Source organism: Martes martes (genome assembly GCF_963455335.1).
Source record: "Martes martes genome assembly, chromosome: 9".
Lineage (NCBI taxonomy): Eukaryota > Metazoa > Chordata > Mammalia > Carnivora > Mustelidae > Martes > Martes martes.
Window position 1 is genome coordinate 1010873 of NC_137896.1, and position 134326 is coordinate 1145198.

Sequence of the window (134326 nt, forward strand, 5' to 3'; positions counted from 1 at the left end):
AACGGGCTGCAGCTGGACGGTTGTACCCTCTGGCACTGGCAGTCAGGACCCGAGCACCCAGGTCCCAAGCAGCTGACAGCTCAGTAAGCCGCCCAGGGGGCGCTGGGGCTGAGGCCGAGGGAGGGCCTCCCACAGGGTGGGAGCAGGACAGTGGGTCCCTGGAGGGTGCCCAGGAAAGCGGTGTCTGCCCAGCAGAGGACCTCGGGCAGGGGACATAGCGCCTTCAGGGTGGTCGGCTCTTGGAGAACCTGGGCAGGGCTGAAGCAGCCCTGCGTGCCAGGGCAGGCGTCCATGCAGGGATCATCCTTCAGACTCTTGGCCCACGCTCCGCGACTGGCCCTGACACCAGGCAAGTCAGCAACTGCACCAGCCAGGAGCAGGTTACAGCCCCATGCACGCGGGACCCCAAATGGGGCCCCGGGGCGTCAAAACAAACAGCAGGATCTCCGCGAACGATGGGCTTTGGCTCCTAGTGCCGTGTTGACATTTGCTGATGGGACAAAGGCAGGACACAGACAGATGTGGCAGGAGGTGCCCTGGGCATAGGGGACCCTGGACCCTTCAGAGAGACTCTGGAAATCAAGAAACGTCCTCAGAAACAAAGCTGACTTTTCTACGATGAGAGAGGGAGGAGCTGTGGGTGCCATTCACGTGGGTGGGAGATGGGCGGGGGTGCTGCAGCGGCAGGGGGTTTTGGGGGGTGCCTGGCAATGCCTCAGGCGGTGAACACGGTGCCAAGGGGCAGGCAGTGAGGGCAACAGACTGGCGGGGAGCTCAGGTGTCCCACCCACACCAGATGTCCCCAGTAGGGCACGGGGGCAGGCGGCCGGCCTCTCCCCCAGGAAGAACGACCTCCTACATTTGAGGGCAACTTCTCGCTGGCAGGTGGTGCCCAAGCCAGGAACCAGATCGATGGGCCTAATGAGGTGTGTCTGTCACCCCACAGGCAGGCCCCAACCCGGCACAGGGCCCACCTCTCCGGGAGAAGAGCTGGCCAGGGGCACGTCAAGGTTGCCCCCGCCCAGCAGGGTGGACGGCTGACCGTGGGAGTCGTTCTGGGGACTCACCGGGAGTGCGAGTTTGCACCTGCCATCCGTGGGGTGCACGGCTAGCCCGTGGGCACCTCCGGTTGGGGTTGTGGATGGGCCTCTTGGAGCCTGTTTCCTCAAAGAAGAAGGGCTCGTGCCCGTGACATCTGCCCCCTTGATGGGTCAGTAAACAGCAGAGTGACCAGCAAGTTCCCGATGTCCCAATAAGGAGCCGTTGCAACTGCCTGGGAGGGAGGTAAGGCCGCCATGTCCACGTCCTCTGGCCGGCATGTCCGTGTGCATGCGTCCCCCTTGCAAACCACCATGTACTTTTCCACAGTCAGGAGGAGGAGGCACTCCGCCTGGCCAGGCCTGCGGCGGGACCATCCCTCCATGGCCGCTGCCCTTGAAGAGGGCACAGTCCCACCAGCAGACACAGCTGATGAGAGGTTCACCAGGACCACGAGGGGGTTTGGGGTGAATGAGTCCGGTTCCAACAGCCCGGACTTCTGTCCCCCAGCAGACCCGTATCAGTAGGCCAGGCCCCATCTGGGGCTGGTTTGGGAATTCCAGGTCCAACGCACCCGCCGGCTCTCCACGGGGTGTGCGGCGCAGTAGAGAACTCTGCAGGCAGAGGGGCTGGGGCGCCATCTGGGCCCACCCCTGGGCTGCCACCCCTCCATGTGCACGGGAAGAGGTGGGACCGCAGATTTCAAGCTAGGTCTCGGCGTCCGAGGGTGCCGTGGGTGGGGCTCTGGGGCACCCCTCTGCTGCCCTCTGCGCTCACACGAGTCCAGTGGGAAATAGGGTCCCGTGCTAAAAATACACCCAGTCTGTCACTCCAGAAGCCAGACACCAGACCCTGCTTTGGCTAGGCTGGGGAGGGCACTCCACTGGGAATTGGGCCAGTGACCCCCTCAACATCATGCCCCCCCCCACTTCCTGGTTCTTAAAATGTCCCTGGAATGATTCAGAAGCCAAGACAACAGGATAGACAGACCGGACAGGTCTCAGTGGCCTCGCCTGCTGGAGAAAGCAGCATAGAGGGGCCGGCCTGGAGGGCAGCTCACGGGCTCTCCCTCTCAGCTGGTTTTCTATCCAGAACACAAGACCATAAGGTCGTGGCAGGTCCAGGGGGTGGGGGACGGGCATCTGCACTTGCTCAGGGCCCATCTGCCACGGATGCGGGACCCTGCGGGCTCGGGCATCTGTCTCTTCTGGGGTTCCAAACCTGAAGAGGACAGCCCGTCTTCCTGGTGCCCCTCCCCGGGCCTAGACCAAACGCACCCTGTGGGCACTCACCCCAGCGTCCATCCCCATGTGCCCATCCTGAGGGCAGCAGGCCTGTCGGGGACTTCCAAGCAAACATCCCTGCTGGCCTACTAGGGAGCCCCAGAGGAACACGGTCCAAATGGCCCATGCGAGCCGGGCCAGCGGCTGGCCTGTGCCTAGCCGGCTGCCACCCGTGGAGCCCCTGGGGCACTGCTGTGGCCTCCAGATGCCCCATCCGGGTGACCCCCGTGGGCCCACAGTATCCCTGTGCCTCCGTGCTCGGGCTCACTGCCAGCATCCATGTGCCTGCCCGAGGGCACTAGGAGGACAGCCGGATGTGGGAGCAAAGCTTTCAACATCCCCGACAGCCACCGTCCGAACGGGCCCACACAGAGGAGCTTTATTCCCTTCTGTGGCCAAAGCCATGGAGGGTCACCTGCATCCCGCCTGGCCAGGGGGCGTCTCCCTGGTGAGCCCGAGAGCTCGCGCGAGAAGTCCAGTTAGAAACACCGGGGGCGCCTGGGTGGCTCGGTGGGTTAAGCCTCTGCCTTCGGCTCAGGTCATGGTCCCAGGGTCCTGGGATCGAGCCCCGAGTCGGGTTCTCTGCTCGGCAGGGAGCCTGCTTCCTCCTCTCTCTCTGACTGCCTCTCTGCCTACTTGTGATCTCTGTCTGTCAAATAAATAAATAAATAAAGTCTTCAAAAAAAAAAAAAAGAAAGAAAGAAACACCGGAAGGCCAGCTGAGGCTGACCCGCTTGGGAAGGGTGGCCCGTACCTAGAACGTGATGCAGCCCCTTGGCCTCCTCGTGACCACAGCATGCCAGTCTGCTGTGAGCCTGTGTGGGGCTAGGTGCTGCGGGCTTCCTCCCTGGGCCCTGGAGGCCCCCCGGGCCCTGAGCATGCAGGCACTGCCCGTGAGGCGGGTGAAGTGACTTCCTCTACAGCTGGTGGGGACACAGAACGAGCAAGTCCGGCTAGAGGTGGCGACCTGACAGGGACAGCCGCCTGAGGGCCGGTGAGCACGCCAGGACCAGACTCCTTGATCTCGCAGAGGGCTGTCTGGAAACACAGAGGCTACGGGAGGAGGAGCCGGGAAAGCTCCAGCCTGCTTACTCTGCCCGGTCCTGGACCTCAGATCCGTGCCCCGAGCTCAGCAGAATGCTTCCTATGAACCTTCTAGAACCTTGTGCTTTCTGTGCATAAGAAGCATCCACGGCTGAGCAAATGCGTGGCCACGTGGCTCCTTGATTCAGAAAAGGGAACGGTGCCGGCGCTGCAGGCCTGGAGAGAACACACAGGTCCAGGGCCACCGGCTGCCCCCACCCCAGGGACACAGCTGGCGAGTGGCAGCCCTGCCTCCCAGGGCCACGAGAGCAGACGCAAAGTTGTCAACGCCGAGGGCGCGCCACTTCGGCTGCAATAAACTGCCACCCTTCCTGTGACTGACATAACTGTGCGCTCAGGGGTGGGGGTGGGGATGACCTCGTCCCAGCACAGCCCAGGTCCATCCAGGACCCCCCAGACCCCTCCAGAGCTGCTGCCTCACCTGTCAAGGGCCGGGGGGGCTGCAGGTGCTCCCTCCAGAGCCACAGAGGGAAGAGGTTAAGGCCAGAGCCACGGAAACCGAACCCGAGAGGGAAGTTAGCAGAACATGCTATAGCCACAGCCACAGCACTCTGCCCACACGGCCGTGAAGCCTGGATCAGCACCTCAATAACCAGACAGCAGGGAGGGACAAGCGCGAGGCAGGCCGCAGGGCACTCCTGGACCCGGCCGTAGCAGAGCGCAGCGCCCTGTCCCGGGGATGCCTGGCAGGGAGACCCGGCCCTTCTCCGCCCCGCTCTCCACACCCCGTCCTGCAGGAAACTTCCAGCTTCTGTGGGCCACTTCGCAATGTCGGCCTCTCCCCAGCTTCCCCACTAGCTTGGCCCTCATCTTGCCCCAACCTCGGGGGGGGCGGGGGGGCTTCCCCTTAGAGGCTTCCTGCAAGCCTGTGCCTGGACGCAGGGGCAGGAACCAGCCGTCGCCCTGCAGAGAGCAGGCTCCCTGGGCACTCGGAGCTGGAGGTGGACCGGCCTTGGGATCCCAGGGCCCAACTTTGGATCCAGCGTCCAGCCGGCTGGCCTGAGGGGCCAAGGTCCACAGAACTAGAGCAAGGGCTGAGGCATGCGGTCTGGGGTCTGCTCAGAGGGGCCGTTGCGTGTTCCTGCCCTGGGGACTTGTGCACGTGGCAGTGGACGTGGACACAGAATATGAAAAGGAGTGGGCAGTCGGCCTGGGCCCCACCCATGGAGACCACAGCACACAGCTGGCAGGTGGAGGCAGGACTCAGGCCCACCCCCCCCTGCCGACAGGCTCCCCAGCTGCCCTGCCAGGTGACCCTGGACCACTCCCCCCGGCCCTCAGGCCTGGAAATCTGTGTGGTGCTACCTGGCAGTGTCAGTCCTGGGACTCCCAGCTGTGCCTGTGAGCTGGCTCTCCACCATCTAGGATAATATCCCCTGCCCCCAGGCAGGCCTTCTGCAATCCCTCCTGCCTGCACAGCCCCAGGACCCTGGAGGGCCTGCAGAGGGCTCAAGGGGCACTCGCTGGCCGTGGGACTGGATGGAAGGGAGGAGGATCCCGGATTGGGTCTGGGTAGTGCCCGACCTCAGAGGTTGGAGTGGTGGCCTCGGCCCCTCCCCAAGCCACCACGCTCCCTCCTCCCCCCACCCCACACCTTGGCCCCACCTGGACCACTGGGCGTTCTCGGCCCCGTCCCTGCGGGCCTCCTCCAGCGGCAGCGGCTGCGGCTGCATCGGGGGCGGCCGTCCGCGGGCACAGGGCTCAGCGCGTCCAGGTTGGGCTCCCGCCTGGCCGACCCACAGGGGCAGCACCGCCCAAGGCCACGTGTCAGTCCCAGCGGCGCTTCCGTCTGGCGCTCCTAGGACGTGTCGCCCCCGACGGCCACCGCGAAGGGCGGGCGGGCGGGCGGGCGGGGCGGAGCACACCACTCGTCCCCGCCCCGTCCCCGCCCCGTCCCCGCCCCATCCCCGCCCCACGCTCCTCGGCGGCTGTCAGGGTCCACCTCCCTGCTGCTCCTGGGGGCGCTGGCGCAGGCAGACCGGGAGGGTGCGGGGTTCCCTGCCGCAGGCTGGACAGACCAGGCTATGGTGGGGCTGTGCAGGGGCTGTGCCGGGTGGTCCTGGCACAGGGCATTTTGACTTTGACCTTGGACGCCTACCGTGAACTGGGGGATGGTGGTGGTCCCCCGCCCCCACCCTGCCCATCACAGGGCTGTGAGCATCGGGGACAGTCTTCACAGAGTGGAAGAACAGCCCCGTCAGGAGTAGCCAATTGTCGACATGGATCTCTGGAGGCGGGCTCCAGCCTCGTCACCTGGGCCAGCGTCCACACAACAGGCGGCTGCGGAAGGGGTCGGAGCTCCCCGCAAAGGGGTGCTGAGCATGCAGGCTCTGCCAGGCCCCAAGCGGGCCCCTTGGACCTCCCTCGCAGGGGGCTTCACGTGTCCACAGGAAGGACCCAGCCAGCAGCGTGCACACCGCGACCCAAGGGCAAGGAGCGGACCCTGGGCCGCACTGTGCTGTCCTGCACGGCTGCCTCCTCACGCCCCCCACCCACCCATCTCGCGGCAGCCTGGCCCATCTTGCCAAGGCTTCCCGCTGCCCTGAGCACCAAACCTGGGAAAGCCCCACAGCACAGGCTCCACCTCCCCCACCTCCAGCCCCAGGGGCTGATTCCCACCTTCCCCAGCCTGCACAGCCGGCCCCACTGGGATGGCACCGGCCGGGCCTCCCCCGCGCCCCCCCCACCATGTGCTCAGGAACCAAAGGAGGGACGACGAAGCCATCTTTTGAGCAGAATTAACAGCGGCAGAGGGAAACAAGGGCAACGAACTGTGTGTGATTTCACTGGAAACCAGGAAGATGAGCTTTATGATAACAAATGGATTTAATGCAATATAGGTTCTACATGTGGAATTCTTGAAGGTTTTGGAACAGGTCATTCTCTTCAAAGTGCTGGTGAGTTCACTACGTGAGTCTTGAAAACAGCGCTGTGCAACACGTTTCACACTAAAAATACGCCTGGACGCCCAGAGATTACAGACTCGCTGGGCCCATGAGTCTGGAGCCGTGCAGGGACCAGCACCGCCCCCTCCCCCGGGTCTGGGTACTTCTGCTGCCCGCCCCTCCCAGCCCCCCGGGGCCCCTGTGGCCTAGCCGGGGAGTCCTCAATGATCCTCCGGCTTGCTTCCCTTCCGAAAGCCAGTTGGGAGAAGGCCAGCCACGTGATGCCTCGGTCTGCGCGAGCAGTCAGTCGCAGCGTGGCAGGGAGAGAAGTCACAGCCAGGCAGCGCTCCGACACCTGAGTCCAGCAGTCCCAGGAGCAGGGGCCAGCGGCAGCCTTGTCTCCTCACCCCCAGCTCCAGACGGGAGGCACAGCCCCACAGCACGCAGCACACGGCACGCACGCTGGCCTGGGCCACGTCCACAGCTGGGCAGGGGGCCTGCAGTGCGACCTGCTTCAGGACGTGCGGATAAAGCCACTGCCCCCGGTTCTCACTCCGTCTGCCAAAGGTTGTGGTTGCAGCAGAGTATAGAGGAGTCCGACGGATGTTCTGTGCCACGGTCAGAGTGAGCCCATCCACCTGGCCTTTAGCTGGGGCCTTCCCGACCACACAGAGGCGTCTCCGCCCCACCACATCCACCCTGCAACGAAAAAGACCTCTGGCCCACAGCATCAGGGATATAACAACCAGCTCACCCAGACTGCCCCTCCCCAGCCGCTAAGGCCCTCGGGCTGCTAGAGCTGGGGCCTAGTGTCCTGTGGGGGCCAAGCGGCTCAGGACCCCCCCAGGGCACGGAGTCCGCATAGCCACAGATGCCCAAGGCCCACGCAAACCCTGTCTCTACATCCACGGAATTCAATCACGACGAGGACGGGAAAAGGGCCTCGATGGCGTCTGGGAATTAAGGCACAACATCCGAGACAGACAGGCTTCATGCGCCGGGGACTGTGGTCCCAGCCAAACTCCGCAGTGTCGAGTGCAAACCCACGCGCTCAGTGCTCCACGTGGGGACGGCTCTAAGAACCGTGGCACAGTGTCCCGCGAGAAGGGGCACACCGGCGTGAGGAAGGCCTCGGACACCATCGCCACCTGGGGAAGAGCGATGGGGGGGTCGCTCTCCCCTCTCCGATGTCCATGCACCCGTGGGGGCCACAGTCCATGATGCCGCTGCTCTGGCACGAGGCACCTCACTTCTGCACTCACTAGAAGGCACTGGAAAGCTGTCACTCCGCGTCTCTGCCAAGTGTCCCACAACTGCCTTTCACACGAGGCGCTGATGACCCCGGCTGCCCGTGGCACAGGCCCTACGGGGAGAAGGGCCCTGGCGCTCACCGCGTAGCTCCTCTACTCTGAATGTCTGGAAAGTTTCAGGAGTATTAAAAAAAAAATAACTTCTCAGGTTAAAATCATGCGGTAGGTGGCCCCAATCTATTTCCTTCACAAAAATGAAAGTTCAGGACCACCACTCTGGAGAACAGGCGACAGACTGCACACGGCACACGCACAGCCGTGCACACGCGCCCCCGGATGGTGCTGGTCGGAGGGGACGGAACAGCAGCGCCTCGAGGTGAGCGAGGCTGAAGCCTCCTCCTGCCGGCTCGCGCACACGGGCTGCCGGAGGACCGGGTGTCATACTGAGTTCCTTATTCTTATTAGAGTATCTTTATGCGCAAAAATACAAGAGACCTTCCAGGCAACAACTCTGAGAAAAACATAAGAAGTCGACCACGAATTTAAGAAGAGGCACCGAAAGCAACCGACCCTGCGTTTCTCAGAAGACACTGTGGCGGGCACACGTGCCCTCAGGAGCAACGCGGACTCGGAACCAGGGGCGCACGGAGGCTTGCGGCTGGCCACGGAGGGACACCAAAGTCACATGACTGATGCAGACAATATAATTTACTCTTAAATCCGAAAAAGCAACACATTTCTGAAACAGAAACATACCCGCTATAGAAACGAAGTACGTGGTTTCCAAATACACATCAAAATGCCACACCGCGGGGCTCCTGAGGCCGGACAGCCCAGCCCCCGATGACCTACTGTGCTCGGCTCGGCATCTTGGGGGGCAGGCGCGCCGGCCTGGCGGTCCCGGTCTGGCCTCCCGCTCATGCTGGGACTCCACAGTAACTCCCAGAAGCGGGTCCTGCCCCATTCCCCCAAAGACGCCACTGACTTGAACGTACAATGTGCACAGTTCTTTCTGAAGCCCCGGCTCCACCCGTCCCCCAAACCAACACTGTCCCAGGACACAGACCTCACACTGCCTGACGAAGACTATCCCCAGGAAGCACCCCGACTGCAGGAAGAGCCGCCTCCTTGCTCCCGACGCCTCACACACGGGGTCTTCAGTCCATCCCGAAGACCAGTCCCGAAGCACATTTGCCTTTTCTAGAACCTGGAAACCTTAATCCAAACGTCCAAGTACATTAGCTCTCACTGGGTTTGCAATAATCCCGACGCCTCGTAAAGACTCCAAACTGGGGGTTATTCCTCACACAACTTCACGATATCAGGAACGCAAAGTACCAGAGTATTCTCAAATTTTATTTATTTCAAGGCACTTTCCACAAGAAAATGTAAAAAGAATAAACTATGTAAAACTTCACATTTTAATAAACACAACAGCAAGATCCAAAGGAGATAAAGAAAAATTAAATTACACTCAATGTTCATTATCTCGAAATGGCTTAACGTCTGCTGTCCGCCTGAAGACAGAGACCGCGGAAGGCGGCAAACGGGAGGCGCCCGCAGAGCCGCTCCTGCCAAAGCAGGTCCCCCGTCGGGGACAGCACAGGAGGCACGAAGCAGGCCACAGACAGAGGCCAGGCCGGCAGGAGCACAGCCAGGGCTCCCGTCGCGCCACACCCGGCTCGCCCTGGCAGCAGCGCCTGCTCGTGACGCCACGCGCGGCCCCAACAGGTGACCGCGCGCCCGCACGCCGTCCTACGGCCGCTCACTTGCGCTTCTGCGCGTGACAAAGCCCGTCTGGGCCGTGCTGGCTCCTGGGTGGCTCCTGCATACAGAACTTCCCGCCACCACGCATCTCACACCCTCTAATGCGAAGAACGTGTCCGGGTGATCGTATGTAAGTTATGCTCGTAAATGACCTCACATACACGACTAGGAACGTGCTGAGCCCTCCGGCGCTTTTCGAACACAGGCTCACGCACACCTCGCTGCTGCTGTCTCTTCCAGCTTCTGCTCTACGTGATGATTAGTTGCCTGAAGACCAAAACCTTAGCTCTAACTTACCACGCTCAAGCCTCAGAGGAAACGGCCCCCAAGAAAGGTCCCATTTGGAGAGGACTGCCGAGACGGTCAGAGCAGAAACACGTCTGCTCCCCGGCGTCGAGAAGACCGCCCTCCATCCTCACAAAACCACAAGGGCAGAAGGGCAGTCAGAGGCCAGGACAGCCCCCCGAGCCCGCACCACCTTGCCTCTGCATCACTGACCCCCCAGGGCAGCTGACCCTGCCCAAGGCTCCTGCCCACCCGAGGAGACCACTGCTCCCACAGCGCGGCAGGAGAGGAGCTGACAGACATCACTTCACACCGCCGCCCAGGGCTGCAGGCACGCGGGGGACAGGGCCCAGCCACCACCTGACCTACAGGAGCACCCACAAGCCTGCCCAACCTCGCCAGACACAAGAACACATTCCCAGCAATTCAGCTGCCGTGGGCATCTCCCTCCGTGAAGCCACAGGTGCCAGACCCCATCCCAGCACGGGGATCCACCCAGTGAGGACAGAGTCCCAGCCGCCACAGCAGCTGGGCGCTCCCACCGGGGGACGCGAACTCCTGGGCACCGTCACCACCACCTCCACGAGACACAGCTCGGTAACGATCGCCCCACAGAATCCGTGTGCAGCGACACCTGCAGTGAGGCCACACACACGTGTTCGATTCCGAGTCACAAGGGCCCCAGCACCTGCCCCGGTGGTGGGACTGGGGAGAGCGCAGAATCAGGACACCCGGGAACTCACAAACACCACGAGACCGCAAGCACACACCGAGCTGCTGCGGTGCCGGCCTCCTGAGGTGAGCACGCGCTCCCGCCAGGGACGTCTGCGGCCGAGGCTCAGCTGTCAGCACGGGTGCTCCCTCCCAAGCACGCCAACCACACCAGGCAGAGGGGTCCTCCGGCCACAGGGACGAGGTGATGCCACTGCCATCACCACCGGGACATAAACCCCGAAAGCAAAAGGTTTGAGATGATTAAAATTTTTTAGAGGCCGTTTGGTCATTCTTGAGATCAAAGAGAAACCTTTATTTTCAACAACTGCCTAGAAGAGAAGGTTCATTGATCCACCAGGAAAGAATCTCTCACCACAACCAGCACCAAAATATATATTTAAAAAATTAAAAAACACTTAACCCCACCCCTCAGGCACACATCTCCCCAAAAGCCACACAACCCAGACCGAAAGGGAAAACAAATCAAACTCAATGCCCTCACACAAGAAAAGTCTGTGAATTAGGATTTACAAATTTATATAGTCTTTCCTATGAAAAAACAAAAACGAAAAACCAAGGGGTAAGAAACAACTTCTGCACCGAGGCCTGGCAAGTCTTAGGAGATCTGAGAAAACGTACGCTCTGCCTACAAACTAACAGAAAGCAAAATAACGATCAGTGCTTTTTGCAGATTTGAGCGGGAGGCCTCAGTTTCACAATATTCCCTCCTGACCGAGCACTCCGCCGGGTGCGATCCTTCGGGAGCCGGAGGCAGGAGCGCCCCGCCACCCGTCCGCGCCTTCGGAACATGCCCTGCCAGCAGAGTCTGCATCCCACTTCCAAAGAAACAGTGCCATTCACTGCAAGTTTCCCAGCGCTTAAAAGGGCCACTTTTCCCTTTAAAAAAGATGCCAGATCAAAAAAAAAAAAGAAAGAAAGAAAGGGAGGGAAAGGGGGGAAGCGTTCTCTACTGCAGTAAAAATGTCTCAGTCACAGATGGCTGCTCCGAGGAGTCCGGGCCGCGGGAGCACAGGGCCACTGGCGCACTCTACTTGGGCTCCTCGATCACACCTTTGCTGAGGTCTGTCATTTTGGGATATTTGACTTTCTTCTGGTCCAGCTCATTCTGAGCCCAAAGGAGAAGTTTCAGTAATTTTGCCAGCTTGGGCGTTGACTCACGATTTTCATAATCTAGGACAGCTTGGTTAACCTCGCTCCACACCTAGAAAATAAACACATCCCATAAAGCCACCACTCGCGCAGAGCACCAGCGAAAGGCTGCTACCACGTGCTTGTTATACTTCCTGGAAGCCGTTCTTACAGGCTGAGCTCGTTACTTATTTAAGCAAACTCGAAGCCCGTCACCAGGAGGCATGCCCACGGATGTGAAACACACATTCCTCGCCCAGAAGGAGCGAGTGGTGCGGTCGGCACCGATCACGTCTGGCCTGGGAGAGAGGCTTCAACTGACTGAGCCACCCAGATGGCCCGAGGACACCTATTTCTAAGTCTCCAAACAAAGAAAAAGACTACGATAAAGAAGAAGCTAACAAAGACGTCTGAAAATCGTATAATCAGTCCCAACGCTCTGCTCCGGGCCTTGCACAGTGAAAGACCCCACATCAGGGAAGGATCGCCACTGCCGCGACCGTGCGTCACCCACCCAGAGGCGGCCGCTGTGGTCTCTGAGCCCCACCCCGAAGGCCCGCGGGGGGGACAGAGGACCCCTCGGCGGGCTCACCTTCTGCCTCTGCATCATATGAAGCAGGTCTCCGAACGGGGACTCCTCGGGGTTGTCGAAGGCCAGCAGGGCCAGCGTGCGCTCCATCTCCGTCAGACACTCCCTGCTCTCCTCTCCCTGCTCCGCCAGCTGGGTCTGCGCGAACTCCAGCGCCGCCTCGGTCTCCCGCTGGCGGATCAGCTCTATGAGGTGCTGTTGCTGGTCACCGGCAAAGGCACACAGGCTCACACCGCGTCCGGCAGTGCGGCGCGAGTTTCTAGTCAAAGGTCACCTTAGAGGACGACCTCCTAGCATCCCTGAGTTACTAAAATAGCATTTTTTAAAATTTTATATATTTGAGAGAGAAACCGAAAACACCCAAGCCGGGGGGGCGTGCGCAGAGGGAGAGGAAGAGAGAAGCAAGCAGAGCCCAACCTTGCAACCTCGGGATCATGACCGGAGCCTTCAGCAAGGGTCGGGTGCCTCAGTGACTGAAGCACCCAGGTGCCCCTAAATTAGCATTTTTAAAGCAAGAAACATCCTCTGAAGTACAAAAAGCCACAGCTACCTGAAACCCCTTCCCCAGGCAAACCAGAACATACTGCAGTAACGCAACTCAGCCTCGTGACTTCCGAAACCGCCACAGGGAAGCGCACGAAGCGTCCGCCGCCGCCACGAAGGCTCACCTGCAGGTGGAAGTACAGGTACCGGTTCGTGTCGAGCAGCTCGGGGTGGAGGCTGTTGATCAGCGCGATGGCCTCTTGGATCTGGCCTTTCAGGATCATCTCACGGATCTTGATCCGCTCGTCAAGTGTCTCTAGGTCCACACTAGGTTCAATCCCAGATTCCATTCGAAACTTCTCTGCTGCTTCCTTAAAGCCCTCTGAAAATGACAACCATCTTCAGTGCTCAGAAAGCGACCGAGACACGGATGCAAAGCATTTTTAGCCCCAGAAAGCCCACTCACCTCCAATAACCTTCAACATGACCTGCAATTTCTTAGGGATTTGGTATTAACATCTCTGTCACCTACCAGTTACGCCCCATAGAGAAAATGAAAAGAATGAATTTCACTCCTTCCCATCCCATCCAAAACACCTCTCACCTACCAGCCAGGGGTGAAAGCGAATACCACGAAGCCCAGTACATTGTGGGCTCCTTAAAGAGGGCTGTGGCCCAGGCCCAGAGGCAGGGAAGGTGCAGGTCTGTCCCAGGCATGTGTCCCCCAGGCACATCCGGACACACTGGCTTGCCTTCACAAGTGACAGGGACCTGGTCACCCCTGCCTCTCGGGAGCCCACACTTCTCCTCAACACCCAAGCAGTGCGTGTGCTGTCCCCCCACCCCACCCCGCCAGCAACAGGCAGACACTTCCTCGTCGCCTTTCAAATGACGGTCGACGGATCTGGGGAAGGGGACTGTTGGGAACACTGGGAAGGAGACTCAGACCCGTCTGAGACAACTGCATTTCTGGATCGGGCACAGAATCAACCTCCTCCTTCCCAGTATCGAGGAGGACTGTCAGCCACAGACGCCGCTGGTCCGTCTCTGTGGGCTTCTCCCCTTCCCTCCCCCTTCCTCTTTTGAGTCAGGCGCACCTTCTATAGACAGTAATTTATCAGACCGGGGCGAAGAGATCAGTTACCTGGGACTTTCAACGTACTTCAGAATGTTCTCACTTATCTTGATTAACTGTAAACACGTCACCGTACCGGTCAAGAAACAGGTTTTCGCCTTAGAGCTCAGACACCCAGAGTAATAATCTCACCTCCAGAAGACCTCATCTTTACTACACTGATCCGCGAATTTGCTAAATCAGTCTGGTGTTTTTTCACAACATGCAAACAAGCTAAGATCACCAAGGAACATCGGCGGTACAGCTCTGACCGTGGGCACGTCCGCTGGGCAGCACCCCGGCTGCGGGCCGTTCGTTACCTGTCACCAGGTAGTTCATGATGAGGCGGTTCATGTCCGCGCGCTGCACGTGCAAGTTATTGAGTTTCTCCAGCCACTCGTCTTTCGAGATTTCGTCAGGCTTCTCTGCGTAACTCATTCCGACGTGTTTCTACAAGAAAAAATATTTTCAAGACCAGTGAAGACGACGGGAATGAGAGACACAAGACAGGAAACACACTCAGTGGCACTGCCATCGGGCTGGACAGTGACGGAGAGCGGCTATACTTGTGAGCACAGCAAAACCCAGACAGCTGTCAAGTCCCACCACGGTACACAAGAAACAAACCTAACACTGGTCTCCGTTATACTTCGGTTAAAAAAAAAAAATTCTTAAGAATTCTATGACAACTGTGATCGTTTCAGAGGTAAACACAGCTACATGGTGCAAAGTGACAGAGAGAGAGGGAACAGATTTAAATCTGGAGGACAGCAAGTGCAAAGGGCCTGAGGCCCAAAAGCAGTGTGGGGACCAGAAAGAAAGCTGGGATGTTAGGAGGCAGGATGTGTGCAAGGAAGAGCCAGGAGCCTCTGAACTGCCAGGTCAAGAGGTGGGGCGTGTCATACTAAGGCCTTAGAGGCTCAGGAATTTAGATCAATTCTCTTCTAGGCAGAGGGCAGCTGCACGAGGGCCGGGAGCGAAGGAAGCATGCACTCTGACACAGTGCCCACGAGAAGTCCGCTGCCAGACACTCGCCGGACCGACCAACACTGAGGAGTGCAACAGAGACACAGAGCTCCCTCCAAGTCTCCGATGCTGCCGTCAGGGCAGATGCGAACTGCAAACGTTATTTGGCCCTTCTGCAGAGCTGCTCACAGGCCAACAATCCCACTGCAAGACTGAGACCTCAATGCTCCCCACTGAGCACCAGACTCGCACGAACCCACTCACAGGACCACCACTCAAAAAGGCAGAAACAGGGGAGCTCCCCACCCAGCTGTTCATTCGGTAGCAGCATGGACAGACAGACTGGTTCACAGAACCACAACCCCAGGCCCCGAACCCTTAGGCAGGTATGTTTCGGAACTAAAAATCTTGCAGACTGTATAAAGCCTGTTGGCACAACTCACCTACGTCACATGACACTCGCACTGCAGTCTGGGGCGGCACCCCACGCTAAGTACTACTTCTTTGGGGACAGGTCTGAACACCCACACTGAGTGAAACAGAAGTGATTCAGAGCTTTCACCAACTCAGGTTTTTTGCCATCCAATAGTTCAAAAAAATAAAACACACAAAAACTTGTGGTTTTCTGAGCTATCTGGATGTCAGGATTGCTGAGAAAGGATTATGATCGTGTGGTCACGTAAGAAAATTCACTAGAACAGTTACAGTACGAACACAGCCACACGGGTGACTCTCACGAACCAGCTGGGAGAGGGACGGGCGCTGCGGCAGAGCTTGCGAACAACAGCCGCAGCAGGAAATGCGAGTGTGCAGTGTTTGCTTGTTTCAGCGGCGTTACCGTGGGTGGGCAGGGCGGACAGGTGCCCCAGGAATGCCAGCGGGGCTCTCGGGAGGGTGGTGAGCCATCCGGTGCTCCATAAGCAGCCTGTAAGTGTGGATGCGACTGCACGCCAGCGGAGCGCACGCTGAATTAAGAACTTCAGCGGTGGAAACTGGGTGGCCAGTGCAGAGCCCAGTGAGAGCCGAGCCAGGAACGTCAGAGACACAGCAGGCGACGGTCCTGCCGGCCCGCGTGCGCAGAATGAAAACACACACAGACACACACACTCACACAACAGCAGCCCCTGAGGCCGGCGGGAGCTTTCAGGCCTGAGACCTGGGAGGACAGGACAGGGCCACAGCCGCGGAGGGAGGCCCGAGGGGAGGAACAGGTTCGAGCGGTGGGGCGAGTCTGGGCCGCCTCTCGACGCGCTGCCGGGACGCCCCGCAGGCCCCTCCGCCGCAGGCCCGGCTCGGCGCTGGGAGCGCGCATTGGGGAGGCCCCCTCCGAACGAGGATGCTGAGGGCCAGGAGCCGGGCAAGGACCGCGCGGGGGAGAGCCCGGCGGGGGAAGCACCGGCCCACGACCGAGTCCTGCAGCGCCCAGAGCAAGGCCGAGGACGAGCCCCGTGCCGCGTCTCCGAGCAAGCGCGGACCTCGCTCGGGCCGCACGCGGCTTCCCAGACGAGCCCCGGCCTGGCACCACCGCACCGGGACGCTGCGGGCAGCGCGAGCCGCTCTGGGGAGCTGCGACCCGCCCTACGTGGCGCACCGAGAGCGCAGCAGGCGGACAGCCGACGGGCTCCGTCGCCTCCCCGGCCGCGCGGCCGTCCTCACCCGGCCGGCGAGCGCTCCGCCGCGCGTGTCCCAGACGCCGTTCTCTCCCCGGGCGCGCCGGCGCGGCGTTTCGCGGCAGGACCGGCGTTCCAGCGCGCGGCCAGCCCGGCACGTCGGAGCCCTCGCCTGGCGCGCTCTGCCCTGAGGAGCAAACACCGGATTACGGCGCGGCCGGGGGGGGTCAGCGGTCTCCGCCGCCGGGACACCAGGGGCGGCTGGACGTGCAGCGCGCAGGGCCGCGGCCCGCCGCCCGCCCGGACCTCGGAGCCGGCAGAGCCCCCGCGCCGGCCCCTCCGCCGCCCGCGGCCCGCGCTCCGCCCCGCGCTCCGCCCCGGCCCCCGCCGGGCCCCCGCCCAGCCGCGCCCCGGCCCGCCGCGCTCCCGCGGGGAAGCCCGGCCCGGCCGCCTGGGTCCGCCGCAGCCATCTTACCGTGCGGACCCCGCCTCCCGCGCTGCGCGGTCTCCGCGGCCGCTCGGGGGGCCGGGCCGAGCCGGGAGGGCGGTGAGGCGCCGAAGACGGGAGCGGAGGCGGGAGCCGCGGCGGAGGCGGGGGCAGGGGCGGGGAACGCGAGGGCAGACGCACCGACGGCCGCCCCTCCAGGCACCTCCCGCGAGATCGCGAGAGCGCAGGCTCACGAGCCCGCAGCCAATCAGGAGTTCCCGCGGGGGGGCGGGGCGCGGCCGCCGCCCGGAAGCGCGGGACTCCGGCTTCCGTCCTTGCGCAGAACTCCGCTCGCGGCGCCCTCACTGTACGGGTTGGCGCGAGAGTCAAAAGGCGTCGGCCGACCCTGGACAAGATGGCCGCCGTCGAGGTGTCGTTGTGGGGGAACTTCGCGCCGCGATGGCGACATCTAGACTGAGTCGGAGGCCAAGGTCCCAGCTTCCTTTCCGTCATTTGTGTGAGCTCGGAGGGCAGGGGGCGGGGGGCAGGCGCCGGTGCTGCGCGCCGCCCCGAGGTGGGGGGGCCCTCCCCGCTGGGCGCCTGCCTTCGCGCGGGCCTGGGAGGAGGCGGCCGAGCGCGCCCGGCGGGAGTCTCCGCGCTGTCGGTTGAGGCGGGCTGCGGGGGTCGCCCGCCCGGGGCGGCAGCGCCCGGCGCCTCACGAGTGGACAGAGACGGGCCTGCCCTCGGGGAGCCGTCCGCCGCGGCGCGGGAGTCCGCCGGCCGCGCCAGGTCGGGCCGGGGCTGCGGGCGCGCGTGCGGCCGGGCCGGGGGCAGGCGTGCGGCGGGGCCGGAGCTCCCGGGCTGCCGGAGCCGGGCGTCGGGGGGGGGGCGACGTCGTTCTCGGCTAGAAGTCGGGGCCGGCCGGGGTCGTGCGGTCGCTCCCGCGGGGGGCGGGTCGGTCTGACCGCGACGCCTGCTGGGGCTGCTGTCCGGGCGACGGCCGACCTGCGGGCCCGAAGTTCCGACGCGAACCCAGGACGCGCGGGCGCTGCGTGTCGGTGGCGAGGCCGTCCGTGGCGACGGGGCCGTCTGTGCCGTGCGGCTGTCCGGCGGAGTGCGCGGCGGGCCCAGGGGCTTCGAGGCCCTGGCAGAGGCGCACACGCCCAAGCCCGAGCCCCGCGCCCTCCGGAGACCGACTGCTCCGCCCCAAGAAGCTTCCCGCGCCTTCTCTCGGGGTCGCGGGCGCACGGCCCCTCCCGCCGCGGCCACCGGGTCCCCAGCCGCGCAGACCCCACCTTCCCCGTCCTAGGTGAACGCCCTAGCGTCCACCGTGGGCAGCTCTGCCCCGACTTTGAGGCCGTCCTCTGCTTTGGGAGTGCGTCTGGCGGGGTCCTGCGCCGTGCTCTCCTGAAGCCCACCCAGCGGCAGGGTGACCTCGCCGTCGGGGCGAGCACGGCCGGAAAGCTCCCCACGCCAGCCCCTTCCCCGCCGGCTCCTGCGGTCCTGGCGAGCGGAGGCGCTTCCCCGTCTCTCTGGGGTCTCCCTGGGGTCGGCAGCTCGGCAGGGAGGGGAGGCGTTCCCGAGCAGAGCGAACGAGTGCCCCCGCGTCCTCAGCGGTCTGTAGCGTCTCCCGCCGCGGTTGTGCTCACTGAGGCCTGATAACGGGTCAGCGTTCGGCCCAGACGTGGGAGCTTCCCCAGCGCCGAAAGCTCTGGGACGTTTGTTGAGGACGGAAGGAGCCAGCGAGCCATGCTGACGCCGACTTTCCCGACCAGCGCTGCCAGCACGGCCGGACCTTCCGTGCGGAGGAACAGTGGCGGTGCTCCGGGACTGCAGGGGGCTCCGACGTGCGCCCTGGTTGACCCCTTGACGGTGGTGACACCCGCGGAGAAAGAGCCATCGGCCGGGCAGTGGGCCGGAAGAGGGGGGAGAGACCGGGCATAAGTGGTGCCTGCGGGGGTCGCGGTGAGAGCTGAAGGGGCAGACGAGGCCTGCAGGTGAAGCTTCTGCCGGGGCAGCTGGGGACCTCTGAGAGATGTGTTTAGAGAAAGCCCATAGAGAGGAGGAGCAGAGAAGTCCAGGATCCAGAAGGAGCAGCAGATGGCTGTTACCCCGAGAACCTGTCCACTAAGGCGGCAAAGAGGCTTGATAGGGATGGGGCTGAGGCGGGCTTCGGGGAAGCCCCAGGGTGGGCAGTTTGAGACGACGCAGACGAGCAGCAGAGCACCCGTTGAGTGCGGCAAGGCCATCCCCTGGTTCTCCTGGACAGGCGTGGCCAAAGAGCGAAGAACTCAGGGACACGGCGGGAAGGGACAACGTCAGATGGCAGGGAGTCCAGAGGTGAATAGGGTGAGGGGGACACAGACGTGCGTTGAGCACATTCAGGAGCAGCACGTGTGGAGAGCAGGCTGCAGGTGACATCGGTCCCATGAAACTAATCAATTTAAATTAACTAATTTAAAACTAAATTAACTTTTGCTAAAGCAAGAGGATTCGGTGGCTGAAGGGAGGATCTCCAAGCTTCCGACGGAGGAGACGCTCAGAAGTCAGGAGCTCATTTTGCACACGTTAGGTTTTGAGGTGCATTTGAGGCATCGGGTGGAGGAGTTAGGGGAACATGTGAGTGGATGGACCCAGATCTGGGCACAGGTAAAGGTAAGCACAGCCAGGAGGGAGCTCCTGTGTGGAGAGCGTACTGAGGGAAGATAGAGGCCAGCCTGGGCAAGGGCCCTGAACACCGCATGCTGCTGGGAGTCTGCGGGTGTGGGGTAGCGCGAAGGCCATGGGCCACTCTGGTCACCGCCTGGGGCAGCGACCGGGTGGATAGGAAAGAGGCAGGGCTGTGGAAGGGGAGTTTCCAGGTGTCCGGAGCCTCCACTGTTCTCCAAGTGTGGGCGGAGAGTTTCGTTTTAATAGATGAGCAGTTCTGCACAGGGTAGTGTTAAAAGTTTGCTAGTCTTAAAAGAGCTTTAAAGCATTTTTTAAAAGGGGAAAGTATTTTGGGAATGAAACACACAGTGCTCCGTGTACTCAAATCCTAGACTGCTCGGGAAACCGGCCGCAGCTGTGTCTCCCCGAACAACAGCATTCCGATGGGCGCTTTTATCTTGTTCTCAAAACCTAAGAGCATGAAATCAAGCCCATACGTACTGGAGACCCTGCTTTCAAAGAGATTTTGCTAAAATCGAATTCTTCAGGATAACGCATAAACTGATCCGTTAGTGCTGCCCAGGGTCATTGCCACACAAGGCAGTTGGCACCAAGAGGTCACCAGCCTTAGCTTCCGCTTCTCCTGGTGTGCTCCGTTTCCTCGTGAAGGTGTTCAGAGTCAGGAGGAATTGTATGATTGTTCGTCCTGCTGCACACATTCAGGTGCTGGGTGGCTCAGCTGAATTCTAAGACCCGGGAAAGCACGTTTAATGGGGTTTTTGATGTGCCCCCCTGCCCCCCGCCTGATTGTATTTCTCTTTTGAGACTGTTCCATCGAATCAGAAAGCACCGGCTCGAAGTTTCCTCGCGTGCGTAAAAGCCAGAGAAGGTACGTCCTGGGTTAACGTGACCTGTGTGCAGCATGGTGTTTCCATGGGGCGTGGGGGCCGCACGGCTCGCCGCTGCCCACTGCTGAGCCCCGTTGAGGTGCTGGTCCTGCACCGTTTCAGACGGATTTGACTGCACCCTTCAGACCTGGGGGGTCAGAAGCTGATATACACCTGAGTTCGTCTTTCTCTCTTAAGTTAAAATGAAAGCACGGAGCTGGCACACACACAACCTGTGTGTGCTCGAACACACATACTGTTTCCCGTGCACACTTCTGTCGGTACATGCTCTGAGGATTCCCGCCGCCGCCTCCACAAACCCAGCCACGTGATGGTGATCAGGGCCCGATCGCGTGGTGAAGTCTTGACGGGATTTTCCCAATTGATGCCCGCATTTGCTCTTTTTAGAAACACGTGTGAAATATTGGTTTTTGGGTTTTTGACTTTAAAATTCTCTTATATTCTTCAAATGCCTGCTTTCTGTTGGAATGAGAGGAACTTCCGTATGTCGGACAGACTCCCAAGAGTTTTCATTTCTCTGTACCTCCATAGAAGGCAGCATCCTGGCCTCCCGCCTCCCTGGACAGATTGGGGGGATGTCACTTCTCCTTGCATCTCTTACATTTTAGCAGCAGTTTGTTTGATTTGGAACTCAAAAAGAGTCGTGGTGTTGAAAGGGTAATTTGTGTGTACTGATGTTGTCAAAGTCCAGAATAAAACTCTCTTGGTGTGCTCTTGAAATCTCTGGGGGCTGAGTCTCTGATCCTCTTGTTGGCATTTCCTGCAGACGTCCGTGCTAACCTTCGGCACTTTGGCCTCACGAGCCGGTCGGGAGGAGGGCTTAATTCATACAGTATTTCTGTTCTGCACAAACCCAGAAAGCCGCTGTTTGACCTGACTTTCAGTGGTCTCTCTCACTTTTTAAGTAGTTTAATTTTGGAAACAGTCTTTTTCGATTATAGCCTGTACACCTGTAGGCAGAGCCCTGCTCCTGAGGGCCCCCCAGGCAGCAGACTGGCGCCCTGAGATTTACTGGTGGTGATGAGCAGCCTCTCACCTCAGGGAGGCCCCCTCCTCCTCTGTTACACACCGTGTGTGATGATTAGTCCTATAAGCCCATGTGGGCACAACTGCTTTCCTCTCACACTGCTTTTCTGTCGAACTCTTGTGACAGGCACTGCCTCGTCGGGCGTTTTTATTGGATGAATTGCTTTAGAGACTTAGGAGATGAAAGCAACCAGAAAGGAAACACAGTTCTCATGCTTCACACTCATTAAAACACTGGTTTCCTCTGAAGTCGATTTATTTTTCCCTGAACTCACAGCGCGATGCCGTTGTGAAAGGAGTAAGTGGGCACTGTGGAGTGTGAACCCAACACTACTGGCAGCCATTTCTCTGCATGAGCACCTCTAGACACGGGCAGGAGGACGGAGGGGAGCACGTCTGCATCGCCTGGTCTCATACACACTTCTTCGTACCTTGATTTAGGTACTGCCCCAAGTCCCTGTCTTTGTCCCCTCATCCCGCAAGCACCCACGTGATGCTGCCCCTGCCTCCCTGGAGTTCCAGCCTCACCTTGCATGGCCATTGATGCTGGGTTTGCTTCCTTTAAAGACCCTGCGCGGGGTTCCCGTTCCTACTTATGACCTGGGAGGCCTCCTGTGATCCTCCCCTCCCCCAGCAAGAGCCCTGTTTTCGAGTGGGCCGGCCCGGGTCACACTGCTTGTTCCGGCTGCTGTCCCCTCACACCTGCCTGGCCTCTAAACTCCCCGCTCCCCGTATCCGGGGGCAGACTTGAAGACATGGTCAGGATGGAAGAGTGGACACTCCAGCCCTGCCAGATTCCAGGCCGGTGGTCCTAACGGAACCACAGCAGCAGAAACGAGCTGCGTTGTATTCCTCGGGAGGAAGCCGACCGGCTCTGCCGGAAACGAGCAGGTCTGGGGAGCCCTGGAGGGGCGCTCCAGAGGTGTTCATTGGAAGGACGGCGGCCCGCGCATCGCGAGGCCCCTGCAGGGTCCGCCGCGCGGCGGGGCTGCACACAGCGCGCCTCGCCGCTCGGACAAGAGCCCAGGGCTTCCTGCTTGTGCGGGCCGCGCTGGCGGGGGGCCGTGGAGTCGCCTACGTCAAGGGGGCTACGGCCCGCAGCCGAGGAGCTCCTGCCCTCGGGGCAGAGGCGTGCGGTGCGCACCGTGCCCCGCGGTCCGTCTGTGGCGTGTCTGGGGACTGGCCGTGGCCGGCGCACCGAGTGAAGAACATCCAGGGGGAGGGCTGTGACCCTCGGCCAGACCCTCTTTTCCCTTTCTGGGCAATGACTGTCCCCCCCCTTTCCTCGCAGGCCCTGCGGGGCGGTCATGCGTGCGGGGACCAGAGGCGGGGGGCCGGCGTGCTGCGCTCCGAGTCCAGCAGAAACTTGAGAGCGCGGCTGGTGGCCGAGGAGCGCCGTCCCTGCCCCGTCGCCACAAAGCCCGCCCAGGCCGCGGGGCGCTCCCCGGGAGGGCGGGGCGGCCTGCGGCTCACCGCGGCCTGGGATCCGCAGAGCGCCGGCGCGCGGGCGGGGCGGGGGCCTCCTCCCTCCGCGCGGGGGCGCTGCTCAGGGCGCGGCCGGCCCTTCTAGCCCCGAGTCTCGGTGACCGGCGCCGACCCCGCCCGCCCGCCCACTCCGCGGAGCTCCGAGGAAATGGCTGCGGGACCCCAGAGGCCTGCGACCCGTGGTGAGTGGCGTCCCGGCCGCCGGGCGGGGGGCGGGGAGCCGGCCGCCGTGGGGCCGCACTCGGGGGCGGGCGGGGGTCGGCGGCGGTGGTGCGGGAGCCCGGCCCGCCGACAGCCGCGGCGACCGCGCAGGTCCGCGCTGCGCTCCCGCCGAGCAGAGAAGATGGCGGCGGCCGCGGGGAGGGCGGGAGGGCGGGGAGGAGAGGGCCGGGGGGCGGGGAGGAAGGGGGGCGCGCGGGGGGGCTCCCCGCTCCCGGCGACCCCGAGGCCCCTGCCGCGCGAGGAGGGTGCGGGCCGGGCGCGCTGGCGGGAGTGGGGGGCGCGCGGCGGCGGCGCGGGAGGCGGGGCCGCCCGGCGGGAGGGAAACGGCTTCTTCGGGGAAGTTCGGGGTCCGGCTGGCGTAGGCGCGGATGGTCCGCTTCCCAGATCGCGGGCCTGGCCGCAGTGACTCCCCGGAGCTCCGGTTCCCGCCGCGGCCCGCTCCTGCCGGCGCCTGGAGGCCGTGGGGTGCCGTCCGGGGGCGCGGGGGGAGTGTGGGCGCGGCGGTCGGTCCGGAAGCGGATGCGTGTGCGCGGCCGCTCGGCGGGGGGACGTCGCGCGGACGCGGGGCATTCGGTGCTGCGGGGGGCAGGGAGGCTGTCGGAGGACAGGGAGGCTGTCGGAGGACGGGCTCGGCCGCGCGGCATGGCGCCGGCGTCGGGTTTCTGTGTGGGGGCCGCGGGACGCACGCCGGCCCCATTGTGTCGCACCTGGTCATCTCGGAGGTAGGAGGGGCCGGCGTGGAGCGTCCCAGGGAGGCGCGCCCCCGTGGCCCCTCTGTGTCCCGTGCGGTGGGCGCCGGGACCCCGCCGGTGCTCTCCGTGCGCTGCCCCCGGCCCCCCAGCCGCGTCCCCCTGCGCCGCGCTCCTGGCCAGGCTCCTTCTGGGCCTCCGCGTCCCCGAGGTTGGAGCCGCCAGAGCGCGGCCGCCTGTGCAGGGCCACGTGCAGACTTCGCGGCCCCACTCGCGGCTCCGCGGAAGAACCGAGGCCTTCGGGTCCCTCTTCGCTGCCCCGCAGTGCCGGTGGGACGCCGCAGCTCGGGCCAGGTGTTGGGCTGCGAATCTGGCTCCCCAGTGAGGAGCTTGAGGTGGGCTCCGGGGGTCAGAGTCGCCCGCGAGGTCAGCTGAAGACAGCCCCGGAGTTATCCGTCGGCCGCGGACGCTGGCACCCGCGTTCTCTGCCGCGGAAGGAAGGAGACACGAGCCTGGTGCACCCGCGCTGGGGCCGGTTCCGACCTTCCGGGAACCGAAGCGCGGGGACGGGGCTTGCTGCTGGGTGGGGTGTCGGGACCCGGCCCAGACGCACGTGCCACAGCCTGCAGAGCCGCGCGGCCCGGCTGAGACCTGCTGCCGGGAGAGGTGCCGTAGCTGTGCGTCTCAAGGAGCTGAGGCCCTCGACCTTCACAGGGCTCTGCCATGCACGGGGCTGATGCTCCGTGCCCCCCGTGTGCTAAGCCTCATGGCTGTGTTGGTGACCTGAAAGGCCTCCGCCGTCCTGGAGACAGGTGCAGCGGGGACTTGCGAGGACATGCCGGCTCCTTCATTGGAATCTGGGGCTGGCATAGGCGCGGGCATCTCGGTAGGAGCAGTCCACGGTGTCGCTGCTTTAAACAGCAGCGCGGGCATCTCGGAGGTATCCCAGGAGCACCCGGCCCAAGGCCCGCTACCAGACCTCATGCCAGACGCATGTTCTAGGCACCTCCTTGGCTTTACTGCTGGTTCTGCACCAAGAGCTGGCCCTAGTCAGCATTCGACTAAACTCATATTATTTCCAGCCGCTGAGTTCTGTCCAATAGAAGGAAAGTGTAGTTACTCTGCTCCTTACTGTGCGGGTTCCCACGGTTACCGATCTCTCCTGTCCTCCTCCGTCCGTGGTGTGCCTGCGTGAGCATCACAATGGCTCCCTGAGGAAGCGCGTCGTGTCGCTGGGGCTTGGTGGGGCTTGGAGGTCGGTGCATTCAGGGTTTCAGGTGGGCCTTGGGGGGGTGGGTCTGGAGTAGGGACTCTGCTTGGGGCTGGAGCTTCTAGATGCTGCTGCTGACGCTCTGAGTCCTTCTTCCACAGGGGGAGCGGCTCAGGAGAGGCCTGGTCCAGAGCGGCTCGGGGACTGGTCCGTTCTGTGGCTTGGCGCACGTTTGCACGCGGTCGCGGTTCTGGTTGTCTGTGTTTGCTGACGTGGTACACTTTCCCTTTCTGCGCTCCTCCGGTGATCTGGGTGGAGAGCGGAGGCGGAACGTGTTCGCAGGATCCACCAGATCACTGTTGTCCTTGGGTCCCTGCAGTGGGCGCTGTCTGTCGTCGAGGCCTGGTTCTTACGTGCCCGGTGGACTCCGGCAGCCCGTTACGAAGGGTGTTTTCTTAAGTGGAGTTACTCACTTGGGTACCTACTTACTTACGTGGCGGGGCCCCTTAGAGTCGCTGTCTGGTCCTCGCGTCTTCGTGGCTAGTGTCACAGGATGGGAGCTAACTCTGTTAGGAGAACTGTGCCTTACAGTTGATGGAAACACACTACTGGGAAAGGGTCTGAATCGGGCTCACTAGCTCTAGGTGCTCACAGCACTGGAGAAGAATTCCTCTTGCTTACACCCAGTTTTGTTACGTGAGTGGTGGTTCTCAGGGCCCGTTGTTGCACGGAGTTGAACCGGTAGTTGTAGGTGTCTTAGTAAGGATTCTTGTAGCCGTGGCTGTAGAACATGCTCAGTCGGGGGCCGATTACCCTGTGTGTTACTTGTGAACAGGTACATCTTTGGGGATCAGATTCCGATGCTGTGGCTTGGTTTTCCATATGGTGATACGGACTTTTAAGTGGTGTTTAATACACCTTTATAAGAAATGGAATGAGCCCACCCCCCAGTGTAAAGATAGCTTTACTGTGTGTTGGGTCACAAATACATACACGGAAAACTAAAGTAATAGAGGAAAAGCAGCAGAAATGGCCCCATTCCGAAGCCCACGTTACAGCTGCTCCCTCGTTCGTGAATGTGGGTGGGTGGGTGTGGCAGGATGTGTTTAGGGGGTGCGGCCGCTGCTCAGGGCTGCTTTGTCGCCGGTGCTCCTACTCGCACAGGAGTCTTTCCATGGCCGTGGCTCTGTGGGTCATCACCTTTTAATTGCGGTCTTAAGAATTCTATTATGTGGATGTTTCTCGATTTTGTTCCCCCAAAACTGTCCTGGTGATGAACATTGGTTTGTGTCCCTTTGTTTAAAAAATATAAGTATATGCATGGCTGGGAGCACCCTTATAAACACGCCTGCCCTTACCCAGTTCTTGGAGGCAGGTCACGCCTGGTCCGTGGGAACAGGAATTTTGCCTGCTCTGCCCCTTGCCAAGTACACAAGGGGATCTTGATAAATACTTGTCGAATAGAACCTCGGAAGAGGGCCTGTCTCCCCAAACACCCACCAACACAGACGTTGTCGGTTTAAGAGGTGGCACCTACTGCTTACCGCTTGCCTGCCCTGTGCAAGCACTGACAGCCCCTCGGCACGGTGTAGTCTCACACGGCCTTTTCGGAAGTTGTGTGCTCACGGTAGTCCACATCTCCCAGGCAGGAAAGCGCAGCCCAGAGGGAAGCACGCCTGTTAAGGGCGTCCTGCCGTGAAGCCTGTGCTCTTGTCATCTGCCCCACTGCCCCCCAGAGCCTCCCAACGTCAGTCTGCTTATGAGAACTACCCCACTTGTGCCTGGGGCCCATCAGGTGCCCCGGCACCCCATGGAGGTTAGCAGGGCTAAGTGGACCCTGGTTGTGGACTCTCCAGCTTTGTTAGATTGTGGTTAGGCAGGCTTCCTTTTTCACAGCGTGGGTTCTTTTAGTAGTAGGAGACCCTTTCTCTGCCCTTCTCGTGCATGCAGCAGTGAGGGTCAAAGTGCGGTCCCGCTGTCAGATTGGGAGTCTGGAAACTGATAGAGAACGTCCTCTTACTCTGTAACTTCTCCATTTCACCTTGGACCTTGTCCATGACGCCCCCCCCCCAAAAAAACAAAACTAGGCGTTGAGCTCTGCTAGTCTCAGGGAAAGAAAGGAAGACCCCAAGCGAAACACAGTGGTTTCCTGACTTGTCCTCAGTCGTGATATTTGTCTTTTGGCCTGTGGCGTGCAGTTCTGACAGCGCCACTCGGGAAGCAGGTGCTTGGGACACGAGGCCCCTGCGTCTTCTCCAGACCACACTGTCTTCGAATCCAGGCGACAGCCGCTGTGCGAGACTGCCATTTCATCGTTGGAAATGAGCGCCTTCTCCATAATCACTTGAAGCTGGCTGAGGCAGGGCAGGGGCGGGGTGTGGAGGTGCTGCTGCCATCTTGGTCTTACTGACTGGGAGGGCCTGGAACGGCTTTGGCCTTCGGAGAGCAGTCCTGTAAGGTTACCTTGGAACTCAGGCCTCTCCCACCCTGCGGTCACTGGGGATACCGCAGACCTTTTGTTTCTCTCCTCACATCTGTTGGTATTTATTGGGCTTGGTGTGAAAAGAGGCACATAAACTTGCTCATTTTTAAATAATAAAACTTCACGCACTAACATGAATAACACGGTATATAGAAACTATTTTCTAAGACAAAAACAGTAAGAGGTAGCATTGTTTTGTTTTAAGGTTTTTTTAAATCTCTGACTTCTGGCTTAGTTGACAACAGCTGGATTCTCCAATCTGCACACAGAGGCAGACAGTGGTAACGTCACTTTCATTCAGCTTCTGGAAAGCTCTGCCGTACACTCCTTTAAGTGCCGGTGAGAGAGGTATACATCTTTTGTGTTTGTGCAGATAATTTGACCTCGGGGACCTCCTGAAAGGCCTGTGGACCTCATTTTGGGAACTTCAACTCAAATGTGATTGGAGTTGCTCCTGCTAAGAAAAGAGAACTTCGCAAGAGTTGACTCTAAACTTGAACACCTGCAGAACTGGGTTACTTTTAGGAAGACAGACCCCGTCTTTGGTTTATTTTAATTGACTCAGCTGTGTGTTTGCGTTTTCAAAGAGCATGAGATAAGGACAATTTGTCATTCCAATGCACACCTCATTCCAGTAGACCACCTGCAAGGAAGCAAGGGACCCAGGGCATGACCAAGGTGCTGGCTGGGTGGTAGGGCCCTGAGGCCTCTTTTGGCCTTAAGTCATGTGGCCTGACCGCAGTCTGAGCATGTAAGCAGCCCTTGCGTTGATGGTAGGATGCCCTTTCGCCATACACAGCCTTTCACTGGGGCCTGCCTCCGTGCTGCAGGGAAGATGGGGGTGAGGATGGCCTGCAGTGACTGTGGAATGATCCGGCCTCCCGGGGCGTGAACCCAGGAAACCACAACAGGGTGTGGGGTCCTGGAGCAGTGCCCCCATTGGTGCCGGAAGGGAGTGCCAGCCACCCACCTACTCGGACTGCTGTGGGTATAAAAGCAGTGGGGCGGCCAGTTGGGCAGGGGTCTTCCCTGGAAGATGAGGGTTCTGAATAGCTTTAGGACCTGGAAAGTCATTCTGAGGGGAAACAGCCCCCAAAGTGCTTAGCAGGGACGACTGGCACTTGAATGTCATACGCTCCGGGGAAATGACTGACAGTACCCTCATCCCATCCGTGAGCATACACCCCCTGTCCTTCCTTCTCTCTGTTGGGGAAGGAGGGGAGGAGACTCTGTCTGGGAACCCATCCCGGTGTCATTTTTCGGTATTTAGCAGTAGCTGGACTTGTCCCATAGGGCAGATTTTTTAATGAGCCCAAGAACCTGTACAGTTCGAGGGATCACAAGAGCAAGGCGGTAGCCTTGTCTCAGGAGCACCAGTCCCCCAAGATAAAGGATTCCTATAGTCCCTTGCAGTGTTGAAGACCGTGTTTTTGTCCAGAGACAAAAGGGGAGCTGGCTCTGTTTGCTTGGGCTGCTTTAACAAAAGACCGTGGGCTGGGGGCCTGATAGAAAACCCACGTGCCAGGATGCCTGGGTGGCTCAGTGGGTTAAGCCACTGGGTTCGGCTCAGGTCATGATCCCAGGGTCCTGGAATCGAGTCCCGCATCGGGCTCCTTGCTCAGCGGGGAGCCTGCTTCTGTCTCTGTTTCTGCCTGCTTCTGTGTTCGCACGCACGCTCGCTCGCTCTCACAAATAAATAAATAAATAAAATCTTCAAAAAAAAAATCTTATCAGGAAATTTAAAAAGAAGGAAAGAAGGAAAACCCATGGGGCGCCTGGGTGGCTCAGTGGGTTAAAGCCTCTGCCTTCGGCTCAGGTCATGATCCCAGGGTCCAGGGATCAAGCCCCGCATCGGGCTCTGTGCTCCGTGGGGAGCCTGCTCCCTCCTCTCTCTCTGCCTGCCTCTCTGCTTACTGGTGAGCTCTGTCTGTCAAATAAATAAAATCTTTAAAAAAAAAAAAAGAAAGGGAAAACCCATGTATTTCTTACAGCTCTGGGGGCCCACGGTCAGGGTGCTGGTGTGGTTGGGTCCTGGTGAGGTGTCTTCAGGGTTGCAGCGGGGAGGAGAGCTCTCGGGGCTCTTTTTAAGGGCACTGACACCATTCATGAGCTCTGACGTGATGACCTAAGCGCCTCCCAAAGGCCGCATCTCCTGGTAGTGCCATTACCTTGGCACTGGGTCTCAGCAGGAATTTCAGGGGCTGGGCACACAGTGCAGACCATGGCCAAAGCCTGTCCAAGGTAGCAGTTGGGAGACCGCCCCGTGAAACAGAGAACGGTGAAAGCCTCCTTTCCTGCTCCCTGACCTTGGTGGATGTAACAGGGCTGTTCTGGTAACTGACGCCCATGTAGAGCTGCCCACCAAGGTCACGAGCCTGTGTTCTGCAGTGGAAACTGTCCAGAGAGAGGCCGGGGCCCCTTGCTCACCCCGTGCCAAGCCGGCGCCCCAGCCTCACGGCGGGGCCTGGCTGGGCGCTAGTCCGTAAGAGGAGCTCAGGTAGCACCTTTGGCTTTCTGTCTGCGTACGTGTGAGCGCAAGGTACTAAGAAATTTTAAACCAGGTGGTTTCTAGGTTTCTCTCTATATTCATTTCCTGAGAAGCTTACTGTGCTGGGGATACCGTCACTTCATCAGAATAATTGTAATAATGACCGTGTTTCTCAGGAGCAGCGAAACTTTGAATTAGCTATAAAAGCTCTAAATGTAACACAGTCAAGTCCGGTTCTGTGTAGATGTTCAAATAAACGAAAACTGGATTTCTTAGTTTACTTTGTGGGCCCAAACCTCTCCTGTCTGTGGTCAGAGCACAGGCGGGTGTTTGCTGCTGCAGACCTCCAGGGCGCAGGGCGCAGGGGGAGAGGGAGAGCCTCCCGCCCGTCCTCCAGCTCCGGCGGCGGCCGCGCATCGAACGGTGTGCTGCTGTCGGGGCCTGCTGTGTCGGGCGGAACCGTGGGCCGGTGCTGGTTCGCGGCACTTCTAGGGATGGGGACTGAGTTAGGAGAGTCTCAGTGGGACAGCCTGCCTTCTTTAGTAGTTTGAAGAATTTCGCGTCTTGGCAACCTTCGTCACCCACAGGGAAGGGTTAGTTGGGGGGCCCGCGACCTTCAGTACGAAATATAAACTTGGGCGTGATCTGTCATTTCAAAATCTCCGTTAACAGAGGCAGAAATAAGGCGGCTGCATTGCGTCACATACGTGGCTTCTGGTGGCAGGTTCGAATTGTTCTTTTTGAACATTGGAGGCCGGGTAGGAGGTTCCGAGAGACCGTGTTGGGCCCCCGGTGGGACCGCCGCGCACTTGCGTGTTTCCTTCTTGAGAAGGGGGCCCCGGCTGTGTACTCCTCGTTGTCTCGCTGTGGAGACGGGAGCTTCCTTGTGGTTGCGCGGCCCAGCGTCTTCGAGAAGCTGCTCTCAGGTCCACAGAACCAGAGCGCTCGCGGTGGGCACTCGCCGTGGCTTCTGGAACTGCGCCTTCAGCTTTACAAGAAGGGTTTAAAGTCGCGCATCACTGACGCTTAACAGCTGTGGAGCTTTTGTTTTTAAGAAACCACATCTGACAGCTTAACATTTTGAAAAGTTGGAGACTCTGAAGGGAGAATTTAGTGGTTTTAGAGCAATTCTGTGGAAGGAGATGCTTGGTCCCTTCTGATACTGAAGCAGAGATGGGCTGTTGCTTTATGCGTCTCCGGGGTGTGCTTAACTAGTGGGGGTGTGAGGAGCGTGTCTCGGTGTGTCCCAGGGACGCCCGGGGCTGGCACGGCTGGCACGGTAGCAGTGGCCCATAGAAACCGGTCCAGACAGTGGCATTCCCCTGTGCGGCGTGCTGTGTGCTGCTGAGCCCTCGTTGGTCGTGGAAAATGTGCCATTTGCCCCAAGCGTGTCCTTGGAGAGGTGGCAAGGGCTGTTGGCTCAGTTGTGCCGACCGCTCAGGGCCCTGTCCCATCACTTCACGTTCCCTGTACCCAACGGCAAAGCCCTCCTGTACCCAGAGTAGGCGGGCCCGCCGGAGGAGCCCTTTGCCAGCCCAGCCGCCCCACCCCCACCCCCGGTGGGCCAGCCCTCGTGCTGGGGAGCGTGGACCAGCGCTGGGCTTCAGACCCAGGATTGGGCATTTTCTCAGAGACGATGACCGAGTCTCCAGGAAGCAGTGCAAGAGACTTGTTGCTCATGATAAAATTTGAGCTTCCAAGTGAAAATTACAGTTTTGAAAAGCTCCTGTCCGCCCATCATGAGCTTGGTGGCTTCCCAGTCATTAACAACGTTAGAGGGATGCCCCGGTGGCTCTGGCTCAGGTCAGGATCCTGCTTCTTCGCTCCCTCTGGCCCTCCCCCCGCCACTCTCGCTCTTGGTCTCTCTCTCAAACAAAATCTTGGAAAAAGGAAAAAGAAGAGGACATTTGAGGAGGTGGGTGGTGGCATTGACAACGGTGTGTCTTTGTTGCGGTGATGTGTGCCGTGCGGACCCGTGTCACTCAGCGACGTGCCCGCCGCGCGGGTCACAGGGTTGTGAGTGTGCGCGGTCCCGGCGGGCAGCGCGGAGGCACGGGCAGCTCGCGGCCAGGGTCAGGTCTCGGGCCCCCGCTTGGCGGCTCTCCTCGTGAAGCTCCTGTTGGTTGAATTTCGGCCCCATGTCCGAGAACACCCACAGTTACCTGAAAACTTCCTCAGCTGTAATTTTGGAAAGACCCACCGGTCCCACACGAACAGAAGCTTTTTGGAGCCCCCACTTCTAAGGGTGTAGTGGAGCCCAGAGAGCAGAAGCTGTGAAAAACTGCGTATTCCAGGTGGCGGCCCGGCGTGTGTGGCGGCCGGCTCGGGCTTGGGCTCGGGCTCCGGCTCCGGCTCCGGCTCCGGCTCTGGGTCCGTGCGGCTGGGCGCAGACGCCGCCCTGACCGAGTGCAGGACAGCTCTCCGTTCTTTCGGTGCATTCCATGTGCACCGCCTCTTCTCTTCCCGGAGTCAGGGATGGCCACCTTCCGCTCTGCTCCTCGGGACGGCGCTTCTTACCCCGGTGTGACGTGGGTCCCTGGGCACACCCTCCCTGCCCCGCTGGGTGCTGCCGCCCCGGCCTGCTTGTGTCAGGGGCTCGGCATGGGCTTCTGTTGTTTTGTCTTGATATACACGCTTTTGTTGCAATTGATGAAATTTTTATTAGAATTTCTACATTGAAGAAATGATCAAAATGTCGATTTTGCAACGATAAAGTTGACTTAAGTGAATCAGATGATCTAAAGTGATCTGATCTGTTCTGAAATCTCACTCACAAAAATAACTAGACTTTTTCCTTTTTTTTTTTTTAAAGATTTTATTTATTTGACAGAGATCACAAGTAGGCAGAGAGGCAGGCAGAGAGAGAGAGGAAGAGAAGCAGGCTCCCTGCTGAGCAGAGAGCCCGATGTGGGGCTCGATCCCAGGACCCTGAGATCATGACCCGAGCCGAAGGCAGAGGCTTTAACCCACTGAGCCACCCAGGCACCCCGATTTTTTCCTTTTTTAATTCGTGATTCAGAACTCAAACCCAGAAATGTGTTTATTTCTCAGGTAAATGCATATTTAAATTTTTCATTCCTGAGTCCTTTGTTTTGTAAACACTCAGTGTTATGATATACAGAAGGAAAGTTTAGTTTCTCCTGGGAAGGAAAGGCATCTGAATATTGCAGCCTTGATTTGAAATGCGTTTACCACATATGAGAGATTTGATGGTTGTGGTGGTGGATTTGGTTAGTGGAATGGGCACTGTCTCTTTAAGAGGAGATGCCTTGGAATGTTTGTCTTTGTTCTGGGGTCCCTAAGGAGACCACAACTAGCTGTGCCCACCTGGAGTGCCCACCTGGAGGCAGGAGGGCAAGAGCGGTGGAGGCGAGGGCTCGCCAGGAGAGGGGTTGGGAGGGACCCTGGGGGCCAGAGTGTGAAATGTGTGAAAAGAGCAGTATTGAGGATCTGTCCAGGAGCAGAGGCCTGTTCGGTGCGCATTCCAACTAGGTATGAGTTTTTTGCAGGACTATAATTTAGGAGAACTTTTTTAGATTCATGTAGATGAAATATACCACATCAATATTAAGTAATTATGAGGCCCCCAAAATCTTTCTTGGGCTTTTAACTAAATGATGGCATATCTCCAGTATTAAGAATTTGTAAGTACTTCTCTCCGTGGATGATTTTGTTCAGGCTTTTCGTGTTTTTCTCTGTGTTTGGCTTTATCAAGCCGAGCCCATCTCAAAAGTAGGATCATACTTGGAAAGCCGCTGATGAGCCGCGCCTGGTTTTGAAGCCGCCATGCTGCGGGGGCCGCTGCGCTTGCCACAGCAGCCTTCTCCCCGCCCCCCGCCCCGGGGGACCGGCCAGCACCTGGCGCCCCTCCGAGACCGGCCGAGCCACGCTCCATCCCAGTGCGGTCGCATGTCTTCCTTCTGCACAAGTCCTTAAAAAGGGGGGCTGTGTTCTTGCCTTTCCCTCTCTTTTTCTTTTTCTTCCCCCACCCCAACTCCCTGAGTGGGTCACAGTTTATGACATACGTCCAGATAATAGATTACTTGGGAAGTTTGATGCTTTTTTTCCTTTTTAAATATTACAGTTACTTGAATCTATAAATAATTTTCTTATTTTCTTTCAGGCGCGTTCTCCGTGGGAACAGTCTTGAGGTGATCTTTACTGTTCCCCGTGGCCAGTGACGGACAGCAGCAGTGTCGGAGGCCGGGCTGTGCTTGTGGGGCAGGCGAGCCCGTCCGTCAGGCGGTCGGACCTCTGGAGAAGGCGTCGGAGCGTCTGGGGTCGGGGCAGGTAACACGGCACTGGTGGCAGCATCAGTGACACAGTTTTCTCTTAGTGGGTTTGAAGTCTTGTGTCCTGTTTCTGAAGTGCCATTTTACGTGAAGAAACAGGCGGTCTGACGTTCGCACGTGGTATGACGTAGCATGTTTAGCCCTGAGGTGTAGGTGAACGTTCGGCCACGTGCTGAGCATTTTTACTCAGGGCACTCTTCCATTTTTCCACTGGCTTTTTCTTGGTGCAAGTACTTGACGTTTTAAGCTGTCTTCGGTGACAGGTGTGTTTGTTGAGGAGAGTTTTCCCCGCGCAGCATCTCAGGACCAGAAAAGTGGTGTGGTCCTTGCTGGCGCACGTGCTGGTGTCACAGCCGCTCCCGAAAGCTTCCGCGTGGCCTGGGAGCCGGCCGGCCAGGCTCGAGAGGGGAGGGTCCCTAGAGCCAGCAGGAAACAGGAAGTAAAAGAAAAAACAAAAAAACAAATCTGGTGGCGTGTGGTTTTGAGTTTTGTGTATTTTGTATTTTTGAAGGTTTTCGTCCCAGCACAGTCCTTCCCCTGCGACGGAATGTGGCATAAAGGCTGAGTCAGCGTTAGCGTTCGATGCGAATGAAGCCTGGCTAGCCTAGAGAACAGTTTTCAAGGTACATACTGTCCTTTTCAGGTCTCCTCACGAGCCCAGTGCTTTAGTAGCCTGTCAGGGAGAAAGGATGTTTGCACGGAAAGCTCTTCCCCGTGTCGTCATTTTCTAAAGCGGCCAAGTTACTGTCGCTGCGTGACAGCCAGCCCAGAGTCGGGGCTCGGGAGTCCGGGCAGGCTCTAGCCTGGCGACCCTTAGCTCCTCCGGGGGCCTGTGGGGGAGGACGCTGGCACTCGCGCCACAGCAGGCCTGGGGTGCCCTTCTCTCTAGCAGGGTGGTTGGACCACTTAACACAGCAGCTCGGGGCCCCGCGACCCGGGACGGAAGCAGCTGGGCCTCGAGCCGGCCTGGCTCTCCGTCCTCTGTGCCAGGGTGTTGGGGGGTGGGGACGGGTGCGAGGCGCCTCCCAGCACTGCAGCCCTGCTCCGCTCACGCCCTCACAGCGCCCAGCTGAGTGCTGGGGGGACAGGCTTGAGTCGCTGGCTGCGGTTGTGTACTGAGCGCTAGATGCATGACCGTTGACTTCTGTCCGGGGTCCCCCCAGATCTTCTCTCACGCTACCTCTCAGGAAACCCTGATCGAGAGAACTCATTTGAATCGACACCTTCACTTTGTGTCGGCAGAAGGCGGTGGTTTGATGCGCAGGCGCGCTCCCTCCGCGTGAGTCCGAGGCCCTTTGTGTTCGCGGCTCAGGGGCTCGTTCTTTGCCAAGAAATGTCACCCCGTTAACGTGGCTCATGGCTTGGTTCCCTTTCACCACTAGGTATGGATGAGAAGGGGGATCCGAGAAATGAGGAGGTGCCCAAGGCCATCAAACCCACCAGCAAAGAGTTCAGGAAGACGTGGGGCTTTCGAAGGACCACCATTGCCAAGCGAGAGGGCGCTGGGGATGCCGACCTAGACGCCCCGGAGCCGCAGCCCCAGCAGCAGCAGAGCCTCTCCTTGCGACGGAGCGGGAGGCAGCCGAAGCGGACGGAGCGGGTAGAAGAGTTTCTCACGACGGTCCGGCGAAGGGGAAGGAAGAACGCGCCCGTCTCCCTCGAGGATTCCAGCGAACCAGCGTCTTGTCCCGTCACGGATGTGGAGACGGCGTCTGAAGGGAGCGTGGAGAGCACCTCTGAGGGGAAGGGCGGGCCCCCGTCGGGCTCCGCGGGCGATAAGGAACGACCGGCTGCCTCCGTGAAGGCCAAAGGAGGTGAGGACGAGGACGACACCTCTGACAGCGACAGCGATGGGTTGACTTTGAAAGAACTTCAGAACCGCCTGCGAAGACAGCGGGAACAAGAAGCGGCCGACAGGCCCCCCAAGAGCCGCCTGAGGAAGAAGCGCCGGGAGCAGGATCCCACGCGGGCCGCGGACGTGGAGGCGGGCGGCGCCGCGGAGGGCGCGCTGCCCCGCCAGCAAGAGCCCGAGGCTGGGCAGGGCGCGGCGTCCCAGGCTGAGAGGGACGGCGGAGACAGAGAGCCGGAAGGGAAGGCCGCTCAGGGAGTCGACGGTGGAGACCCCAGGGACGTGGGCAGGCAGAAGCCCGAGTGTGAGGCCTATGAGCCCAACGCCCTGTACTGCATCTGTCGTCAGCCACACAACAACAGGTAGGCCACGGTATGGGGGTGCGCTGGTGGCCCCCGGCGTCCAGAGAGATCCAGGGCATGAAAATGGCAAGGGAGGGTTCTGTTCATTTTGAGGGGACGCCTTCCGGAGCTGGGCTGCATGAGTGACTCACTCAGTTGGATGAACGAGGCATTGGCCGGGGCGGATGGTGGGCAAGCCACAGAAGGGGAGGGACTTTCTGTAGCCACACAAGGCCCCCCACTGCCGCTGTGGGTCGCGGGGGAGGACGCATGAGGCCGTACAGACTCAGGCGCTCCTGTCGTAGACGGGTGTTGGACACACCGCCCTAGACTGTCCCGGGGGGGCACTCGTGAGCAGGCTGTGGTCGGGCCGCAGCTTCAGCACCTGGAGCCCGTCTGCGTGCTGGGCCGTGTCAGGGAGCCACTGTTTGCTGTGTTCGGTGGGACAGAGCGACGTGCTGGTCCGTGGGGATGAGGGCGGGGTCTCCGGGCGGGAGTGCCGTGAAGCCTGTAGCTCTCGCTCAGAAGGCTTCCTTCAGGAGAAAGTCAAGAGAAGGGCTTGACTTTGAATTGTTCTTTGTTCTCTGCTTTTTTGTATTTTGCTTTTTTCATAATGTGTTAAAACCTGAATTCAGCCTTTTAATAAGTCTGAAACCATTTATCGAGTTTTACGTTCCTGATGCCAGTGTTTACAATTTGAGGTTCATGATTTGCTGCGACCGGTGCGAAGAATGGTTTCATGGCGACTGCGTGGGCATCTCCGAGGCCCGGGGACGGCTCCTCGAAAGGAATGGCGAAGATTACATCTGCCCCAACTGCACCATCCTGCAGGTGCAGGACGAGCCGAACTCGGAGAGCGCAGAGCAGCAGGAGGCCAAGGGCCCGCCCACGGACGTGGACGGCACGGACTGCACGAGCATGGGGACGGTGGAGCAGAAGTCCGGCGAAGACCAGGGGATAAAGGGTAGAATTGAGAAAGCTGCGAACCCAAGTGGCAAGAAAAAGCTCAAGATATTCCAGCCTGTAAGTACTCGTCTGCGAGGCCAGGGATAGACGGGGACGATGTAGATCTCGGGCTCCTGGCGGCAGAAACGTCAGGACTCCGACAGTTGGTCTTTCTTTCAGAGCAGGTTGGGTTTTTCCTTCCAGATGGGGTTGCATCTGCCACGGGCTGGGCAGGCAGTCTCCCCTGCACGTGGCTTCGTGGGCCTCCTGCGCTCTGTGCTCCTGCAGGACAGCGTGACGGGCCTTTTTTTAAGTCTTAATCGGCCTCCTGTACCGTTAGTATCGAGTTAATGTTTTCCTTAAACAGACTCTTCTTTTTTTTTTTTTTTTTTTTAAGATTTTATTTATTTATTTGACAGAGATCACAAGTAGGCAGAGAGGCGGACAGAGAGAGAGGAAAGAGTGGGGCTCGGTCCCGGGACCCTGGGATCATGACCTGAGCCAAAGGCAGAGGCTTTAACCCACTGAGCCACCCAGGCGCCCCAAACAGACTCATTTTTTAAAGTTAGTTTTTCCTTGAATTTTTTTTTTGGAACGTCAATTCACGTACACATAGTGACAGAATTATTAGGAGTTCCTGAAGTAAACGTGCACCTGTTTGACCTGACCCCATCGTCCTCGGAGAGCTGGTGGTCTCGCAGCTGTCTTGCTGTGAGACACTGAGAGCAGTGCTGGCGACCTGAGCCTCCCGGGGCGGCGGGGGTGGGGGGGGCACACCACTTCCTCCTTGGCCTCCAAGGCACCTCCCTCAGCTGCCACTGGCCTCCCCCTCTGGAACACTCGGGCACTCGCTAGTAGGGCCGTGGCTTTTCCTTTGTCATCAGCTTCTGATGTTGAGGAACACTCACGGGCTCTCGTGGCACGTTCCCCCAAGTCCTCGGAGTCCCTACACAGCCTTGAATTGGAAGCCTGTGCTCGGGCCTTGGGCGTGCAGAAGCTTTGAGAGTTGTGAGACCCTCGCGGCGGAAGTGCTGTGAGGTCTGGATCATTCAAGCAGTAGCGTGGAGACACACTGAGGGGGGGTGACGGTTATTCGTATCTCATTGGGTCATTAAGAAAAATTCGTGGAAATGGAACAGTGGGAAAAGTCACCCCAATACCGTGTCTTTATTTTTGACGTTTGAGGCTGCATAAGCTTATATTTATTCTTGGTCAGACTTGGATTCTGTGGAAGAAAAACAGTGTCGGAACACCAAGGTGAAGACACTAGATTCGGCTCAAGTATGTCTGAGGGCTGGGTTTGGTCTCGCGAGAGCCCCCACGCTGCCCGACCGGGGAGCCGGCCTCAGCGGCCTCCCACAGCGCGCACTTACTAGCTTCCACGGGGCGGAAGCCTGGGCCTGGCTTAGCCGGTCTCTGCACAGGGTCTTCAGGGAGGGCACCCCCGTGCCAGCGGAGGCTGAGGTTTCCTCAGGGGCTCGGTTGGGCAAGGACCCACCCCTGCAAGGTTCCGGTGGTTTTGTGTGTGCGCGTGCCCTGTGCGGGGCTGAGCAGTCCTGAGTCGCCCGTCGTGTGTCTGAGACTCACGTTGAGGGGGTGTTCCTGGGTTTGGTCCGGTAGCCTCACCCTCAGAGCCTCGCCACCAGGGCCCCCCACACGGCCCTCTGCTCCTTCACAACCAGTGGTGGAGTCTTCTCTCTACTGCAAGGCCCAGTCCCTCTTCGGACATTTTCTGTTGATGAAACAGACCCTTTCCTTGGCTGCGAATCCTCTCGTTAGCATCCTTAGTTGCATCCCCAGAGCTCCATGTCTGCCCTGCACCGGGACCGAGCTCTGGGTGTGAAACCCCATGGTGTTGAAAAGTCCCCGGAGCCTGTGGGCCAGGGCAGAGCCCGGGGCCCACCTCCCAGCCCTGCAGTTACCGTGAGGGCCCTGCCGCGGGGCAGAGCGGGGCAGGCGCTCTAAAGAAGCAGGGACACGTTCTTATCGGCGTGGAAGATGCCGCTCGCGTGTCCGTTAGAAATCGTGAGCCCCGAGGCGTGACCAGGAAGTTGGGGAGCGCGGGGGCCTGCTGGAGCGGGAGGGACGCTGCTGGAGCCCACGCGTTCTGTCCCACAGGTAGCCGAGGCGCCCGGGGCCTCGAAGTGTATCGGGCCCGGGTGTTCCAGCGCGGCGCAGCCGGACTCGGTTTACTGCAGCAGTGACTGCATTCTCAAGCACGCCGCGGCGACGATGAAATTTCTCAGTTCAGGTAAAGAGCAAAAGCCAAAACCTAAAGAAAAGACCAAGACGAAGCCAGAGAAGCTCATTCTCCCAAAATGTAGCGTCCAGGTAAGTCGATCCAGTCCAGCCGTTTGAGCTGTTGAAGTGGGACGTGTCTGTGTGCCATGTGCGCGCCGCGGGCTGGCATGGTGTGTCGGCTTGCAGGGCATGGGGCACAGCAGGTACACACCGAGCGCCGCTGCCGCCCGCGCACTTGGCCTCCAGCCTCGCACGCTTGCTCTGTCATTACTCGGATGTTGTCTCCCCGCTCGGGGAGGCAGGTGCCGGAGCTGAGCCCTCCATCCAGGTGCCGGCACTTGTCAGGGACCAGCTGGGGTTTGCCAGGGTCTGTGTGGCACTGAGATTTGCAGGCGGCCCAGAGTGGGGAATGGGTCTTGGGTGGCCAGACTGTGCCTCGCCTTGAGTCCTGGCTTGCGGACCTGTCTCTCTGCTGTGCCTTATGCGACTCAGGAATAGTCGCGGCTGCTTCGGGAGTCGCCCAGAGTTCTAGCTCAGGTCTGTGGGCCGCATTGCAGCCCCGTTACATCTGTGATGAGCAAGGCCTAAGCAGTGCCGTCTGGGGAGCCCGGCCCGCTGTTTGAGTGCTGGCTTGGCCTGTAGATGGTGTGGTTTGTACGGCTGCTGGTTCTGAGTCCCTGGACCCCCAGAGCAGCGGTTGCCGCTGTGCAGAGGCCGTGCTGACCGTGCCGAGCGCCTGGCACAGGAGGCGGGACATCGCCTGCCTCCAGTCTCCCAGTGTCCCCAAGCCTTGCCTGGCACCCAGGTCCTTGTTTGCGACCATCCCTCCACGTCGCTTGGATGTGCAAGGGTAGCCCAGCCCTGCTGCTGAGCAGATGCAGAGCCCAAGGTCGGGGTGGTGAGGGGCCTCTCGTGACCCTGACCGTAGAGCATATCGTGACCTTCGTTGCGGAGCGTGATGAGCGGGGTCTCCTTTTTAACCTCCTTAATGATTGGGGTTTTGCTGGTTATCCAGGCAGGCATTAGAATCTCTGCTGTGCACAAGAGACCGGCTCCGGACAAGAAAGAGAACACCGTGAAGAAGGCGCTGGTGGCCCCGTCAAGGAGTGAGGTCCTCGTGAAGGAAGCAGCCAGTGAAGGCACGCCGTCCTGGGCGAGTGACCACAATTACAATGCAGTAAAGCCGGAACAGACTGCTGCTCTCTGGCCGCCACTGTTGTATAAATGTATGTATCACTTAGGGGTAGCGCCTGGACCCTTCCTGGTCTTTCTGGACAGCTGTCACTCAGGCCTGTCCAGGACCAGGAGCTTTAGCCGTGTTTAATGCTGCACCTGCAAAGATGGAAGCAGGTGCCCGAGCCCCGTGCGCCCCCTCAGTCTGTCGGCCCTTCCTATGAGTACAAACCTCACAAAGCTGTACAAACCTCGTGGCTAAACGTCTCACCTGGCAACCAGTGTCTTTAATCTCCATCACTTTCACTGTCAGGCTCTGGTAAGTATCGGTGTGGTCTTCGGCGAGGTCACGCTGGGTAAACGCGCTCCCGGCATCCAGACTGGCCACGCAGCCCTTGCAGGCTCACCACAGCCCCACTGGCTTAGGGGTCTGTCCAGCTCATCTAGTCTCCGCGCACTCGCTGCCTCTTGCGGGAATCCACTTCTGCAGATAGGATCCACCTGACACTCGACTCAAGTGTGGTTTTTCAGGAGTTACGTTATTTTTGATCCAACAGGAATTTGTGTGTGTGTGCAACTCACATACTACACACACACACACACACACACACACACACACACACACACACACGTATGTACGTATGTTCAAGTTTTAAAGGCTGTTTGCTACTGCATATGCTCCAAGGTAAGTGAGTGTGATGTGCTGGCCCTTGGAGCAGTGCCCTCCCTGCAGGGAGCGCGCCCGCAGTAACCGGGACCTGACTCTGTCCCGGAGGCTTGCACTGTCGGGTCAGAGCCGCCTCGCCCCCAGACTGGTCCCAAAGCTGCGTAGGGCCCTGCTCTAGATCGTGCAGTTGGCTCCTCTCTCCACTCTGGCTTCTCAGCCAAGCACCCCAAACTTAAATTTTGGAAATTTAAATTGGTCCATAGGACACATGTTATGCTATTACTAAGATTATTTTCACTCAGTTTTAATTTATGTCGTCTTATGTTTTGTGCCTTTTAGAAAAGTACCAAAAGGCGCATAGCTTTAAGTTCAAGACCGTGGGCGTGTGCCACACTGTCCCGTGGCCGGCACTCCCGCAGGGCCATGCTAGAGCCGACGGGGTTGGGGAGCTGTGGGAGTGACCCCAGACCTGCAGGGGTGGGTGGGATGGGGGGAGTTGGAGGGAGCTGTTCCATTGCAGGGTGAACTGGGTGCTGGATTAAAATGAGTCCCTGACACACCTCAGGCGGTTGGAGCTACTTCCACGCTAACAGCACATCTCAGACCTTCAACAGAGCACCTTGACGAGTCCCGCGTGCACCTCAGTAAGCACCGCGGACCAGCGAGCACGCGGGTGGGGAGCACTCGCTTTGGAGTCTCGTGCGTCAGTGCTCGGAGTTGGTCACAGGCACATAACAGAACGAAACAGCGGTGGGGGCTTGGGAACCCCGGAAGCCCTGGGTGGCGGGCTTCAGTACGGCTCCGTACCAGCCAGGCCCGGAAAGCTGCTGCGAGGCTCCCGGTGTGCACGGGGAGGGGGAAACAGGGATGGCTCCTGTCCCCGGGTTCTTCGCCTCACTTGGCCTTTGAGGGGAATGGAGGCCACGAGGAGGCCTGCTTCTCTGCCCCCTCCCTCCTGCCTGCCCTTCCTGCTGCTCCGCTCCTCGCCGAAGCTGGAGCTGCTTCAGTAGACAGAGCTGGGACCGGTGACCGCCGGCCGTTTCAGCACACTCACATCTCACAATTAAAGTCGGCGGATACCCAAGGTGGATAGCACGCATAAGGGACATATTTTTTAGCTAGTTGCTTCTGATCCTTTTTTGTTATCCCAGAATTGTCATCTTCCAGTCATTGGTAAAATACGCGACTTCAGACTCGGTGAGTAGCAGTCGTGTCTCCGCCTCTCCCCCAGACCCATCACCTCACAGTTGTGGGGCATCAGGCAGCACGCATACACACAGCAGAACCCTGTGTCCCCACAAGGACCCCCCACCTGCCTTTCTAGCTGGCTGCAGAGCATGTTGTTCTGGGTTGGGGTGGCTAGATTTGGGGTACAGCTGGTACTGGGACCTTTGTTAGAAGGAAGCATTCATTCCTACATTGACCTGGGTACATGTTAAGTCTGTGGGTATGTCCCCCATTCTGCCACAGTGCCCACTGCTGAGGGAGGGACCCTGCCCGGGAGGCACCCTAGACTTTCCCCTCCCCCCCCAGGCCCCTGCTGCTGACCTTGGGTCGTGGGGAGTCACAGCTGTCCGTGAACAGGGTGTGAGGAGACCTCCCATGGAACAGACAGGGACTGGGAAGCTCGCTCTGCTGCTCCCACAAGAGGACCCGCAGATACTTTGTGTCCCAGGTGGCACGGTTCACAGATGACAGTTCTCACTGGTCTCTGCGCGGCTGCTTCTCACATGTAGAACCCACTGCCGCTTTATTGACTACGTCCCTCAATCACCACGTGTCTTTGTTTCGATGACCTTATTTTTTTCTGTTCTTTTTCAATGTTGGGTCAACTTGCTGTTGTCAAGGCATGAAGAGAAAGGGGCTAAACATTTTTTTCTAAAATGTCCCTGACGTGTTAGCATTTGGAAGTGGAGTTCTGATGCTTGTAGGCACAATTCCTGGTATCTGGGACCCCCTAAGTGGCTCATTAGGGGACTTAAAACACTGGGATTCTGAACAGATCTTGACTGGAAAGTGAGATTTCTACAGTTTCGTCTAGCTTTGAGAGAAAGCAAGACCCTAACAACCGGGACTCGCAGCCTCACAAGCTCTGGTAAAGCAGTCTGCCGCAGATAGAAGCGTTTCCCCTGTAAGTTCGTGGGCACGCCACTCGGACGGGCCACCTGCTTGTGCAGTGCAACAAGGAGAATGTGGATTGCCACGGGGATGACGGGGAGCGGCTGCAGAGGCGCGCTTCCGAAGTTCTGAGTGGAAACAAGTTTCCTGTAATAAATATGCAGGGGGTGCTGGGACCTGGGAGTATCTCGTAGAAACGTACATCCTTACCTGTGAGCGGTTAGGGTTGTATCAGTTACGTGAGCCATTTTCAACCTATTCCAGAATCGTCATTGGCAATAAAATATGGTTGGGGACAAAGCAGACCTGGTACATCTGAACCAAGGTTCTCCCCCCGCCCCCGCCCCCGTTAGAGGGAAATCCAGAACTTCTACTGAGAAAGGGTGCAGCTTGACCACCCTTTTAATGCTGGCCGTGCGCCTGGGGTTTCCGTGGTGCTCAGTGATGATGTTTAGGTATTTCGGACTCCCCACGTCTTGTGAGCTCAAAACCAAAACAAACAAACTGGGTAACTTTAGAAAGATCAGGTCAGGGAAAGGTTTCCCACATACATGGACTTGAACATTGGAGATGAAACTGCCAGTAGCGCCCAGTGCTGTCCCCGCAGTTGTGCAGCAGCCGCTGGAAGTTTCCAGGATTGGCTCCCTCCACCTGCCCTCCGGTGAACTTTATGTGGCCGTGGGGAGCTGTGGCTCTACTGTGATGTCCAAAGACATACTATAGGAAGTCCCTTTGGTGGCATCTGTGTCGATGCCCCCGTAACCCCTCCAATGTGGCACACAAGTTTTACAGGGCCCTTGCATTAAGTGGGAGCATTCTTAAGGTGAAGTTGCATCCCCTTGCACGTGGCTGTATTATTTGCTTCTGCAAACCAAAGAAGTTTACCTGAAGTGAAGGCTGGGCCCTCTTCTAGTGCCAAGAACCTGGAGAAATTCAGCCAGAAGCACACAAAGGTAACTGCTGTGGGGCCCTGACTCTGGTCTGCACAGGGCCAGCGGCCTTGGGGTTTTCTGTGGAATGGGACCCTTTGGGACAAGGGATGGGTAGAAGGGCCAGTGAGCTCTTCTAACAAGCCCTCAGCCCCCTAGGTATGTGTTGGATGAACTAGTAGACAGTTGGGGTACAATGGTAACGGGTTAAAATTTCACCTTATTAAAAGTATGGTCATGCCTGTTAACCAGTTGGAGAGCTCTCGGGAAAGCAGCAGCTCCGCTCCCAAGCGAGTCTCGGGCCCCGCATCCACTCCGGCTTGGACAGCGGGCCGCTCACCGGATCCCAGTCATGTAGTCGAGAAGAGCGAAGGACCACCTGTCTCCCCACACGGCCTCGGTCCCGTTTTGTCTGCGTGGTTCGTGTGGAAGGACAGCCTGGCTGGTTCTGTAGGTCACCCCTCCAGCCTGACTCGGGCTTCGGGCTCATTTTCAGAACGCGGGGAGTGGAGCTGTTACAGTGAGGAAGGGGGACTCGCTTCCAGGTATAGACTTGGGGGCGGTTTTGGTTTTACAAGTGGAGAGTTCTGTTCCTCTCTCCACTAAGGTGTAAGTCGCTCATACACTGGACATCAGGAAGAAAAAAGCCTTGAAAAGCTTTGTGGAGCCCAAGCCAAGACTGTGCCTGGGGGTCTACGTAACGACGAGGCCTGGTCTGAAGACTGTCAGGATGTAGCTTGGGCTTTCTTGAGTGTTAATTTGGGGATTATACATGGTTTTTGATGCAGAAGCAAATTGGTACTTGATTATGCTTCCAGGAAAAAACTCACTTTAAACATTTTAAGCAAAGGCACATAAAGCAGGATGGTTTTCTCTTGCCACTGTTAATTTGACTTTCACACCAGGAGAAATCTTGCCAGTCAGAATTGAAGTGGGAAACTTCGTTGCGCACGTGTCACCCTGAGCTGAGCGTAGAGCTGCCGTCCCAGCCAGCAGAATGCACAGCCCAGCGCATGGGGGACCTAGCGGGAGCGAGGGGGGCGCGTGGAGGTGGCTGGTGGTGTGAAGCAGGGGCTGAGTTTCGGAGCCAGTGGGGAGGGAACACGTGGCGTCTCAGTTGGGGCCTTTGGGGCCTCGCCTGCCCCGTGGAATGCGCCCAGGCTTGAACCCTTGTCACACCAGAAGCCCGCTGTGCTTTCTCCGGCTTCTACAGCCAGTTCCTCTAGGCAGTGAGCCCACCTGAGCCCGGGGGCTTTAATCTGGGGACTTGGGGGTAGACTAGTACTAGTGGGGGCAGGACCAGAGCTCAGACGGTTTAAAGCAACTTGCCGCTGCTCTGAGGGTTTCCCACCGGCCCCAGTGAAGGGTCGTCCCTAGATGTGGGTGTCTGGGGCTGCCGGGCTTTGCCAGCCGGAACCTCACCTGAGCAGCTGTGACTGCCTCTGGTGGAGACGGGTGCTCCCGGCTCCGCGGAGGCCCACCAGTGCCACCCAGTGGCCAGCGATGCCGCCGCACCACTGCCGCCTGGCCCTTGGACAGGGCCCCAGTCTTGGGCTTGTTGGGAAGTTGGCTGGTTCGAGTGCCTGCAGACCCGCCGCGCTCAGCTAGGCCGCACCCAGAAGGGCTCGTCTCTGTTACAGACGAGTGGCCGGAACCAGCACGGTCCTTTCCATCTGGGGCGATGGCCCGACTCACGGGGGCTGCTGCTCCTGTAGCTGCTGAGGTCCTGCCTGTCCTGGTGCTGTGACAACCCTGCCCTTCCCCACAAGAAGGCCCCAGGGCGTGAGAGCTACAGGAGGCTTTGCCGCCAGGGTGACAGGCTCGGCCCGCTCCCTGCAGGCTGCCTCCCACACAGGGCAGCTTCGGGGGGATTCGGGCCCCTCTTTGCTGGCCAGAGTCCTACACTGCTTGGGGGCATCCACTGTCCCCTGGAGACATCCTTTTCTGGTTTTTTAGACTAAGACTTTTCTGGTTGGTTAGACAATTTTTTGTCCTATAAATTAATACATGGTCTAATACGTTAAGTGAATTAAGGTGAAGAATCTGCAAACTCGATTTTAGCTCTACTCAGGAATACTAGTGTGTGCTCACTGTGCGGACACTGCGGCGCCGTCCGGGGCCAGTCACTGGCAGCAGCCAGTGCAGTGCCAGCTCGCAAGGGGACCGAGTGCAGCTGCGTCCGCGGCACTTGCCAGGTTGGGCCTTCAGCACGTTTGGAACATTTCAGGGTGGAAGAGGGTCATGTCCAGCTGGCGGAGCCCCTCAGCGTCAGGACATTGCGCTAATAATTTGCTTATTTGCCTGATTGTACCTGTTGATCTACTTCCCAGAGCACAGGTCGGGGATAGCAGAAGTTGGCTGTGACGAGTAACAGCTAGTCTGTCAAACGGCGATGTGATGGCCAAGGAGAGCCGTCCTGTGCTTTGAAAGATTGGGTTCATTTACCGTTGAACCATTTGTGGACAAGAAGTCACTTTAATCACATATGGGGACTGTCCTAAAAATAGTCTTGGCCTGGCTTTTTGCAGAGTGAGTGGGGAAATACTGGTTAGACCACTGGCACTTCTCAGCAGGACACCTTGCAGTGTGTGTTTTTAAAAGTTAACTTTTCCGTCTGCAGCACCTGCTGTCATGGACGCAGGTGTTCTGGACGTGATCACCTCTGATGGGGTTTCTGGACGTGCCCTAGGCTGGCTCTTTAAGTGTGCTCCTAAAGCAGCCTCAGCAGAGATGGGCTTCGGGAAGCGCGGGGACCGAACGGCTCTGGGCCTCGCTTTTCACGGTGGCTGCTCCTTCGTTCACAACTGCTGGCGGGCGGCTGCCTGCCTCTGCTCGCGGTCTGTGTGCCGTGGGCCTTGCCGCCCGGGCCCCTTGTCCTTGCTTTGCTACCCTTCCCTTCCCCTGGCCTCCTTCAAGAAAAGGGACCTCCATCCATTGGATGTAACCCCCAAACCAGCAGTCCCCCAGGCAGAGTGGACCTTGTAGCCGATCTGAGCTGGTGAAAGTTGGCTTCTAGGTGTTGGGGTACAGTACTGTCCGCGGCCTATGCACTCGATGTGATGAGGTGCTCCAGAGGAAACCTGCTGACCACCGTCCCTGCCGAGTGCCTGTTGTCTGCTTTGGGAGATGCTTCTCGTCCCATTGTGTGCTTTCTTCCAAGCTCCCGTGCCCAGAGGCATGAGGCCTTTACAGGTGTGGCCACTGAAGACCGTGGGCATGGCTGGTGGTGAGCAGCGTGATGTGCCGCTGGTACACCCCACTCAGGGGTGGGGGCCAGCGCTGAGCTGCCGGCAAGCCCCGGGTTCTGGTAGACAGGCCAGGCCACGCTGGGCAGGGTCAGGCATGAGGCCCGAAGCTGGAGGGTGTTGTGAGCGGAAGTTGCAGGATTTAAAGTCAGAAGTGACGCCTGGTGGCAAAGGACTGGGAACACTGCCCCAGGTGTGGACCCTGTAGCGGTGTTGCTGTCAGCAACAGGCAAACGAGGTGCTGTTTCTCCTGTAAAGTGGGGGAACTTGAGGTGCCAGGGCTCTTAGCTCCCAGCGCAGCACTGGCCTCGCCGGCTGCTGGGGAAAGGAGGATCTCGAGAGGCGGGGCTCTGGCCCTCTGCCACGATGGCCAAGGTCCCGTGGCAGCCTCAGGAGCGCTGTTTGTTGGGTCAGGCTTCTCTGTGGGTAGGGTCACCTCTTTTCCCTCGGATTTGAGACTTTCTCCCTTGTTCGTTAGAACAGTGACCGGTGATTGAATAACTTTTTTCCCTGGGTAAAACTGAAGGCTCGCTGGAGCGTGGGACGCCCTGGTTTGGTGTCAGGAGGCCCACTGTTGTGCTCGAAGTTCAGGAGGAGCCTGTGCCTGGGGGCGGGGGGGGGGGCGGTTTGTCCCCGGGTCCCTTCGGCGACTTAACTGCCGCCCTGGACGGCATCCCCATGTGGCGTCCTGGCCTGCTTGCTGGGCCCACTTCTCTGGCCATTCGGCTCCTCCAGATCCGTCCCTCTGGTGTGCGGAGCGGCCGTCTGTGGCCTTCCTGCACGCCCTGTGGCCCTGGCTCCCTGACCCGCTGTGTCCCTGGAGGCCTGGCCAGCCCCAAGACCCAGCAGCGGCAGCACTGGCCCAGAACCATCTTGTTGCTCCCTGGAGACCTTGATTGTGATGGTCTGATACGGTGCAGATACGATCGGTTCTTCACATCTTCTCTTTCTTAGGGAGGAAAAAGTGCAACGTAGGTTTTTGTGCAGCTTGAGGGGTTTTGACTTTGTAGCTTTCAGCTGCGATCCTTGCTTACACCAAAAGCACTAATTTACTGTCTTGCCCAAAACGAGGTCCAAGCAGAGGGCTGTCCTTGGGGACGCCAGTCACAGGCCTCTCTCTGTTTGCGTGTCAAGTGGCTGACCGTCCCTGTGCCGCAAACCCCCTTCCGCTTTCCCTCTTTATCCATGTTGTTTCCACTTGACTTTGATTCGGAGTGGTGAGCACCTGTGTGCGGCCCCAGGCCCTGCAGTCTCCCTCCCGAGGCCCCGAGAGTGGGCAGAGTGACAGGTGGACGTCCATTTAGGGGAATGTGTCTGACCTGTGCTGAGATTTTCTAAATTCACGATTACAAAAACTGACACTTGAACTCTTTTATTTTTTTTTTTTAAGATTTTATCTATTTATTTGACAGACACAAATAGGCAGAGAAGCAGGCGAAGAGAGAGGAGGAAGCAGGCTCCCGCTGAGCAGAGAGACCGATGCGGGGCTCGATCCCAGGACCCTGGGATCATGACCTGAGCTGAAGGCAGAGGCTTTAACCCACTGAGCCACCCAGGCGCCCCGACACCTGAACTCTTAACGAAAGTGATCTTCTACATCTTCTTATTAACACACAGTTTGCCTTTCAGCTTTTATGCTGTGTTCATGATTTAAATTAAGCCTGTGGTAACGGGTTTGTTGCTGAAGTGGAAAGTTTAACATCCTGACACGTAGCAAAGCTTAGTTTTCTGAAATAAGGTGTGGTCACGGTCGTGCATATTGTTGGCAGCCCTTCACTGTGACATTTCTTTCCTGGATTTAAGAGTTCATTATTTTAAGTTGCTCTCCCACAGTAGCGTGGCCTCGCTAAGTGTGTGTACATCTCTTGCAGCCACGAAGGAGGACAGGCGGGCAGAGGAGAGGACCACAGCACCCAAGAGAATGGCTCCTGTGGGCCCCTCGGCAGGCGGCAGACAACCTTCACCCAGAAATCTCCTTCCAAAGAAGTCTCCGCCCTTTGCAAACACAGCGGCAGCCAAAGTGGCCATCAAAAAGTCACCCTCGGGTTTCAAGGGCCCTGGACCCAAGCGGCCCTGGCTCTCGGCCACACCCTCCACCGGTGCTCCCGCCGCCAAGCAGGCAGCCCTGGCACCTGGGGCTGCTGCTTCCAAAAAGCTCCCCAGCTCGGCCACGTTGGTGGGGGCCGTCAGGAAGCCAGGGACCGCTTCTGTGCCCTTGGCATCTCCAGCCCCAGGACGCCTGGGAACCTCAAACCCTGCCCTGTCACAGCCAAATTCACAAATCCGGCAAAACATCAGACGCTCCTTGAAGGAGATTTTATGGAAAAGGTGGGTAGTTCTCCTTGATTTCTCACTGTTAGAGCAGTGGAGTGCGGTCACATCGTGACTGCCACACTTCGGGGACCGTGGGGGCACAGCGGCCCATGCGGGCTGTTCTTGTTCCTTCTAGAGTCAACGACAGTGACGACTTAATCATGACAGAAAGCGAAGTTGGGAAGATCGCCCTGCACATTGAGAAGGAGATGTTTAACCTGTTCCAGGTTACCGACAACCGCTACAAGAGCAGATACCGCAGCATCATGTTCAACCTCAAGGACCCCAAAAACCAGGTGTGTGCAGGCAGCCCAGAGCGGGGCCCGCCGGCTGGCAGGGTCTCCCAGCTGCAGCTCGCAGTGCTCCCCCGGACACGGCGCCTGGAAGCTCTTGTCCTGCCGCACGAGCCACAAGGCCGCTGCCACACCTTCCCTGGGCTAGGGGTGCGGGTTCACACGCGCGCTCTCGGGCCATGCCTGGTCTCACCAGCCGCTTCTCTTCTCAACGTGGCTGTGAAGTTATGTTCCTAACATTTCATTGGCTCCCGAGTAACATTCATAGTCTTAGTCCTAAGTGTAGGAGTGTTTCCGTATTTGGGCTTCAGACAACCTTTTTGGTCTTAATACCATCCCCTCAGCGGAGTGAGCCCGCCCGTCTGGGCCTTGTTAGAGCAACGGTCCGTGCTCCTGAACGCACCCTGCGGTGCTCCCACATGGGCAGGGGCTGTGCTCACATGGGGTAGGGAGCCGAGTCTTCCTAGTAGCCGTGGGTGGGTAGTGCTCTTCCACTGCTGTTGAAATGGGGGTTCCTGGGAGAGCATTAGCCGCTTGCCCGGTGGGTCCCTCCCGCCGCCCGGGGCTCAAGTCTTCAGCCTCCTGCCCAGCCGCTCGGCCTGCTGCCTGTGCTGAGGAGAGTCCGACTTCCCGGCCCCCACGGTAACCTTGTGGCAGAAGGGATTTCTTGCTGCCTTTATCCCTAACTACCTTTTTGAGTGGATTTTGTTCTCTGGGGGCTTTTTAGCAGAGTCGGTGGCGCGTGGTACGCGAGTGCAACTAGCCGACCCGCGCCGGTGTCGTCCGGCCCCCGCCAGGCTCGATTCTGTGCTTCAGGCCTCGGTCCTGCTGCCGTCCGGCCTCTGGCAGAGGCGGCTTTTGCTGCTGTGTCTTTCTTGCGGTCTCTCTGGTGTTTTAGAGACAGACTCCGACATGTTTTGAACGAGTGAACGAGACGTGTTCGTTTACAGGGACTCTTCCATCGCGTTCTGCGGGAGGAGATCTCTTCGGCCAAACTGGTGAGAATGAAGCCAGAGGAGCTGGCGTCTAAGGAGCTTTCCGCGTGGAGGGAGCGGCCGGCCAAGCCCGTGAGTGCTGGGAGGGGCCCGGGGCGCTCGGTGCCGGGCCTTCCTGGGCCCCCGGGCCTTGGTTGACGGGCGAGGCGCGAGCGAGGCCTCCGGAACGAGCTTTCAGGCTCCGTGTCCTCCTCCTCTCAGGTGCTGGAGTCCAGAAATAAGCTGCCCAGCGAGAGTAAGAAGAGCGCTGCGAAGCAGGAGCCTGTGCCCGACATGGAGGACTCTCCCCCCGTGTCCGACTCAGACGTAAGCCTTGGGAACTCGGGACGGGCCAGGAACGGAGTCAGAGTGACCTGCTCCCGGTGTGCTCGGGTCTCCCAGGTTACCGGTCGGGACCCTGAGCTCACCACGAGCGCCGCGCGCAGCGGCCCTGCCCTGGCCTTCGGGCGGTGCCTGTGCCGCTGCCCTGGAGACGGAGGGAGGCGGGAGCCGCTCAGCTGTCCCCTCTCCCCCTGCAGGAGCAGCAGGAGTGCGTGCGGGCGGCGCCGGACCAGAGCGCCGCTCCCCTGCTGGACGTGTTCAGCAGCATGCTGAAGGACACCACGGGCCAGCACCGGGCTCACCTGTTCGATCTCAACTGTAAGATCTGCACAGGTGCGCGCCGCCGGGGGCCTTGCCTCCTTTTGCTCACGTCCGCGATCCTGACCGGGTCTTGTTCCCGAAGTGTACGGAGTTTGCCTCTGCGGCGTTGCCTTCGGAGGCGCCTGGCGGGCTCCGCCAGTGAGGCGTCTGCCTTCGGCTCAGGCCGTGATCTGGGGGCCTGCCATCGTGCCCCGCGTCGGGCTCCCTGCGCAGTAGGGGTCTGCTTCTCTCTCTGCCTCTGCCGCTCTCCCTCCTCGTGCTCGTCTCTCACTCGTGCTCGCTCTCTCAAGTAATACCTTACGATGTCGGGCTGTTTTATTCGCGTAAGGAGTCATCTATTCGGGGGCAGGCTGTGCTGTTGAATGTGGGGTCCCTTAGGAAGGTCTTCCTCGTGTTCTTCAGGTCAGGTCCCCTCGTCGGAAGACGAGCCGGCTCCAAAAAAACAGAAGTTGTCAGCTTCCAAGAAGGAGGAGCCGAAGCCCCAGTACGAGCCTCCGCCCTCTGAGCCGGTCCTTGGCTCCGCTAATGAAGTGATGCCAGAAACTCTGCCCGAAAATTCCTCCGAGCTGGACCTGGAAGGCGCTGCTCACGCACACTTGGAGAGGAAGTATTTCCCCGTGCCGCCAGGAGACAGCCACCCGGAACCCTCTGCCCTAGAAGGTCCCTCCTGCCCGGCCACCTGTGGGGGCGCAGTGCTCACCACGGTCACGGTGTCTGGCCGAGACCCCAGGACTGCATCCAGCGGATCGTGTACAGTCACGGCCCCTGCAGCAGCCCGCCCCGATGGTGCCCACCCAGCAGAACCCCGACAAGACGTCCTGAAGCCTGCTGTGACCTCAGTGACGGTGCCCAAGTCCATACTAGCGAAGCCGTCCTCGTCCCCTGAGCCCAGATACCTCCTGCCGGTGCCACCGGCCCCACGCGTCAGGTGCGTCCCACACGCGGAGCGGGAGCAAGCCACGAGTTTCATTTCCCGTGGATTAACAGAAGAGGGCCGTGGGGGTGAGCCCGTAGTTCAGCCCCCCCCCCCGGACACGCTTCACTCTGGCAATTTGCATGGGCATGAGAAGGCCTGGTTTTCGCACGCCTGGCCCTTACTTTAAACACACAGGTCTTGAAAACCGAGGTGTGGCCCCATGGCCGTTCAGGTCTGTGGCGCGTTCCATCTACTGTCACTAGACTAGCACATCTGTGGCGCTGTGGTTAAAGTAGCCAGTTTGAAAAAGCTCAAGCTCGAGGGTGTTCACTCTTGGCTTTATAATTCCGTAAAGTCTCCATATTTTGGAGATGGTTTGAGCAGAGAAGAAAGATTGATCTGTTTTCTGTGGTTTTGTTTTACAGTCTCTCCGAGTCAAGGTCCTCTCCAGAAGGAGATACAACCCTCTTCTTGTCTCGACTCAGCACCATTTGGAAAGGATTTATTAACATGCAGAGTGTAGCAAAATTTGTCACTAAGGCGTACCCCGTGTCGGGGTGCTGTGACTATCTCAGTGAGGTCAGAACTGAGCGTGAGCGCGCACACTTGCTGTCCCACCCAGGGCCTGGGTCAGGTGGGGGCTGCCCTTCCCGCAGCGGGCCCGGCTGCATGAGCACCGGGAAGGCACGGTAGAGCCTGCGGTCATGAGTCAGCAGGTTCGGTCGTTTGGACAGTGGTAGAAATTCGAATGAAAACTGTCCCAACGTTTATGAAAAAGCTGGGGTCGCTCTCCTCCCCCTTCTGTTCGGCGAGGGCGTGGAGCCTGTGTGTGTGCGTGTTCCCGGCTGAAGGTGTGGCAAGGCACGTGTGACTGTCTTGGTGTGTACACGCAGCAGCTCTTTGCTTTCCCAAAATCTGTGTGAACAGCACTAGTGTCTACAACCTTAGCGAGCAGAAGTCACTCACTTCTGGATCATGTCTGAGTCCTTGCTTTGCGTCCATGTTCACAACCGATAACCTAGAGATGCTCTGCAGAACGGTGCCCCGTTCGGCAGAAGGCCATCGTGCTGCACTCCTGCTGGGGGAGCCCTAATCCCGGGTACTGACCGGGCGCCGTTTAGCGCTAGTGTTAGCCGTGTTCGGTGGAGGAGTTGCGGTCTGCTGGAATCTCGGGTAGTTTGGTGCTTTGAAATGACTACATCGTTTTACTGGTCACTTACCCAAAGTACGTTTTGTTTAGGACCTGCCGGACACGATTCACATTGGTGGAAGGATCACACCCAGAACAGTTTGGGATTATGTCGGCAAACTCAAATCTTCTGTATCTAAGGTACTTGCCGTAGTCTAATCTCTGCGCCCGTGGAGGAAGGCGTCTGTGTAAATGCAGCTCCTTCTTCCACTTTCCATCTTGATGGGTTGGTGCCTGCAGCGTCAGCTTATAAGTTGTTAAATATCGCCAGGTAAATGTTTAAAATTCCATCTATAGTGGGATGGTTGTGTGAGTAATCCGGTGGCAGCAGTTTTGTTACAGTTTATGTTAATGGGTGTGTGGTTCAAGGTTGGTGGGTAATATAGACACTGTGTCTCCCCATTGTTCCTGTGACCGAGGGAGCCGGCAGGTGCTGGAAGGGCTGGTCCCACGAGGCCTGGCCCTGGGCGAGCTGGGGGCCGCGAGCCCCTGAGGCGCAGCCGCAGTGGAGCGCGCATGCGTGGGGAAGGGCTGCGGTTTTCCTCAGGCACACGCGGGGCTTGGACCCTCTAGTCTCGTTGAGCTTTCCTGTTGGGGAGCCGCTCTGGGCTCGTGTGTAGATCACACAGCCAGGTGATCAGGACCGGCGTCCTCACACTCCATGCCAGAGGCTGCTCTGGGCTAGCACCGCAGCCGATGACGGGACTGTCTGGGGAACAGTGGGACTGGGAGTAGAGGCAGTCTTCCGGAAATTGCCGCCAAAACCAAGGTCTGAGTCCAGCCGCCCGATGCCGGAGTCCCCGCCATCCATCCCACTCCATCATCCTGGCGTGCTGGACAGCAGGATTGTGGGGAACGGGCCGAGAAGGGCTCGTTCCTCTCATTTCAGATGGCCTTTGAGGTTTAGATGGAAGACGGGAGCGGTGCCCTCCCCACAAAGCCACAGGCCAACGCGCTCTCGTCCTCTGTTTGCTGCAGGAGCTGTGTCTCGTCCGTTTCCACCCGGCGACCGAGGAGGAGGAGGTGGCCTATATCTCTCTCTACTCCTATTTTAGCAGCCGTGGCCGCTTCGGCGTTGTAGCTAATAACAGCAGGCACGTCAAGGACCTCTATCTGATCCCACTGAGTGCCAAGGACCCCATTCCATCCAAACTCTTGCCCTTTGAGGGCCCAGGTAAGCGCCAACTTTCTGAGGGGTGACTAGGCACACTTGACTCCACACGACCCTTTCCTCCCAACACCATGTCCTGCCAAACTTGTCATGGGTAGATCTGCCACCTCACCCAAACCAGGGCTTTCTAGCCGCAGGAGCAAGGCGTGTGGATGGAGCCGCGTCCAGCCGGGGACCTCGGCTTCTGGGACACCAGAGAGTGGCCCTGGAGATACCCTTACGTTGGCATGAATTGTCTTAGAAAAGGGACAGGAAGAGGGGAAAACCCACAGCGTCCAGCCAGCCGGTCACGGCCTTGGGTCAGTGGAGGCCGGAAAAGGGCCAGAGAGGAAGGTAATCCTCACAGTGGGCTTGGGGGGACGCCTGTGCTTGCCATGGAGCTCGGGGCTGAGCCTTCGCCAGGCCGGAGAGACAGGAGAGCTAGTGCGTGTGTTTTCATTCCTTAGAACATGGTAGTTTCAGAAGATCACTTACAGATCAGCTCTTTAACAAAAGCGAAGCCCTCAGGCTTGTCGAGGGGTTGAGGGTGACTCCAGGGGGACGTGGTCTGCGGGAGGCTGACTCTCGTTGAGCCCCGAGAGGTCCACGGGACTGAGTTGCGCAGTGGGTCGAAGATGCCACGTTGAAGTGCGTCCTCGGCCACGAAGTCCCCAAAGGATGGAGACCACATGAGAGGCGCCGCGTCTGACACACGTTGAACGCTCTCAGAGCGCTTGGGTCTAGAGCCACGGCTGGACGCCAGGCCCTTGGTGGCACTGCCTAGACCTGGCACCTCTGCGTCCCTGTCACCGGTCCCGGCAAGCGTCCTGCCACAGCCACATGCTGTACTTCCCGTGCCTGAGCTGTAGCTCTGCCCAGCAGGGCCGTGGGGCCGGAACGCTCCCCCCGCTGGCACGTCCCGGGTCCTGACCGGGGCGCGTTAACGCTTGAGCTGTGCTCGGCTGGTCCCTGCGCGCCACAGGTGCGCCCGCCGTGGTATGGGCTGGGGCCCGCAGTCAGGGTCAGCTGCTGGCACGCTGCGTTGAGTTACCTTCATGCCGGGTCCATTTTAAATTTTTTTTTTTAATAGAATTTATTTATTTGACAGAGATCACAAGGAGGCAGAGAGGCAGGCAGAGAGAGAGGGGGAAGCAGGCTCCCTGCTGAGCAGAGAGCCCGATGTGGGGCTTGATCCCAGGACCCTGGGATCATGACCTGAGCCGAAGGCAGAGGCTTTAACCCTCTGAGCCACCCAGGCACCCCAATGCCGGGTCCATTTTAAAAGCCAAGGACTCCAGGGGGTCCTCTCGCGAGCCCTCGCGGTGAAGAGGCGCCCCCTAGTGGGTGGCGGAAGGCCCTCCCTGGAGGTTCTCGGCAAGTGTGCGGGCCGCTCCCTGGATGACCGTCCTGAGGCCTGAGGGTGAAGATGAAGAAGCCGGCCTCTCGGGCCCTGGAGGAGCCTCCGGTCGGCCACCAGCATCGAAGCTCGTGCGCACAATGTAGCGTAAGCAGAAGCATAGGGTCCCCTGGTGACACTTGCGGGTGACTCTCGCAGTCTCCCTAAAGCCGGGCTAGGGATCGTCCCGCTGTCTCGGGTCCGCAGCGAGTGAGCTCCCCGGAGACGGTGCTGCCCGGGGAGCAGGGTGGAGGCCGGCGTGGGGGCCCCGCCCGGGCAGGGCTGCCAGGAGCTGGGTTTGGTGCGGAGGCAGGTGCGGGCTCCCTGCAGTGGACAGGTGAGGAGACCCTCCAGCAGAGCCACGGTGGGGGCAGCCCAGCCAGCAAAGGGGCGGGGGTTGCATGGGACGCTTCCAGGGTGACATGGGGACAAGGAGAGGGGGTGGGGGAGGGCACCTGCCTGGTCTGCTGAGCGTGATGGGCGCTGGGCACCGGACACGCTCGGTGACGGCCACCTGCACTCCTGAAGCTCCCACGCCACCTGCAGGGGCACCCGGATGACCACAGACTTCGGTCCACAGTAAATACAAGACTCGGGCGGGGGGCCTGAGAAACATAGTGATGAGTGAGATTCTGCGCATAAGCTTTTAAAGACTTTTCTAAAAGTCTAAGGGGTTTCTAAATCTAACCCCATTTAGCATATATTTTTTTTTTGTTTTCCTGCTACCGTTACTACCGTTAGTCCCTGTGTGTGTCTTAGACATCCCCCAGCCAAACAGCCTTGAGCCCCGGCCAGGTCTTCTGTTCCTGACGGGCTTCACGTACCCACAGCGTGACTTGGCGCGCTCTAGGTCCAAGTGTTCATGTGTCCTGGTGTCGTGTGTGTGTGTGTTGTGTGTGTGTGTGCGCGTGTGGAAGGCAGGGCACGTGTCCTGGTGTGTCGTGTGTGCACGTATCTGGAAGGCTGGGCGTGGGGATGTTTCTCCCGTCACGGAGGTCCCTGTCCTCACGGAGTTGGTCTCTGCGTGGCATCCCTTGAAAGCACAGGCCTGGTCCGGGGTGGGGGTGGCGTCCCTCATCAGAACAGCCAGTGGACTCGAGCAGGCGCCGTCCGGCGAGCACTGCCCACAGCCTGGCGGGGGCACCTTTGACTCCCGCCGCAGCCCCTTCTCCAGGGGTGGCCCGTGCTGCCCACAGTTGGCACTTGCCTGAGGTCACACACCCAGTAATTGGTTGTGCCTAGGTCCGTACCTCCCCTGTCTGTCACGCTCCACCTTTGTGCAAGCGCACGGAGCACAGGCCTCGGTGGACACGGGGCTCTGGCTCCGGCGAGCCTCCCGTCTGGGCGGGGGGCCTGCTGTGTAGGCAGGATGAGGTTAGGGTGGAGGTGGCAAGCGTGTCACAACAGGGCTCGCCCGGCCCTCCCTGAAGCTCGGCTGGCGGAGGGTCCCTTCATCCCTAGAGACAAGCTACAGGGGCCCTCACCTTCTGGACTCAGGGGCCCCGGAGCTGTCCATGTGGGATTCTCCCCCAAACTTCTGCGTCCTGCTTCTCAAGCATGGACAGCAGCGCCTAACCTGGGGACTCCGTGTGCACCTGCCCCTCGGCCAGTGCCGCGTCCTTCCCCAGCGTCACGCTTCCGACGGTAAACACGGAGCGTGTGTCCACACGTGGCTGCTCCGCCCACACACCAGGCGTCCACACAGCACGTCAGAACAACCCAGAGCGCACTCCGCTTCTCTAAGGACGTTTCCGTCCAGGCGTATACGTAGCATTTGTCCGTTAGAAATACCAGGCTGTCTTGTTCTGTCACACATGTAATTCTTAACCGGACGGCCCAGTTTCAGAAGACACCTGGAAAGCCCGAGTTTCTGGTCCAGCTGACGTTGGACGTTCATCTTACGGTCCCCTGTCGCCCCCACAGGCCTGGACCGTGGGACTCGGGAGTGCGCAGGCCCTGGCCCCGAGCGCCTGTTGATGGCGTTGGGCCTCTAGGAGTGTGTGCCGGGGGGCTGGGGGCCAGGAGCTTAGTGCAGAGGGCGGGTTTCCTGGAAGCCTGGAAACCCACGGTGCCGTCTTCTGCATTCCCGTCTACCTGCTTTCTAAACTAGCTGGAAACTTCTGTGAGGTGCGGTGTCGTCAGGTAAGCGCCCCTCAGTTTTCCTGCGCGCGTGTGAAAGAACCCGGGGCTGTGCACACGTCCTCACGGTCAAGCACAGCATTGAATTCAATGTACCGCTCTTTCTCCTTCAAAATCAATAAAAGTGTTTCCTGGAAACTGGTCACTGTTTGTTTGAATTTGAACTGGTAGCTTCGGTACCTGTCACAGGCCCACTGGGACGGAGGACGGAAGTCTCTATCTTACTGTTGTAAGCCAGCACGGCCCACTCTGGGCGCGCAGCCCAGACGAAGACGCACAGCACTCCCCTTTGACCTGAGACGTGCACTGAGCCCAGTGGCTCTTTACGGGTCTTGGGGATTCAGAATCGGAAAGCGGGAGAAGAGTGCGTGTGCATGTGTGTAGTGGTCGTGGTGGAGGGTCGGGGAGGTGTGTGGTGTCTCCCGTGTGTTTGCCACGTCTCTTCCTAGGACAAGTCCTCCTGCAGAATTAGGGTCTCTTAACTCCCACACACTTTCTGTTGAGCAGGAGTGAGAAGTTTGTTCTGATGGATTCAGACTAGAAGAGTTTTCATTTTAAAAAATGAATAGAGTACCAGATAGCTTTGGGGGTAAGGAGTCAGCTTGTGGGTGGTTTCAAACAGTTTTGTCCCGTGCCATGTCAGGCCTGAGGTACGTGGGGGCAGCCCAGGGCTGCACCACCCGCCCCTTCACCTTCCCTGGCCTCCCTTTTGCTCAGCACGCAGGAACCCCAACCCTGGTCTGGGTCTTGTGTCGGGAAGTCCCTGGACACATGACTGTGCAGATGTCCCCATCCCTAGTCCCTGGGTCTGTCCGCTTTTTCTGTACGGGTCTGATTCTAGCCATGGACACTGAGGCTAGAGAATGTCTCTACCACAGAGAAAATTCAGGAATGCCTCCATACAGCTGAGGAGGCTTGTGCGACGCATGCAGTGCCCCCTGAAGACATTCTTGCTCCGGCATTTTGGAGCAGGTGGGTGCAGACAGCCTTGTTCCCAGTGATCGCTCCTCTGGAAATGGAGGACGGCACGCTCAGCTCAGCTCGTGTGGCAATCTCCCGCCCACCTAGTTGCTTGTTGCCGTCGGCTTTATGAATTCCAAACCTAACCACCCTCAAAAGGGCGGTGGGCAAGTAAGCATCTCTGCTTCTAGTAATGGACAAAGGGAGGAATTTTGCAAAAGCAGAGAAGCAGCTCCATGCCCTGGGCTGGAGCCCTCGGTCTCCACACCGCGGCCAGTGTGGTCGCCGCCGCCGCCACTGCCCCTTCTCGGACACCCTCTCCTCTCCAGGGGAGCGCTGGGCAGTGGGCAGGCCTGCAGAGGGCCCTGGCTGCGAGGGGGACGTTCTGGAGGAGAGCCGGATCTCTACTGCCTCCCCAGGGGCGGGCACCCAATTGCCCTTGCCACCGTCACCCTACCTGCCGCCTGCCCTGTGGCAGTGGAGGGCATGGTCAAGTCTGGAGGACACCGTCAGCTCAGTGAAGATGGACCCTAAGGCCCAAGACAGATGAGTGAGTTGTGCTGCTTAGTTCACGGATGTCCGTTACTGCCAACGTGCTAGTTAGACTCCAGGCGGTCGTGCAGCCATAACACGAGCACACAAGGCCGATGATAAGATCTGACTGCTTCAGGACACACATGCATTTTTGTGACCACCCAGTCTGAGTTTAAAATACTTGGCAAAATGCAGAACTAGCCCTGATACGAGTCGGAGCTTCTTACAGATTTCCTGTGGGTCGCTTACAGATCTGTGCGGGTGAGGTGGTCGAGGGTTGAAAGCTGCTTAGTCAGCGGCCGGTAGCGGCCGGTGTCCGGAGACCTTGCTGTTCTCAAAACGCATGCAAATGCTGAGTCATTTAAGCATCGTCTTGGCTGTGATGAACAGGACAGCCAAGGCTGGAATCTGCAGAGCGTGGCCGAGGTTAGGGTGTAGCGGTGGTTTTCTCCAGCCGGCACGTGAGACCGTCGGGGGTTCGGATGGAGGGGCACACGGCACCAGCACCGCACGCCGGGTCTTCCTGGGTTTAACACAGTGACTTCCCCGTCAGCACAGCTCACTGACCCGAGACTTGACCCCAAGCCACGAGCCCTGACGGTGTGTCAGGAGGTGGCATGGCCCTCTGCCTCGAGCGTGGTCTGGGGGACTTGCCCCGGACGAGACTCCCCAGCCCTTGCTCACACCCACCCACCCACGTGGCTGAGCACATTCCCTCACTTTGGCTCAGATGTCAGGTTCTTCGGGGAGAGCCAGGCTTCCGGAGCTGCCGTCGAGTGCGGCTGGCAGGTCCACAAGGGCCGTGAGAGCCATTTAGCGACTGATCGTACCCAAAACGACCTGCGCGAGCAATCCAGCGCTCCGTGAATGGCTGTTCCAGTAAAAGAGATGCCATTCTGAGTTAAACTGTCACTGACTCGTATTAACTAGGAAACAAATGGGATAGATCACCCATCATGTCTGCTGGGCAGAAATGTTGGGGTAGGACACTCGGGGTGGCTGCCTGACCGTCCTGTGTCTGCTCCCTCCTGTGCCAGCCTCTTCCTTTCCTGGATACGCGGCTTTTATTGGGGGCTGGGGGCCGGGAGTGGACGTTCTGGAAGCGGGGTCTCTATTGAAGGTGGTGTTCAGGTCCTGGTGTTAGGAGTGGGCGTCTTCCGTGGGCATCTCCACTCCGACAGCCGTGAAGCAGGAGGCCCTTCCCACATGGGAGGGAGGGAGGGTAGCACCGTGCTGTGTGCGCAGAGGCGAGGCCGTCTCCCCAGCTCAGACCTGACGTTGCTTCTCAGGGGCTGGATGGGCCATCTACCACCCTTGTGTGCTCCGTGCGTCAACCCAGCTCTATTGGAATTTGGGAAGATTAGTAGACATTTTAGAATTACATAATGGTGTCCAAAAACAACTATTTGAAGTCACCTGTGATCATCTTTAAAACCAGAAAGAATGGGAAGACAGTACTGATTTCCAGTAAGCAAAAGGTGGCACATTCAACAAAGATAGGTGTGTGCTACGGGAACATTGGCTTATCAGTGAGTGTATACAATTTGACTTTAAGTACCTTTCACTATTGACAAATTTTTGTTTGTGTATCCTTTCTCCCTAAAATTACTCTCTTGTGACTTGCGTTTTTTTGTTCCTCTTTTGGTGTTCTGGATTTATGAGTGTGGGGCAGAGAATCATTATTGAAATACTAACATTCCTGGAAAGACGTGCGACTTAGAATGGAATAATCTTTTTTTACTTAAGAAATGATTATGTTTAAGAGCCGTCCTGTGCCCAGAAACCGCAGTGTCTTCCGCGTGGCCTGTTGTCCCCTGCTGGTTTTCTGAATACTCTGGCCTGCTTGTCTCAGCGCCAGCCTGTGCTTGCAAAGACCGTGAGCATCTGGTTAAGTTCATGTTAATGGAGCGTCTTTCTAAACCCAGAAGTACATTTACTTGAGCCATTTCGGTCAGCCCGGTCCTTCCGGTTCACCGGAACCTGGATGCCAGCGGCTGCCGAACTTCCCTAATGGCATGTGCACAGGTTCGCGTCGTAACCAAGCCGTAGCCTGGCCCTCTGCTTCGAACCTGCAGCTTCATTTACGTAGCGCAAATCCTCCGTTAAGACGAGACGGGCTGTTGCCTTTCTGATGCGTTAGCAAGAGGCAAATAAAAGAATACGGCTGAGATTTTGCGGCAGGTCCTCCCGGTACGTCTGTACCTTACTCCCTGGGGCTTAGCGGATGTTGACGGACGGTTGCGTGATGGCCTTCCCCATGCCCTCTGTCACGGTGTCGCTTCGGCTTTGTATCTGAGGTTGGGATCTGTAGCGTAAGTTCTGACATTCGGGGTGAGTTTACCCCGGGAGCTGGGCCCTGGGCTCTGTGGTTGTGCTGCGGGGGCCGGGCAGCCGGGTCAGTGTGGGCCCGGACACACGGTCTTTGGCAGTAAGCACTTCAGCTCTTCCAACCCTTGATTTTGCTCTGCCGGTGAGTCCCTTCCTCCTGCCCGTGGAGACGCGCCCACTACCGCTGTCCGTGGGGTTTGCGCCTGAAGAGCAAGGGCTGAACTTAGATTCTAAAATTTGCACAACCGTTTTGTTTTTCAGGTCTTGAGTCGCCGCGTCCCAACATAATCCTCGGGTTAGTAATCTGCCAGAGAATAAAGCGTCCTTCGGGTGCGGGAGAATTAGATAAAGTAGAGGAGAAGCGGACCCGCCCTCAGACCCAGGAAGAGACAGAGGTTTCGGTGTATCCCAAAGTGTCCGTGGCCCCGCAGTCCGAGCGGAAGCCCCCCAGGTTCCAGGTGGGCTCCGGGGACATGGCTGTCAGCACCACACCCCCAGGGACTCCTCCACCGCCGCCCCCGCTGCCGGAGCCCCCTGCCGCGTCTGCTTCGTCATCCGTGCTGAAAATACTGTCCTCGCTCAAACCGGGAGCCCCGAGCACCGTCCCCGCAGCGCCCGCCGCGGCGGCTCTTCCGACGGCCGCTCCCTCCACCAATTCCTCCGCCTCCAAAACAGCCTCACCCCTGGAGCACATCCTGCAGACGCTGTTCGGGAAGAAGAAGGCTTTCGACCCCCCTGCCAGAGAGCCCACGGAGTCGGCCCCGGCCTCCCACCCGGACCCCAAAGCCAAGGCCGACGGCGGGCTGCCCGCGGCGCCTTTGCTGGATCCAATCGTGCAGCAGTTTGGTCAGCTCTCAAAAGACAGAGCCCTGGAGGACGAGGAAGATGACCGGCCCTACGACCCCGAAGAGGAGTACGGCCCCGAGAGAGCCTTCGGCGCTCAGCTCGAGCGAGGGAGGCGCCCCGACGCGGAGAAGGCCCCCGAGACCCTCGAGCGGGAGGAGGTGGCCTACGACCCGGAGGATGAGACCATTTTAGAAGAAGCCACAGTGGCCATCGACGACCTGCCCAACCGGATGTGTGCGGACGGGAAGGGCGGCGCGGCGGACAGGCCCGCTGAGCCCGCGGCCCCCGGGGCGGCCCCCTCCCTGGTGGAGCAGCAGCAGATGATCGAGGAGCTCAACAAGCAGATCGAGGAGCAGGAGAGGCAGGTGGCGGAGCAGGAGGCGGCGCTGCGGCAGCAGAGGGCCGCCGTGGGCGTCTCCATGGCGCACTTCTCCGTGGCCGACGCTCTCATGTCGCCGCCCCCAAAGGCCTCCCTGCCCCAGGCCGAGCTGTTCCCGCAAGAGCAGCAGGCCCCGGGCCGCCCGGCCGCGCTCCCCGGTGCCCCTCCCACGGCAGGCCCCGGCTGCGACCCACGGCAGAGTCGGGACCCTCGGCAGGCCCGGCGGCTGGCCGCGGAGCACTGTGAGAGCGAAGCCGGCTCCAGGCCCCCTGCAGCCCGGGAGGACGGTGCGGAGGTCGCCCTGCCCGCCAAGCCAGATGGCCCCAAGCACGAGCCCTCCCTGAGCCCGGTCGTGCCGCCTGCGGACGGCGGCCCTCCCTCGGCGGGCTCGGGCAGCGTGCCCAGACCTGCCCGCAGGGTGCTGCTGCCCACACCCCCCAGCTCCGCCTTCCAGCCTGGCTTCCCTCTGCAGAGCGACGGGCAGAGTTTCCCCTCTCCGGGAGGGAGGGACCCTTTCTCAGCTCCAGTGTGTACCGCTCAGGAAAAATCGCTTGGCTCGACCCAGTACGAGGATCCGAGAAATGCTCAGTTTGCTGAAAAAGGTGACCACCCGGCGGTTGAAGCCGGAGGAGACAGAGAGCCGCAGTGCAGACCCGGCGAGGGGGCCGCCACGCTCCCCTCAGCTGGACAGAGAGGAGGGGCCCCTCTGCCCCCATCTCAGGGCCAGCGTGAGCCAGCACCACGCACGTTTGGGACATCGGGGCTTCATGGCCCCAGTTTCCCAGGACCAAGGGGGCCAGCCCCTCCGTTTTCAGAAGAGAGTATCGTTTCTAATAGCGATGGGCCGCGAGGGCCTCCCCCGGCCAGATTCGGGGCCCAAAAGGGGCCCATTCCTTCCTTGTTCTCAGGGCCACATGGGCCCCCTCCCTATGGGGACAGCAGGGGTCCCTCCCCCTCCCACCTTGGGGGGCCCAGAGGATCAGCACCACCCCAATTCGAGGAGCGGAAGGACCCCCACGGGGAGAAAAGAGAATTCCAGGACAGCCCCTACGACGAGATGGCCGGCCCTGCCCCTCAGTTTGAAGGAGCAGAACAATCCCAGTTCGTGGGAGGTCGAGGCGCGGCGCCGTTTCCGTTTGGAGGCCAGAGAAGGCCTCTGCTGTCACAGTTTAAAGGGCCCCGAGGGGGTCCCCCTCCCTCTCAGTTTGGCGGTCAGAGAGGGGCCCCCCCCAGCCACTTTGTGGGCCCGAGGGGGCCGCATCCCAATCAGTTTGAAGGACCCAGAGGCCAAGCGCCAAATTTCATGCCGGGACCCAGGGGGGTTCAGCCTCAGCCGTTCGAGGAGCCGAGGGTGAGCTCACCGCCGAGGTTTGCCAACCCCCGCGCACCAGCACCCCTTCCGTTTGGCGGACCGAGGGGGCCTGTGCCCTTCCCCGAGAAGAGTGAGCCCACGCCCCCCCACTTCCACTTCCAGGGCCCCCCGGCCCCGGGGATGAAGGCAGCCCCCCGGCCGCTGCTGGAGCTGCCCAGCCACCCGCCGCCACACAGGCCCGAGCGCTGGGACGAGGCCCCGGCGCAGGGCCCTGAGTCCGAGTTCCGAGAGGGCAAGGGCCACGACTACAGGAGCCCGGCCTTCGAAGGGCGGTCGAGGGAGCGGTTCGAAGCGGGGCCCAAAGAAAAGCCTCTGGATGAGCCCGAAGCCCCGCCGCCGGACAGCCGGCCCGGCAGGGCCCTGGACGAGCGCCGGCGCGAGCGGGGGCGGCGCTGGAGCCGCGAGCGGGATTGGGAAAGGGGCCACGAGCGGGGCCGACACCGCGACAAGGACTCCGGCCGCGAGTGGGACCGGAGTCGGGAGCGCGGTGCAGACAGGGACCGGGGGCGGGAGCCGGAGCGGGCGTCCGAGTGGGGCCGCAGCCGGGAGCGCAGCAGGAACCGGGAGCGGGAGCGCCGGCGGGAGCGGGAGCGGTCTCGCAGCAGGGAGCGCGGCCGGGACCGGACCCGCGAGCACGGCCGGGAGCGCAAGGACCGCAGCAAAAGCAAGGAGGGCTCCCGGGACCCGAAAGCAGATGCCCCTCGGGCCGCCACCCCCGCGGGGCAGAACTAGCCGCCGGCGGCGGCTGCCCCGGCCCGGGCCTCCCCGCAGCCGCCCTCCAGGAGAGCCGGCGCGGGCATTGTGGCGAGCGCGTGAGCTATGAACTCAGATGCAGAATAGAATATCCTGGACTTCAGAAATGACTGTAATTTTGTGTATAGTGGTTTCTTACAAAATTTCACATCTTTACAACTCAGATGCTTTTTAAAAACTAAGAACTCGGTATTTCCATTTAAAATTACTGAAATGGGAATGTGTCTACAGAAGCATATTGCTTTTTCAGATTATAAAGTTATCTTTTCCAATAACTTGACTATAGTAAATTTTAAGGGAATTTCCGTGGACCTTAGAGCCATACCTGTACTGAGATCTGCTCTGTATCTGTTTCTAAAAGCTGCTGTCACAGGCCGGCTCCCACCAAAGCCTGGGGAGAGGGCCTTCTGCTCCTCCCTGGGGTGTGCGGAAAGACAGAGCTTTACAAATGCGTTTTTCTTTTGTCACAAGGAAATTTGAATTACAAATTTCAACCAGGAAACAAAACATTTCTTAGTTTTGCTGGTTTTGTATATCACCTTATACATTTTTTTCCTCAAAGACAGGATTAAAAGCAACATCTGTCCAAGTAGAAACTGTTGCATTTTTAAAATAGCAATTTCTTGAAAAAGGTGTAACTTTTACCAGCCTAAAGAAAGTGAGAAAAGCCAATTAAGTGTTCTTTAAAACGGGGGGGGGTGGGGGTGGGGGTTGACTTTGATTTGCATAATCAGGAGCATTTTCGTTTGTGAGGCGACATCCCCACAGTCCTTCCTGTGGCCCAGGGAAAGCGCGCCCGCCCCAGGCTGCTACCCTGTCCATGATGCGTTGTAAAGTCTGCCATTGAAAGTGGGACGGTATTTGTGTGAAGTCTGAGACGGAGGACGGTGACGTGCTGTAGCTCGACGACAGCAGAGGGGAAGCTGCTCCTCGTCGCACGTTGTCAAGTCCTTCCGGAGCGGGAAGCAGAGAAGCCCTTGCTAACTTATTTGACTGTACAAACACACTTTGATAATTTTTTTATATTTTCATAAACTTACTTTTGCAAGTGTAAAATTAGAGAATTTCATTCATTCTTTGGAGTCTCTTCCATTGTACATCACTACGGATTTTTCACTTTCTAGCACAGACGTTCAAACGATAAGAACGAACCCGGAGAACTTGGTGACTCGTGTGACCGGTTCCAGACCCGGCGTCAGTAGGTTAAATTGCATTGAAGCGGCGTCAAGCTCCAACATCTATATGATGTGAAGGGTTTTTTACATGTAAAACAAATTTTTCTAATTTAAATACACAAATGTAAAAATCAAGTGTGTTTCTTTAGGTTTACTTGATAGAAATTTCTGTAAATTGTATTTTATATTGCAAAGTATGATATCACTGTACATTAAAACACGCAACTCCATAGGTTTTGTTACTTGAGGTAGAATAAACGTCTACAGAAGGTTTTCTGTCCCTTGTGTGCCCTCACTTTTCCCTGCTGGGGCTTTGGGGCTAGACCGGTGGCGGGGGGCACAACCGTGTGTCCTCAGGCCCCAGACCATCTCTGGCCTTGCGTTGGGTGACCCGCCCTGCAGCTCTGTCTGCTCAGCGTGTGGCTGGACGTGCCCAGTGCTGCTCAGGGAGCACGTGGCGAGGTGGAGTGCGTGGCGGTGGCCCGCCCAGCAGGCTGACGAGGTCCCTTCAGGGCTCCGGGAACCTGACGGCGGCCGCGGCTGGAGCAGAGGTGAAGGCAGCTAGTCACGCTACCCGTAACTGCCCTCAGTCCCCTGACGCCTTGCCCGAACTTCCCTTTCTCAACTTGAGCCCCCCTACTCCGCTGCGGGCAGAAGGGAGGACATCCCTTCCGGCAGGACAGGCTCCCGTCCCAGGGGAGCTCACAGCCAACCCCAGGGGCAGAGGGGCAGCCCACAAAAGCCCCTGGAACCTGCTGCTTCGCGGGGAGCTTGAGGGGCCAGCCCTGAGCACGTGGAGGGCCGCTCTACAGAGCTGCTGGCCACCCAGGCCCTGCGGGTTGGAAGACCCAGCTCTGCAGGACAGACGCTGAGGAGTGCCGAGCGCGGCGCCCTGGAGCCATGAGCCCTCAGGCCAGCGGGCTGCCGCCAGAGGGGTCTCCCCAAAACGTCGGAAAACTGGGTACCGTTCTAAAATCCTCGGTCCGTCGTCTACTCAGACGCTTGACCTCGTTTGTGTTCACCCCAAAGCCCGTCTTCCAGAGGCTCCACGTAGCCCTCCCTGCAGCACCAGGCAGCGCCGTCCTCACCCTGCTATCTGTCACCCCCATCAGCCCTCCAACCTGCGACCCCATGCAGCCAGTGTTGCCCACAGTCCGGGACCCACGAGCTGTGTGTGGCTCTCCAGAAGCCCGACTAGCGAGGGGTCCTGCTTGAGGACGTGGCCAGGCAGGGCAGTCCCTGGGACTCGAAAGCCACGGTGTCACCTGGTGGGGGTGCCACCAGGCTGTGGCCCCTAGTCCTGGTGCTTCGCTGGCTGGGCTGCACGGTACAGAGGCAGCTGTAAGGGAGTGTGAAAGGAGCATGTTCACCAGAGCGCTGGGAGGGGCTGGGCCTCCACGGGGACAACACTGAAGAGGCTGGGCACCCTTCCCATCTCCACCCCCCACCCCACTAGTCCAGGGACCTGCCTAGAGGCAGTGCTGGTTGGGGGTGAGGCCCGCAGGGACTGCTCTTGAAGGGGCCCTGAGCGAGAGGCCAGACAAGCACAGGCCCCTATGGACAAGCCCAACTGAGGGCCTCGGAGGGGAAGGAGGGAAGGGGGACCTCTGCCCCCAGGCTGCTGGGTCTCCCTGTGAGGCCTGTGGTATGCACTTACCATAGGACCCTGGCAGGAAAACGGGAGCACTGAGAGGCCCTGTGACTTGAAACCCAGCAGTAACTGTTGGTAACATTTGTCTGTTTCCTTGAACCTTCTTCCCCTGTTTTTCTTTCACAAAATTGGGATTCTATACATTCTTTTTTTAAAGATTTTATTTATTTGACAGACAGATCACAAGTAGGCAGAGGGGGGTGGGAAGCAGGCTCCCTGCTGAGCAGAGAGCCCGATGCCGGGCTCGATCCCAGGACCCTGAGACCATGACCTAAGCAGAAGGCAGAGGCTTAACCCCACTGAGCCGCCCAGGCGTCCCTGGGAGTCTACACATTCTTATATGTTTTTTTTTTTTCATTTGTTTTATCCTGGACGATTCCCAAAGGCATCAAGTATTCATCAAAAGCATTATTTGTGTTTTTCCGCATTGTTCAAAATGTCTATATCCTTGTAGTTTGTGGAGAATGAATGCTCCCTGTAGGTCTCTGGGGTCCCAAGTGTCCACTCAAGAGAATAGGAAATGAAAGTAGGGTATTAAGTAAACTAAGATACACCCCCGGGATGGGGGGGGCGGGGTGCGGTCATCCAGAAACAAGCATTCCTGGTGGTATCTCTGGCCCCTTTGTTCTGTGCTTGTGGTGCTGATGCTGACGGCTGTATCACCAGGGAAACACTTAGGAAACGCCCAACGAACAGAGATTTTAAACAGAGTTTTGTCGGTGCGCCTCACGCAAACCTAGAGGCAGGCAGTCGTAAGGCGCAGAGTGGCCTTGGTGTCACGGACAGTCGGTCCTCGTCGCCGCAAGAAGGCTGCCCCGGCAGGCGTCACCTCACCCCCGCGGAGCCTCGCAGGACCTCACCTGCCCCGTGCGCGCTGTTCACAGCTTCTGGTTCCACGTTGTCGGCCGCGCAGTGTCACACGGCCGCCCCGAGGGCAACACCACAAACCGCAGACGGCCGGTGAACACGGAGGGGCTGAGCCACCATGGACACAGCGTGGGTCAGCGCGGCGGGTCCGGCCCCGGCACAAGCACGCGCCGCGGAAGGAAGGGCAGGAGCAGCCAGGCCTTCCCCGGTAAGACTCGCCAGTTTCCGACCAGTGACGTCTCCAGTTAAACGCCAAACCCCCAGCGCGGCCCCCAGGACGGCCCCCAGCGTGGACCCCAGCGGGGCCCCCAGGACGGCCCCCAGCGCCAGGACGGCCCCCAGCGCGGACCCCAGGACGGAGCCCAGCGCTGACCCCAGGACAGACCCTAGCACGGCCCCCAGTGCGGCCCCCAGTGCGGCCCTCAGGACGGAGCCCAGCGTGGACCCCAGGACAGACCCTAGCACGGCCCCCAGTGCGGCCCTCAGGACGGAGCCCAGCGCGGACCCCAGGACGGCCCCCAGCGGGACCCCCAGGACGGCCCCCAGCGCGGCTCCCAGGACGGCCCCCAGCGCGGCCCCCAGGACGGCCCCCAGCGCGGACTCCAGGACGGAGCCCAGCGCGGACCCCAGGACGGACCCCAGCACGGCCCCCAGCGCGGCCCCCAAGCGTGGCCCCCAGGACGGCCCCCAGCGTGGACCCCAGGACGGCCCCCAGCGCGGACCCCAGGACGGCCCCCCATAGCTCGGCACAGAGCACGGCACCACCCCCAGCCCCGCCCCCCAGCCCCGCCCCTATGACGGCCCCAGCAGGGACCTCAGCACCGACCCCAGCACCGACCCCGGCAGCGCCCCAGCACACCCAGAAGCCTTGCTCTCGGCCACTCCTTAAACTACGTTTCCAGGGGGCCTGGGTAGCTCAGTGGGTTAAGCCTTTGCCTTTGGCTTAGGTCCTGGTCTCAGGGTCCTAAGATTGAGCCCCACATCGGGCTCTCTGCTCAGCAGGGAACGTGCTTCCCCCTGTGCCTCTCTGCCTGCTTGTGACCTCTCTCTGTCAAACAGATACACAAGATTTTTTTTAAAAATAACAAATAAATAAATAAACAAACCATATTTTCTAAACTAGGACAACGGCAAAATCACACCCCCACCTAACCGGATGCAGCCATCCTGAAAACGGGCCAGTCCCAGGACAAGACAGTCTCTCCCCAAACGAGCAGGGACCAGGTCAGCCACAGCGGCTGTGGTCCTCATCTCCGCAGCGGGCCACAGGGCCTTCTTCATCACCCAGTCTGTGCTCCCGGGCCGGGACTCCCTGCCTGGTGGGAGCCCCGAAGACTCCCTCCTCACGGCCGAGCTCCCGGCAAGCCCTCCTGAATCGCGTCCTTGTACTTTTGCACCGGCTTCAATCACAGGACTTGGGGGTACCGGGAGGTGCCCCAGGAATCCTCCTGTATTCTGGGCACGTCCTGCAGACCCTCTGCCCCTTGACAGGCAGGCCCAATCAGCCTGACCCATATAGTGTCCCTTCTTTGCCCCTTGACTCACTGGCACAAAGGGTCCCATGTGGCCAGGTGGCCGCCCCAGCCGACAGCCCAGTGACACCATCACTGCGTCCTCTGGACGAGGCTCTCTTCCGCTTGAACTGAGCCTTCTAGAACCAGAAGTTGCAGGAACTGGCAGCAGAGATTCAGCTCGAGGATCAGGAGAGGGAACAGTGAGAGGAGCCACCCCATTTCCAGCTCTTGATTCCCAGATCCATGAGTCCCGGCTGTGCAGGAGCGTGACAAGCTGGTTGCTGACTTCTAGCATGCGCTGTGCCCTGGAAGCGCCACCCAGCCCAGCAGACGTGGCCACCGAGCCGGCGCGGTGATGGGAGTCTGCAAAAGGCTGAACGACCAAAATCCAGAACGCGGACCCTGAAGGCTGATGAGGGTGTGGGGCCTCAGGCGCCCTCATCCACAGCCGGTGGGAGCACGACCCGGGGCAGCCAGCTTGGAAGGTGGTTTGGTGGTTCCTTACAAAACTCTTAGAATGCGATCCGCAACCACTCCCGTTGGTGTGTATCCAGGGAAGGAGAAAACTCTGGTCCACACGAACACCTGCACGTGGATGTTTGGCCGCTTTATTCATAATTGCCAAAACTCAGAAGCAACCAAGACGTCCTTCAGTAGGTGATAGACAAACACTCTGTGGGCCATGCAGACCGCGGAATACCAATACTATTCAGGGCTAAAAAGAAACGAGCCATCAGAGCCTGAGAAGACACGGAGGAATTTTAACTGCATATAACGAGGTGAAAGAAGCCAATCAGAAAAGGCTCCACACTGGGTGACACCGACGACACGGCGGAAAAACAAAGACCAGGGGCTTCCAGGGGAAAGGGAGGGAAGCATGAGCAGGCAGAACACAGGGGATTTTGTTTTAAAGGTTTTATTTATTTATTTGGCAGACAGAGATCACAAGTAGGCAGAGAGGCAGAGAGAGAGAGAGAGAGGAGGAAGCAGGCTCCCTGCCGAGCAGAGAGCCCGACACGGGGCTCGATCCCAGGACCCAGGGATCATGACCTGAGCCGAAGGCAGAGGCTTAACCCACCGAGCCACCCAGGCGCCCCAACACAGATGATTTTTAAGGAAAATACTCAGTCTGACATCCAACATACATGTTCAAAACATGTGTTTTGTTGAAATTTATACCTAAGCATATTTTGGAGTGATGGTAAGTGGTATTGTGTTTTAACCAACGTGCACATGTTCATTGCTAGGGTGTAAGATACAGTGACTTGTTTTTGTTTTTTTTTTTAAAGATTTTATTTATTTATTTGTCAGAGAGAGAGAGAGAGTGAGCACAGGCAGACAGAGTGGCAGAGGGAGAAGCAGGCTCCCTGTGGAGCAAGGAGCCCGATGTGGGACTCGATCCCAGGACGCTGGGATCATGACCTGAGCCGAAGGCAGCCGCTTAACCAACTGAGCCACCCAGGCATCCCTGATTTGTTTTTGTTTTAAGATTTTATTTATTTGAGAGAGAATGAAACCGAGAACAATCACAGAGGGAGAAGCAGACTCTTCACTGAGGGGAGAGCCTGATGCGGGGCTCGGGTCCCAGGACTCTGGGACCATGACGCCATCCGAAGGCAGACGCCCAACTGACTGAGCCACCCAGGCGCCCGGCAAACATTGATACTTGAATGCTGTTCTTCTATTCCGTGACCATGGTGAGGTCAGTAGTTTTTTCATAGATCCCACGGGTTTTTCGACATAGATCGTCAGGTTTTCTGCAAGGAAAGACAGCTGTACTTCTCTCTCAATCTGGTGCCTTCTCTTTCGCATGCTTTCTTGGACAGAGTGGAGCTTCCTGTACGATGGTGAGCGGCACTAGTGACGGGTGACGTCCTTGCCTTCTTCCGAACCTCGGGGAAAGCATTCCGTGTCGTACTGGAAAGTGTGATGCTGGCGCTAGGTATTTCATAGATACCCTGTGTCAGGTTGAGGACATTCCCTTCTATTCACGGCTTGCAGAGTTTTTATAGGGATGTTAGATTCGTCAAACTCTTCCCCCCGCTCTTGGTCTGTTAATAGAGTAAATGATGTTGATTTTCAAATGTGAACAACACTCGCGTCACTGGAGTGAGTCCTACCTGGTCATGATGTTTTATCCTTTTTCAAAAATCTCGTTGGATTCCATTTGCAAAGACTCTACTAAGTTTTCACATGTTTGTTCACATCAGATGGTGCCCTGTGGTCTCATATTCCTGTAGTATCTTTGTGGTTTTGACATCAAGTCACGCTGGTTTCACAAAATGCGTGTTTGTGTAACGGTTTCACGTTCAACGGTTGCCCTCCTGACACACGGCTCACACGGACGGTGAGCTGTGGGCCCCGGGTGCCTAAACGGACTTTATGACCCACCATGGGTCTTCCCCTAGATAGTGACCGTGCCAGCCGCGCTGCCCTGCTGTCCTTGAAGGGCTCGTCCCGTCCTCAGAGTCCCTCTCGAATTCTACCCTCTTGCATGTTTGGGACAGAGGCCTGCCGCTCGCTCACGGGAGCGGTGGCGGGAGACTGCTCACGCCCTGCAGGCCAGGCCTGGCTTGACCCCTCATCGGGGCTCTGGGCTCCGCGGGGCTGCCTCCTGAGGGCCGGGCAGAGCCCCCGAGCTCCGCGGACTCTGGGGAAGCACGTCTGGTGTCCTGCCCCCGTTGTACCGGGAGTGCGGCCTGCAGTGAAGCCAGGCCCGTCGCCGCTCACGTCTACGCGAACCGGGACGCGGCTCGGGCGGGCCGGCCCTTCATCTCCCGGGAGCGGAGACCACACCGGACCCGCCGCCGTCTGTCTGCACTGAACATCGGACCTTCACGGTGCTCTGGGCTTCCGCCCTTCGAGTCGGGGTCCTCGGACCGGCTGCGCCCGCACCGGATCGGGGGTCCAGGCCCGCCGCGCCCGAACCAGACTCGGCTCCCGGCACGATCCCGGCGATTCGGGGCGCGCCACGGCCAGGCCCGGAGGCCCCTCCGCACGCGCGCGGCGGCTCCGGCAGTTCGCTCCTCCGCCGTCCGTCCTCCGCGGGCTCCTCCGCCGTCGCGCCCGGCCCGGCCCGCCGCCCTCGGCAGAGCGTCGGGGCTGCGACACGAGGGACGCGAGTTACCGCCGCGGCGGGCCCGACCCCGCCCCTGCCCGAGAGCGGACGCGGCGGAGGAGCGCGGTCCGGCCCGGGCACGGCTCACGGGGCTGCACGCGCCCGCCGGCCCCGCCCCTGACCTGAGCGCGCAGCCGGCCGCCCCGGCGGGCACCCCCGCCCCCGGCCGTCCGCACGCACGCACGCACGCACACGCACACCTCCCGCGGCCGCACACAGAGACACGCAGCCACGCGCGCGCACACACCTGCGCGCGCAGCTCCCGCGCCGGCCGCCGTCGGAGGCGGGGCGCGGCGCGGCGCGGCGAGCGGCCGGGCGGTTGGCGGGGGCGGGGCCGGGGGCGGGGCCGCGGCGCAGGGGGTGGGGTTTCCGTTGCGGGGCGGGGCGGCGCAGGCGCGCTGCGGGCCCAGCGGTTTCCCGCCCCCCAACGTCGCCCGGCGAGGCCGCGCCGGCCCGGTGCCCGCCGGCCCCCCGCCGCGCGCGCGCCCCGCCGTTGGCTCCGGCATGTCGGGCCCCGGGCCGCGGGAGCCGCCGCAGGCGGGCGGGCCGGCGGGCCCCGAGGGCGCGGACGCGGCGCCGGGCGAGGCGGGGCTGAGCTTCACGACCACCGACCTGAGCCTGGTGGAGATGACGGAGGTGGAGTACACGCAGCTGCAGCACATCCTCTACTCGCACATGGAGGCGGCGGCGGCCGACGGCGACCTCGACGCGCGCCTCAGCTCGGCCTTCCTGGCGGCCGCGGCGCCGGGCGCGGCGGCGGGCGGCTTCGCGGCGGCGGCGGCGGGGGGCGCGGCGGCGGCGGCGGCGGCGGCTGCGGCGGCGGCGGCGGCGGCGGGGGGCGCGGCGCCCGTGTACCCGGTGCTGTGCCCGCCCGCGCTGGCCGACGGCGGCTTCGCGGGCGCGGCGCCCTGCCTGGGCCACGTCGACTTCCAGGAGCTGCGCATGATGCTGCTGAGCGAGGCGGGCGCCCCCGCCGCCGCCGCCGCCGCCGCGCCCCCCGCCCCCGCCGAGAAGACGCCGGGCGCCGACGGCCCCGCAGCGGGCGCGCCGCGGCCCAAGGCGCCCGACGGCGGCGGCAAGGAGAACGCGGAGGGCGCGCCCGAGGCGCGGGCCAAGTCGGCCGTGCGCGTCCGCCTGGAGGACCGCTTCAACAGCCTCCCCGCCGAGCCGCCGGCCGCCCCGCGCGGCGCCGAGCCCCCCGAGCCCGGCGTGGCGCTCAACAAGTGGGTGTCCCTCCCCGCCGCCCTCCCGGGAGGCCGGGCGGGGGGCGCGGGCCCGCGGGGGGCGCACGGCGAGGCCCCGCGGAGCGGCCGCCCGCCTGGCTGGGCGGCTGGCGTCTGCCCGGCGGGTCCGGGTGTGGACTGGGTGACCCGGGGGCAGAGGCCGGGCGGGTCGCTGTAGGTGGGGTCTTCGCGCGAGAGCGCCGGCAGCCTCCTCCGGCCGGGCCTTCGCGGGGAGCAGACCCCTTGGGTCCGGGGCCCTCCCGAAAGGTCGGCCCTCTGGGCGGGGGCCGGACGCCCGTGCCGAGCGAGTGCGCCGCGCAGAGCCCGCCGCCGCGCGTGGGAGCCTGCGGGGTGCGCCCCGCGTCTGCACCTGCGGGCCCGCGCCCCGAGCCGAGCGCACGGGCGCTTCTGCGGACCAGACCGCTCGCGCCAGGCCTTCCACCCAATGTCGGGAGAGGCCTGCTTCCCCCCACCGCGACTCAGCCTAGGGGGGACTCCACACACGGGGCAGCCTTGGCCGCAGGAACGTGTCCGACGACAGACCGCAGCTCCAGCCTCCCCCCAGGATGCCAGCCGGTCACTCGCGTCTCCCCTGCTGAAGAAGAACAGCCGCTGCGCCGGCGGGGGCGGGGGCGCCTCCTCGGCTTTCTGTCCCTCCCGACCCTGGGACTTTCCCCATTTTGTCCCTGGTCGCCAGATTTTGGAGAATGGCCAGAAAAAGAGCGAGAGAGATTGGTCTCGGGTGATACCCAGCGCCCTCGTCCTTCTTCCAGCAAGAAGCTTGAGCTCGGCCTGGCCACGCTGGTTGAGCCTGGCCCTGTAGAGGTTCCCACGAGGAGGGGCGCTGGTCCTGCCGGATGCGGGCTGTCTAGACGGCCCCCCGCTAGCCGGGAGAGCGTGCTGGGGGTCACAGCCTTTGGCCGCTTGCCTGCCACACGGTCTTCACGCGTCTCCGCGTCTCCTTTGTCTTGGCAGTTTGGTAACTCTTATCCGACATCCTTCCGAGTTCATGAACGTCCCTCTTCATCAGCAACAAAACAAATGCACGACGTTGGTAAAAAACAAAACCGCGGCGGCCGCCACCGCGTTGCAGTTTACATGCCCTCTGTTCACGGCGAATGCTTGCCCTGCCTCGGGGGGCTCGAGCCTCTCACAGTCGCAGGTAAGGGAGGGACTCACCAGGGCTGCTCTTTTGTACTAGGTGGATTTTATTTTCATTAGGCCTGAAGGATTTTTTCTTTCATTGAGCTTAATAGTCATTAAAATCAAGAGTATTTATGTGGTTTGGGAACGTCTTAAAGTCCCGGATGGACGCAGAGTTCCTCAAATTGCGCTACCGTCTTTGCCGTGTCTTCGGTTGGAGGGCATTTGATTTGCGTGCGTGCTGGTAAACTTGCTGTCGCCTCATTTTTTCCAGGGTTCCGGGAACCCGTGTTCTGTACTCGAAGCTGCAAAGCATCAGGACATTGGATTGCCTAGAGCGTTCTCTTTCTGTTACCAGCAGGAAATTGAATCCACTAAACAGACTTTGGGCAGTAGAAGCAAAGCTTTGCCTGAGCAGGTTTGGATTAAAGTAGGAGGTAAGCCATAGAGCGGAGGGAGCCCCGTCCTGCTGGCTGGCCTCTTGGCCAAGGGTGGGGACGGCAAGAGGCCGAGCATAAACATGAAGTCGTCTTTTCTTTTTTAAAGATTTATCCTTGTGTTTGAGTGAGAGAGAGGGAGGGACCGAGCACACAAGCAGGGTGAGAGGCAAGGGGAGAGACAGTCTCAGGCAGACCCCTGTTGAGCACAGAGCGCGTGGCGGGGCTCGATCTCACGACCTGAGCTGAAATCGCCCTGAGCCGAAATTGGGAGTCGGCCGCTGAACCGACTGAGCCACCCCGCGCCCCTCACATGTCATATTTATGTTTTGGACGGAGTCGTTGAGCTTGAGGGCTGCTTTTTCTTACTGGTAATCTCCATAAACGGAAAAGTGATAGACTTGCGTAAATTCTCAGTTTCCTTCAAGTTGCTGAAAGCACTTGATAGTTGTGTTTTTGGTTTTTGGTTTCTTATTTTATATTTTGTGAGTGAGGCAGGAGTCTGAAACCTGCTAAAAGCTTTAGGAGACAGTCTACAGATGGGCAGAGCATTGAGTTGGGAGCAAGAGGCCATAAGGTGATTCTAAAGTTTTAGAAATAAAGAAACTGCCAAAGGCAAACTTTGCTCACTTTGAGAGTGAGCTCTCAACCCCTTTCTCCCTGCAAACAAAGTATTTTTCGACTTAACCTGACAAAAGGACACCTAGCTTCTCCAGAGCTGATGGGGGTGGGGGGGTGGGGGGGTGGAGTGCTGCCTCCTCCAGGCAGTGGGTCGTTCTCCCTGTTGGACTTTTTATGCAGAAGTAGGTGCTTCCGTGCGCAGAGTGAAGGGTTGGTGGCGAAACAAACCACATACTAATTCCTTTGCTTCAGAAACAAGATAGTCCCAACGCTGTGAATTCCCCGCCATGTCTTCCTCGCAGGTCCCGTTGTGAAAGCTACTATATCGATGGACCCTTTGGCCACGGAGACGTTGGTCTCATTTGGCGTCTCAGGAATGCCTGTCACCACACACAGGGGTTAGGCGCCGGCTGGCCTCGATGCGGTGGGGCTTGCCGTGTTCCCCCGGCACACATAAGAGCTGTGACATGATTCCTCCTCCCAGGGGCAGAGTCGCTGGTCAGCTGGGGGCACCTTGAGCCGTAGGGCACACAGGTCTTGTCCTCTTCTGAGCATGGGAGGTAGATCACCTGCTGTCCTGTTAGAGTGATTGTATTAAAGAAAATCTTGGGGGAGAAAGTTTGTTTTTTCCATTCTGAACATCAGAAAAGTCAAACAGCCTCTTGGTTTCCCTGTTCACAGACAGCAGCTAACACCTGTTGATAAATGAGGGACTTCAGACAAGGTTCTGTTGATCACACACTACTCGGGGTGTTTTAATTTAGTTAGGGATCTATGTTCAGTTTTGTGCTTTGGAGCTTGGAGCTTTGCGCGAACGGCTTGTACCGGTTACCGTAGTGGGTACAGCTCTTCCCGCTCAGTTCTGAGTGCTCCTCGCCTGCTCGTGTGTCTGTTCAGGCTTGAAAAATGCCACGAAATACATTCAGCATTAATGGGGACACGTTAAGTAAAATAAAAAATTAAATGCCACTCTTTCCTTCTTTTGCAAAGAAGAAGCGCTATGTAAGCAAGCCGTGAGTAAGAGGCACCGGAGTAGAGCGCGCCAGCTGGACACAGGCGTAGAACGAAGAGCCCTTGGAGAGATTCAGAACGTGGGCGAAGGCTCGACCTCCACACAGGGCGCGTGGCCGCCCGCGGAGTCCTCGCAGGCAAACCTCGGGGAGCAGACCCAGAGCGGGCCCCAGGGAGGAAGGTCGCAGCGTAGGGAGAGGCACAACCGCATGGAAAGAGATAGAAGGTAACGCGTGTGCTTGCTTGTCGACACGCAGGCTTACTACAGTTACTGGCGACGATAGGCAGGTTACTCCTGAAACAGCAGTTCAGTTATTTCAAAATGTGTTCCCAGTGGAGAAAAGTTGGCCGAGGAGATGCTGACTTGGTTCAGCTCGGCGGGCCGGGGTCCCCAGGGTCACCCCAGGTTTGATGATTCGCTAGGACGACTTAGAGCTGTGAGCGATTACAGAGAAAGGACACAGCAAATTTAGCCAAGGTGCCTGGGGAGGAGTCCGGGAGCCAGACGCGAGCTCCTGGGTGTCGCCTCCCAGACGCGCTCTGCTCCCTCGGCCCCTGGTCCCGAGGCTGGCGAGCTTCCCAGCGGGGAACGCTCGCGAGAGACTCGGTGCCCCAGGATTTTACTGGCAGAGCGGGTCACGGGGACATTCCCTCCCTGGTGAGCCCCAGGAGGAGAGCCAGCGCTCAGCATGAACCGTGTTGTTTGTACCAACGTTTTAGGCACAGTTAGGCACCTCACTAGCGGTGCTGGGAACCCTCCCGAGATCGCAGTTCCCAGCAGCCGTCAGGCGCCGGCCTTATGAGCGGGCCTCGGGGGACAGCTGGGCTGCACACCAGGGCACCCGGCTTTGCCTGCTTCTTTTAAGAATGTTGGGGAGGGAGGGGGTTAAAACTGTTACTTAGGTCGTTTTATCTGCAGATTTTATTGAGAATTTTTTTAGATTTTACATAGAACCAAAAGGTGGTTAATTTCTCTGTATTGCAGCTGGGTTTTTACTCGATGTTTCCGTAACATGATTAACGTAGTTAACGTAGTCATTGGCGGGTACTTCGTCCCAGCCTCCTTTCCGCAGCAGGGGGCGAGGCAGGTATGTAGCTCCAGCTGCGGCTCCAGCGCTGACCTGAGGCAGTTTATTTCTTTCTAAGGGACGTGTCACGGCCAGCTAGCCCGCCCGCGGTCGTTCTGAGACCTGCACGCACACGCACGCACACACGGACACTTGCACACGCTCTCGCTCAAACTGAAGGACGTCTGTGAGCTACGAAGGGCAGCTTTCCCACTCTGACATTTCATCAGCGATTCCTGGGTACCTGCCGTGGGAGGACCCTTCCCGTAGTTTGGCAGCCTGCCATCCCCTAGGGCCCCGCGCCGCCGGTTCACTCTCTCACGTCCGTGCCTCGTTGGCGACGTCGATCTGTCCCCTGCACGGACCGGAGATAAGCGCCAGCTGTCGTGTTTGCCTGACGAGATCCCTGCGTCAGCTCCCGCGTGTGCGCGTGGGAAGGTGGGCAGCAAGGGCCGTGCTCCGTCTGCTGCTCTGCGTCAGCGTCTCTAGGACTTGGCGCGACGCCGAGTGTCATCTGCGAGAGTTAACGTGGTCTAATTGTAAGGCCCGATTTGTGATTTAAGTTCTGTCTGAAAAAAAAATTACCTCTAAAAAGACTGGGTGTCGGGCTCTTAGCAGGCAGACGGTCTGTGGTCCTTTTGTGAGCCGGGGCCCCTTGGCGGTCAAAGCTATGACGTAGCCGCGGGTGAGTTCCTTGGCGCATGGAGAGCAGGGTCGTGATTTCTGAGTAAGGAACGATCTACCCAGGGAAAGCACACACGCAATTTTGCTTCCCGTTTGGGGGGTTTGGCTCTGTCTTTGGTCTAGAGACTTGAACGTGGCCCTCGCTCCTGGCCCATGAGCAGGGCAGTCCCAGCGGAGTGCAGCCGAGCGCCGGGGGCCAGGCCAGGAGCAGTGGCCTGGCGCCTGCTTCTCAGCGTGATTACTTTGGATTTTGTCCGTAGGCGCAGGATCCGCATTTGCTGCGATGAGTTGAATCTTTTAGTCCCGTTCTGCAACGCAGAGACGGACAAGGCAACCACCCTGCAGTGGACCACGGCGTTCCTGAAGTACATTCAGGAAAGACACGGAGACTCTCTCAAAAAGGTCAGTAATGAGGGCAGGTGCAGTCTCAGAATGTTATAAACCTAGAAGTGATGTTTTTTATCCATTTTTCCCTAAGAGGCCCCTGACAGTCCTTTGTTTCCTGGAATCCGGTGTCGGATACTGAGTTCACTTTGAACAAAAGCTCGTTAGTGTTGTAGTGTGTCATTTACGGACTGATAGTCACAGCCTGGGTCAGTTCGCTGACCTGTGGAGTCTGAGTGACAGCCCCTGCTGCAGGCAGCGGACCAGATGGGGCTCAGCGGGGTTTCGGACACCTGTTACCCTATGACAGCTTCTCGAAGGGTTGAAGCAACACGAGTTAGGCAGGAAGAGAGAGGCAGATAGTGTTCAGCAGTCTGGAACCCACATGCATTCAGAAGGCGCGGAAGAGATTCTCTTCCATGGGCTAGGAGCCGGGGACAACATGGGGGTCCTGGGGCCCGAGCACCTGGCCCCTGAGTGCAGCCAGAACCGCCTTGGCCCTGTCTGTTCGGTCCCAGGGGCAATTCCAGCGAGCGAGCGCGGCTCCCAGCAGGGCCGAATGTGTGGTGTGAGCGGGAGTGCAGCTGCCCCTTCCTCGGGGATCAGATGGGAGAACGGGGCGCTCCCGGCATTGGCTTCACTGCTCTGCCCTGGGGGGACCTCGGCTCCCCGTGCCGGCCTCAGCGTGCTGGCGGTCAGGCTGCGCGCTGCTGAGGCCCTGGGGGGGCAAGCCCCGCGCCCCCCGACGCTGCTCCCTGTCCAGGCCATCGTGTGGCTGCCGTGGTCGCGGCGTCTGGCAGGGACCAAGCTGAGGTTGGCGCATCGAGGCGAAGCCTTTTCCAAAGAGCCTCCTGCGTGTGGATCCTGGCGGGGCGGGGGCCGCGGCTGTGTTTCCTTCCCCGGCTCTGTCTCCGCACGGCGCCACGGCATCACCCGTGTGATCGCGTCTCAGCGGCACTTGGGTCCCGCTCCCTCCCAGTGGCTTATGGTGACCCTACGGCTCGCGTTTGACGTTACGTGTTTGAGGGAGGCTGTGAATTTTAATAAAATGATGCTTTCGTGAGCATTTTTTGTGAAGCTTTTTTTCTCGATTCCAGCCAGTTAGTGCAGCGCGATGGTATCCGTGGCAGGTGTAGGACAGATGGGCACGTCGGCCGCCGCCTGGAGCTCGGCAGCACAGGTGTCCCCCTTCCTGTCTGTCCCGGGCCCCCACCTGCGCCCGCCCTGCTGGGCCTCCGTGTACTCTGCAGTGCAGAGTCTGTTTCTTTGTTTTTCTTAAGGGATCAGGCATTTAATTAGGTTCTTCGTAAGAATTTTGAACGCCGCTTTGTGAGGGCCGAGTCCGTCGTGAGAGAAAACACCGAGCGGCGGTGGCCCTGAACCAAGCCGCGGCTTCGCGCTGCGGCAGCGCTGGGACCCGCCGCTGTCCGTTCGGCCTCGCGCGTCCGCCGCCCCCTACTTCTCTTCTCGGCGTCGACGCTCTCGCCCTCCCGCGTCTGGGTTTCGCAGATTCCTGCCGGAGGCGTCAGCGAGGCGTCCCGGGATTTTCACGCTGCGGGTTTGGGCAGGGGTGGCGGTGGCGAATTTCCGATGCGATCGACCGCGGGAGCTCAGCTGAGGGACAGGGGCGCGGGCACAAGTGGCAAAGCCGGTGTGCGCGGCTGCCCGGAAACCGCCGTCTTGCCTCCGCAGCGCCCGGCGAGGCCAGGCGTGATGGTCCCGAGGGATGCGGGCTCACACCTGCTCACGAGCTCGCTGGGAGGTCACCCCCCGCCCCCCAGCTCAGCAGCTCGCAAGGCTCATCTCAGCAGGAAGACCTCGGCACTTGGCGAGGTTTTCCCGCCCGGGCACCGACCGCCCTCGTCACCGCCAGCCGGATCTGCGACAGTTGCACGAACCTCCCGTCTCTTCCCAGGCCTGGACCCGGCTGCCGAGTGCCTCGTCCGCTCCGGCCCCTCCGGCGTGCGCTGCGGATGGGGAGCGCCCGCCAGTGCCGCCGCGGCGCTTCCCCTTCTGGCGCTTTGGCCTTCGGGTTACCTTCTCCGCCTCCGCCGGCACCTGCCTTCTCGGCTTTTCCGCCCGCCGTCTTGCAAGACGGGACAGGAGTCCGTTTCTTGTATGACTTCTCTTTTTTTCTCTTGGCTGCTGTGTTTTCTTTCTTAAATTCCACGTGTGAGCGAAACCATAGGACCCTGCCCGACGTAGTTCACTCAGCACGATCCCCTCCAGTTCCAACCACGTCGATGCAAAAGCTGGTCTTCGTCCCCTGACGGAGGCGCCGTGGCCGCATCTTGCCCGTCCGTGCATCCGTGCAAGGGCGTCGCGGCCCCTCGCACAGCTCGCCTACGGTGGACATCGCTGCTCTGGGCGCTCGGTGCACGTCTCCCTTCGCGTCACCGCGTCCGCACCTTTGGGGGAAGTACCTGTAGCGCGGTTGCTGGGTCGTAGGGCGGCTCTGTTGTCAACTTTGAGGAAGCTCCGTGCTGTTCTCCAGAGTGGCCGCACCAGCCTGCGTCCCCGCCGGCAGTGCGGGAGGGTCCCCCTTTCTCCGCATCCTCGCCAGCGTCTGTCGCTTCCTGACTGGTTAATTCTAGCCTTTCTGACTGGCGTGATGATGCTCGCGATGCCGGGTGATGTTGAGCAGTTTTTCATGTGTCTGTTGCCCACCTGGATGCCTTCTTTGGAGAAAAGCTTTTATATTTTTGAAGATGATTTGGGGCGCCTGGGTGGCTCAGTCGTTAAGCGTCTGCCTTCAGCTCAGGTCGTGATCCAAGGTCCTGGGATCGAGCCCCGCATCGGGCTCCCTGCTCAGCGGGGAGCCTGCTTCTCCCTCTCCAGCTCCCCCTGCTGTGTTCCTTCTCTGGCTGTGTCTCTCTCTGTCAAATAAATAAACAAAATCTTTTAAAAAACCAAAAATGAAAATGATTTAACGTTTGGCTCTTTGTACCTGTTAGCAGTGAGTTATTAATACGATTCATCTGTATGTGATGAAGGCGCTCACCACAGAACAGATCTGTTACCTGTCTTTGTATGTACTCAGAGACCGAATAGGTTAAAACTCATATCTTACATCTTGTGTATAAACGTGGCTTGGGTGGGCATGGCAGGAGGACAACCTCCTCGCGGAGACCTGGGACCAGCGCTGCAGCCAGGCACTGCCAGGCCACGGCCCTGGTCCCAGGCCTCACTGCCGGGCGCTCCCGTGGGCTGGTCCTGCCCTTCCCGAGCCGGGGCGTCTGTGCCCTTGTCACCCGGCGGCCGTGGGTGTCCCGGCTTCTGGTCTTGTTCTGCTCTATTGGCTTTGGCGGGGGCGGCACACGGTAGTGTTTTCTCCCGTTGTAATTTGCTTGTATGTTGTTCTGGAAGCTTACCTTCTTTATTTTTTTGTAGTTTTTTTTTTTTTTTAATTTTATTTATTTATTTGGTGCAGAGAGAGACAGAGACCACAAGTAGTCAGAGAGACAGGCAGAGAGAGGGGGGAAGCAGGCTCCCCGCCGAGCAGAGAGCCCGATGTGGGGCTCGATCCCAGGACCCCGAGATCATGACCTGAGCCGAAGGCAGAGGCTTTAACCCACTGAGCCACTCAGGCGCCCCTATTTTTTTGTAGTTTTAATCTTTCTGACAACCTGAGTTTAAAAGCTTTTGGTCTGTTTTTCACATTTTTTGGTTACGTTTTCATAAGCAAAGATGGTCTGCATAAAGAAACAGGTTTTTGAAAGTTTGCTGAGACTTTCGTTGTGACCTCTTCTGTGGTCAGTTTTTTAAAGTTCTGTGTTTATTTGGCAAAAACATGTCTTGTCCGTTTGGTGAGCCCTGTGTTTGTGAGGCTGAGACCATTAATAGCGACTCAGATCCTTGCTCTCGGGACACCTGGGGGGCTCAGCCGGTGAAGCCTCTGCCTTCGGCTCAGGTCCTGGTCTCAGGGTTCTGGGATCGAGTCCTGCATCGGGCTCTCTGCTCGGCGGGGAGCCTCCTTCTCCCTCTGCCCCTGGCCCTGCTCGTGTTCTCGCGCGCGCTCTCTCTCTCCCTCCCTGTCAAATAAATAAATAAAAATTTTAAAAAAAGAATTCTTTAAAAGACAAACAAACCAGACTCTTCCTGTCCTCTGTTGTCGGGCAGACCTGCTCCGAGAGGCCCGGCCTGGTTCCCTGAGCGTGTGCTCAGGTGGGTCTGCGCTCACAGGGGCCTGCATCCGCCCGTAGTCCTCACAGCTTCCTGGCACGGCTCCTTGACGTGTGGTTGGAGCCATCGCTCTCCTGTCTATTAAGAAATTTGCTCTCCAAGGCACCTGGGTGGCTCAGTCGTTAAGCACCTGCCTTCAGCTCAGGTCGTGATCCTAGGGTCCTGGGATCGAGCCCCCCGTCAGGCTCCCTGCTCCGTGGGGAACCTGCTTCTCCCTCTCCCCCTGCTTGTGCTTTCTCTCTCACTGTGTCTGTCATAAATAAGTCTTTTTTAAAAAAAGAAAGACATTTGCTTTTTTTAAGTTGGTTTTTACTTATGTCGTCTCCACACCCAACTTGGGGCTCAAGCTCATGACCCCAAGGTCAAGAGTCGCGCGTTCTCCCTGCTGAGCCAGCCAGGTGCCCCCAGAAGTCCCTCCTTCTATCAGGCGGTCTCATATTTACAAACCTAACGTGCCTGTCAGCTTTGGCTAGACGTCACCTCAGGGTGTTCTGACTCGTAAAACTCCCTTGAAACTCCCGTCATTTCACTGAGCTTTCACTGAAACAGATGCTGGTGGAGAGGGTAGGACGGTGGCTGCCGGCTTGCCTCTGGCCCCGGTAAGGAGGTGCCGGGGCCCTGGGAACCCCAGACCGCACCGCAGCTCCCCACTGCTGGCGGGAGTGTGCACGGCCGGGTGGACGCCCAGCGCTCACCTTGTCGTGTGCACGACGTTCCAAAAGTCTCGAGTACTTTCTTTTTTTTTTAAGATCCCATTTATTTATTTGACAGACAGAGATCACAAGTAGGCAGAGAGGCAGGCAGAGAGAGAGAGGGAAGCAGGCTATCCACCAAGCAGAGAACCCGATGTGGGGCTCGATCCCAGGACCCTGGGATCATGACCCGAGCCGAAGGCAGAGGCTTTAACCCACTGAGCCACCCAGGCGCCCCTCGAGTACTTTCTTTGTCAGAAGTGACGGTTTCCTTCTTTGTGACTTTTATGTAATTATTCCCAGAGGTAAATTCTGCCTTCTCATATATGGACAAATATTTTATATTTTGGGCTTTTGAGTGTCAGGATATACATAGGAAATTGTCAAAATGTGCTCATCTTAGACCCTCAAGCCCTTTAAAGTTCAGGAAGAAAGTAGATCTGAGCAGGAATAGCCCGAGTGCGGGCGGCAGGAAGCGCACTGCAGCCGCCGCCGGTGGGCCTGGTGTTATCAGTGCAGCACAGTACCCCCGCGTCCCTTGGTGGATGTGAATCCAGGAGGAACCCGCTACAGCCCAGCGACAAAGACAACACAATTCAGAACCAGCAGAGGATTTGAGTACCTTCTTCCAAAGAAGATAAACAAATGGCCCACAGGTCCGTGAGCAGATGCTCAACATCCCTGATCGTCAGGGAAATGCAGATCCAAACCAGGGGACTCTGCCGCCTGCCCCCAGTAGGTGTGGCTGGCACGCACAGACAGACGGACAGGCAGAATAGCAGGTCTGGGAGCAGAGCACCGTGCAGCTGCTGTGGAAAATGGGGTGACAGTTCTCAGAAAGAATTGCCAGATGGGCCGTTGCATTTGTGGGTGGGGACCCGGGTGGACACTTGTATGGGAATGTTCACAGCAGCCTGGACGCGGAGACCCCCAAGTGTCCATCAGCAGAGGAGTGGGTAAGCACAGCGTGTGCACCGACGGCAGAATGTGATTTGGCCGCAGAAAGGCAGCGCCCCGGGCACTGGCCACGGCCCGGGTGCCCCGAGGCTGCCACTCACGGAAGGACAGCTTCTGCGCCAACCTCTCTGTGGTCCCAATTTGTACGCAGAAAGTGGGACACGGGGTGGGTGCTGGGGGAGGGCGAGAGTCCGTGTCTCATGGGGACAGAGTGTCTGTGGGGGGATGATGAAAAGTCAGAAACCATGCTGATCACATGGCATCGCGAAGGTAGTGCCACTGGCTAAAACCGTTCAAAGTGGCTAAAATGGAAAACTTCATGTTCCGTATTTTTTTACCATAATAGAAAATCTATAAATGTAAATTTAATTTTTAAGAATGTTATGCTTTAGGGGCGCCTGGGCGGCTCAGTGGGTTAAAGCCTCTGCCTCCGGCTCAGGTCATGGTCTCAGGGTCCTGGGATCGAGCCCCACATCGGGCTCTCTGCTCGGTGGGGAGCCTGCTTCCTCCTCTCTCTCTGCCTGCCTCTCTGCCTACTTGTGATCTCTGTCTGTCAAATAAATAAAATCTTAAAGGAAAAAAAAAAAAAACGTTATGCTTTAAAAAAAGAAAAAAACTTACGGAAACGTATCCATGCACAAACATGGGGAGAGCAGAGCACAGAGCTCCAGTGTTCCTCGGACACAAGGGCGCGTTGTCAGTACCCCCGTCCTGTGGCCCTTGATGGGTGATTGAAAGCCTTCCGCAGATCTCTCGGTTTCCTTCTCAAGGGCATCTCTGAATGTAGACACGTGGTTGGAAAGCCACAGCACATCCAGACGCCCCTGGTGGGCTTGCAGCCGTCTCTGCTGCCCACTCCCTTGAGTCAGGATCCAAATGCCACCCGGCCGAACGTTGGCTGGTGGTGCTCAACATCTCTGAGTCCACGATGGCTCCCTCCTTTCCTCCCTGTCCTTTTTTTAAAGATTTTATTTATTTATTTGACACAGAGATCACAAGTAGGCAGAGGGGGTGCGGGTGAAGCAGGCTCTCCGCTGAGCAGAGAGCCCGATGCGGGGCTCGATCCCAGGACCCTGAGATCATGAGCTGAGCCGAAGTCAGAGGCTTCACCCACTGAACCGCCCAGGCGCCGCCCCCCCGGTCCTTTTTTTATTGAAGAGACAGACTCCTCCGTCCTGTAGTCTTTCCCACCGTGTACATTTTGCACACCCCAATCTTTGTTTCCCAGAGGCTGGTGAGATCAGGCCATGTGCTTGCTCTCGCCTTCTTTTGTGAGCTTGGGGCTGCCCGGTGTGCTCAGGACCGGCCAGTCTGACCCTGCTGGGAACCCTGGGACTTGTCAAAGTTCCTAGAGGCAGAGAGCGGGAGCAAGGGCCGCGGTGGACAGGGCTCCGCGGGAGCCCGCTTTCAGCTTCCAGAGCCACCCCTGATGCCAGGCCCGCCCCGGAGCACTCCCCCCGTGTGCGCGGGGTAGTGATGGGCCCGGTGTCTAGTGGGTGATGGAAGTTCTACAGGGGGACAGTAGTGATGCTGCGGGACAGTGGGCCTGGCAAACGCACGCACACACGTGAAAATGGTAAAGTAGCATGCAGATTTTACTGTGTTAGAAAACATAAGTATAGGTGTTTGTTTCTAAATAAGGAAGACTTTTTATTTATTTATTTATATTTATATTTTTTTATTTTTTTTAAGATTTTATTTATTTATTTGACAGAGATCACAAGCAGGCAGAGAGGCAGGCAGAGAGAGAGGGGGAAGCAGGCTCCCCGCTGAGCAGAGAGCCCGATGCGGGGCTCGATCCCAGGACCCCGGGATCATGACCTGAGCCCAAGGCAGAGGCCTTAAACCCACTGAGTCACCCAGGCGCCCCAAGAAGGCTTTTTAATATGGACGGGAATTATGGGAATTATTGGAAAATTAATAGTAGGTGTAAACGTGACTTTGAGAAAAACATTTGAATCCCCGTTTTCAGCCCGCACACCCCCTTACAAGAGGTGACATGAGTTTGTGGATGACACGTTTCTATCTTTGGAAGTAGTTTAAGTCATAATTCCAACCTTTGGTGTATTTTTAATTTTTTATAATCTTATTTATTCATCTTAAGTAATCTCTACACCCAGCGTGGGGCTTGAACTCACGACATGAGATCCGAGAGCTGCCCACCGCCGCTGGCTGAGCCGGACGGGCGTCCCCAGCCTTGTATGTTTTGAGAGAGTTTCTGAGTCTATAAATTCACAGCATTAATGGTTCTTTCTCAACTTCAGGAATTCGAGAGTGTGTTTTGCGGTAAGACTGGCAGAAGGCTCAAGTTGACCAGACCGGACTCCTTGGTGGCCCGTCCTGCGCAGGAGAGCCTTCAGAGCAGCCCGGCCATGGACGTCAAGTGACGGGAAGGGACCGCCAGTTCCGGAAGCGGCGGCTGCTGCCCGGGGCCCCCAGCGTCCGTGCTGCCCTGGAGCCCCGGCGATCTGGCTCTGGGGGACGTGAGTCCAGCTGAGGGGCCTCCGTGGGGACGTTACAGCACGTTTTGTAAAGATGTTTATCTAGAACAAAATACTTAGCCATTCGTGTCCTCTTAGACCATTCGGGGATGAAGACATGTTGACAATTAGCAAGAAACTTTTCAATTATCCGCCTGATTCCATCATGTTTTCTTAACATGATAACTTCAAAAATTAACATCCTTTGTAATTTCCTTAGTCTTCCAAGGTGCACCGCTTTTTACTTACTTTATTTACATTTTAAATATGCCCACTTAGCAATTGGAACAAGTTAAATTGTTCTTAATTAGAAGTAGTTTGGAAACTTGACTCCTTTGTTTCTCCCTCCCCCCGTGCTGACTTCCGGCGGCATGGGACCGTGTTCTGCGACGCGGCCCGTGTCCAGCCTTGTTGCTGGACATTTTCCAGAGACTCCCTTGGAAGCCACTTTGGCCCGTAAAGGAGACATTGTCACCGTGGACTCCTTCGATGCCCTCATTTTCATATTCAGAGTCATTACTTGGTGTGTAATAAACTAGTGTTTGGAACTGAGGTTTTCACGAGCGGCTTTATTTATCACAACAGGTAATGGTGGGTTTTCTCGCGGTACAGACTCACCTTCAGCCAACACTCACTCAGAGACAGTTTGCACACAAAAGCAGCAGGTAAATCAGACCAGACCATGTGGAGGGGCAGCCGTACATGAAACCCTTTATTTGTTAGACTGGGGTGGCTTGGGTCCGGCTGCCGTCTTACTGGGGTTCGCTCTCAGTCCTCACGCGAGTGCGGTGTGAACAGGCGGCCGCTCCAGGCCTCCCATGCGTGCGCCCTGTCCCCCTCTTGGGGCTGGGGTCCAGCTGGCGCACCCGGGCCTGTGTCTGAGGTGCGCGGTGACCGCTGACGGGCAGTTGTAAATGCGCTAGGGATGGCTCCGGACAACAGGTCGACGAAGGACCCTCTCGGGGACCAAGTGTCTGGTCGCTGCCGTTGAGGACACGAGGCGCAGGCCAGGAGGGCCGTGAGGGCCGTCTGGATGCCATGTGTCGCCGCCCCCGCCCCCCGAGCGCTGCCGCTCCTCGCATCCTCCCGGGCTCCCCGCCAGTGTCTGCATCACCTTCTCCCTTCCTCTGGTTATGTTTTAGGAGCTCCTAGAACCTGACTTCTCCCCGCCGCCTCCCATCACGGCTCCTTGGCAGGCCGAGGTGTCACAGATGCCGGGGGTCCCCTGAGCACCGACAGCACCGGGGAGGCCAGGATCGCCCGGAGGCCCGGGCTCGCCGTGGGCCCCATCTCGGCCGTCTTTGCTGACGCCAGGCACGCCCTGCGGTCCTGGAGACGCAGCAGGAAGGTGAGTGTAGACCTAAGCCTAGAACAGCCACTGAGCCTCCCGCCCCTCGCCCTTCTGTGTGGGGCTTAGTAGAGACTGTGCGGGGGGTGGGGGGGAGAACGAGGGCAGAGGACGTGGCGGGGAGGAGGTGGGGCCCGGGGCCTGTCCCCAGCGCCACGGCTCGGACCCGAGCAGGGCTCCCGGGGAGCCGAGGGAAGAGAGCAGAGGCGGGGATGGGGCTGCGGGGCTGCCTGGTGAGCGGGGACAGGGGACGGTGAGCATGGCCTGTGCGGGAGCCCTGTGGGGCGCCCCCCTTGGGGACGGGCCCCCAGGGCAGGTGGAGCAGGGTAGGGCAGCTGGTGGGGGGGGGGCGTGGAGCAGGGGTGCGGCCTCAAGGGCCAGCAGAGGAGAGGCCTTCTGGGCGCTCAGAGAGGACTGGAAGGTGGTCTGCGCCCGGCCCACGGCGTGGGGGTGCGTGGAAGGCTGTGCGAGGGGACTCGGGTGTCCTCTGAGGCTGGCCCAGGCTCACCGTGGGGCCGGGGGGGCTCCTCATTGGACACTAAACACTCAGGATACACGTGGGCCAACTCGGAGGGAATTCTGGAACGTAACCGACCTAGACGCCAGCCTGCTCTCACCGAGTGGAAACTAACCGACTCTACGTGACGAGACCCTCCCGGACCCGGTATCGCCCGAGCTCAGACGGGTGGGTCGGACGGTTCCTGACTGTTCCCGACCATCTGAGATGGCTTCGCCCAGAGAAAGACGTCGTGACACACGTTCCCCACCCAGATGCAGCCCCGGGTCAAGTCCCAACACCCCGGGAAAGCCGCCGGTGACAGGCACCCACCTTGCAGCCCCTGGTCCCCAGCCGGCCCGTCCAGACCCGCGCCCGCCGCGCCTTTGTCTCCTCTGTCTCCCGGAGCCCCTGCCGGAAAGCACCGGACACGTGAGGACCCGGCTGGGGTTCGAGGAGGGACCCGCCAGCCTGTCACCCGCCTTGTGACGGGCAGGGCTCCGCCTGGTGAGCGTTCTCCTGAAGCGAAAACACTCTCAGAGAAGTAGCACGACCCCCGGGAGTGAGCGCGACGGAGGCCCGTTCGGAACGGTGTTCGGAACAGGCCGAAAGGCCTTCAGATCCCCGCTTGGAGCAACCCGCCCGGCTTCCGTTGCATGACGGCAAGGCCTCGTGCCCCGAGCCGGCACCGGAGACGCTCAGAGCCCGCAGCCGTCCCCGCGGCCGCGCGAAGCCGGGTGACCGTGACCTCGGGACGGACACGGCGTCTGCGAAGACGTGTTTGTCTCCAGGGCGGAAACCGTTCAGCCTCGGAGTTTCTCGAATACAAGGGCAGGGGCCCCGCTCGTTCCGGAAGAGCCGGACTTGCAGTACACTTTGTCTCACCGATGAAGAGAGGAACCACAGAGTTAAGTTTCTCTCAGGAACGGGTTTCTTATGCTGTTTCTTAGAAACAGAACCCCCGGATCAGCAAGGCGGCGCGGGCCGGGAGGCCGAGCTCCGAGCGCAGAACTGCGGCCAGAAGGCTCGGTGGCGGGATGCGGGCGGGACGCGGTGCACACTCGGACGGGAGTGGCTGTTAAAGGCCGGTTTGGAAAAGCCCAGTGTCCACGAGCTCCCAGTCGTGTTACCCACAAGGCCCGGTCCATGGGCTCGAGCGTCCCGCGGCTGCGGCTCGGCGGGGACCTGGACGGACCCTGTCAGCAACGGGGCCCAGCCATGAGGCCGTCTGGTTTCTACATTGTACTTCCCAGTGCTTAAGAGGGAGTTTTGTGTGATTGTTGCCTTTTACAACAGAAGCGTTCGCGTGCGTCAGTTTTTCAGGGGTGGATGCGGTTAAGTGCGAACGGGCTCCTGCTTGTTCGTCCCTCACCTCTCTGTCTACCCCCGCCCCGACCGCTGTTCTGATGGTGTCCGTGGGGCCCGCGGCATGAAGAAGGGGTTAACCGGGCTGCACAGAGGTCGGCGCGGCCCACTCACCTCTGGGCCCCGGGTCTCCCAGCTCTCCGGTGGGACCACGGTATCCAGGGGGCCCTCGGGCACCGGGGTGGCCGATGGAGCCCGGGGGTCCTGGGGGACCTGGGGGCCCAGCTGGACCAGGCCGGCCTGCGGATCCGGGCGCTAAAGGCTTCCTCAGGTGGGCGGCTAACTGTGCGATTTGTTCTTTTAGAAAAACAAAGATGCAAGCATTTACTCGAGGAGGACTAGCAAAGGCCGTCCGCTGAGGGGGGGGGGAGATCGAGCTGCCCCTAACTCTCCTCGGGGCGCGGCCCTGACACCGCTCCATTTTCTCCCACGTGCCCAGGAGGAGGTGCTCATTTTGGGGGAGCTCCTTACAAATCCCGTGGCGCAAAGTGGCCAAGAGCCGGCCGCTTTGCCCGTAAAGGCTGGAAGGCGCAGGTCTCCGTCCCTGCCGACAGTGTCCCAGACCTCTAGACCCGCCCCCCGCGCCCCCGCCTGTGCTGAAGCCTGGGGGAGGGAGCCCCTGCCGGGCGCAGATGGAGACTATCCCCCCCCCCAGGTAGGGGAGAGGTGGGGGAGGCCGGCGTGCGCAGGGGTGGAGGCCACTCACCACCGAGCATCCCTCCGCACAGCTCCCGGATGTGCTGTTCGCTGGCTTCTCGCCCCTGAAATTCACCCCGTCAGTGCGGCAGCAGACTGGGGGCAGGCCGGCTCCCGTAGACGCGGTCCCCCGCCCCACATCGGTCTCGGAAAAGTGACCGAGGCGGGCGAACACCACCCTCAATAGAGGAAAAGACGTACCGGGACTCCGGGCTTCCCGGTGATGCCAGGCACACCTTGTACCCCTGGGAAGCCCACGGGGCCGGGCGGGCCCGGGAGGCCCTCGACGCCACTGGTGCCATTGGGACCCTGGATACCCTTTGGGCCCAGCTCCCCTCGACTGCCGGACTAGAGGGAAACAGGACGAGGCAGCTTGGAGCACACAGCAGCCAGCAGCTGCTGCCCCCACCCCAGCAGGCCGGCCCGGCATCTCCTTCGGACTTTGTTGCTGGAACAGCTGGCGGCCACTTACCTCTCCTTTGGGTCCGACCGCACCACCGGGACCCTGCAAGAGAGCGGTTGTCCGCACGCTGTTAGCCGGCGGGCATTCGCTTCCAGAGGGCCGGGCTAGTGCGGGGGCGTGGGGGCAGGTGGGGAACCGCCAAGAAACCACCCTCGGGGCTGCCTCGGGACGTTAAGCGGCGACTTCCTTTCACCCTCCTGAGTGGTTCTTCTCTCGCTGGGATTGTGTCCTACGCACGGACGTTTTTGTGACTTATTTTCCTAACGAGTGTTTTCAGTAGCCGCTCGGCACGTCTTGTTACGCGTGTTTACTTTGTTCCTGTCTCCATCGTCCTCTCACTTTCGAAACGCACGTCTGAACCTCTCTGTGCCTACAGGCCCTCCTCCAGCCTCGCCCTCTGGAAGCTTCCGAGCCGCACGCGAGCAGGGCCACGGGCCCCGCCTGAGGGGCTCCCAGCAGGCAGGCACGGCTGCCCCCATCGGGTTGCCAGGGCCGGGAGCCGGGGGCCGGGCGGCGGGTCAGACTCGTCCAGGAATTAGGCGGACGGACGCGTGCATGCGCGTGCGCGCACGTGCAGCCGAGCTTGTCCCGGCTACAGCCACGGGGCCCGCAGCCTCAGCGTCCCCGGGGCTCCCCACGCTGCCCGGAGCTGCAGACTGGACCCCCACCCCGCAAATGGGACTAATTTATTCTCAGCTGTTGACAAAAGTGAGGCCGATTTAATCCTACTCACCAGCTCTCCTCTGTCCCCAGGAAGGCCATCGGAACCTGCGACGCCCTGAAACCACACGCCCCAAGGTCAGAGAGCGGCTTTCCAAGCTCGGGCGCCAGTCCCCAAGCCCTAAGCCCAGGGTGGGGACGCCGGCTGACTGCACAGATCGGCAGGACACACGGACCCTCTCTTGCCAAGCGGCATCTCAGGGGGCTGCGGCTCACTCCAGGCCCTCGACCAGTACGAAGAGGGCGAGGAGCCCCCGGAGGTCACAGGCCTGGCCCCTGAGCCTTTCCCGAGAGAGTGCGCCTTCTACAGTCAGGCCTGGGGCCCAGACTCCACTCCCCCCTCACAAGGCCCTGTTCCCGGAAGGTCAGCGGGAACACACCCTCCCTGTGAACTGCGGCTGGGGGTCCAGGGCGGTCCCCTCGGCTCAGAGGGCATGAGGGAGCGCAGGTGATGAAGGAGAGAGGGAAAAAGAAGGGACCTGACCCCTGGGCGCCCATTCACCTGGTCTCCCTTAGGGCCGGCGGCTCCTCCTGGGCCCTGGCACAGAGAAGGTCAGTGTTAGAGGGCGTTCGGGGATCCCTGAGGCGGCCCCCTCCAAGCTGCGGAGCACAGCGGGGCTGGGAAAGCAGGTCCTCCCCGGGCGGGTTCCCTGTCCTGTCCGTGGCAGTTCTGCGCATGCCCATCTCTGGAACCTTCCTGAAAAACCGTCTTGGGGGCCCCGGAGCAGCGCACCCACGGTGCCGTGACTGTGTCACAGGCCTCCTCAAATCTGGTGTCGCTCCCAGTACCACGGGCCGTGCGGGTCGTTGCCCGCGGGGAACTGCCGGGTCACAGCGCCCAGAGCTCACGCTTGTCGCCTTCCCAGAGGACCTGAGACAGGGGACAGGTCTGGAGGAACGGCCAGGATCGCCCAGAAAACATGGAAGTAAAAATTGTCCATTGGCTCCAACAGCAGCAGAGTGAGAACTTGCCCAAGGGGCAGAGATGTGGCCGCCCCGACGACGCTGAAGGCCGCGGGTGCCGAGGGGCGGGGAGATTCAAAGCCGGTGGGCCCGGCCCCCAGGGAGGACCCGACCCGCTTGGCGAGCCCCTGACGCCTGGGATTTCCTGCCTGGAGGCTAATGAAGGGCCCCGGTCCGGCCTCAGGCCGTGGTTTCCGTGCCCCCCCCCCACCTCCCCCTGCAGCTTCTCGGCCTCCCACCCGCGGTGAAGTCCGGCGGCCAGCCGGCCATCGTGGGACCCTGAGCACACATCTGAGGAGGGCTCCGGGCTGCCCTGACCGTCCCCAGACGACAGGGACCCTACAGCAAACGTCCCGACAGGCACGAGGCCCCCGGGACGGTCAGAAGCCGTGAGGCCTAACGGTGCCTAGAGCCGGGGCTTCGCTTATCTACAGTGCGTCAAGCAACCCTCGAAAACCCAAAACATGCAGCCCTGGGCCTCCCCTGGGCTCCGCGGGGCCCGCCAGTAGCGGGCAGGCCCACCGCGTGGGTCCTCGGGATGGAGAATGGGGGCAGGGACCCCCCAACAGAGAACAGCCACTCACCCGGTCACCCGTGCCACCTCGAAGGCCCTGGGGGCCCGGCAGGCCAGGGTCGCCCATGCTGCCCTTCTGGCCCTACAGACAAGGACCCAGCCTGTCAGCACCCACAGAGGAGCCTGGCGGGGACACCGCTCCCCGCCCAGCAGGCCCCCCTGGGCTCACTGGGCATAAAGCCTGGCCCCAAACCTCACCCACCTGGAAGCCTCGGATACCAGGGGCTCCAGGAGGGCCTTGTGGGCCCAGAGCCCCCTGAAAAAGAAAAGGAAGGAATGAGTCCTGCTCTGCCCGCCCCGGGGACGCGGGGCATCAGGCCCAGGGGCTGCAGACGGATGTGAGAGCCCTGGGGGGGGGGGCAGTTGGGGTTGGAGAGCTCGGTCTTCCCCTCAGCTGCCACGCCTCAGTCTTGGGAGCCAGGTACCCACAACCAGGGCTGTGGGGCCGGCGTCCTCACGATCCCTCTGTCCGTCTATGGAGGGGATGGGAGGTGAGGGCAGCACCTCGTGGAGCCCGAGGCCGGGCTGCTGACCTCGGCCATGTGTGGCGACTTAGTCCCTCGGCACAGAGGTCTCCAGCACGGACCAGCTGGGCTTGGCCCTCACCGTCTTTCGGCTTTCATGGGGTCAGCCCACGGGTGCACCCAAAAGGCCTCCCCGGCCTGCACAGAAACCCAGTCACATGGCGGTGCCTCCGCGCCCTTCCCCTGGGCCACCCTGCGTCCCCTCACTCACCGCCGAGCCCCTGTGGCCAGCTTCCCCACGCTCCCCAGGCACACCGACGTCTCCCTGCACAAGGAGAAGGGGAGCGCCGGTGTCAGCAGCATCCGTGGACTTGGGGGGTGGGGTAGGGGTGGGGAAGGTGGGAAGACTTACTGGGATGCCAGGCTCTCCTGAGGGGCCAGCCTCTCCCAGCTCTCCAGCTCGGCCCTGCACAGGACGGGAGAGCCCTGGGTGCCCACACGACCTCTCCATCCCGGCCCGCCGCTGCCCCCGCCCACCCACCAGGACAAAGAAGCCACATACCAGTTCTCCCTTCTCGCCCTTGGACCCTGCTCGTCCCGGGAGGCCCTGCACGAGTCAGAGGTCAGGGCTGCCGAGCCCGCAGCAGAGCACCCCAAAGAGGGCGGGTTCCCCTGCACAAGCCCCCGCTCAGGGACCCAGGGGAGAGGACCCCCATCCCCAGAACACCGAAGGAAGCCCACGCTCTCACCGGCAGCCCGTTGGGACCCTTCTCTCCTGGGGCACCGTTGCGACCAGCCTCTCCCTGGGGGAGATCGGGGGACAGGCTGCTGAGGCCCAGGAAGCCGAACCCCCGCAGATCCCCCGCCCCGCAGGCCACCGGCCCGACACCAACCTTCTCACCGTCGAGTCCCGGCACACCATCCCGGCCGTCCTTGCCTGGCACACCCTGGGGACGGGGGACGGGGTGAGGACTGCTGTGCCCCACGTTCCCCCTCCTCCCCAGTCCCCGCACTGTGTCAGCAGACCCCAGGCCGCCCCGCCCCACACGGTGACCTGGGCAGCCCTCAGACTGCAGCCGAGGGCTGCTGGCGCATGGCAAGGGGCCAAGGACAGCGTGAAGGCCCCCACAGGCTGCGGCCCACATGCCCGCAGGGACCTCCCCCATGGCCTGGGTCTCAGGTGACAGAACAGGCTTGGGAGCCAGGAGGAGAGCACACGGCCTCCCTCACGTGCCCTTCCTGCTTTCCCAGAGGAGGGGGCCGGAGGAGCCCCCGGGGGGCCTGTCTTCGCAGGCTGGGGCGGGGAGGGGGTTCAGGTCTGGGCTGAGCGCCCTAGAACCCTCAGAACCCTCCTGGCTCCAGGCCTGGACGGCACGGGGCACGCAAGACCCTCCACCTGCCCCCCACGCCACGAAGATGCCAGGGGCGCCCCGTCATCGGAGGAGACAGATTCTCCAGGGGATGGGGTGGGGACGGTCGGGTAGCAACGCCGTGCTCCGCTCAGGGACCCAGCCTCCGCCCAGCGCCAGGGCGGCCGTGGGAACTCACCGGCTCTCCACCCGGGCCCGCTACCCCAGGGACGCCTTTGGGACCAGGCCTGCCCTAAAAGACACACAATTGGCTGCATTTTGGGGGGAGCCTGAGAAAGCTCCTCCTGGGCGCTGCCCCTCAATCCCAGGCAGGCTCGCGTCGGGGACAGTGGACTTCCGGGGGCCTACGTGCTCAGGGCTGGGGGACAGCCCCGTTGGCCTGTCCCGACACCAGGGGAAAGGCTTGTGGATCCAGGACCCAGCTTCGCATCCCATGTTCATGTCAGTTGCCAGACACGAGCTCGTTAGAGCCCCCTGGAGAACTGCCTGGGACCCAGCAGGCCAGGCCAAGCTGTTACCCAGTGATGCACCCCCCAGGAAAGGGCAGGCCCCCCACCCTGGCACGTGACATCTGGGTGTCCTCCCCCACCCCCCTAGATCAGGCTCTTTGGAGGAAGGACCCAGAGAAGCTAGATTCTCTTACTTACAAGGTCACCCTTGGGGCCGCGGAAACCCTCAGGGCCCCTCTCGCCTCTGTCACCCTGAAACGACAGGGGGCGAGAAGGGTGGGGGGTGGGGAGAACAGAAAGTTAACAACTCGAGCAGGTTGGAGAGCCACACTGCGGGGAGACTGACCAGACCGGGCCCCAGAAGTGGTCAGAGGTGCAGGACCGATGCTGCCGAGGACCACAGGGGCCAGAGGGGCTGACCGCATCCCGTGCGTGTCCAGACAGAAAGATACCAACTCTTCCGGCGAACTCAACCCGCCCCCCAGGTGTGCCCACTGCCACCTGCTCAGATGTGCCCAGGGCTATGGGCCCACGAGAGGACTCAGTCCTGGGAAGGGCCAGCCCAGCGCAGCCCAGTGGGACTGGGGAGGCACCGGAGCGCGGAGGAGAAGGAGGACGGGGGACAGAGAGCCTTGGCTGCCCTCCACCCCCAGATGCACACATACCACTCTCCCCGGGGCTCCTGGGATCCCTGGCGGCCCTCGGAATCCAATGGGACCCTGTGAGGCAGAGCGGAGTATCTGGGACTCTTGTCCGAAGCCTGGCCAGCGTCCCTCCGAGGACCTGGCTCCATCCAGAAAGATCTCAGCTCCAGCAGCCCCAACCAGACAGCCCCCAGCAGGCCCCTCCCCACTGGCCACCCAGAGGCCCAACCCTCTTCCTCCCCCATCTTCCAGGGCCTCCCCCCCAGCCCCTCCCCTCCTGAAGGTGGCCTCCCACAACAGCCTGGGCTGATCTGAGATGGCCAGACTTACCCGATCCCCTGGGGGTCCGGCTGGCCCTGGCAGGCCCCGAAGTCCCCGAGGTCCCTGTGGGGAGAGAGCTGGGAAGGCAGGGCTTGGGCCAGCAGCCTCTGCCCCCACCCCACGATTGCATACCCCGGGGAACCACTGAGGGCCCTACAGTCTTCCCTAAGAGCACCTGACCTCAGGCCAGGCCCTGGAGGGGGCAGGCGAGGAGGAGGAGGAGGAGACCGCAGGCAAAGGGGGAGTGCAGGGTCATAGGCCCTGGAGCGGGGATGGGGGAGGGGGATGGGGCCACAGGTGGGAGGAGATGGGGCCACAGGCCCGGGGGAGGGGGGGGTGCTGGGATTTGCAGCCTGGCAGACGCAGGACCCCGGCCGGTTCCCTGCACAGGCACCTGGCTGACCGTCCCCTGCAGCCCTAGGCAGTCCAAGGGGCTCCGATCCCACCTCCTCACCCCTGTCCAGCCCCCCCGCCCTCCTCACCTGCTGCCCCACAGTGCCTGGGATGCCAGCAGGCCCAGGGGGGCCAGGATCGCCCTGCAGTGGAGGTAAAGGGGTACGAGCAGGATCAGCCCAGGCTCTTGCGGCACCTCTCCGAGCCCACTGCCCCCCCGCTCCGAGCCCACGCCGTGGGGGCCATCGCCCCACTCACAGCCTCCTGAGGCTCCTGACCCTCCGCCAGAGAGGCCCCCAGGCTTTCCCAGACACCCCTGCCCGGCTGGCGTGGGCCCTTCTGCCGCCCACGCAGTGGCCTCACTGGCTAGAGATGCAGCCGGCCTCCCTGGAGCCTGCGGGTGACCACAAACACACCCTCCACGGGAGCGGCCGCAGGGGCAGGGCAGGGGCCTCCATCCACCTGGGGGAGGGGGCGCCTGAGCTCAGGGAACCATATGAGACCCGGCAGGCGGGGGTGTGTCCGGGGACCCTGGCCCAGCTCACCTGGCTCTGACCAGCCGGGCCCCACACAGGCCTTGTGCACGGTGCACCCCAGATGCAGCCAGCGCTCCCTCCCTCGCCCCCACCACCCGTGGGGCCCCGCCCGGCCCCCGGCCCCAGCTGAGCACCCTTCCCTCCAGCCACCACCCCCCAGGGCCCTCATTCACCTTCTCGCCGTCCTTGCCGACCTCTCCTTGCTCCCCTTTGTAGCCGGTGGGCCCCTAAAAGCCAGCGGTGGGCGGCAAGTCACAGCCCACCCCCAGCGGCCCTGAACAGGGGCCTGCACGGCCGCCAGCCCGGGTGGCAAACTGAGGCCTGGTCAAGAGGGGCAGGGCTTCCCGGTCCCGGTGGCCACGCCAGTGCCCACCGGTTACCACTGTGGAACGGGGGTGCGGACAGAGCGAGGCCCCCAGGCTGGGCCGGAAGTCAGCCCTCCTCTCCTTCTGGAAGGACTGGCAGACTTTCTGGACCCTTGTGTCCCCCCAAGTCCCCTAGGGATCTCGAGGCCCACGTTGGACCAGGCTGCCTCCTCCTGTGGGGCGTGGAAGGGGCTCAGTCACCCTCCGGCCGCCGCTCACCTTGAACCCCGGCATTCCTGGGGGGCCGGGGGGGCCGGGAGGACAGATGGCTGGGCACTGTTGGAAGACAGAGCAGTCAGAGCCCTGGCCCAGGCAGCCCTGGACCCGACCGAGTTCAGATCCCAGGGGCCCTCGGAGGGACGGTTCCACCAAGCGAAGGGGACCACAGGCCACACCGGGGCCTCCTGGGACCCCAGACAGGGTCTCATTCAGTGTGGGTGCGGGGTGTAGGGAGGCCTGCCCGGAGCCGGCTCTCGGCGGCCTGGCCCCTCGCGGCCTCCTGCTCAGAGCCGCCCCCCCTTTCTCAGCGGACATCCGGCCACAGTGGCTACCGGCTTCACAGAGGGGCCTGAGTCCTGTGCTCCCTGCGGGCAACTTCAGGCCGGGCTTCTCCTCCGTGCACAGGTGTCCTGCAGGCGCAGATGCGATGTCCACACCCAGGGGCATGGTGAAGCCCCGGGACGGCACGGGGTTTTCTAGATCATTCCACAGCTGATCCGGCACAGACCCGGCACCGTCCACCTCTGCCCTTGCTGCTCCCGCCGGGCCCTTCCCCGGATTCTGGACAATCTCCCTCTGGGACACCAGCTGGTCGAGCACCCTGGACCCCAGATGGGGCAGCTTCCTTCAGGAGCACAAGACCTCTGCACGCCAGCCAGACGCTGACCCGTCCACCAACAGCCACGCGCCGCGGAGAAGGACCCGGGGCCACCCCGGACGTGCTGCTCTGCTTCCAGGAGTGACACACCTCCGAGACGGAGAGCAAAGGGAGTCCCGGATACTAGCCCAGAGCCTTCTGTGCTGGGGACACCCTGTGTCCGCGCCAGCCGGGGTGGCAGACACTGGCCACGTGTGGCTGGGCACTCTGGATGTGGCCGCACCACGGAGGCCCAGGCCCATTTACAATCCCGTCTCTCAGCCCAGATTCGTGTGGCAGCGTGCGGCCAGGGTGCGGGGAGTCTGTGCCCAGAGCCGGCGCCGCCCGCACAGGCCGCACCCCTGCCCTCCTGTGGGTGGGGAACAGGCCACTCTCCGCATGGGTCCCCAGGGCGGTGGGGTGGGCCACCCCAGCCCCCTTCACAGATGGCTGCGAGCGCCTACCTGAAGGTCTGTGGCGCCTTCAGGGAGGACCCCCGGGTGGCCCTGAAACACAAAGACATCTGACTGTGAAGCCGCCCCCGGCCCCTACAGGCCTGCCCGGGGGGCTCAGGCCCTGCCTCTCCCACAAGGACAGATTCCAGCTGCCTTTGGGGCGGATGGTCACCAGGCCCGAGCCCTGCCGTCCCCATGTCAGCTGACCCAGCCGCCACCACAGCCCTGGGCTTCACGCACATCCGGGAAGTGGACGGGAGTTACAGGGCGTGGATTGGGGGCTGAGGGCCCCGGGGGGGGCAGGAGAGTCAAGCCCACTGTGCCTGGCACCTCCCCCAAGAAGCTCCGGGGCCCCTGCCCCATACTCACAGGGGGTCCAGGAGGTCCTGGGGGGCCAGGGAGGCCGGGTAGTCCAGAGGGTCCCTGGGGGGGGGGGGTATGACGTCAGGTGGAGCAGGACCAGCCCCCGCCTGAGGGCAGGTAACCGGCTACTTCCAGAGAGAAGCCTCCCTCCCCTGTGCCCTTACGGGGCCGCCCCCACTCTGCCGGCCTCCCCCCGCCCTGGCCTGGTGCTGGTGTCCACGGTGCGTTCCAAAGCCCAGGCTCTCCTTGTCCCTGAAGGTCAATCAGGGCTACTATCGGGCCACAGAGAAAGGAAAAGGGGGGAGAGGAGGAGGGAGAAGTAGGGGGAGGGGAGGGAAGGAGAAAGGGGGACGAAGCCCTTGGTTGTTGACAGGCAGGGCCCCTGCTCTAAGCAATGGGGCAAGGTTGGGGCAGCCACTCACCGGGGGGCCCCGGAGACCCATTCCACCTGGGACGCCACTCTCTCCTGCCTCTCCCTGGGGGGGTGGGGGGAGAGAGACACGGGGGTCTGCACCCACAGAGCTCTGAGGACCCCACACAGCGCTGGTCTGCCCCCGAGGAGGACCACCCCAGCCCTGGTTTGGGACCTGGCAGCCAGCTTAGCCCTGTGTGCTGCGGGCTCGCTGGGGGGTGGGGTGCGAGGGTGGTCAGTACTCACTGGGGGTCCGGGGAGGCCTTTGCCCTGCAATGCCAAGCACTGAGTCAGAACTCGCCGGGGACAGGACGGGTTTGCCTGCCAACCCACCCCTTCCCCTAAGACAGGTGGGGTGCAGGGAGCAAGCCCTCAGGGGACGACCCTCCCTGGGGGAGAGAGAGGGCATGGCCCAGGGACAAGAGAGCTGGACACTGCCTCCCAGGGCTCGCGGAGGGCCCCCCTCACCCTGGTCCGTCCTGCCGCAGGGGAAGCGATACTCACCCCCAGCCCGGGAGGCCCCGGGGGTCCCAGACTTCCCTGGAGAAGAAAACCAGGGTGTCAGGGGCCGGGCAGGGCCCCCAGGTCTCCAAGAACACAGCTGTCCCCCTCCCCCCCTCTGAAGGGGGGTCTCCATTTTACAGAAGACTGAGGCCCAGGGGGAACCCCGGATGCCCCAGGGGCCCGGGACAGGTCTTTTGTCAACAATCCTGCTGAGAAAAGTCCAGACTCTGCTGGACGTGGACACAAAGCAGCACAGGTAGGCCAGGCCAACAAGAAGGCCCAGCCCCAGGGCACCCGGAGCCCCCACTGGAGGGCCCCATGCCCGGTTCTGGTTACCGAGGAAGCCCGGGGACCCCCGAGAGCCAGTGCCTCCTGCTCCTCTGCGTCCAGAGGACACGGTCCTGGCCCTGGAGACCTCCCCCCTCCCCGTGTCCCCGCCGCCCTGGGGCGCCCTCCAGAAACCCTGCCACTGACCCCCCCACCGCCCCTCTTCCCTGGAAGGCCTGGTCATCCCCCCTCCCCGACCCGGTATGAACCTGAGGACAACCGTGACCAGAGGCCAGTGTGGGGCTTGGCGGGCTGGCTCCTCGCCACCCTGTGCCCACTTCTGCACCCTCTGCCTCCCTGCGGACACGGGGCCCAGTGGCACCACCAACCGGGGGCTTCCCCCACCCCCTCGAGCGGAACCCACACTCGCCAGGCAGCACTGACCCGCTCTCCAGGCGCACCCTTGGGGCCGGGTGGTCCGTCCTGGCCCGTCAGGCCCTGCGGAGAGACCAGAGGGAGGGCTCGAGGGCCACACGGGGAGGACAGGCCCCGTAGAGAGCACTTTCCGAACTAAAATGGGTCCAGAGGCTGAGAAGGGCCTAGCGTGCGGCCCCTTGGGCTCCGGCCGCCCGCCGTCCACCCGAAGGGCGAGCAACTGGGGGACCCGCCTCTCTGGGAGCCTCTGCTCTGGTCCCTACAAGGCCCGGGAGGCCAGCCTGGGGCTCCGAGGGGGAGGGGCGTCCGCTCCCAGACAAGCGGGAGCAGGTAGCACTTTCCCCTCCGTTCTGGCGCGGCTGGGTCTCCGCCAGCCGTTACCGCCGGCGCCGCAGGGTCTGGGCTGAAGGCCAGCGGAGCCCTGCTGGGGGACCTCCGGAGACCCTCGGGGACAGAGCAGGCACAGCTGGAGGACAGCAATTAAACTCGGCCCCCGATCAAACCCCTCCAGGTCCGGGCCCGGGGCGGGGGCAGCGCAGAAGGGGGCTCCCGGGAGGGGAGCGGGTGGGGGGAGGGGCAGGCACACTCACGTCCACGCCAGGCAGTCCCGGCAGCCCGGCCTCTCCCGGCTTCCCGGGCTTCCCTGGGGCCCCTTTCGGTCCCTGGAGGAAGGGGGCGGGGGGGGGCGAGCAGAGGCGTGAGAGCAGGTCCCGCCCAGAGCCGCGGCCTTCACCAATGAGAGACGCGCCTTCCAGCTGGGGCCCCGCCCAGCAGCTAGAGACTGGCTCCCGCCCCCCAGAGGCCCGCCCCCCAGAGGCCCGCCCCGCTGCTCTCCTGCGGCCCCCCTCGCGCGCCCCCGCCGGCGGCCCTCCCCAGCCGCCCCCACTCCCGCCCCGGCACACCTGTAGCACATTCACCAGGATGCTCTGTCGGCCAGCTGCTTTGGCCGCCCCAGCGAAGGGCCAGTGGGTCCCTCTGTGGGACCGCCAGTGTGCCCCAGGACCCTCAGCTCCCGAGCCTGAACAGCTCTGGGGAGGCTCGCTGTGGGACCTGGCCTGCCTGGCCAAGGACAGCTTCCAAGCCGGTCCAAGCCGGACCCTCTACCCAGAGACCCGCCCAATCCCACACGCCCCCTCCCACCCGCTTCCTGGCCAGGCCCCTGCTCTGAGCCCTCAGAGCCCCCCACCCCCACCGCAGGTAACCCTGCGCAGGGGCCAGGGGTGGCGGAAGGGGTGTCAATGACCCCTCTGTTCTAGGTCCACCCCTCCCCTCACCGGAGCTGGACACTCACCGGGGACCCAGGCAGACCAGGAGGCCCAACTTCTCCCTGCAGAAGGGAAGTCCCACGCATGTGAGCAGTGTCTCCTGATAACCCGGGCCTAGGAGGCCCCTGGAGATGACACGGGAGCACCCCCACCTCATGCACATCTGGGGGGCACTTCCCCGCTGGGGTCAGGCTAGAGGTGGGGGCTGGGGAGGCAGAGATGGACCCCGGGGACGCCACCCCTACAGGGCCCACAGGCCTTTGAGCAGGGTCTGAGGGCAGAGGGAATGGGTCCCGCAGCCCCCCACCCGCACCCACCAGCCTGAGAAGCTTCGGAAGGTGGCTGTGGGCACTGAGAGGCCTCCTGCTCCTGCCTGATGCAGGGCGGCTGCCCCCCAAGACTCTCAGAGGCCCAAGGCAACCCCCCAGCCCCCTCCCACCCATGACCCCCAGCCGACACTCTCTAACGTTTTTAAGAGGAGCCCCCCCGGAAGGAAAGATTCAACTTGACTCCCATCAGCCTGGGAGTCCTACGGGGGGCCGGGACCCAGCCCCAATGGGAGGGGCGTGGGGGCCAGTCATGAGCTGTCCCAGCCCTCCCTGCCTCCACCCTGCAGGGCTGTCACTGAGCACCCTGTGGGTCCGGGTCCTCCAGTGGGGGTGGGTGGGAGACTCAGGGCCATCCAGGGCCTGGGGGACTCAGAGTCTGAGGACCAGTCGGCGCGGGGGGGATGCTCCCGCAGTACACTACAGGTGAGGAAAGGCCTGGAGCGGGCCCCCACCTTTCATGGAGGTGGCTGGATTGGGGGTTCAGCCCAGATAGTCCTGGAACACCCTAGAGGACGCCGTCTCTGGGGCAGAGCCAGCTCCCTCCAGCCCAGCCCCCTCCAGAGCCGGCTCCGGCCCCTAGCAGCCTCCAAGACCCACCCAGAGGGGCAGGCCTTGCACCTCCACTGCCATGGCCCCTCTGGGGACTCGGAGACACACCTCAATACCCACAATTCCAGTGCAAAGACTACCGCGCAGCACCCCTCCCTGCTCTGGGGACACAATCCCGGTGGGGTGAACCCTGAGCAGGAACCACTTCACACCTCTTCCCCACTTTGTCCCAGCCTTGGGAAGTGGGGCTTGGTTTTGTCCCCATCAGGTCTGGGGGTTCAGGGAAGTTGGGGCCGGACTAGAACCCCACCGAACCCTCCTGGCCCCTCCCTCTCCCAACTCACATCAATGCCATCTTTGCCTGGCTTTCCAGGTGGCCCTTGGGGGCCAGGGGGTCCTTGAGGTCCCACTTTCTGAAATGGAGAAAGGTCGTTATGCAGCTGTGCCCTCCCCCGTCTCCCGTGGTGCAGGTCCCACGGGTCGGCCCAACAGAGTGTCCCCTCTTCCTGGGCCAGGAGCGGCGCTGGGGCCTGGCTCCGGGGGCCCCCCTGACCCAAGCCTGCCTTGGAGACCCCCCAAAGCCTCGGGCCGGCAGGATCTGTGACTTTCATCTTCAGGCCGGGAGGGGCCGGCCGCTGCCCCACGGGAGCCTCAGGGAACAAAGGCGACATTGTGCCTCCCCGGTGGCGGTGGCCGACCCGGCCAGGCGAGGACAGGGCACCGTCCTGGGCTTGTTCCTGAGGTGTCTCGGTGTCCATGGGGGCGAGGGCGGCCATGGGCTTCAGGGCTGCGCCGGATCTCCAAGGGTCCTCGAGTTCCAGGCTCACTCGCAGGCCCGGGGTGGTCCCGGGGCCGGACCGCTCGATGCCCCATCTCAGAGCCCCAGCCTCCCCGCCGGGGCCGCCGATCTCCAGTGCGAGCCCGGCGCACCTCTCCAGCCCGCGCTCACCTGTGCCTCGCTCCCGGTGGCGGCCAGGAGCTGGCCGAGCAGGAGCAGGACCAGCGTGGCGGCTCCGGCCATGGCTGCGCTCGCGCTCTGAGCGGCGCCGGCGGTGGCGGCAGGGGCTTGGAGCGGCGGGCGGGGCGGGCGGCGGGCCGGATGCCAGTTCCCGCCCCGCCGGCCAGGCACAAGCCCCCCATTCAGCAGGGCCCACCTGGGGCTTCCGCACCGCCCCACACCTCCCCGCGGCGCCAGCCAGGGGAAAGAAAGAAACCCAGTGGCATTTTTTGGGCTGGCCTGTGAGTTAAATTTATCCCCGGGACTGATGAGTTACACACACACACCTTTTAGCAAAAAAGAAAGACGCTCTTTTCTCCGCCTGCTCCTCCGCCGGGGGTGGAGAGGGCAACAACCCCACACTGAAGGGCTCCTTTGGAGAAGCGGCAGCTTCAGCCCTAGAAACTGAGTGACCTCCGCAGGGTCCTGAGTGGGATCGAGGCTGCCCGAGACCCAGGAAGACCCCCAGAGAGGGGGAGCGTCCCCGTGCTGGGGGCCAGAGCAGGCCCACTACAGCTCTCGTCCTGGTACCCCGTCCTGCCGTGGGCAGAAGCCTCAGGCCAGGCTTGCGAGGCTGGGAACACCTCCTAGCCCCAGGGTCCTTCCCCCGAAGTTTCACTATCCGGAGTGCTCCAATCACGGCATCCATCACTGGCAAAGGTCAGACCCGGCCCTCCCCACCACGAGAGAGAGCCAAATGGTGGTGCCGGCAGGGGACGGTAGCAGCACCGGCGCCACTGGGCCTGAGCAAAGCTGGTAATGGACGCGACCTCCGAGGCTGGTGTGACCGTTCCCGTTTTAGTCTCGGGCAGCTCAGGATCGCTGGGTTTAGGCAAACTCTGCTTCACCCCGGGAAGGCACAGGAGCAGCAGGGTGGGGGGCAGCACCTGGGGCCGGGAGCCTCCATGCCCACCCAGGGGACTCCCACAAATCCAGGTCACCTACAGGCCCACCGAATTGGCAGGATCTCAGCCCCACCCACAGCCGAGTATCGAATGTTTAGAATCCCTGGGAAATGCTGCTTTGGGATTTATAGCCCACCGCATGAACTTCGCTCTCCTCTCTCTTTCTTTCACTAGTCAGGTGCATCAGCGGGAGGTGGGGAAAGCTTGCACTCCGATTCCGATCTGTACCTGGATGGCTGAGAGGCTCACGAGCGCGGCCCGGCTGCAAGAACTCCATTTCTGTGGGTGGGAACTCAGGACGTCGGCGGTGCGCGGGCTCACAGGGACCGGCGGGTGGACGATGAAAGGGATAGAGCGGGGAAGCAAACGGACTCGGTCGAGAACCTCAGCTCACCGCTGGGGTGGACTGGCTGCTCACTCCCTCACATGGGGGGTGTGTGTGAATTCTACCAAGGAAGGCAAGAGAAGCGCGAAAGCTCTCGCCCTGCCGCAGAGATCAGGTCATCCTAGGACATCCTCAGCCACCGCAGCCATTCTCCACCCCCCCCCACGAGCCCACAGCCTGGGGAACGAGACCCCCTCCCCACCAGTCCCCCCGCAGTCCCTCCTCCCTGCCCCCCCCCACTCCTGGATCAGACTTCGAGAAAGTCCAGCTGGGCCAAGGGAGCGAGCTGGTGCCTGAAGTCTGGCTCCAGCCTTCACCCCAAAGCGGCCCCCGGCTCCACACAGCCCCTCTCCCTGGGGAGCTCCCCTGCCTGGAAGCTGAGCCCCAGGGGGCTCGAGTGGGTCATGACCTCACACCTGGCACCCCCAGGCAGAACCAAAGTATCACCCCTCTGTTTCAGGCCATCACTCTCGGTGAAGTTTGGGGGGTGGGCGGGCCAGAGTGCCTGCCAGTCCCTAGGTCCCACTGCTGGGCACAGGCACCCTCCCCTAGGGTTGTCCCAATGACATTTTCCTCCCACTCTGGGTTCAAGCTTCTCCATTGAACCTGTGCTCCGCAACTGTCTAGATTGAGGATTCTCACCAGTAGGGGCTCGGGGTGGGGGGTGCTGCTGAGAACTCAGTGTTGGATGACCCCCCTCATCTTCGTGACATCATCGCCCCTCTGTGGTAGAAATTCCATTCCTGAGCCAAACGGAGTTCAGGCACCAGGGGACCATCCCTTCCCACAGACTGGAGGGGGCAGGGGAGAGTCGGCAGTACGGGACACAGCCCGCCCCAGCTCCAGCACCGGGGAACATTAACTCAGGGGCTGGCCCCCCCCCAAAATGACAGCCAGTCTGCCCTCCTCTCCCACCAGGCCAGGAGCTAACGATCCACGCTCTTCCTGAAAAACGGAGCCCAAATCACAGCTGGTGACTCAGAGCGGACTGGGCCCATCCCCCTCCAGAAGCGCTGTGACCCCCGTCCCTTCAGTGGTTCAAAGGCCAGTGAGCAGCTCTCTGCGGGGCTCTCACCCTGTTGGTGCTGATGGAGAAATTCCAGTGTGCCAGGAGGGGGACCCCGGCCCAGGGGGACAAAGCCTGGCTGAGAGCCCACCGGTCCTTGAGGACAGGGAGGTGCACTCTGCCCCTGCCAGTCGGAGGGGTCAAGGGGGTCCTGGTGTGGTAGGTAGGGCTGTCAAGGTAGGGACGGAGGAAACAGAGCCACAGAGAACGCTGGGGAGCTGGCCCTGAGGCACCACAGTACACCCCAGACCAGGGTAGGCAAAGATCTCGTCCAGACCCAGGGCCCTGTCAAACCGCTGCTCCCTGCTCAGCCCACCAAGGCACCGCACACGAGTCCCAGACCCTCTCCTACACCAGTGACAAGAGGCAGCCATGGGACCAAGTGCCCAGCTCCAGAGGGCCTAGGATGGACGCATGTCTCCAGGGGACTGCACATGGCTGTTTCCAGCTCACAATGGCCAAGTGGGCCACAGCTGGGCTAGGCCACTTGACACCCAAGGGGCAGAAGCCCAAGGAGCAGTCAAACTAGCCCCTTTCCCGGACTCTGGCCACCCACAGCCCCGCTGGCCACGGTCAAACACTCAAAGTCAAATGAGTTTATTCAGAAAAGGCCTCTGCACCAGACTAAGAAAATGACCCCCTCCCCCACCAAGGCCAATTTACAAAGACGGACAGGGGGCAGGGCACAGAGGAGGCGGTAGGAGGGGAGTTCGAGGTCAGGATTTCGAAGTCCTGGCTTTCCAGCAGCTGCGGCGGCCACTACAGTGGCCATCATGGAGAGGCCAGGACTGCACGGTGCTGAGAACAGATGGCAACGGGGCTCCCCAGACCCGTGGCCTGGCCGGGATGTCCACCGGCACCCGCTTCCCTTATGGGTTTCTGGGTTTGGTCTAAGGCCTCACCTCAGCTTCCTTATCCAGCCACGGTCCTGCAGTGGCTGAGCTCCCAGGGGCAGCGGGCTCCAGCCCTGCCCAGCCTACTGCCTCCTCCACCCCATTCTCACCCTCTTGGGCCTCAGGGCACCCTGGCACAGCGCCATGCTGGGCAGGGACTGGCCTCTTGGTCCCACTGTCCCCACCATCGCCACCCGCCGAGGCACCGTCCCCAGGGTCCTGATCCACCTTCCTTCTCTTCCTCACCTCCTCCGCCACCTTGGCCCCTGGGTCCTGGAGCCCGGGCTGCTCGGCCTCCCCGGGGGCCTGGCTGCCCAATTCCCGGGACCCCCCGCCAAGGCTGCTCTGGCTGAGGGCGCAGCCCTCCAGGTTCAGGGCAATCTTCTCCACATCCGAGGCGCTCTGGGCGCCCGGCTCCCCTGGGGCCTGCTCCCGCCGGCCGGCCTCCAACTTCCTCTTCTTGCTCTCCTTGGGGCTCAGGGGCTCCGGGTCCTCCTCCCCGCGGCCCCCCGCCTCCCCTTCCTGGTCCCTCGCCAGAGCGCCGCCGGGCGGCGACGGGGCACCCGCGGCCGCGCCGTCCCCGCCCGCGGCCCGCCCCGGCCCGCAGGTCCGTCCCGAGGCGCCGGCCTGGCGCAGGGGCTCCCCGGGGCTCCCCGCGCCCTCGGCCGGCCGCAGCCGGCGCAGCTTGTCGTGCGGCCCCCAGACGAACTTGCGCCGCGGCCGGAAGTGCTCCCAGGCGAAGCGCAGCAGCCGGCGGCGCTGGCGCGCGCAGCGCACGGAGAACACGAAGTAGTCCAGCGCGCTCTGGCGCACGGCCGGCAGCTCCCCGCGCACCAGCGTCTCCTCCAGGAAGAAGCGCGCCAGCGGCGCCTGGTAGCGCTCCAGGCCCAGCTCGCCCAGGGACTTGAGGATGCGCGTGATGCGGAGGTTGTTGTGGCCGTGCCTGGGGCGGGGGTGGGGGCAAGCGGAGGGGCGCTGGCGGGGGCCAGGACTATCCTCCTCCCCCCGCCCGGCCCCCCGCGGTCTCTGCCCCCCCAACCCCCCCCGCCCCCGCCCCCGCCCTCGAGAAAGTGACCTGGGGGCCCGGATGGTGCAGATGGGGGCTGCGATGTATTTTCTAGAAGGCTGCTGTCCCCTTGGCCCCGCGGAACCGCCCCTCCCTGCCCCCCAGCCCAGGGCGCACGGCTGCAGGAGAGCCACGCGGGACCCTCTTAGAGCACGAGGCCTGGCCCAGGGGCCTGCTACCCACCAGCAGGGGTGCTTGCTCGCTCCCCGCCCAGCGCTTCTTGGCAGGGGCGAGGAGTCCTGTGCCTGCAAGGCTGACGGAACGGTGGGCAGCCCGACCCACACCCAGGTGGACGGTGGGGGCGCAGGTAAGGAGACTGACTGGCATGACTTTCTCTCGGTTCTCACACCCCCAGTGTCGGGACCACCCCCACTGTGCAAACAAGGACCGTGCTCAGAGCCTTAGGCACTTGATGGAGCACCTCTGCAGTCCCTCCTCCTCCAAAGTGCTCCCACACACCTGCCGGGAACCTAGCACAGCCCCATCCCCCTCACTTGGGGTGGAGTGAGGGCCAGCCCTTACCGGTTAAGGTTCTGGAAGCGCTTCTGGTAGTTCTGTGCTCGGCACACTTGCCCGGTGTCCCGGTCCTCCAGCTGGATCCCGTAGAACCCCAGCATGAGCTCGTAGGCCTGGACAAACCGCTCCCTGACCTCCTCGGAGCTTTTAAATGCCTGGAACACCCACCCCACCGCAGGCCAGTGGGAGCTCAGGGGCCATTGCAGGCGCAGCGGGCTGGCTGACGCCTCCCTCGGGCCCCAGTTCATCTACACGCCTGGAGCCAGACGAGAATTCAGAATGTGACTTTTCTTGTAGCTGCTACGAGGTCTCACTGGGGCCAGAGGCATCTGCCCCAGCTCCCAGAGGAATCCCGCCAGCCCCCAGGACAGCTTGGGGGGCTCCCAGGGTGGAGCATATGGCAGGAGACACACAGTCTCCTCGGCTCCCCAGACCCTGCCATCTCTCCAGGTGTCCAGTGCCAGCCCAGACCAGATGTGACGAAGCCCCCGTCACCATGACTCTGCTCTCAGCCCTGGCCCTGGGCTCCCTGACTTAAGGCAAAGGGCTGAAGAGAATCAGATTTCTCTAGAAGCCTGTGGGGAGCACCAGGGGGCAGAGGCAAGGAACCGTGGACGGAAGAGGCTCGCGGGGCAGGGCAGCTTCCCAGGCCGCATCGCTCACCTCAATCTCCCGCAGCGTGAGGGGCTTGGCGTGCCAGTTCACTCCGGGTTCTCGCAGAGGGAAGAGCCTGTGGGAGAGGGGGCGGCACGGGTCCCATCGCGGCAAACACGGGCTCCCCGCCATGGGCCGGGTGCTCACCAGCCTCTCGGGGTTCAAGGCTCCGCTCTTGATGGTCTGGCTGGACGAACCCGTGTCGTGGGCTCTCACGAGTCACAGCCGGGGGGCGAGGGCAGGAGGGTCGGGGGGAGACTGTTCTGGACCAGGGTGTGGGGCAGGGGCAGTGTGGCCATGGGAGGCGCAGCGCGCGCTCAGCAGGGCGCTCCAGGCTGTCCTCTTTATTCGCTTAAAGATTTAGTCATTTTGAGAGAGAGAAGGGAGCAAGTGCGTGCAGGGGGAGGGGCAGAGAATCCTCAGACTCCCTGCCGAGCACAGAGCTCAACTGGGGACTCGATCTCATGACCCTGAGATCCTGACCTGAGCCAAAACCAAGAGTGGGACGCTTAACTGACTGAGCTGCCCACGCGCCCCTCCTCTTTATTCTTACGTTCTTCTTTCTGTCTTGTCATTAATATTGCAGAGCTGTTCCCCACAATGCTGTATGCCCAGGAGAGGCCCCAACCATGCCATCTTCAAATGCACAGCAGATTTGGGGGGCAATGTCAAGGGTCCCCAAGGCTGCCATGCTGACAAGGATCAACACAGGCCACTGTTAGAACCCTGCCACCCCTGAGTGTCCAAAGGGCTCTGCAGGGCCACGGGGCCTTTTGGGACTGGGGACCCAGTCTGCGTGCCACTCTGCCTGTCCGCTACGTCTGTGTTCAGCTCCCGGCCTCAAAGGCTCTGCACAGCTGCTGGACACACAGACTGCAGGACAGGGGCGGTGCAGCGCCGGGAAGGAGCGCAAAGGAAGCCCTGGGAAAGGCGGAGGGCACCTGCTCCTAAGCCCCGCCCCCGGTGGCCCCGCCCACTCACCACTGGATGTAGGAGTGATTCTCTTCCAGGAGGTCGTAATCCTCCCTCCAGTTCTGAAGAATGTCTTCGATGAAACAGCCTGGGAGCCCCACGGGGACGAGTCAGTGCAGAGCTGCCCGAAGCCACCCGCCCCCGTGAGGACCCTGGGGCTCCGACGCTTGTATACGTCTCATGGGACCAAGTCCCCCAGCCAAAGCCCTTGATTTCTTTGCCATCGAGACGTGGGACCTCCACGGCTGGCTGAGTGTGGACTCGGGTGGGAGTACCACCCTGGGCCCGGGGCCAGGAGAGCCCAGGAGGCCCCTTGGGAGGACGACACGGGGGTTCCAGCCCCACACCTGTCTTTGCAGAAAGGTGGCCTCACTGCCCCCACCAAGCCACGGCCTGTCGGCTGGAATCTGACCTCAAACGGGGCGTGCAGCAGAGCCCCACCCCGTAGCCTGGCCTCGGGCAGGGCAGCTGCTGTTTCTGCAAAGGGCCAGACAGTGAATGCTCGAGGCCACAGGTCCTGTGGGCACTGTGGGGGGAGGCAGCCACAGACAGAGCATGGGCGACTGGGCGGGTCCTGGCACATCTCACAGACACTGACCCCTGAATTCCGTGTAGCTTTCACAGTACAGAACGTTATTCCATCTTACGTTTTTTCCCTTTACCATTTGAAAACGTAACAATGATTCTTCCTTGCTAGCGGACGCGTGCGGCGTTCCCACTAAGGCGGCCCCGCCGAGGGGCGCGTCTGGGAAGCCCTATTCACTGCCTGGCCCTGCACAGAGAACGGGCTGTGGGCTGCGGCCCCGGCGTCCCCTCAGCGGCCTCCGGGGGGCGCCGTGCGGCTGGCCGAAAACCTCGGGCCCACCAGCGGGGACCCCGGGAGCGGGAGCGGGGGCAGCCAGTGGGGGCAGCCAGTGGGGGGGAGATGGCCCGACGCCCCGGCTGGGACAGAGACGCGGGCCGCCCGGCAAGCGCGCACCGTTGGGCTGGAACCGGATCTCGTTTCTGTAGAAACTCAGGTTTGGCATGTCACCGTTGCCATCCCGTTCTATCAAGTCCTGAAGAGCCAGAGAAAGGTGCCCGTCGGAACATCTCCAGACACGGGCTGCTCCAAGGGTCCCTCGCACTAGAACACTCCTGGCTGGGGCAGGGGGCATCTGCTCTGGGGCCCACAAACCTCTGACACGCTGAGGGCTGGCGAGGACCCCATGTACCCCGCAGGTGAGGACAGCAGCTCCCTCTGACGACCACCTTCCCCTGCTCGCCACTGCGGCCCAGGGCTGGCAGGTCCCCGTCATCTGCCCCCCTTCCCCACCCGAGGCAGCTCAGGGCTTGCCTGAAACTCGGGGTGCAGAGGGCACGGATGAGGGCGACAGGAATGCCACCAGCGCAGGCCCCAGCACGCAGGACCTTGTGGATGCGCCTGCTGGCTGGCCCCGGTCCCGTGTTTTAAAGGCCGGGCGTGGAGGCTCAGAAGGCTGGCCCGCTGTCCCCGTCACCCCAGGATGCGGGAAGGAGCAGCCGTCCCAGGTGGGACGTGGAACTTTGTCCAAGAGGTGCTGACGGGACACATGGTCACACGGCCTTCTCCGGGTGGAGGGTGGGAGGACTCTGAGCTGAGGGGGGCTGGCGAGGTGGGGGGGGGGCGCCCCAGACAGCTGTTACCTACCGGGTAGTTGTGCCGGTACCTGCGTGTGTCCCGCATGGCTCGCCAGTTCCGGGACCCCAGCATCCTGGCCTGGGAAGAGAGGAGAGGGGCTGAGACCCTCGTGGGAGACCCACCAGTAGGCAGGACCCACCCCTAGCGAGCCCCCATCATAGCGAGGGCAGCAAGGACCTGTCAGCTGTCAACAGAAGCAGAGCGGGCGGGAGGGGATGCAGCGAGGTCTGCTCGGCCCCTGCCGCCTGCCCCGTGCTCGGGACGCCCAGGCCGACCGGCACATTCTTGGGACACAGCCCCCTCCCCCCCACTTCTAACTTCACTTCCTACTCCCATATCCGCTGGTTACCTCCACTTGGACCCCAGCCTTAGGACTTCCCCCAGGGACCTACCCCATTGCTTCCTCTTTGCCCTGTGCTCAAAGTTGTCACCAGGCTGTGTCCCCAAAGGCAGCGGTCCCACAGCCTACAGCCCCGGGAGGGGCCCCGAACACTTGTCTGACAAAGAGATGAATGACTGAGGCCCAGGGAACCAGTCCTGTCTCTGCCCAAGCCCGGAGCTCATAGACCAGACCCTGTGTCTCCTGTCCTCCAGTCCTGTGGGGGAGCCCCTTCGGCAAGACACAGAAGCTCCTCGTTGCCCTCCAACAGCTACGGCCCCTACAACTGCAGGCCAAGCACCCCGGGGTCCTGGGAAGGACGGAAGGGAACCGGCGACCAGGACGCCAGGCCGACACTGCTTGACCCATCCTGTTACAGGGTGGGAGGCATGAGCGAGGCTGAGCGTGGCTTGTGGTCCCACGGACGCTGCGGAGGAGAAAGGGCCGACGGGTAAAGCTCCTGGGCGTGACAAGAGGGACCGCTCGAGCCAGGAAATACCTGGGAAATACCCGGATCCTGGAAGGAGCAAAAGAGCACTGGAAGGGGAGTTAGGAGGCCAGGCCTACCACTGTGTCCCTTGGCTCTGACCCCATCCCCACTCCCCAAGATCCTTCAGGTGGTTCTGAGCCCCAGCAAGGATCAGGGTGTGCCTCCATTCTCGATTCATAGACCAGGGCAAGCTGATATTCTTGCCTATCAGCCAAGGGCCAGCCGAGAAAGCAAAACTCAGCAGAAGCTGGCCCCACCCACCACCAGTTTCCTTTTCTCCTCCTCCCTGGGGCCAGCCAGGCGCCTCCCCAGGTCAGTGCAAGAGGGCCAGCCCCACAGGTGTGCAGACGACACAGCCCAGGGCAAAGCATCAAACAGCCATGCTAGGGCTCAGTCTGGGGCAGCTGGGGTGTGCTTTGGGGTGGGGGTGGGGGCTTGGGGGAAGCGGAGAGGATTAGGACCTAAGGAGGGACAGAAGCGGGAGACGGCAGAGGACTGTGGGCACATCAGGGATGGCGGGGTGCTGGAGCACTGCTTTAGGAGCCGTGCCCATGAGACTATAGCAAGGGCCGTGTCCTCTCACTCCGTCCAAGTGTGCATCTGGCCCAGGAAAAGAGCCCGATTCCTGCCCTCTGACTCCAGCCCAGGGACCCTGACCACCGCCCAGCCCTTTTCCTCAAGAACCGCATGCCTGCCCTAACCACCATAGATATGCTCAGGGTCCTGGGCTTCTTGGCAGGCCCAGGACCCCTCGGGTCCCTCTCACTGACCACTCCCCAACAGAGAGAGCCACCCAAGAGCCGGAGCTCTCAGGTGCCAGTGGGAAAACCGGACCTGGAGAGCCTGCAGGCTGGAAATCAGACTCGAGAATACGCTGTCCTCCAGAAGCGACGCCTATCGAGCCATGTCCCCCATAACACCTGGGACCCCAGCTGGAACCACTGTCCTTACATGGGGAAGGATGTGCTGCCCAGCGAATCCTTGCCCTGGTAAGGAAGAGTAACACTACTAGTAACAAAAAAGTAACCAGTGGTAACCAGAGAAAATCAATGGCAACAAAAGTAACTGACAATGACAGGGAGTAACCAGTGGCAACAAAAGTCACCATGGTAACGACAAATAATCAGTGGGGATGAAAGCAACTGCTGGTCACAAGTAATCAGTAGTAACAAGAGGGACAGCTGGTAAGGACAACCAGCACCTAAGTGTAAGCGGCCGCTGGTCACCACCAGTAACCCAGCGCCTCCGGGGCAGGCCTGGCTCAGCCAGGCCACCTCGTGTAGCCTCCAAGGCCACCTCCAAGGAGGTGGGAGGCCCCCCCGTAGGTGGGCGCTGCACCCCCAGAGCAAAGGTGGGGGTGGGGGTGGGGCGGGCCGGCGGGGAGCAGGTGGGGCAGAAGCGGGGAGCACCAAGAGGCAGGGAGGCTGGCGGAAGCAGGGGAGGGGCGGCACAGAGGACGGAGCCTACGGCCCGGAGGTGGGAGGTGAGAGAGGGGAGTCAAGCATGCGCCCACGACATCCCCTTGAGGAAGTGGACGCGCACAATTCGGCTCTGGGGACACGGATCTGAGGGTGGCCCTGGATCTCCCTGCAAGGTCCCCTGGCTGGGCCAGAGCTGGGGGGCGCAGGTCCGGGCAGATCTCAGGGTGTCCGGGGGTCCTGAGGGAGGCACGAGGGGGCTGTGGGCGGGGGAGAGGGCGACAGCTGGAGGGAGAGCCAGGCCCCAGGCCGGATCTCCAGGGAGGACGCCTTGCCCAGAGCGGGGCCTCGCCCCCACCTCGCGGCGGCCGGGCAGGCCTGCCCGGGGGTGCCGGGACCCCAGCGCGCGTCGGGGCCGCACCTGGAGCGCTCCGGGCCGCGCCGCCCGCGCGTCCTCCTCGTCCTCGTCCTCCGCGTCCGCGTCCCCCGGGGCGTCGGCCTCGCCATCCTCGTCGCCTCCGGCGCTCGGGCCCTCGCCGTCCTCCTCCTCGTCCTCCTCCCAGGTCGAGTCGCAGTCGGGGTCGTCCATGCTCCGGCGGCGGCGGGACCCGCGCTCCGGCGGAAGCGAAAGTGAGCGAGGGAGGAAGCTCGGGGGCGGGCCGGGACCGGGGGGCGGGTCGGGGGCGGGCCGGGGCGGGGCCCCCGCGCGCCGCCGCCGCCGCCTGCGGGAAGGAGGTCCCGGCTCCGAGGGCGTCCCTCGCCCGCGAACGCCCGTCCGGAGGACGCCCGCCCCCTTCCCCGCTGAGATTCCTGCCTGGGCAGCCCCCCAACCCCGCGGCCGTGTCTCCCGGGAGGATGCTCCCCACCCGGGGTCTCCCCCAGGATCCCCCCACAGTATCCCTCCGCCCTGGAAGAATGCCCCCCCCACCAAGGATTTCTCCCTGAGCTTGTCCGTACAGAATGTCTTCCCTCGGGAGAATCCCTCCCGGAATATCCCCCCTCCCCGCAGTATTCCTGCCTGGACACCTTCCCCTAGAGAATTTCCCCTAAAGTCCTCCTCTCTGAGAACCCCTTTCCCGGGATACCGGCCGGCGCGCCCCCACTCTAGAGGACACCTCTAGATGCAGGGGATGTCCCTTGTGGATGCTCATCCCAGAGAATCAGTCCCCAGAATGCCCCCTAGGACAATATTCCCCCGAGGAAGCCTCCCCCGGAAGATTGTCCCCCCGGGGAGGATGCCCACCTGCTGGGAGGCTCCTGTCTCCAGAATATCCCTTTTTGCAGGGGTGTCCTCCTACAGGAAGTCCCCCCAGAGGGACATCTCTCCTGGAGGAAGCGTACCCACCTCCTTGGAGAATGTCCCTTCATAAGGATGAACTCCAGGAAGATCCCCCTGGAAGTCCTCCCCAGAAAGGCCCCAGGATACTCCCTGCACGGGGAGGCCGGGGCTGCGGTCTCATCAGAGGCTCCTCTGGAAGGTGGTTTGCTTCCATGATCCCCAAGACTGTAGGCAGAACTCATTCTTGTGGGAACGGGACGAAGAGCCCCGTGTCCCTCCAATAGTCTACAACTGGGCAGTTTGCCTCTTCAAGGCCAGAGTGTCTTTCCAGTGTGCTGAGAGTCCTGGAATGTGCCATCCTCGTGGGCCTGAACTCTGTCCCCTTAGTCTTGTCACATTCGCTCCATGAAGAGAAAGCACGGGGGCTCCCTGCACTTAGAGGGAGGCACGCAGAAAGCGCCAAACACCAGGACTCAGAGATGACTGGGGGTCACCCTAAGGCCCCAGTTCAACACCCCCTCAGGGGCCTCTCTAAGGGCTGGGGGGCGGCTGCTGCTGGAGGCCCTCTTTGCATACACCCGCACATTCTGGACGTGGCTGAGAATCGCCTTCAGCTGCAACCGTCCCAGACACTGCGGGTCCCTTACTTCATCTCTGCCTTGACATCTGCTGGTGGTCACAGGACAGTGGGTGGGTGACCCGGCCCTCAAAATGAAGGTGGGGACAGCCTCCACAGGAAACATCTGTCTTCTGTAACTAGCTACTACACCACTTCATTATTTCAAAAAGCTTAGCTAACAGTGGATGGCTTTTAGATGGATCTGGCCTTGAGGATGAGTTCTGGGGTCAAGCCCAGCCAGCCCCCAGGGACGCTGACCTCTCCCAGCCCTGCAAGCCCGCTAACAGGCCCCAGGCTGCCTGTGCAGCCAGAGACAGCTGAGAGCTCACCAGAACCTTCCAATCTTGGCTGTGGGCACAGCGGAAGGCCTTTCTTGGTGCAGGTCTGGACTCCTTGCTGGCTTGTCGATCTTTGTTAATTCTCTGGGTACACTCTCACTGGGCGGGAACTGTCTTCACACTACCTTGCTTTCTAAAAGGATGACAGGGACGCCCTGAAGGTGTGGACATCTGAGTCCATCTGTCTTTCTCTCTCTCTCTCTCTCTTTCTCTCTCTCTTTAAAGATTTTATCTATTTGTCAGAGAGAGAGAGAGTGAGAACACAAGCAGGGGGAGAGGCAGAGGGAGAGGGAGAAGCAGACTCCCCACTGAGCAGGGAGCCTGATGTGGGGCTCGAACCCAGGACACTGGGATCATAACCTGAGCTAAAGACAGATGCTTAAATGACTGAGCCAGCAAGCCATCCCCTTCTCTCTTTTTAGCTTTATTTATTTATTTAAAAAAATTTTTTTAAAAGATTTTATTTATTTGACAGAGATCACAAGTAGGCAGAGAGGCAGGCAGAGAGAGAGAGGAAGAGAAGCAGGCTCCCTGCTGAGTAGAGAGCCCGATGCGGGGCTCGATCCCAGGACCCTGAGATCATGACCTGAGCCGAAGGCAGAGGCTTAACCCACTGAGCCGCCCAGGCGCCCCGAGCTTTATTTATTTTAGAGTGAGCGAGCAGCGGTGGGGGGTGGTGAGAGGCAGAGGGAGAGAGAAACCAGGTGGACTCCACCCTGAGCAGGAGGCCCTATTACCTCGGACCCTGGGATTGCCACCTGAGCCAAAACCAAGAATCCAATGCTTAACTGATTGAGCCACCTGTGCTCCCCCATCTGGGCACATCTGCGGATGGTCTGCCCCAGGTGGCCAGGGCAGGGTGCTGGGGTAGCGAGCAGCCATCGCACATCTGGTGAGGCCAGCTCCTGGCCTCTTTCAGAAACGTCCTACTTATGTGAGGGCGACACATGAGACCCCCACGTCACAGACAGGGTCCCTAGGCCGGGAGAGGTTCAGTGCCCCAGATGCCTGTGAATTTGACCTGAACTGGCCGCCGGGCAGGAAAGCTTGGATGGTGAGAGCTGGGCAGGGCCTCGGGCACCTGTGCAGGCCAAGCCAGGGATGCTTGGACTGGCCTCACCCCTGCCGAGGACTGCAGCCCCCACAGGCACAAGGGAATGGGGACTGGGCCCCCCCAAAATGCCTGAGCCAGGGGGTGGTGGGGACACCTGCTCTTTATGATGGGCTCAGTACGCCCCTCGCCCCTCCTCTCTTAGGCGTGCAGCAGACGTTAACTCACCGAACGAGGCACTAGGCTTCTCCAGCAAGTTTGAAGGGCCCTGAAGATACGGTTTCAGATGGGGATTTGCCAGCAAGCCTGGTGGGAAGAGCCCCAATCTTTGCCGGAACCACTTGCGACTGCAGAGCTGTTTGCCCCATTCCCTGGAAGTTCTCCCCAGGGACTGGGCTTCTGGCAGGCGTTGCGACTCCCGCCACAGGACTTGGCCCAGAGCAGGCCTCGTGGGAAGGTTGCAGGGCACTGAGCTTGCTAGGATGCAGACCTCTGCTCCCCCTTCCCCCTTGGACACACGTAGGGCATGTTCCCTGCTCTGTGGCAAGCACAGGGACAGTCCTGTCTGGGCATCTGGGGGCGAGTGCGGGGTCCGCTGTGCTGGGACAGTAGCAGGCCGCACGGGACTCTCAGACCTCGGGAGAAGCGCCAGTGGCAGGCCCTCGTGGGGAAGTGGCAGTCTGGGACTCCGTCCTGGTTCCTGCTCAGGGAGATCACGCACGGGAGGCCCGCCCAAGCTCCACAGGAGGAGGTCAACCCGCGCCAAGCCTCTGCTCCTGGTTCCAGCACAGCGTGGGCAGCTGGGCTGGGCACCGGGGTGCTCGGGTTCAGGAGCCCGGACACAGCTGGTCTTTCTGCGCAGGGTGGACCGGGCCCTGCTGCGGAGAAGGGGCGCCAGCAATGTGTTCAAGGCCACGTGTGTGACGGCGGGCTGGCTACAGGCCAGTCTCCGACCACGCTGGGCCACTCGCTGAGCGTGAGGTTCCTGCCCTCGCCCGGTGGGCTGGGCTCCTGCTCCAAGTTGCTGGCGGAGGCTCTGGGTGGATGGGAGTGCAGCTGCCGGGTACCTTGTCCGGGTGAGGAGCCCGGGACCAGGAGCGAGGCCGTCCTCTTCTCACTCTGCCTGGACGGCTGGACCCTCCTCCGTGGAGAACAGATTCAGCCCAGAGTCCCACGTGGCCTGCGAATGATGCCCCAGACATGCCAGCCCCACCCGCAGCCGGCTCTGCCTTGTTTGCCGTCCTGGCATTTCGTATTTGAAGGACCCGCCACACTAACAAAGTTTCCTCTCTGGCCCTGTTTCTGGGTGGTGAACACATTGTATCGAGTGAACACTAGGAGGTCTGAGAGTGTAGTCTGCGTTGTAACCCTTGGGAAAAGAAAGGCTTCCTCCTGTTAGAAAAGAAATTCTGGCGCCAAAATCACGAGACCGCCGCTGTTCTTTCGTGCTTTAATGGTTGGCGCTCAAACGAAAGCACCTCGGCGGCCCGGCCGCAGCACCGCCCTCCACACACTCATCCGGCCTGTTCCCAAGGTCCCGGAGATAAAAAAATAGCCCGTACAAACTCTGTTCCCGGCATGTAAAACCGAGTGGAGTGTCTCAGTACTCACTACCGAGCACAAAGCATCTTAGGAAAAATACAACACAGGTTTAACTTCTGCAGTATTTTTTTCATATAAAACACTAGTAAAATAGGCTTCTTAAAAATTAAATAGTGAAATACCACCAAATTATATACATCGTTACAGTACAAGTGAGTGAGGCGAAGTCTCCAGTCCTCGGTTTTCTGGGTGCAGGCGCTGGGGGGCAGGGCGGCCCGAGTCTCCTCCTCCCCAGGGGGCAGCCTGGTTAGGAAGAGCGGCTGACAGATGGACACACGGACAGACAGGGAGAGCTGCGTCGTCCAGCAAGACCAGTGCTCCCCAAAGACAGAGCAGGCACCCCGCTCATCACTCCAGCTGTCCTGCTCATGCCCCGCACTCTGCTCCGTCGAGTCCGGACCACAGCCCGGCCGGGGGCCAGCACAGCTGGGGCTCACCCGCTGGTGCGGGGGAGACAGGCCCAGACCCCCGGCTCTCCACAACCGAGCCAGCTCTGGTCTCTCGGGGCCCCCCGGAGCCCCAGGTGGTCACAGTGGGCCCCGCGGGAGCCCCAGGTGCCTGAGGGCAGGCGGCGGGCTGGCGGTGTCCGGCCGGGTGACAGCAGTGCCCCGGCCCCCCGCCGTGGCTGAGCCACGACTACGTTCGGCGCCGCTTGGCAGCGCTGGGGCTGGAGGGGTTGCTGTTCGCCGTCAGGACTTTGTCGGTGACCCGGCTGCGCTTCCGCTTGTCCGCCCCTTCCTTGGACCCCAAGTCCGAAGGGTTCTTGTCTTTGCTGGACTTTTCTGTTGCTTTCCCCAAGCTTCCTGAAGACGAAAAAACTGGGAGACAAAATCATTTGGCTGAAAACAGAATATCCAGAGTTTTATTTCATCTCCTCACCGGATTCTAGAAACCTGCACCTACACAAGGCACTCTGGGCTGGGGCTGCCACGGGGCCTGCAGAGAGCTGGGTCCCTGAGGACGCGCCCCCTCGCAGCCTTAGGCCGCAGGACCCTGCCCGCCTGCCGCTGACCCTGCCCCGTGGAACTCGGCCTGTGCCCGCCGCCTGGCAGCTGGTGCTGGACCTGAGGTCTCCGGGGCCTGCTCGCAGTGCGGGCTGCCCACGCCGCCACCCGAGGCTCCCACCCAAGCGGATGGAGGAGTGGACGGGACAACTCTGGCCACAAGCGGCCTGGACACCCAGGCTGGGGATGGGGGCGTTGCTCGCGCGGCCTAGGGGAGGGTCTGAGGTGCCCCCCACTCACCATCGTCAGCCCCGTTGTGGGGGTCCACATCTTCCTTCATTTCCTCCTTCATTTCTTCTTCAATGACCACTTTTCCTGTGGGGCGACAGCTGACGTTTACCAAAACGGTGGGAGACGTGGCCCTGCCCAATGCTGCGGATGGCTCAGGCCGGGGACGGCTGTGTGTGTGGTTCTCAGCTGCCGCCAGGCCGCTTTTAAAGAGAGCCGACTGTTCTTGAACAAGCTCCCTCCAGTCCCCGAGGCTCCCCGGACCACCCCTTCCCCAGTCCACCTGGGCCAAGAATCACCACGCCAGCGACCCTCACCTCCTCCCTGAGGCTGGCGACCTTCACCCTGACATCACCACCCTCGCCGCATCCTGCCTCCTAACCCCGGGCCGGACCCCACCCGGCGGAGCCTCACCTTCTCGGACTTCATGAATGATTTCTTCGGGAAGGACAAAGTTCCTCTCTGGGTTTGGGAATGGAAGAATCTCAGATTCGTGCTGATGGCAAAAACGGCGATTTTTGTTACAGAAACAAACAAAAAATCCCCATGATTTTAGCAAGTCACCAAAACCGTGTGAGAGCCAGCTTCGGAGCACCTGACGGACACGGAGTCTCGGGGCTGCGGAACGACCGTCTGCTCGGGGTCCGCCGAGAGCTGGGCTTTCCTAACAGACCCGCAGAAGGCAAAGCGACAGCGACAGCCGCCAGCCAGCAGGGGGCACTCCTGCCCCCCCAATCCCGCCGAGGGCAGGAGGCAGTGGCCATCAGAGGGCAGTGACCGCGCTGAGGAAAGGCCGAAGGCCGGGGCACCTCTGGTCTGTCTGCGGAGCAGGGGCCCACAGGCACGGAAGGTGCGCGAGGGGCAGGCCTCTGCCCGGGAAACCAGGCGAAGCAAAGAGTCGTCAGGGACGCGGCGCTTACGGGAGGTCCACTTGCCCTACAGGCCCCAGGAGCCTAGCCACAGGCTAAAAGGGACAGAGACCCTGGAGACACAGGACCCCCAGCTGAAGGGAAAGGGGAGCCGGCAGGGAGGACTGGGGCTGTGAACGGGCAGACGCGCTCCTCTCTGCAGGCTGGGGCTGTACTGCAGCCGGCTGCTAGCCCGCACCCAGCCCGCACCCAGCCCGCACCCAGCCCGCACCCATGGCCATCAGCATCTGCTGGAGCTTCGGCAGCCCCACGGCTCCCGGGCCTGTGGGTCCCCCTGCAGCGGGGGTCACGGACCTATACGGCCAAGGTCCCGCCTGACCCCAGCGGCAGCCCCGGGGAAGCCCAGGGGTCTGAGCAGGGGACAGCCTGGATGTCTTGCCTAATCCTGAACAAGGGACAGGCAGGAAGAAGCTCAGAAGAACGGGAGAAGGGCCGCCTGTCCGGGACGGAAGTCCCCGAGTGCTGCCCTGCGGCTCGCCAAGGTCGTGTGGACCTGGTGCTGGGTGTCCATGTCTGTCTCCCGGGCTGCAGCGGGGGCTCCCCCAGGACAGGAACCCTGCCACCCTCACGTCTGTATCTGGCTTCTGGCTCCCACTGGCCTAGAATCAGGGCCCGGGAAGTCTGGGGACCAGGTGGCCCCGTGACGGGATGGGTGTGGGGGCAAGGCCCCCCGGGGAGCAGCTCCTTCAGCATGACAGCTGGGCCTTGCGGCCTTGCTCCCAGGACGCCTCCTGCGGGCTGAGCATTCAGTCCCCATAGCACAGCTGCCATCTTTGTCCCCTCTCTAGGACAGACAAGGAGATGCAAATGACCTGCCCACAGCCCCCAGGGAGCAAGGGCAACACTGGGTCTGGACAGTCCCCTCCTCGGCGGGGACGGCTGGTGCGGCTGGAGTCAGTCAGGAGGCAGAGCCTTACCTCCCCCTGCACAGATTCCTAGCCCTGTGCGTGCCTGTAACTCCCACCCCCACACCACTCTCCAGGGGCCCTGGCCTCCTCTCCGCTCCTTGACCATCATCTCCCGCTGCAACAGGGCCTGGACTGCTGCCACTCCTGGGCTGGGAACATCCCTGTTCCTCTGAGCCTTCCCAGTCGCCTAGTGAAGCTGCCTGCCTTCCGATGAAACCAGCGGGGGGTCCTTTGAGGAGGGGACCCTTCCTGCCTCGTTCTCACAGAAGCCACCAGATTCACCTGACTCGAACTCAGATCCCATCACCTTCCTGCCTAGAGCACTGTGGGGCCTCCTGCCTCCTCCCACAGGCCTCAGCTCCCTGGTCATCTCCCTGCAAAGACTGTCACCGGCCACCCCACGTGACAGAGGTTCTGCACCGGAAGCCAGCCACCGTCACCAGAGTGGGGTTTTAGTGAAACTACTTGAGCTCCCCGGTTTAATTCCTGCCGCCCCCTGGGCTGTGCACAGGACAGAGGGCCCGCGGAGGAGGAGCTGTGTCTGGGGGAGGGGGGGTCTGGCTCACCAGCGCCTGCATGTCATACATGGTGCTCAGATGGTCCCAGATGACCTTGGACGGGACCTGCCGACCAATGTTCTGACTGAACTTGTCCCGAATACAGATCATGTGGAAGTGTCGATTCACACCTGTGCGAAAAGGAGTAAGCCTGTGAGAGGGGGCTTGGCTAGCACATCAGGGGAGGAGAGAGATGGGAGGCAGGGGTCAGCAGCAAAAAGATAAAGACAGGGGCAGGAGAGTGGGTGTAGCAGATGCAAAGAGAGGGTCCAGGAAGGGGCAGGGGTGGAAGAGTACAGGCAGGTGTGGGGCTGGTGATGGGGTGGGAGGGGTGGGTGCAGGAGGGGACGGAGGAAGACTACTGGGGGGTGGAGGGACGCAGAAGGGAAAGAACGCGGGTACAGGAGGGTGGGAGAGCGCAGGAGGGCACAGGAGGGGACAGAGTGGGGGGGGTACAGCAGGGGCGCAGGAGGGGGCAGGGTCGGCAGAGGTAGGGAGCTAGGCTAATGAGGGGACAGAGGGAGGGTACAGGAGGGGACAGAGGGAGGGTACAGCAGGGGCGCAGCAGGGGGCAGGGTCGGCGGGGAGGGGTGGGTGGGCGCAGGGGTCGCCGGACGCAGAGGGAGGAGGCGGTGCAGGTGGGTGGGCGGGCGTGAGCGGCCCCGCCCCGCGCCCCCGGCCGTTGCCCGGTCTGCCCCGCCCCCACGCGGGTCCGCGGCCTCCGCGGCGCTCCGCTCACCGACGGGCTTGTGGCCCAGCATGGCGTGGAAGAGGCACACCTCCACCTCGGGGCTCCACACCACCGTCTCCTCGGCTGGGCTGGTGGCCGCCTCCCCCGGACCCTTGTCCCCCGGCGCGCCGCCGCCGCCCACCTCGGCCTCCCCCATGGCCCGGCCGCCCAGCGACGAGCCCCCAGCGGGAGCGGGCGCGGCCACGGCCTCCGCGCAGGCGCACTTGCCGGGCGAGCGCGCGCTCGGCGGGTTTGCTCTCGGGCTCGTGCGCGGCGCCAGCGCAGGCGCAGCTGAGGGGCGGCCCCCGCGGCGCCCCCTGGCGGCCGGGCTCCGCGGCGCAGCGCGGCGGGCGCGGGCGGACTGCGGAAGCGCTCTGGCGGGAGGTGGTGGCGCCGGCGGCGCGGGGCCCGGGGCGGCCCCTCCGAGCCGTGCGCTCCAGGGGCGGGACGGCAGCCGCACTTCGCCGACTGAGGCGCTTAGGGGGAAGAGCCGGCAACTGACCACGCCCGCCGGCCTGGGCTCCCCGCGGCCTCCACGACCCCGGCCGGCCCTCGGCGCGACACGCCGCACAGGTCCGCGGCGGGGGCGGGGCCTGCTCCGGGGCGGGGCCTGCTCCGGGGCGGGGCCAAGGCGGCCGGCCGGGAGGAAGTCCCGCGAGGAATCAGGCATTACCCAATCAGGGCCGCCGGCTCCGCCCCGTCCCGCCCCAGCCACGCCCACCGGTGTTGGGGCCCCGGGGCGGGCGCTCGCGTGCGTCGCGTCCCGCCGGGCGCGGACTCCGGTCCGGCGAGGTGCCCAGCGTCTCCAGGCCTTCGTCTCCTCCTGCGTGCGGTGGGGCCCGTAACGGCGCGTTCCCCGGGGGTCCTGCCGAAGGTCGGGCGCCCCGCCCGCTGGCCGCTCGGGTGCTCGCCCAGGCTCCCCCCCGCCCCGCGCCGAGCGCTGCCCCCGGCCGGTGCGGGCTCGGGTCAGCCCCGCTCCCTCGGACGGCCCGGGAATCAGAGCGGCTCAGCGGGCTGGGGCCCGAGTCCTCGCTGCCAAGGGGGCTGCTGGCGACTCGCGCCCCCTGCGTGACACCGGGGAGATGTGGCCCTCCTGTCCCGGGGTCCGGAGAGCGCCCAGGGGTGGTGACCTTGGACCTGAGAGCTGAGGCCTGGGACACGGGCTGAGGGGCGCAAGGAGAGGCCTGTGTGGTCCTGGTGCCAGAAGGCGGCTTGCAGGGGGAGCCCAGCTAGGGGTCTGGTGGGGACCAGAGCAGGCCAGGCCTGGCAGGCTGGGGAGGGAGCTGGGTCATGGGTGGTGGCTTCTGGAGATCAGTTCCTCGCTCGGTGTTTGACCATCAGACTGTGTTGAGGTTTCTCACCCGGACCCCCACGCAGGAGGATCCCACTTGGTGCCTCATGGACCCACACTGCGCCAGTGCTCTGCAGTGCCCACGCTGCCTATTTGTCGTCCAAACCGTCGGTGACTTTTGTTTGGCATCTGCCATCCCCGCCAGCTTGTCACTCAGATCCAGGGGCCAGGGCTGATCTGGCCCACAGCGGGAGGACCGCGACCACTTGTTCACGGACCCAGTAACCAACTGACCAACTCTCTGTCTTGATCCCTGAGGCTGAATGATCCCCCGTCCCCCCACGGCCACCTGTGTCGTCCACATCTTCCAAAGATGCAGTAGGCCTCCCAGGTGTCCTCATCCCAGCAACGGGGGCTTGGACCCCATGTGGGAAGCACCCAGGCCCTGGAAAGGGATCTCTCCCATGACCAACAAGCACACAAGCCGTCTGGTCTGTTCATCAGTCTTGTAGGAGTCTGGGTGCTGTAAATCATTCCCGAGACATGCTCTGGGTTCTGCCCAAGCGGAGGTTCTTGCCTGGGAAGCTGATGTCACCTCTGGAAGGTAGTGACCGTTGCTTATCAAAGGGCACCTGTCCTCCACTCCTAAGGGGACGTCTGGTTCTTGGTTGTGAGAGCTGGGTTCCCAGGAAGGAGAATGTGGAAGGCTTTGGTCAGACACGCCCTCGTGTGTCCACCTTCCTTTGGGCACTCTGTCCTCGCCTCTGAGTCTCTGGGGTGGAAAGGGAATCCGACCCCAGCCTGGCTGGCACTGCTCTGTGGACCACTCCTCTGTGGCACGGAGTGGAGCTCACCGCTGGACACCAGAGGAGTACGCTGATGCAGAAAGCACAGCCTTCAGAGTTGGGAGGGCCGCTGTGCTGGTTCACGTCCACTTGCTCGAACACGGGCCTCCTCGGACCTCGTGCTGACATCTGGACGTCAAGGGCAACAGTATTATCCCCGTTCCTGGGCTGAGGGGCCTCAGAGGCGGGAGGTGCCCGAGGCACCCAGGGCTGCCCGCTAGGGTGGCAGGAGTGTCCCATCCGGTGCTAGCTGTGACCTGCAGCCCACACATCTCGCCGCTAGGGGACGTCTCCCACCCACTGTTTGGCTCAGACCAGCCCGCTCCACTCAGACACCTGCAGTCGGGAACCAAGTGGATTCCTCACCCAGGGCATATGAGGAATCACCGGGATGATCCGTGTGTCCTGCCCACCGGGCACGGCTGCGCCACGTCATCTGCGGTGCTAGGCCTGGCCCAGGGGCAGCGGGGAGCCGTGGGATGCCAGGCTCCCGGCTGGTCACTGCAGATCAGTTAGGTGGCGTGTTGCCTTCTTTGCGGGGTTGCCAGATTTAACACATAAAAATAAAGGATAACGCTCAGTTAAATTTGAATTTCAGATAAAAAATGAGTAATTTGGCAGTATCGGTATGGCTCAAATGCTGTGCAAGATATGCTTATATCCAAAACTACTCTTTGTCTATTTAAAGTACAAATTTAACTGGGTGTTCTGTGTTGTATCTGCTGATCCTACTCCTTTTGCCTTAATTACGGTCTGGTCAGCAGCTTGCTTTGTCTTGCAGTAGAGAGACTGCCGGGCCCGAAGTGTCCCCTCTGCCTGTCACTGAAGTGAGCCACGTGAATGAGGGACGGGGAGGTCCTGTCCCTGCTGGCGCTCATGAGGGTTTGAAGGGGGAGTGAGCGACTCGGGCTGTGATGGCCGAGGGCAGACCCCAGGCCCTGGCTTTCCAGGTGCTGATTTCGTGGGTGCAGAGGGCCCCCAGGTAGGAACACAAGACAATCAATTTCATCACCTCCCGCCTTGATGGGGAAGTCCTTTGTGCACATGTGTGATGAAAAGCCCTGCTGGCGTGGAGTGGGGTGCGTGTGTGCACTTCCCGCCCCTGGGCTCTGGGGCAAACCACACCGAGGGGGGCTAAGTTCTGGTAGGCTGGGTTTCAGCAAAGGCAGCCCCTCGCCAGAAGCTTGCATCGCACGGGACGAGTCAGAAATGCAGATGTTCCCACACGGACACGCACACGCACGCGGCTCTGCTGAGTCAGGGTCTGGGGGGCCGGCGCTCTGGGGGAAGCAGCCCTCCGGGGGCTTCATGTGAGGCGCACAGAGGGGGCTTCGCCCAGCAGCCTCTCTTGCAGGCTTCAAGTGGCCTCGAGGCAGGGGTGGGGGTGGGGGTGGGGGTGGAGGGCGGGCGAGGCTGAGCTGCCTGGGATCATCTTTTCCATTTCCAGTTTCCTGGGGAAGCTGAGCCTCCTGTCTGCTGCGTGTCAGGGGACACGTGGCCTCCCAAGCCCTTGGTCATCAGAGCCAGGCCCTGCATACACCTGTGAGCACAGTGGCCTCACCTATGACCGTAGGGGCCCAGCCGTCAGCAAGTACCCTGGTTATTTTTTGCTGGGGGCTATTACTCTCCCTTCTGCGGGCGGGGAAACTGAGGCACACGAACGTCGGGCAAGTGCTCTCCCACACCAGCTGGGGAGCCAGGCTTTGACCGTGGAGGGCCAACCCTGTACCGTCTCACCATCTCTGAGAAGGGGGGTCCCCAGGGGACTGCACTCATTTTATCCCCCCTGAGGGGACTGACGACCTGCCCCTCCTCCTTCTTGTCCCACGGCCCCAAGGGAGCCTGTGGGCCAGTTTGTGGGATCGCCCTTATCCAGGACAGTGTGGATGCTGAGGGCCATGGAGAGTGTGGGCGGGGATGCAGGGAAGGGAGCCCCGGCACAGGCCCGGTTGTCTGTTCTCAGCTCCTGGGCTGGACAGGTCCCAGCCCTGCGGCACAGGAACAGACCGTTGATCTAGAGCTATGGATGTTGGCTTTGAAAACCTCCTGCCCCCAAGATGATTCAGAGCCAACTCTAGCCCTACTCCTGCTCCATGGAGCCCCGACCCCCTCTATTTGTTTAACATGAAGGCCTTTGCCGGCCATCTGGTGCCAAGTGTCGTGCAGCATTTCTGACTGTTGCCCTCGCCTCCTTGGATCTCCAGGAGCCCTGGGACGACTCCCACCTCCAGAACCCTGAGGGCTGGGATGTGACCACAGTAAAATGCCCTGGCGCCATGCCTGGGCTGCTGGTCATTTCGGCTTCACATCCATTTCAAGGGTACAGACGAGGGACCAGGTTTATTGCTCAAAGACGGAATCTTTCCCCATTCATTCACCTTCCACAGGCCAGCTCTGCTTCCCTGTGTACCTACAACAGAAGGAAATGCTTCGTGGGGTCAACGTGGAGAATGCCTAATGTTCTCTTTGTACCAGCGAACTATTCTCTTTCATAGGCAAGAAAAGTCACCCTGGGAGCACACCCCCGTGTCCCGCGCTTCCCGTCCCCTCGCCAGGCTCTGAGGTCTCTGGGTTTTGGTGCAGCTTCCGTCCCCTGTGAGGAGGTAGAGGCCAGGTGGGAGGGCGGTCAGCTGGAGCCCTGGGTGAGACGGACCACAGCGGGGACATGAACCTAGCGGCACTGGGGCAGAAGCACCCACCCGCTGGGCCTGTCTCAGACTCCGGAGATCGGGAGAAAAAGTGTGAGTTTTCAGAGAGAAACAGTGGCACGGCCGCAAGAGAACTCAGAGCCAGGATGAAGGCCAGCTCAGGCGGGCAGAGGTCCCAAGGACGACCATGCTGGGCTCAGACCCCCGCCAGCTTGCGTCCTGGTCTGGTGTGAAGACGCCGTGCCACGGGCCCAGGGCCACAGCTCACCAGACGCCCAAGCCTGGCAGCGAAGGGAATGCGGGAGCCGGTGCAGCTGGCGTCCGGTTCTGTGGTTCAGTGGAAGGGGACAGAGTTTCCTCCCCCAGGGCCCAAACACAGCACTTCACGCCTCATCATAACATCAAGTGCTGACAACCAGCGTGGCCGGTTACACCCACAGAGGGCGGCGTCCTGCGGGGCACAGGGTGGGCACCGGTCGGGCGGAGGTCACAGCCCCCACGCTGACCTGTGTCGAGTCATGCAGGTGTCCCCAGAAGTTGAGGAGCCCTGCTGCGGCCGGCCGGGGGAGTGCGGGGAGACCCGCCCCAGGCAGGGCGTCCTTCAGAGAGAGCGAGCCCTGAGAGACCAGGAGGAAGAGCCTGCGCCGGTGGAAACTTCCCGCCTAACCAACGGCCGTTCAGCATGATACGTACAAACGCCCTATCCCACGCCCCACCTGGGGCCGGAGCCCCGAGGTCAGGGTGCTGTCTCTGCCCAGGCTGTGTCCTCCCCAGGCGCAGAGCTGGGGTGGAGGTTCCCTCCCATGCCTTTGAGAGGCCTCTGATCTCATCACGGGGCTCCGTCCCCACAATCTGACCACCTCCCAGAGACCCTGTGAGCTAAGACCATCACCCTGGGCATTAGGTTCTCAACAGAGGGGCTTCTCGGGGACACAGGCACTCAGGCCATAGCACCCGGATGGATTAGGAGGAAGCCTGAGACAGCGTCCCCGGGGAGGGGGGCGTGGGCCTGGTCTGCGCCAATGGGAGAAGGGGGCGCGGGGTCCGGATGGAGCCTGGTGCGCGGCCAGAAGACTGTCACCGCGCTGCCTTTCCCCACCCACTCAGCTTTTACTTTTACTAAAATAATGCAAATACACAAAGAAAATAATCTCAAATGATCCAGAAAAAGTATTCCCAGAGAGAGGGATTGGAAGGCAAATCGGGGGAGCCCGGAGACTGGGGCCGCATGGGGCCTGGCACAAGCCCAGCAACTGCTTAGCTTCAAATTAGTCTAAAATAAAACTTTAAAGAAATATGTAAGGGTTGGAAAGGAAAACAGACACATGAAAGAGACCTACGCCCACGGCAGCTTTTTACAAACAGCTTTTGTGTGATTGCATATGTGATTCCCAAATCCTGGCTTTCTCGGTACCCCGGAGCGAGAATTTCTGGTTGAGCGAATCCCCAACCTGCTGCTTACGGTGAAATCCCCTTCCTGGCCCTTGGAATCCCCAGTGTTGATAGACAGAGGCGGCGGTCAGTGCGCGTGGGCACGTGTGCATGCACACTCTTTCTTAGCAACTGGGGGTCTCTGCTTGGACCACACAGAGTCAGAGATGGGGTGTGGAGGCCCTGTGGGGAGTCATGCAGTCCGGGTCCCTGGGGACTTAGGCAGAGCAACGTTCCAGCTCTGGTCGTTGGAAACACACGCACAGATGGCCCGCTGCCCCCTTGGTTTTAGACACAAAGGGAAGCACCCCCTTGCTCCGTTGTGGGGGCAACCGAGGCCCCCCTCATGGCTTCCGGCTGGAGCAGCGATGACCGTGCGAGTTCGGGGCTCTGGTCCCTCCTGGGGCCACCACGGTCCTGGCAACGACTGCGGTCTGTCCCGGACGGAGTATTCGCGGAGAGCTGCCCCAAACGGCTGTGCCTCATCCTCCTGGTCGGGCGTGACGGCGGGGACTCTGGTCCGCCCCCGGGCGCTCAGCTCCCACCGGCATCTGGTGTACACTGCTGGGGCAGCTCCTGCCGGGATGGGCCTGGGGGTCCGCGGAGGTGACAACCCAGGAGGGCCCTGTAGGGAAGGTGTTGGCCGTAAGTCCTCTCCATGGCAGTTGCTGGTCTGACAGTGTGCAGGGTGCACACCGGGCTCCTGCCTTGTCGCGGCTGGAGGGCGCCTCCCTCATGCCCCTTCTTGGAGATGCATGGGGTGGCGTCAGCAGAAGGGACCCCGGCCGGCTTAGGGGGTGAAGAATGACCAAGTGCCCTGGGCTTGCAGAGCTGACGGGAAACGGGGGGTGCCCTGGGGCAGTGAGTTCCCCGCTCTCAGACTTTGTTCCTCTAGTCCCGGTGCTCATGCCTATTAGCTCCTAGCGGGGTGGGTCGTATCGGGAAGAAGGCCTTTTCTTTCTTTTTTTTTTTTTTTTCTCTCTCTCTCTTTTTTAAAGATTTTATTTATTTGTTTGACACAGAGAGACAGAGCGAGAGAGGGAACACAAGCAGGGGGAGCGGGAGAGGGAGAAGCAGACTTCCAGCTGAGCAGGGAGCCCGATGCGGGGCCCAATCCCAGGACCCTGGGATCATGACCTGAGCCGAAGGCAGAGCCTTAACGACTGAGCCCCCCAGGCGCCCCAAGAAGGCCTATTCTTAAGGACAGTTGAGGTGTTGGGAGAGAGGCCGGGAGGTCTCACTGCGTGCAGGTGACTCCAGGTCATGTGAGAACCTGTGTCCCTGCTGCCTCAGTCGGGTTTGAAGGGCAGGGGGCAGGCCCTACAGTCCTTATGTGGAGCAGGTCTCTCGGGCTCAGAGCCCTCCCACCTGGGCTCCCTGCCCTGGAGCTCTGTGCACTGGGTCCCCGGGCCCTGCGCTCGGTCCCCACACAGGGCACCCGCCTGGGCCTGGGCCGAGTGCCCCTGGCCGGCTCATCTCTGAGGCGGGTGAGTCAGGCTAGGTCCCAGTGGCCAGCTCACGCTCATGCTGGGTTTAACTGGAAGTGCTGGCCCTTCCCAAGATGAACTCCCGCCTTGGGATGACCGCAAGTAGGGCTCAGAGCCAAGCACCCCTTCCGGGGCAGATGGTGGCCGAAGCTGAGAGCTGGGCTCCGGGCTGGGTGGAGCTGAACAGCGGCTGATTAAGCCCAAAGCCGGGGATGTCAGTCGGGGCCTGGGCCGCCTCAGCCTGGAGAGCTGCCCTCAGCGCCCCGGCGTCATTCCGGAGCTCCCAGCCGCCGGGCACGGCCTCTGAGCCACGTGCCAGTCTGCTCGCTGGGGTGCTATGGG

The 134326-nt window shown here is 61.1% G+C and overlaps 7 protein-coding genes across 24 annotated transcripts in view; 2 read left to right on the forward strand and 5 right to left on the reverse strand.

Moving 5' to 3' along the window:
• The window catches only part of SLC17A9 (solute carrier family 17 member 9), a 14434-nt gene extending 9224 nt beyond the window's left edge, over positions 1–5210 (reverse strand). For 4 of the 8 annotated variants that reach the window (XM_080813841.1, XM_080813840.1, XM_080813839.1 and 1 more), the window contains exon 1: positions 5031–5192. In XM_080813841.1, the coding sequence (XP_080669967.1) occupies positions 5031–5098 (68 nt within the window). In that variant the 5' untranslated portion in view covers positions 5099–5192. Of the gene's footprint in view, positions 1–5030 lie in introns of all 8 variants that reach the window. The other 4 variants (XR_013967429.1, XR_013967430.1, XR_013967431.1 and 1 more) reach the window with 2 other exon arrangements.
• Positions 5211–10615: 5405 nt separating this feature from the next.
• GID8 (GID complex subunit 8 homolog) lies at positions 10616–16905 on the reverse strand. Of its 4 annotated transcripts, none has more exons than XM_080814745.1 (6): positions 16713–16905; positions 16284–16424; positions 13982–14111; positions 12733–12929; positions 12068–12235; positions 10616–11548 (listed from the first exon to the last, which is right to left on the reverse strand). In XM_080814745.1, exons 3-6 carry the CDS (start codon positions 14097–14099, stop codon positions 11375–11377), a joined length of 657 nt encoding a protein of 218 aa, XP_080670871.1. In that variant the 5' UTR covers positions 14100–14111; positions 16284–16424; positions 16713–16905; the 3' UTR covers positions 10616–11374. The 4 variants fall into 4 exon arrangements, with proteins under 4 accessions (XP_080670871.1, XP_080670868.1, XP_080670869.1 ...); XM_080814742.1 differs by having other exon boundaries at positions 12068–12265; positions 16713–16899; XM_080814743.1 differs by having other exon boundaries at positions 12068–12265; positions 16219–16424; positions 16713–16894.
• A 157-nt stretch (positions 16906–17062) lies between these two features.
• Positions 17063–67270, forward strand: DIDO1 (death inducer-obliterator 1). Of its 3 annotated transcripts, none has more exons than XM_080813446.1 (17): positions 17063–17155; positions 33947–34113; positions 34627–34738; positions 35498–36326; positions 37007–37328; positions 39369–39581; positions 40507–40717; positions 49495–49951; positions 50073–50232; positions 51180–51296; positions 51426–51530; positions 51743–51878; positions 52269–52794; positions 53208–53361; positions 54023–54112; positions 54950–55145; positions 62740–67270. In XM_080813446.1, exons 4-17 carry the CDS (start codon positions 35500–35502, stop codon positions 65805–65807), a joined length of 6582 nt encoding a protein of 2193 aa, XP_080669572.1. In that variant the 5' UTR covers positions 17063–17155; positions 33947–34113; positions 34627–34738; positions 35498–35499; the 3' UTR covers positions 65808–67270. The 3 variants fall into 3 exon arrangements, with proteins under 3 accessions (XP_080669572.1, XP_080669571.1, XP_080669573.1); XM_080813445.1 differs by lacking the exon at positions 17063–17155 and adding an exon at positions 22847–22914; XM_080813447.1 differs by lacking the exons at positions 17063–17155; positions 34627–34738 and adding an exon at positions 22847–22914.
• A 7353-nt stretch (positions 67271–74623) lies between these two features.
• Positions 74624–89582, forward strand: TCFL5 (transcription factor like 5). Of its 5 annotated transcripts, none has more exons than XM_080813897.1 (6): positions 74624–75376; positions 76352–76538; positions 76794–76956; positions 78568–78814; positions 80600–80741; positions 88819–89582. In XM_080813897.1, exons 1-6 carry the CDS (start codon positions 74658–74660, stop codon positions 88939–88941), a joined length of 1581 nt encoding a protein of 526 aa, XP_080670023.1. In that variant the 5' UTR covers positions 74624–74657; the 3' UTR covers positions 88942–89582. The 5 variants fall into 5 exon arrangements, with proteins under 5 accessions (XP_080670023.1, XP_080670024.1, XP_080670021.1 ...); XM_080813898.1 differs by having other exon boundaries at positions 78571–78814; XM_080813895.1 differs by lacking the exon at positions 88819–89582 and adding an exon at positions 82639–83626.
• Positions 89583–89585: 3 nt separating this feature from the next.
• Positions 89586–109761, reverse strand: COL9A3 (collagen type IX alpha 3 chain; the record flags this gene model as incomplete). The annotated part of the gene is made up of 34 exons (XM_080814719.1): positions 89586–90363; positions 91212–91289; positions 92358–92540; positions 92950–93004; positions 93141–93287; positions 93412–93444; positions 94136–94180; positions 94625–94660; positions 95670–95741; positions 95862–95915; positions 96395–96448; positions 96536–96589; positions 96686–96730; positions 96873–96926; positions 97017–97070; positions 97672–97725; positions 98141–98194; positions 98608–98661; positions 98917–98970; positions 99390–99443; positions 100010–100063; positions 100421–100477; positions 101522–101563; positions 101882–101935; positions 102298–102351; positions 102534–102557; positions 102792–102827; positions 103503–103556; positions 104084–104155; positions 104785–104820; positions 105981–106701; positions 107363–107574; positions 107767–107817; positions 109639–109761. The coding sequence occupies 34 exons, from the start codon at positions 109759–109761 to the stop codon at positions 90173–90175; spliced, it is 3015 nt and encodes a 1004-aa protein (XP_080670845.1). The 3' UTR covers positions 89586–90172.
• On the reverse strand, positions 109571–117662 carry OGFR (opioid growth factor receptor). Of its 2 annotated transcripts, none has more exons than XM_080813707.1 (7): positions 117459–117662; positions 114760–114828; positions 114070–114148; positions 113100–113178; positions 112128–112194; positions 111471–111541; positions 109571–110825 (listed from the first exon to the last, which is right to left on the reverse strand). In XM_080813707.1, the coding sequence occupies exons 1-7, from the start codon at positions 117624–117626 to the stop codon at positions 109880–109882; spliced, it is 1479 nt and encodes a 492-aa protein (XP_080669833.1). In that variant the 5' UTR covers positions 117627–117662; the 3' UTR covers positions 109571–109879. The 2 variants fall into 2 exon arrangements, with proteins under 2 accessions (XP_080669833.1, XP_080669832.1); XM_080813706.1 differs by having other exon boundaries at positions 111471–111619.
• Positions 117663–121761: 4099 nt separating this feature from the next.
• On the reverse strand, positions 121762–126494 carry MRGBP (MRG domain binding protein). Its single transcript, XM_080813844.1, has 5 exons — positions 126292–126494; positions 125562–125683; positions 123573–123654; positions 123171–123245; positions 121762–122744 (listed from the first exon to the last, which is right to left on the reverse strand). The coding sequence occupies exons 1-5, from the start codon at positions 126437–126439 to the stop codon at positions 122563–122565; spliced, it is 609 nt and encodes a 202-aa protein (XP_080669970.1). The 5' UTR covers positions 126440–126494; the 3' UTR covers positions 121762–122562.
• Between the last annotated feature and the right edge of the window lie 7832 nt (positions 126495–134326).

Excerpts from the sequence above, each read along its gene's own strand:
- DIDO1 (XM_080813446.1), top strand. The coding sequence starts at position 35,500 with ATGGATGAGAAGGGGGATCCGAGAAATGAGGAGGTGCCCAAGGCCATC. Across the intron at positions 50,233-51,179 it reads TCAAGGACCCCAAAAACCAG|GGACTCTTCCATCGCGTTCT; the intron begins GTGTGTGCAGGC and ends GTTCGTTTACAG. Across the intron at positions 51,531-51,742 it reads CCCCCGTGTCCGACTCAGAC|GAGCAGCAGGAGTGCGTGCG; the intron begins GTAAGCCTTGGG and ends CTCCCCCTGCAG.
- GID8 (XM_080814744.1), bottom strand. The coding sequence starts at position 14,099 with ATGAGTTACGCAGAGAAGCCTGACGAAATCTCGAAAGACGAGTGGCTG. Across the intron at positions 12,930-13,981 it reads CATGAACTACCTGGTGACAG|AGGGCTTTAAGGAAGCAGCA; the intron begins GTAACGAACGGC and ends TGTCATTTTCAG. Across the intron at positions 11,549-12,067 it reads ATATGATGCAGAGGCAGAAG|GTGTGGAGCGAGGTTAACCA; the intron begins GTGAGCCCGCCG and ends TTTATTTTCTAG.
- TCFL5 (XM_080813895.1), top strand. The coding sequence starts at position 74,658 with ATGTCGGGCCCCGGGCCGCGGGAGCCGCCGCAGGCGGGCGGGCCGGCG. Across the intron at positions 76,539-76,793 it reads CGAGCCTCTCACAGTCGCAG|GGTTCCGGGAACCCGTGTTC; the intron begins GTAAGGGAGGGA and ends CATTTTTTCCAG. Across the intron at positions 76,957-78,567 it reads GGTTTGGATTAAAGTAGGAG|AAGAAGCGCTATGTAAGCAA; the intron begins GTAAGCCATAGA and ends TCTTTTGCAAAG.
- MRGBP (XM_080813844.1), bottom strand. The coding sequence starts at position 126,439 with ATGGGGGAGGCCGAGGTGGGCGGCGGCGGCGCGCCGGGGGACAAGGGT. Across the intron at positions 123,655-125,561 it reads TGTATGACATGCAGGCGCTG|CACGAATCTGAGATTCTTCC; the intron begins GTGAGCCAGACC and ends TTTTGCCATCAG. Across the intron at positions 123,246-123,572 it reads CATTCATGAAGTCCGAGAAG|GAAAAGTGGTCATTGAAGAA; the intron begins GTGAGGCTCCGC and ends GTCGCCCCACAG.
- OGFR (XM_080813706.1), bottom strand. The coding sequence starts at position 117,626 with ATGGACGACCCCGACTGCGACTCGACCTGGGAGGAGGACGAGGAGGAG. Across the intron at positions 114,149-114,759 it reads GGTACCGGCACAACTACCCG|GACTTGATAGAACGGGATGG; the intron begins GTAGGTAACAGC and ends CTGGCTCTTCAG. Across the intron at positions 113,179-114,069 it reads GATCCGGTTCCAGCCCAACG|GCTGTTTCATCGAAGACATT; the intron begins GTGCGCGCTTGC and ends TGGGGCTCCCAG.